The sequence below is a fragment of the Cygnus atratus genome, chromosome Z (genome assembly GCF_013377495.2).
Source record: "Cygnus atratus isolate AKBS03 ecotype Queensland, Australia chromosome Z, CAtr_DNAZoo_HiC_assembly, whole genome shotgun sequence".
Taxonomy (NCBI): domain Eukaryota; kingdom Metazoa; phylum Chordata; class Aves; order Anseriformes; family Anatidae; genus Cygnus; species Cygnus atratus.
The window spans coordinates 52166178-52310356 of record NC_066396.1 but is presented as its reverse complement, the minus strand read 5'-3'; the positions used below and the strand labels follow the sequence as shown (position 1 = coordinate 52310356).

General features: G+C 41.0%; 1 protein-coding gene and 1 long non-coding RNA gene across 3 annotated transcripts; one reads left to right on the top strand and one right to left on the bottom strand.

Moving 5' to 3' along the window:
* Window positions 1–35456: 35456 nt before the first annotated feature.
* Window positions 35457–68247, bottom strand: LOC118260099 (uncharacterized). Its single transcript, XR_004782169.2, has 3 exons — window positions 68132–68247; window positions 37546–37639; window positions 35457–36357 (listed from the first exon to the last, which is right to left on the bottom strand). It is a non-coding gene; the product is annotated as an uncharacterized LOC118260099 (long non-coding RNA).
* Window positions 68248–69000: 753 nt separating this feature from the next.
* SLC44A1 (solute carrier family 44 member 1) lies at window positions 69001–136749 on the top strand. 2 transcript variants are annotated; one of them, XM_035570092.2, is made up of 16 exons: window positions 69004–69271; window positions 85797–85886; window positions 88514–88656; window positions 97435–97571; window positions 107124–107217; window positions 111537–111706; window positions 113419–113508; window positions 115804–115931; window positions 116838–117024; window positions 118832–118997; window positions 122325–122481; window positions 122725–122808; window positions 123862–123999; window positions 125847–126083; window positions 127561–127641; window positions 129883–136749. In XM_035570092.2, the coding sequence occupies exons 1-16, from the start codon at window positions 69245–69247 to the stop codon at window positions 129904–129906; spliced, it is 1953 nt and encodes a 650-aa protein (XP_035425985.1). In that variant the 5' UTR covers window positions 69004–69244; the 3' UTR covers window positions 129907–136749. The 2 variants fall into 2 exon arrangements, with proteins under 2 accessions (XP_035425986.2, XP_035425985.1); XM_035570093.2 differs by lacking the exon at window positions 129883–136749 and having other exon boundaries at window positions 69001–69271; window positions 127561–129542.
* Window positions 136750–144179: the final 7430 nt, after the last annotated feature.

The window sequence follows — 144179 nt, the reverse complement described above, 5'->3', positions numbered from 1 at the left end:
GGCTGGGCCCCACATTTGTTTCAGTACTGAGCTATGTGTTTTTAAATTGCCATGCTGCAGAGAATTTTTGTTTGTTTTCTTTTAATATTAAACTTCTCAATTCCTCAGCCATAGAACAGGAAGAGATTATTGAGTCCAGCGCTGTTCTTGAAGTCAAAGGGAGTTACTTCTCCAATAGGAAGGCTTTTGTTTAGAGTACAAGGCTGTTTAGACAGAGTGTAGGTCTGTGAGCCTTAAGGAACGGTTAGTGCCAGACAATTTGGCTTGTTCATTGTGCTCATCAGTGTTTTGGCATGAAAAAAAAAAAAAAAAAAGGACAATACTAATACAAGAATTATTAAAAAGATAGAACACTTCCATAGCCAAGCTTCTGCAGCTGACTGTTATTTCAGACCCGTACAGTGCTGATCACTGTGCTGACAAGCCCCAGACAGTAGCTGGGCAGAACCAGAAGAGATTGTTTGAAATCCCTGCTCCTGCAATCCAGCGCATGTGGATGCATGCTTGTCAGCCTCTCAGCCAGCAGCACCTGTGCGTACACTGTGGCACAGAGTCTGGGTATTTAACAAAAATTTAAAGGGAGCCCAGCTGAGAAAAATACCCAGGTTTCTCTTACACAGAGAAATATCCACCACTTGCTTTTAACATATGTTGAACATCCACTTGAAAACAAAGAAGCTGAGAACTCAGTTTGTCTTGGGAGAGGGAAGCTCATGCTACAACAAATAACTTCCAGTTCTCCTCTTTTTGGCCTCGTTATTCTTCATGGTATTTCACCTTATGTCTTTACCTCCAGCCTGATACAAAAGCATTTATTATCTTTAATTACCTACAATAACTCCTACGTTTTGTTGTTCATTCTGCAGAAATGCATAAGGCTCCTAGCCACTGACCCAGCAAATCTTCTAGGTGTTCTGTAAAACCAAATATGAAAATAGTTCTTGCAGCATAGAAACATCTTTGACATACCTGGAGCACTACATTTGCAGATCGTGAACATCTCGTGAAAAATTAACTCCCTCTTGTTCCCTACCCTGCCTCATTTATCACATACATGACTTCATCAAATCATTCCAGAACTCTGTTCATGGAGTACTAGTTACATGGCTGAAATCTCAACCTGACCCTAAGGAGGCTAACAACGTTCCTGCCAATGAGAAAAATCTCACCAAAACCCTCCCGCAACTGAGATGGAAGAGTATCATTCTAGCTCCTACCACACATGCTTTCTAATTCTAAAAGGGATGCTGAAAACAGACAAAGTTCCTAACCTCTGTCTTTACTGTACTGGGCTTCTGAGGATGCCCCAGCTTGATATACGGCTGGAGTTCTCGCCTTTGTGGGCCCGATAATGAAAGTACTGTTCAGTGAAGCTCCAGTTACAGTTCCAAGGAAATCCAGTTGGAAATCTATGCTATTTTTACAGGCATTCCAGTTTACAGGCAAGTTTCAGCTCAGCAGGTTTAGTTTCCCAGCTGGGGAGACGTGTCCCGTCTTGTTAGAAACACTGCAGAAGCACAAGCTTTCCACTTAGGGTGGAAAATACCCTTTTAAAGAGCAGCCCTTCTACGGTTCAAGCTGCCCAGACTAGAACATGAGACCATCTTAAAATGCAGCAGGGCAGGAGTGCTGCTAGCAAATGCTGTATTTGTCTCTACTCTTCAAACGTAGTCGCTGTGGGACAGTGCAGGTGAGATGCTGCTGCCCAGAGCACGGCATTCCCTGCTGCAGCTGCATCTTCCGGCTGCAACGCGGAGACAAGGCTACAGCCGCACAAGCAGGGACAAAGGGCTGCAGAGTGAGGACAAACAACAAGGAAGAAGGGAGAGGAAGCACAGAAAGTGCAAGCGCTCACAAAAATGCGTCCAGGAGACCATATACGGAAGGCAGGGTCTTTTGGAAGGGACTGCAGCTCGTCCAAAGATTGTTTTATATAGACCCGTTTTAGCTCATAATTCTGTCCTCCCAAGCATGCTGACATTTCTTTTATCTTTAAAGTATAAAACCTGTCTCCGGTTTTCTTTAAAGGCAGATAGAGTTAAACGTACGAGGACTCAGAATGAGCTCTGAAAATTTAAGTCTAATCACGAGCTTTATTTTTCATGGATTCCCTTTGGTTTTCACCAGCGAAAACAACCTGCTGAAACAAACACTTGGCTTCTGTTGAGAGTTTCTAGTGGAAATAATAAAAAGCACCATTAAAACTGTCTTCAGCACTTTTTTTTTTTTTTTTTTCAAACTATGTCATCTCAGGCTTCCCCCACTGCTCACAGGAAGTCAAAAGATTCACTGGTATGTATAATGAGACCCCAGATAGTTCAGCACTTTGTAAACAACAATCGTGCAGTTTCCCCTAAATATCCCTGAAGTGAAAGATAACAGATGCACGTGGAAAATCTGCTTCAACAGGTGTGGGCAATGCGGCGAGGGGAGCGGAGGAGGAAACACAACTTCAAAGGCTGCAAGGCTGATAAATGGTCAGCTTCTGAACCCCTCTCTTGTTTCACGTAGCAAATATAAATATTTCCCCTCAACTTACTGGTGCCTTCGTGCAGCACAGGGGTGACTAACGAACAACTGAACTCAGCAAACCTGCAAACAGCGGAACACAGCGAGATGAGTACTTTAGCAGAGAGTCTGCAAGGGGAGAGCGTCGAGGTCCCGGGGAAAAACACGGCAGAACACAAGAGGGAAAACAAAAACAAACAAAAAAAAAACAATGAAAGCATTTAACTCGATAGCAAATCTCCCGGTATTATGTGGGGGAAGCTGCTTCTGAGAGCACAGAAACATTCTTCCTGAGCTCTTTGCTGCTCGATGTTACATTGCCGTGCAATATAGCGCAATTTGTGTCAGCTTAAGCAGCTAAGTGGGAGCAAAGCGTAGCTCCTGGAAGAACAAAAACACTTCTTTCATCTCTTCCGTAGCTGTTTAATGACAGTTAAACTGTACTTAAGCTGCCTTTCTGGAGAGGCACAAAGCAAATGGGAACGCGTATCGCGTTACAGATTCCTGCAGGGTTGAATCTCGTTCAGCTTTGGTCTCTCCTGCAGCGAGGGGGAGGACCGCTGCGCTGTGCTCCGGCCTGTCCTGCTGCTAACGAGGAAAAAAATAATTAAAAAAAAAAAAAAAAAGCGATTACAGGGCCGGAAAACCCTCCCGAAATCAAGCTGCACGCAGTAATTAACGACAGCAAAAGAGACAGCCCCGGACCTAAATTCGCAGCAATTCGGGGCAAAAGTTTCGGGAGGGGTGGGGGCGGGGGCCGCGGGAAGCCACGCGCGCGCCCTCCCGCCGCGACCGGCAGTAACCCCGGGGGCCGGGAGGGGGCCGCGCATGCGCGCCGCGCCCCGCCGCCTGACCGGCAGTTACCCCGCCGGGAAGTAGGTGAGAGGTAACTCGGTGTCAGCGCCCTCGCGGGGCGCGCGTGCGCGGCAGGCGCCTCCCTCCCCTGCCCCGTGGCGCTGCGGGGGGGGGCGCCGGGCGCGGCGCTGCGGCTGCGGAACGGGGGTCCCGGAATAACGCGGTGCGCAGTTTGCGTAAGGGCAGTGCCGCTGACATGCTGACGGGAGTGGGATACCCGTGTGTTGTTTTGTTTTGTTTTGTTTTGTTTTGTTTTGTTTTGTTTTATTTTATTTTATTTTATTTTATTTTATATTTTATTATTTTATCCTTCCCTTCCCTTCCCTTCCCTTCCCTTCCCTTCCCTTCCCTTCCCTTCCCTTCCCTTCCCTTCCCTTCCCTTCCCTTCCCTTCCCTTCCCTTCCCTTCCCTTCCCTTCCCTTCCCTTCCCTTCCCTTTTTTTGAGCTTTAAGCGTATCCAGAGATGGGACTCGTGACTATTTGTCACAACCAAACAGCTCTGTAGTGCCAGGAGCTCCACAGGTGCTTTGCAGCTGCACAGAAAGCTACCTCAGTGCAAACCTTGATGGGTTTACCCTACGTCACCCCTTTTGTAAACACAAGGTGTGAGAGGCCGGCAGGCAGATTTCGTCCCGAAACACAGGTTTTGCTGAACCCAAGACCACCTGATTTAACTAATCTGTTATAAACTGCAGTAAGTGCGATGACAGTAACGACACGGAGGAAACGTGGTGCCCTTGTTCAGTACAGCAGGTGTCTAAATCTGTGTTTTGAATTACTTGTACGTGAATTTCTCCCATCTTCTCTTACAAGCTCAGAGAGACCGTCTGTGTTTATCTCGGGCAGACATCTCCTTGTTACTCCAGTGAGAACTCACTGCACGCTTGGCTTTCCTTTCTCCTGGATCCACTGCTCTTCTGTGCAGACGCCTCACCCTAGAAACAGCCTTTCCAGGTGCAGGCGGCCGGGTGGGCCGGTGCTAGGCGAGACAAATTTACCTAACGTCACAGAACAGGCTGCGCCCCTCGGCCTGAACGCTCTGAAACAGCACCACGGCCACGGAGGACGGCACAGGGAGGATGCCAGTAGGTTTTAATAGAAAAGGACAGATATGTTTGGTATGAGCCTTCAAAGCATTTCACACGGAGCATGCAGGGAAGAATGTGTTATTTCAAAGTCCCCTCGTGTTTGTCCCAGCGGTTGGGCAACGGCGTTCCTAGCAGCAGACCGTTTCTGCCTCACAGCACCGCGGAAAGGCCGGACACTTCGCGGAGCAGTCTGAAAACAAGCTCTGCCTTCGAGTGTTTACGGTCCGCTTTGCTATCACCGCAGCAGCTGACACGACGTTCAGCCTGGGGCAGTAAGTGGGAGGCACTGCAGCGTTTCATGCCAGGGCACCAATTCTGCGTTGGGTTGTCAGTGCGCCCAGCACGTGGTGGCTGTGCCTCTGAGCCGTCACCTCGCCCCGCTCCCCCAATCCAGGGGGGAATTTCCGCACTGTCTGTGCGGGAGGACCTCTGCCTCTGCTGAGCTGTCCGCAGACACTGCTGAAGATCCCAGCTATCAGAAGCTGAAGTCTGCACAGGGTACGCAACCATCGCACCCCAGCCTCGCTGCTTAGGACCTGTTAGCCCTGTCACATAGCAAAAGCCTGACCTGGCCTTTCCCATTAATATTAGACCCCCTGTTAAGTAAGCTTAGTTTTAAAGAGCTTTGCTTCCACGATCTGGTGTTGGATCATGCCTTGCTGCAGCTACATAAGTAAGTGGTGTGCTGCTGGTTTGCCTTCCGACAAACTTCTTCCTGCCGTGGCACCTCTCACTGATCAAGGCCTCCCACATAATGAAACGGGGACAAAACGGAGCTGGCACACATCTTCCTCACTGCCATGAGGGGCTGATGCAAGCAACACACTTGGAGAAATAATCTCTCTTCCCAGGGTTACGCATTGCCCTTTTTTCTGCCTGCTCTTTGAGGCTCAAAGGGACAGCAGAGCAGTATCTGCACTCAGCTCCCCAAATTATTTAAAAAACAGATTTCCTTTTGGGTGTTCTTTGTCAAGGCAGAGGCCAGACCTACTCAGCAGTGTCCTGGTGAGAAAACCCTGGTGAGAATTAAGTGGTTGAGATGTTTTTGGCTCTGTGTCATGTGGTCCAAAAGCTGAGGCAGAAACGAAAGACCAGGCACTTTGCTGCTCTGCGAGTTCGTTCTTACCCTCAAATCCCCCTTCCTTAGCACGTGTCTGGGCAAACAGAGATAAACAACCAATGCTGGACAGTCACTGGGTCAAGCTGGAGAAACCACGCAGGCTCAGGGAACAGAAGTGCGAGAGAGCTTCCTAAGAAGGAGGCTGGTATGTCACGTGTCCAGTGTTGTGCACAAATCCCCAGCTGGCCCATCCAGTCCCAAATTTGCCCTTATGAAACAAGGCCATTATCTGCAGACATATCAACCATCTGGGGCCCTTTCAACTAGGACCAAAGTTGAGACAGCCACCAGATCATTTCCAGAACTTTTTGAAATTCGGTGGCTCCCTCCTTTGGGGGAGAAGCCTTGCCCTGCAAGCTAGAGTTAAAGGCTGCTTGCTTTGGTACCTGAGGGTAGACTCCTGAAGACCCTGGATTCACTGAGCTTTATTTTATGGGCTTTTACTAGGTCTGTCATGGGCTGTCCACAGCTGTTGCAAGACCATGCGCCTCACAGGCCACTAGTTTTTCCTGATTTCCAACCACATAGGCAAGGTCACCTGCTCCATTTAGCACTTCAAACCTGCAGTTCAGTTGCCTTTAGCAGGCCCTGCTCCTGCCTCATGCCTCTTCGCGGGCTCCCACTGCCTTCAGACCAAAGCTGTGCATCTGAACCTAGGAACCCAGACAAGTTTCCTCTTCTCTCCCACTGCTCAGGAAAAAGCCCTTCTTGCCCTTTCCCCCACAACAATTAACTCTCTTCTTGCCAGCTGCAAGCAGCCTTTTGCAGGCTAATTATGCCTCCCAGGTACTGAGGGCCACAGACTGCCTGAGACTGCCTTAGAGCTTGTCCTCCTCTCCCAGCTTGCTCTCTCACAGTACTTGCAAGTCTGTCATACCACACGATCTTATTTGCACAAAGGGCTTTTTTCCAGGTTTTGGTGCTGGGAAGGCCCTTGGAATGTGAGAATGACCTACACCCACGTGAGTGTCCTTCATGCTGACAACTGAGCCAGGCAATCACAGGACCGTATTTGGAAAAGCCTGAGAAAAGAGAGAAAGTATTCAAGAGAATACTTAATGTAAGTGAAATTCAGCAGCTTAGAAGTGCTAGACCTGGGAAAGAAAGTCTAGGTCCTCATCCCCTCTGCAGCTGTGCTCACTGCATCACAAGATGAGAGGGGAAGGAGTGGAGAGGGTGCAGCTCGTTGAACACCCCTCCAGCCATGCAGCTGCCTATGGATCAGTGGGGATTGAGCTGCATGGGAAATCTGGCAGTTTTATTTCTCTGGAGCTTTTTAGTGCTGAGCTGTTAAACAAATCCGTCCTACATAATGTAAATGTATTCCGCAACACAGCACATTATTCTTGGTGAAGTCATATGGATGCTAGGCTGAAAATTTGCCTCTAATTTAGTCTGCTCACACAGCCTGCTTTCAAACACAAGGTGAATGACTTATTGTAACCCCAGATTGGTTTCAACACCAAGTGATTAAACCATGACATCTAGACAAAGTAAATTAAGGAAGTGGTTTCACAGAACAGGCTGACACAAGACAGGCACAGAACTAATTCTGTAGCAAAAACGGAGTGAGTCATGCATCTGCCACATGTGCTTAGGATAAGTTATTGCAGATCCGTATCTCTCGTACATATAGCAAACAGGAGGAAGGGGCTATAATCTCTCACCACACTCATATGTAACAACACAGCTATGGTAGCATCTGTTTTGAAACATTCCTCCCCCTTAGCCTATCAGATGAAACTGAATATCGCTCTTAACCTTGGGGAAGATGTACCCTTGCCTTCCACTGCTCCTCTCGCACACATTCTCCCTTTTATATAAGTGGCAGGACCTCTAAAGCCATGACAACACTGCAGCGGCTCAGCAAGCCACCACTTTTCTTTACTGGTCATCTGTCACATCCCAGAAATTAAAGGAACCCCTTGTCTTTGATGGTTTCAAAAAACGTGAATCAGATTCCAAATCCGCACCCCGGTCAGCTCAGCAGAGTGGAGTCACCGTCATTATTCTTCAGATTTAACACACATCCCCGCTGAACTGCTGATAAAAGAGGAAAGGTAGTTTAATTCTGGAGAGCTGTGAAACTGCCATCTTGTTGTTTTGCTACAAATAGGTGGAGCCCGGGCGGTAGGAATATCGTCTCCCACAGTACTTGATAGGAAGAGCCTGGAATGCAAGTGAACCAAACTGAAGTGGATGGCAGTGGAAAAATGTTTCTGTTGCCGTGACTTTGCTTCTCCCAGATCCCTGTTCACTTTAGCGTTACCCAGGGAGCAAGTAAAGGAAGGAAGTTTCTACCTATTCCCTGAAGTACTTGTAATTGCAGTTGCTCTGTGGGCTTATCGTCAGCTCTTACCAGAAGGCCCTTCAGGACAGTCACAAAATGTATCGTATTAATGGTCACTGCACACCGAGAATTCACCAGTTCCCTGACCTTTACATGCCTGCTGCTTCAGAAGCAGCTGTACTTACATTTTCCTCCTCATCGATCTAACCTGCAGGTATCTGCTCCCCTGGAACTGCTCGTGATTTACATCTCTGATCTTTCCAAGCACTTCCCAGAAGACTGGGAGCTCTCGTCTGCACTGGGAGTGCTTGTTCTTATTGAACTGGCTCGGTCTTTCCTGATCCTTCCTTAGGGGAGCCTCTGAATGCCAGCTGATTTTAAGTACATTGACATCGAGCTACCATCGGTTCCAGAGGTACCACTGCTGGTGCTACCCTCGCACGCTCAGGCTGTTTCTCTCTTTCAACTCAGTTATCTTCTCTTCTCAGGTATTCTCTTGTGCCCTGCTGTAAAAACGCTTCTTCCATTTCAGAAACGAAGTGGCTGTGTTTTGCTGGGGATTCAGGCGGCAGCCTGTGTTTGGCGGACGGCTCTGAACTCTAGTAACCCCGACGAAGAACTCTTTCATTATTACGAGTGCTGCAAGAGGCCGCAAGGCAAAACCAGATCTTCCTGCCTGCCTTGAGTCACAGAAATAGGGAAATGCAAAATTCTCTTTTCTGCATTAGACAATGAAAAAAGAAAAGAAAAGAAAAGAAAAGAAAAGAAAAGAAAAGAAAAGAAAAGAAAAGAAAAGAAAAGAAAAGAAAAAGAAAAAAAAAAAAGCATGTTTCACAAGGTGAGAGTGGGCAAGAGACAGAGTTAGGACCTAATTGTTGGGTACAAATATAAGGAACAAAGGGCCACATTTTAAATGCTCTGATTTGATTTTGCTATGAAATGCTGTGAAACAATTTTCCTTGTTACTGAAAATCTCACTAGGAGCTTATTGGCCTCTGCAGTCTCTGAACACTCTGTGCTTTCACCCAGGGGCCCCCGTGGCTGTCCAGCCCAGTTATGGACATACTCTGGGGAGAGCACTCCTGTAGTTCTCCCCAGCGTATTATCAGGATGATCTCATGATGCCTACATTAAAAGTGTTGTCAGTGAACTGTGGGACCATTCAAGGAGATTTGCAGTGGATGGACCAACAGGATTTTACTTGCAAAACTGCTGATAGGTCTTCATCTGTCTCTAAAGGCTGTCAGTGTCTCAAAGGATCTCCTCCACAACAAAATCGAGAGTTAGTTTAGTAGACCTGAGCTTTTAAAGTGACTCCTTTGCAGCAGCAACACGCCAGGCAGCGTGAAAACAAAGTGGCTTTTAAATCACTCTGTTTGCTACATCCAGATCTCAGGGAAGATTTTGACCTTAATTTTACCAGAGACATTTTCTAATAGCAACCTTGATGCAGAGACTTACAAAATCAAGATAACACCTGCTTCTCGTAGGGCTTTTTCTCACCATGTGATTTTCCAAACAAACTGGAAGGATGGCCTTTTGAAACACAAACAAGACTCGCTGACAGAACCGTCTGGAGGTGGCTCAGTTGCTTTGCCTGGCCAGCGTGATGCCAAAGACCGAGGAGGGCACCTCTCAGGCTGCCCTGCAGCCAGCTGCCTGACCCTCCTCTAGGAACTAGAACTTCTTTTTCTACTGGAAATTCAGGAGTGCCACAGTCATAGGCATTTTCCCTTAAATATTTTAAGGTTGGGGCTAAGCTTGAGTTCATAGACTCTGAACTCACAAGGGAAAGAGGAGCTGAATCCAAACAGGTGGGACACATTGTCTCCAGAGGAGGATGAGACTGGTTATACCTGTCTTATTTGTATGTGGCATCCCACAGTCACTTGGCCTATATTCTTGCCTTCATTTCAGCCAGACACTGGGCTAGGAAGGACTCCTCTGTGCCCTCTGGCTTGCTAGTGTGGTTGCACTGATACATCTGACCGCTGCTGCTAATTTTTAAAATTAGAAGAGCAACTTAGCCAGTGGCAGGGAATCAAGAGGCTGAACAGGGAGAATAGTGCAGACACACTTGTGCTGCTCTGATGCTGAAATTAATAATTAGTCTTTATTTATTTATTTATTTTTAATTTAGGGGAAAAAAAAAGGAAAAAAAAAGAGAGAGAGATGAAAGATAATGGGGCAGATTTGGACCTTGCTACAGCCCTTAATACTGGTCTGTTTCACATACATTCATCCTGAGATTACCTGCACAGTCCATAACCTTCTCTTTTCCAGCATAATCTCTCACAGCTGCCAGGATAGAAGCATGCCAAGACAGGGCCAGAGCCTCTGGGTGCATAACAAGGTAGGTGGAAAAAGAGGAATTTAACAATGAACTCCAGAGTTCCCATGAGCAACAAGATTAAATTCCCGTGAATCTGTGCTTTTCTTCTCTTCTGGCCCATCATGTGTTTGGCTTATTTCATAAGTGTCCAGCATGTAAATAGGTTTGCCCTGCACACAAGTAAGTCTCAAAATGTCTATGGATACAAAAATAAAACAGATAATGATCATTTCCTTCTCCTAAATAAATGAGTCAATCCCCTAAAGCAAATTCCTATCACTCTTCATGTCCACTTGCATTTAGCTAAATGTAATCCTTTTTGCAGCACTTACCACAAGCATGCCATTATTTAGAGGGTTCAGTTAAAAATAAAAGGAAAAAAAAAGTCTCCATCTGCCAGTGTTAGCATCACTGGTGTTTGAATATCATGGTTCATTAATCATACACGAAGGGCATGTGCAGGTGTGGTCAAGCTTAGTCTTGGCACAAGCTCAGCTTCTGAATGTCACCTTCCATTGGGATCATCCAAGAAGCTTTTATTTCCAAGGGAAAGTAACACCTCAGGCTTTTCAGGAAGTTTTTACATCTTTCACATTTTGCCCCCTGTTTCAGCTAAGTTTCATTCCCCTTCTTCTACAAACCTGTTTCCCCTGAAGCCACAGTTCCTCGTACCAGCCAGAGGGAGCACTAAAGAACAACTCATGATGCTTTTCTGCAGTCTAATAGTGTTGCTTCTGCAGGGAATAGAGGGCTCACGCACTCAGTCTGTGCACATTTTCTGTCTTTAGCCCTCAGAAATCATTTCCACATTTCAAGTTTTTGTTCACCATCACTTGAATACTTGGGGTACAGGTGGCACAAGTGCCAAGGGTGAATTGACAAGTAGTCACTTTAATTTTTTATTTATTTATTTATTTTCTTGGAGTTGCACATTTTGATCTCTACTGGAGAATTTCTTTAACTAAGCAACAAGAACATATGTCTCAGATCACATTTGAGTCTAACATGTTTTTGGCTAGCACAGGCTTGTAGGTTATTGTGTTATAAGAGTGCCCTAATTATGTACACATACGCATACATATATGCATTTCTATCAGGAGTTATCATTCTGTGAGAACTCTCTGGACTACTTGTACAATCAGGCTTTTAATTTGCTTTTGTGGGAAATCAGTGAATCATAGGTTTTCACTCAAGCTAAGAAAATCCACGTGTAAGAGTATTTCTGGGAAGTAATATAAAAAGCTTGCGAATGTGTTTAAAATGACCTTTTCTTAGACTTTGAAGCTACATTCCTGGAGTTCTCCTTTGCCTTGGCTTTTCATTCAGCTCTGGTATTTCAGGAGAAAAAAAATATGAAAGTGGAGGATCTCTAAGGTAAGTCAATAGACAGAGTACCGAACTGCATATCTCAGGAACCAGAAAACTCTGTGGATACCACTTCAGTGCCTTATCTTTCCTCACACATAACCTTTCCTACCCAACTCATCCCCTCTTAGCAGGACCAGGACCTACACAGCAGCTACAGGACGTTCTATACAGCAGCTAGCACAGTGAGGGCTTGATTTAATGGCCTTCTAGGTGCTACAGGAATAAAAATAATTGTTCAGACAGTTATTTCCCCAGTGCTGTAGAAATGTTTTTTATTATTGTTTTTGATCACATCAGACTGGAAATAGCATGAAGACCAACTTTTTGGGGATGTTCCACAGAAACACATGCCATTAAAATAGACCACAAGTATTAAAAGCCTCTGTATGTTGCTGGTAAATCCATAAAAGAAACAGCGATACTCAGTGACTTTCTAACTGTGTATAAATACTTTTTATAAAAAATAATAAATGGAATGCTCATGATGACAGATATTTTCATATTTCTCATACAATGTTTAGCCACACAACAACCATTACTATTAATGGAAATCGAAGCCCTAAATATGTGTGTGGTGCTTCAAAAACTCATACACAGACATATAGTACCTAAAAACAGAATTCAGAATTTATTGGCAGCTAAATAGAGAACTGAGGCAACTCAGGTAGGTGGTATCAAAGTCTCAAAGAGAAGCACACATGTATGCATTTACACTCTGATTCATACCTTACGTGGTTTACACGGCAAGGTTTTGGTAGCGGGGGGCTGCAGGGGTGGCCTCTGTGAGCAGAGCCCAGCAGCTGCCCCATGTCAGGGCAGAGCCAGACGGCTCCAAAGGGACCTGCTGCTGGCCAGAGCTGAGCCAGGGAGCGACGCTGGGTGGGCTTCTGGGAGAGCAGGTTGAAGGAAGGGGGAAAAACCTCCTGTGCAACAGCAGCTGGGAGAGAGGAGTCAGAAATGTGAGAGAAGCAGCCCTGCAGCCCCTAGGTGAGTGCAGCAGGAGGGCAGGAGGCGCTCCAGGCAGGCAGCAGCAGTTCCCCTGCGGCCTGTGCAGGGAGAGGCCCCTGGTGGAGCAGGCTGTCCCCCTGCAGCCCACGGGTCCCACACGGAGCAGATCTCCACGCTGCAGCCCCCCCGTGGAGGAGCCCCCGCTGGAGCAGGTGGATGTGGCCTGGAGGAGGCTGCGGCCCATGGAGAGCCCCCGCAGGAGCAGGCCCCGGGCCGGAGCTGCAGCCCGTGGAGAGGAGCCCCCGCAGCAGGAGCAGGGGGTCTGGGGGGAGCTGCCGCCCACCCGTGGGGGACCCGTGCTGGAGCAGTTTGCTCCTGGGGGATGGATGGACCCCGCGGTACGGAGCCGTGTGGGAGCAGGTCTTGAAGAGCTGCTGCCTGTGGGCAGCCCCCGCAGGCTCAGTTCGGGCAGGACGGCATCCCGCGGGAGGGACCCCGCCTGGAGCAGGGGCTGACCACAAATCCCATTCCCCTGCCCTGCCTGAGGTCTGGAGGTAGTGTTAATAGGGGGAAGGTGTTTCCATTTTTTTGTTTGTTTGTTTGTTTCTCACTTCTCTAGCTTGTTAGTAATAGGTAATAAATTTCTCTAATCTCCCTATGCTGAGTCTGTTTTGCCTGTCACAATAACTGTTGAGTGATCTCCCCATCCTTATCTCAACCCTCGAGCCTTTTTCATCATATCTTCTTCCCCTTTCACTTTGAGGAAGGGGAGTGAGAGAGAAGTTGTTGTGGAGCTCCACTGCCCAGCTGAGTAAAACCAGCACCGAATGTCACAGAAAGACCTAGCAAAAAATCTGGTGTGGGAATCAGGCAGACTCATATGAGGGGGTACATTGCTGTAATTTTAAGCCAATGAAAAATTCCCTCCTTTCAAATTTGAAGACATTAGGGTCCACCAGTGCTGGTCGATTTTTAAACACAGTGTCTCATAGAGCACAGGAACAGGCAATTCCGTAATGTCAAAAGTCAGGCAGGCAGGGCAGAAGGCCAGCTTGGCTGAGCAGGGGACTTCTAGAGCTTAGGCCAAAAGGGAAAGTGAATGGATGCTGAAAGTGAGTTTGGGTTACATGGGAGGACTACAGGCATGTTGTTCGCCACTGTGGGGAGAAAATTTGTGTGGCCAAAGCTCAGTTAGAGTTGAAGCTGGCCAATGTGTGGGGGGACAATCTGTGGGGGACAATAAAAAGTTTTATAAAAATATTTTAACAGCAAATGGAGGACTAGAGAAAACACTGGTCTGTTACTTAATGAGGATGGTCACTTCACAAACAGGGACACAGACAAAGCAGACACATTTAATGCATTCTTCACCTTTGTCTTCAATATAGATGTTCGGCTCTGGGACAGCAGATGCCCTGAGTTGGAGGACTGTGACTGCAGTAATGATAGACTCCCAGACAACCCCAAACCTGTGTGGGATTTGCTGCTCCAGGTGGTTGCACGTAAGTCTGAGACCCAATAGGTTTCATCCCAGGGTACTCAGAGAGCTGGCTGATGTTATTGCGAGATCTCCCTCAATTTTTTTATAACAGTCTTGGGAATCTGGAGAGGTCTCAGTTGACTGGAAGCTGGCAAATGTGGTCCCAGTTTTCAAGAAGGGCAATAAATAAGATTCTGATAGTTACAGGCTTGTCAGTCTCACTTCAGCGCCAATTATAGAGAAAATTATTCTGGGAGTTATTGAAAAACACCTGAAAGACAATGAGGTCATTGGTCACAGCTGACGTGGGTTCATGAGGGGAAGGTTCTGCTTAATTAACTTAATTTCCTTTTATGACAAAGTCACCCATCTAGTTGACCAAGGGAAGCCAGTTGCTGTAATCTCCTTGGATTTCTGTAAAGCTTTCGATACTGTCTCTCACAGTATCCTTCTGGACAAAATGTCCAGCATACAGCTAGACAAATACATAATATAATGGGTGAACAATTGGCTGATGGGTTGGGCTCAGAGGGTTATTGTAAAAGGCGTTACATCAGGCTGTCAGCCAGTCACTAGTGGGGTTCCCTAGGGCTTGTGTTCCTCATGATCCTGGTGTGTCCCTCCTTCCAACTCAGGATATTCTATGATTCTAACTATTACAAAAAGGTTAAAAAAGAAAAAAGAATACTACTTACTACTAGCAAGACTCAATAATGATATAGTTAAAAACATTACCCACATAGTTCTTGGTTTCCACACTTTTTCCTGGTGTTATGCTCACCCTCTACTGCTTTCCTGGGTCCTAACGTTCAGTTTCCACTTTTTTAGAGGGGAAGGGGTGGAATAAATCATCAGCATCCACATTTCTTTGACAGGAGGCATATTATGTTGCTTTCTCTTTCTTACACTCCTTCCTATTATTTTTCACATATATGATGCTTTCTATGATGTTTTCAAACCTTGCTCTTTCTCTACCGGTCTGCAATATTATAACTGAGTTTACTACATACGATGTATTTTATGTATGTGAAAAACCTGCATTTTTTTTCTCTTTGTTATTCCTACAGAGAGCTTTGCCGAGCTCCAGGTTTGCATTTCTCTAACTTACCACTGGGAATCTGGGGCCAGAACCAACCTGTGTCCTAGCTCTTGCCACTCCATGCCCACGCTCTTCCATACAGTATCCTGTGTCTTCTGCTGTCATACCAGGCCTGTTATTCCTCTACACTACATCAGTGTGTTAGAGTCGTGTCTTGATCTAAACTGAATAACTACTTACTACTACTGATATAAAAATTATGGCTGTGCCATTCAATGATACGCAAAACTAAAAAAATCAGACATAGCTGCATGGTCATTAGAACAAATGACATTACAGCTAAATAAAGTAAAAACAAAACTCCAGTCAGTCAAGAAAATTTCCAGCAAAGCAAGCCTGCTGTAGTTCTGAGGCCTGGCAAACTCTGTACAAAACCTGTGAATTTTTGACCACTACTGCATTACTAGGCTATAAGGCTACAAAATCTGCCCCAGCTGTGAAGTTCACTCATGAGACTGTTCTCTCCACATTCCGGATGTGTTAGAAGAAGCATTCCCAGTCACCTATGCAAAATAAAAGCAAGTTTTTAGCACTAATCTGCCAGCATCAATTATATTTCAAAGAAGGTACAGTCCCCATGAAAGGGAGAGTTTGAAGACCTTCCTGTAAGTCATTCGAACCCTATCCCCAAAGCAAACAGGAGGCTTGCAGTGAGTCTCAAGCTCTGGACCCAGCTCTGCTGCAACAGTACCATGTGTCAGACATGCCTTAGAGTAACACCCATGCTTCTAAAAACATGCAGAATTACGCAGAGAGAGGTGACATCTGCTCCTGCCTATGAAAATGAGGAATTTCTAAGATTTCATATCGGTTGGCCAGAAATAGAAAATTTCTGAGTGATAAAAACTGTGATTCAGTATTTTCAAATCAAATGGCTAGAAATCCATAATAATCCATAATTCAGCATAAATACCAGAAAAAGGTCCAAAGCAGTTTTGGTGCAGGTTTCCAAATTAATAGCTGAAGAGGGAGTAGCACACACTTAACCCCAAATGTTAAATATGTAAACTCTGAATACATGGACACTTTGGCATTCTGCAGAGTAGTATGCCTGAAACAACAATCTAAATTCATGCTACTTTATAGCTCCTTTAGGAAAAAGAACAAACAAAAAATATCACAACTTTCACAAAATCCAACATCTTCTGTATATGTAGTTTAGTATTAATATTACTACATGAATAATAAAGCATCAAGCATAATATGAAGTTCTTTTGGACCTTTTGATTTACATAATAGATAAATACAAACAAAACATTTTATAAATACAGACAAAGCTTAGTAAACATTTCTGCTTTTAAGCTTTGATTTTTGGCTACTAGTCATTAATATTTCCATAATGAATTTTATTCTTTAACTTATTAAATTTGGAGATTTTGGTCTGTCTCTAAAAAGCAAACTGATAGTCTGAGTGTATGTCAAAGTCTAATAGGTGTCTTTTACTAGGCATAGGTCAGTACAAATACTGTCTGTTTCTTATTTTGCATTTAATAATGCCTATCATCTATCACTTGTTCAGCTTCAGAAGTACTGCATATTCAAATTGCTTTAATATCTCTAAATTAAAGTCTGATCATGAACACACCTAGAGCAAATAGCAAATTCACAGCTTTATAAAAATAATATTAGCTGGGGAGAAAAAATATTTTACCCATAAATAACCATAATTTTTTAATAACTAAATACAGTACAGGAGCTGATATATTCTGACAGGAATTTTTGGTTTTGATAAAGTGTCTTTTTCACCACAGAGTTTCTGCTAAATTATTTGATCAGCACTCTTAAGAGGCAATCCAGTAATTACAGAAACATGCAATTATCTTTAATCACCTGATCAGTCCATTTTACTGAGATAAGTGAGATCAGCTCAATGTTAATTTTTGTCCACTTGTCAAAGAAAAATGATTCTCCAAGCAATCCATGAGATAATGGTGGTTCATACGTTAAAAAAAAAAAAAAAGGCATCCCCCTTTCTCCACAGAGTCGTAATAGGTTTGGGTCTTCTTTTTTACGTTTAAATCCAAATTTGTGTGCTCTTCCCATGGACAAGTATGTCTTGAGAGGATCACTTTGTTAAAACCTTTAGGTTTCATCATTCCTACACATGCCATTTTAAAAAGTTGAATTGATTTTGCATTAATTCCTTGTTAAAAAGGGAAAAAAAAAAAAGTTGGGTCCCATCTCCCCACAAAGTCTTTAAGCAAAGGGTGACCAACTCATGTCGTTGAACAGATGATGCATTCCAGGTGCTGTTCTGGTGCCAGACAGTAATATTTTGTACAGGTGGGGATTGATGATGATCCAGATGACGATGATCCAGACCCTACATGAAGGAGGAAATGAGCCAAGAAGTGGCTCTCAGGGTGTCTTGGGTTGCCCTGAGGTCCATAGGCTAACCAGTCCTAACTCTACCTATAATGGTGTGTAATCAGGCCCTGGTGATCAGTATTATCTCCTACCTGTGAACAGCCCTGGAAAACCCTACCTCCTTGATCCTCCATGCGTGTAGTGCATTGCCTGTGGTTATCTGCCACGTGAAGACTTTGTTATATGTCTCACTGCCAGGAGGTAGGGTTACCCTTACTTTGAACCCTGCATTAATGTGAGTGATTGCAATATTTTTCTATATCTACAGTCTGTTCACACGGGGAGGTCTGTTCATCCGGGAACTGTCCCTTTGTTTCCTCATTCTATAAAAACATCTGGAATAACTGTCTGATGGCACACATCTACACTGAATTACTTAGCTCCCTTGTTCATTCCTTGTTCTGCTTGCTTCCCTAATCTCAATTAAATAAATAAATAAACAAACAAATACCTTTTACATAGCTTATGTCATCCTCTGTTGTTTTTTGTTGTTGTTGTTGTTTGTTTGTTTTTGGGGGAGTGGGGGTGAGGGGATTGTTGTTGGATAGCAAACTAATTCCCTCTCATATAAGACCTAAGTGTAATTTTGGAAGTGGCTAACTCCAGTCAAAAGGCAATCTGGATAAAACAGCATCTCAGGTCTGCCATACATAATCTTTCCAGTCTTATCCCAGAAGGTTTTGCACCCTCAAAGCACCCCTGCATGCTCTCAGGCCACAGCCATTTCAGTTTCAGGCTAAAAACCATCAAACTGCTATGCTGAACTCCCCCACCCCCAGCCATCATAGAAAACAGTAACTGCCTCATGGCCACAGGGCATCACTACACCAAACACTTATGTGGTGTGGATGTGACCACCTAGGTCTTGAGTCACCAACAGCTGCGTACTTAACTCTGCATCACTTGAGCTGAAGAGAAAGAGCTGGATGCAGCTAGCCAGGATATACAGCCAAGAACACTTCCCGTTATCAATTACCTTGTCACTTCATAAAGTCTGTTTTAGTATAGAACTTCAGCAGCGACCTCAAATGTGTTTGTAATAAAGTCAGGTCTGTACCACTGACAGCACACACTGCAGTAATATTATTTTGTACTCATCTGCTTCAGGTCCTACAGGAGGAATTGGTTCTGCAGGGATTTACAGACAACAGCTGCAGCACTAGGGAGAATAAGCTGGTCTCTGAGCTTAATGGTTATAATGAGTGTTTAAAAAAGCATATTTACATGAAGTTGAAAGAGTGTGTCATGTTTGAATTAAAGGTCTAGGCTAGGCTGTATAAAGGTTATTTGTCAGATCTCTTGTAACATATTTGCAAAGTGAGAGGATGGGTTATGTATGGTTGCCCTCCAGGACTCTGGCTACTGCCTTGGTGAAACACATTTGAATGAAAGCGACAATCTAGAGAGCCATACCCTGCTCTGAGGTGCACTTCAACAGGATGAGAGGTAACGCTACAAATCTGAGAAACTCTAATGTGGTATCAGGAAAAACATTATGAAGGTGGTCAGCCACTGAACAGGGGCCTGGAGTGGCCTGTTGGGGGATCTCCATTCTTCAAGGCTCAGCTGGATAGTGCCCTGAAAAACCTGGTCTCATTGAACTGCTTTGAGAAGGCAGTTGGACCAGAGACCTTCAGAGCTTCTTTCCAACTCAGTTACTCTAGGGATCAATGGTGCTTTCAAGTCTGTGAAAACTTCAATGATGAAATGTGGTTCTCTGGGAAAAGAACACTTTATGCTCTCTAGATTTGCATCAAAGCACCTAGAAAAAGTAAAACTGCAATATACCTGTGATATATTTTTACTTTTCTAAAGCACTAACAATGAAATGATAAACAATTCCAGCAGAGAAACATCCAGCAACACAGTAGTTACGAATGTGTATTTTGCTAGTGTTTTGGTTTCTGAGATTTGAATTATATTTGGTCATAGCTTTAAGACCTTCTAAATATGAAGAGTTGGAAACACTTTCAGAAAAGTGTAAAAATGAACACCATCATTGCCAGTCACATGAATCCTGCTCCTCCTTTGATGACAACATATAATCTAGGTCTTCTACAGTGTTCTTCATCCATATAATTCAAAGTGTTTTATGAAAGAGACTGTAAACATCATCTTCATTTTATAAAAAGATGCTTGAATATGGAAGGAAGTGTTCAAAGTCACGTTGAAAAGCAGTGTGGTAGAGGTAGAAACTGAACCTGTCTCCCCTACATCAGGATAAATATATGAAGAACCTTTTATCTTTTGGTGATGATCACACCAAAAGTTGGGGACAAAGCCGTTCTGGTTCAACCCAATCCAAAGGACATATTGGTAAGTCATCCGCATACTGCTGAAGTGCAAAGTAAAAATTACAACATTTTCCATTGTTTTTCAAACCTTTTTTTTTTTTTTCTTTTCCCTGAACTCAGTACAGATTCAGAACACTTCTACTACTTGGTGACTGTAATTATTTTTGCCAGCACTATGTGAGACCTCCAGTTCAGTGTCACCTGGCCACAAATATTTCCAGCACATTGCAAGTGTAACATTGCAGAGATAGATGTTAAATGAGAGGCCTGAACTTCTGTCTTTTTCAAAGGACAATCAGGAAAAAATGCTAGATGTTAAAATAACCTGATAAATAACCTGTAAATAGAACACTATTTTCTTTTCCCTAAATAGCTACTGAAGTATAAAAAGAAAGTTGGTTAAATCTTCTGTCTGTCTTACTTTTCTGGAAAGGGTAGAAGACAGAAAAGGTGACAAAAGAGCACAATGCATTCAAAGATTATGTCTGCAGAAAACATAATAAAAACTGCACTACTGCAAGGGACAGGGGATGTCAACAACAATCCAACTCTGTCTTATATTAACTTGTAGGCACAACTACAAACATGAGACATTCAGACCAGATGCCCACTGATCCAAGATCTTGTCTCACAAAATGGCCAACGGCAAGGGTGTAGGAAAAACAATAAAAGAACAGGATGATTGGAGAGAAAATTGTTACCTCATTTACTCTGTTATCTTTCAATGTCTCGAGGGTTAGGGACTTCCTGAGGCAGAAACTGTATCCTCACCTTCGTGTTTATTAGCCTGCGATGGACTTCCATTAATTCATCTAATGAAATTCAATCAAGTTGCCATCAGTTCTCTGGGGTGGTGCTCGCATGACCATCATGTGTGGTGTAGGAACACATTGTGCTGGCAAACTTTCATATGGACAAGGGCTGACACTATTACAATACCCCACGTAAACCTGGACCTAGTGCTAGACACTCCCTTACAAATAAAGGTACCACCCATTTTGCTGAAAATGTTCCAAAGTTGAGGTTTTGCTGGTCATTCTTGTTTTCAGAACAACTCATCAACACAATGATCTACCTTTGTGGCCTGTGTTTTGAGTAACACGTGCAGACTATTGAAAGAGTGTTGTCATAAAGGGTGTTGGAAGCTACCGAACGGTGCCTACAGCCTTTTGCTATGAACACTTCCTCTTCCCCCTCTTCCTGCCCATCCCTTCCATACAGATTTCAGAAGACTAAATTATGACTGCACTTTTATGTGGGTACTGCCTTAGTCATCTCTGGTGTTTTTACATTGTCCACATGCCCTTTGAGTTTCGCTAGTTTTGCACATGTTCCTGGATCCCACCCGTAGAACCTTTTCAGTGGACCCTGATACAATAACTGTTCCTATTTGGTTCACCGCAAGGCTGTAGATGATCTTCGTTCCCACTCATGGAAGGAGATGTGACAGTGTTATTGGAGGCATGCTGTGCTGTTAGATTGTTTACATTGTAGAGAAGTATCTGTCTGTCCAGCCAGGCAGATGCTACCAGTTCTTTATCTTTTCCATATGCTTAGCCTTTCACTTTATAACGAGGCCTCTAGTGGAGATATTCTGCAAGTGTTAATAAACTCAACAACAACAACAAGAAGCCTAAAGTGATCAAAATGGAACAAACACCATCTCAGGAATTCCCTTTCATAACTTCAAGAGTCCATCTTAAAATAGGGAACATTACCTACAATTATAGGGACAGTCACCTGTCCTTGGGCTATGCAAATGTTGGAAGAAAAGCTTAATCCAATCTTACGTATACAAAACTCTTCTTTAATCCGGAATGTGGCTGATATCAATCACTCTGAATTTACATAATGCGGGAGACAAAGGGTGAGCAAACCCAGCTGCCATGCCTTCTCTTTTTTTTTTCTTGTACATAAACATTACACGAGTGACTGACAGAATTTTTAAAACATTTAAAAGGCCTCAGGTGCATGGTTCTTTTTAATATCATTATAATTTTTAAGCATAAGAAATATGAAACAGCAAACCTTTTCACAGAAATTGCTGATGTTCCTAACTCAGCACTTTTGGACAATGTTTTCTTGGAGGGGAGGAGTGGGATATAAAATGATTTCAGCCAGATGCATCATTAAGCTTAGATGCTAATGACAAAAATACTGTGTTTAAAGACACTTAAGGTTGCATTAATATATCTGATCTGTGAGTTTCAGTACGAGGACATAAATACAGTGAGAATGTAAAGTCCTTTTATTTAAAACTCTGAATGCAGGACAGGTTTCCAGAGCTGCTGATCGTATATAGCTGTCACTAGCCTCTTTGGGATCAGCATGTACTTAACATCTGGAAATCAGACTAGCTTTGTTAACACATGTCCTGGACACTATAGTTTTGCTTATTGTTCTATATTTGTGAGGAATACAGAATAGTACAGCTTAAAAAAAAAAAAAAAAGAGAGAGAGAGAAAAAAGCCAAGCCATCACTGTGATTGTTTATTTGATTTTAAATTGAATAATTTTTAGTGAATTGTGAAGTCAATTTTCTTTTGTTCGGCTTTAGTAATATTGTCAACTCTTAACCGTCTAGGAAAATACAAAGAATTCTATGTTCAGTGAAATATGCCACAATAAGTTTGCATCCTACTGTCAGGAATTAGTTAATTAAAGTGAGAAAAATGAGATTTCAAAGAACATATTTGTTATAATGAGAGGGCTTGATATCCTGAAAGGGTGGAACTGCACACCAGAAAGAAGGCATCTCTTTTGCCTGTCAGTTATTTTGTTCTAAACAGAGTGATTCAGGGCACAAGGCACAAGAAATGCTGACAATGCAAAGAATAATGTTCTGCTTCTCTGTTGTCTACTGGGCCAATCTTTCAGAGCCTAGGAAATGCTGGAGCTTTCATCCTGTGCCTCTTGATGTTTTCTATCAATGATGCCTTTGGAGAACAATTTAGCACTGTCTGTTACTGTTTCAGTGCTAGTAAAATTCCTATCCCACAAAGAAAAACACCAGGAGCAGTATTTGTTTCTTTTGTGCCTCCTGATTTATTATATTATTATTATATTATTATAACTATATTATTACCTAGACTTTCCAGAATTTTCCAATTCTCTTCTTGGCTATCTTAAATAATTTTCTTCTCAGCAGGTTTTGCTGCTTTAATGGGAGAGGAGTGTTTATTTTCTAACTAGTAACCAATTGTTAATCTTTCCCAGAGCTTTTTCAGCCTGTGGATTTCAGCCTCACTTAATAGCCTCCAACAAAGCACTTCAAAAAAGCCATTTAGAACAGTTCTTTAGCATGAATGGTTTGTTTCACCCCCCTTTAGCTTATGTAGCTCAGCATTGCAACACTGAAGTCCGGGTACTCTGCTGTTTGATATTAGTTGGGAACCCACCAGGCAATAATTTGCTCCACTGGTCTTCCTAAGGAGTTTGCTTCAGAAGCATTATTTATATAGGCACAACTATTTCATCCCCTCTTAGATTGTTCACATCACAATGATAATTCCATCTGTAATGACTTACTTCAGAATATTTTCTTCCAACAGCTTTCTCAGAAGAGCAGCATAACTTGGGCCACTCTCCAGACAAGCAGCTGTTCTGAATGATAAAGAACATTTGTCACCAGCTCCCTTAGGAACTTCCAGGGAGATGTCATACAGTCCTGGCAAACACTCGCTAATTCCTCCAGTTTTTATATCACATTTATTTTCAATGTCTCTGCTTATGACAATCACAGAATCACAAAATGGCCGAGTTTGGAAAGGACCTCTGAAGATCACCTAGTCCAACCCCTCTGCCAAGCAAGATCACCTAGAGCACACTGCACAGGATGGCATCCAGGTGGGTTTTGAACATCTCCAGAGAAGAAGACTCCACAGCCTCTCTGGGCAATCTGTCCCAGTTCTCTGCCACCTTCACAATAAAGAAGTGCCCCCTCTTATTCAGCCGGAACTTCCAATGCTCCATCAGCAGGTAAACATCAATGTATCTTTTCCCTTGCAGTGAGGACCACAGCAAAAAGTTAATTTTGCTGCTGCCTTTTGAGGTTCTCCCTTTACAGAAAGTATTTATTTTACTTTACCTATTTATTAAAAGTTATTTATTTTACTTTAGAAGACACAATAAGGAAGAAACAAATGTAATTTCTGAAGAGTTTTTCTCTTTGGAAGGACAGTACCGAAGAGAGAAGAAACTACAATTCTGGAAGTTCAGATTATGATATAATGTTGCTCCAAATCAGGCAAACCCCGTTGATTCCCATGCAGAATCAAAGCCTTAGTATTCAAGTCACTGCCAAATAATTAACCAAGAAGAGAAGCAGATGCTTACATGAAGTTTATTCATACCTGGAGAGCTTATGTAATTTCTGGCATTTCCTGTCACCAGCTGTACTGTCAACAGTGCTAAACATTTATATCTTCAAAGCTTTAATTGCTCTGTATAGGAATCTTAGCGACATATGTGCTATACCTACTATTACCCGTGTTTATGAAGAGCAGGTGACAGCCATGAAGAGTAGTATAAACACCACTGGGAAGAGAAGGTAGATTCTGGGATGAGCACAAGAGTGTTCCTGACACATAACTGTACCAGACTTCTGTCAACATACACCTTCCCCTAGCTGTATTACCTATTCCACCTGAACTAGGAAATGAATCAAGGTTGTAATCACACTTTGGGGGTGTAAATACTCATTCACATTTGGGCTAAAGAGGTGCCTTTCACTTAAAAATTATCTGGAATTTCATTACAACCAAACACTCTGGAGATGCCCTCCCTGTTCCTTACACTCTTGCTTGATAGCTTTGACTGTGTACCTGCTGCATGGACATAGTGTCTACTTTGTAAGGGGGCTGCCTGCAGGCAGATTTGATGTGTCTGTTCTGCTTGGAGGCATCTTACCTACTTGCACATCCCAAGGATACCCAAGAATTTTCCTTCCAGAAGCAGCAGCAAATTTGAGACCAAAGTGAGTGCAGACAGACAAGGTGAGCAAGGTGACGGGGAAAGGACAGGTGAGCTTTAATAGCACTCAAGTCCAGAGCACACTGCTGAGTTTCTCAGGGCAGATCAAGGTGTGATAAATTAGCGGGTGTTTGTTCATTGTCTCTAAAAGGAATGCAGAGAATATACTGAGAAGATAAGGTTTCACAATTTATGACCTTGTTAAGGGGGAGGATTAAGAAAGTAGATAGTGGGGAAGGGGGTGCTGGGCAAACATCCTTGATGAAATAAAGACTCTGTGATCGCAAGGCATCGCTTCACTACCCCCTTTCCTGAGCACAAGCATAACGCATAAACACTGAGAGAGGAGCGACGACCCCCCAGCAACGGACTGCGCAGCCTCAAGAGATTCAACAGGAACTTGGATGCTATAAAACAGCGATGCGAAAAAAGGAAAGTTGCGTGCCGTGGTGGAGCGGAGACTCCCTGGCCGCCCAGCGCTGTTTTGCCTGCTTACTTAATTAATAAAATATTTTTGATAGACCAGAAAATTGCGTGGTCTCACTTATGACAAAGGCATGAATGTAGTGCCACAGCAAGACATTGAAGTCCTGGGATGATGCTGGAAGTGTGTCCAAATGCAAAGCATGTCACTTTAGAGCAGAAACCCCTGCTTGCCCAGCTGTTGGTCTTCGTATCCTGGTAGTGTTTTATGAGAAAGATTTTCAGCAGTCACAGGCTGCAAATTTCTATGATTTCCCTAATAATTTCTGAAACCATAGGACAATAACAGTCAAATCAGACAGAGACAGCAATCATAAAGTTACGGAATTGCTTCAAGTTTTATGAAAATAGTTATATGGATGGCAGAGTCACTGACTATTAGTCCGTTCACTAAGGAAAGGCTGCAGCTTTCACTAAACTCTGATTAGATGCAAAGGACACAAATGGGACAAAGATACTACCAGTTCTCCAACCACTGGAAAGCTCCAGTCAGAGTCATACTTCACTAACCAGAAAAATCCCCTCTACAATTATTTTACAGGTTTAATAAGGAGTTTACTGTTTAATTAGGAGTAAGTTCTCAAAGCAAACCATTAAAAAATCAAACAACCATAAGATGCATCCAGAGAAACAAGGATTCATGAATTCTCTACTTCTGGAACTAGTTCTTTTGATTCAAGAAGCAGAAATGAAAATTATACTTGTATTTCTATAAGCATCACTTGCTCACACTTTTATATCCATTTTTTTCTTAATTCAGAAAACCACCTCAGTTCAGTGTGTACAGGCACAACCTGTTATCCCACCCTTGTTCACCATTCTATTCACAAGAATAAAACCTTTAATAGGACTTAAGCATCTTAGGAGAAAAAGTCATTAGAATGTTCCTGGACTTCAGCACTTTTCAAACTTCTGTTTCTTGAGTGCATCTACAGACATTTTTTTTTCAAGTGTTTGAGATTTACATGAACATAACAATGGCTGTGTTGTGCCCTTTGCATGGAGTCTTGGAAATAGAAAGGCTAAGATAAAATTTTATCAAAACAACACAATGTGACTTCAGAGTCTCTGATGAACTTTTTGTAAGATAGTTAATGTGACAGTAACGTCCAGACTTGCTATTCACATTCACATCTAGGGTTATGTTGACATTTAGGCTTATGCCAGGACTGTGCTGCTTGTCAACTACTTCCAAAATTAAAAAAAAAAAAAAAAAAGATCTAGATCTGTCATGATGCAGAAAGTAATTTCTCCATCAAGATAGTCAGCATTTAGTCTTTGCTGTGGATTCTCTGTTTTATTAGCACTATAATATCAAACAAATGCAAAACCTCACACTATCTTTCACCCTCTACTTTATTATGATCTAAATTTCATTTTACATTTGGCAAGGGTGTTCAGGAGGTGTCTGTTCTATTTTTGATCAGCTTTTCCATATTTGAATTTCAAATTGGAGAAAAATACAGAAAGAGCATCTCTGAATTCTCAGCCTGATAAGTCAATGTGTGGTGAGTTAGATTTATAAACAAAATCTCTCTTTCCAATACAATACTGAAAATATATAAATGCAGATTCAAACACAAACAGAAAATATTTTTCAAACCTTCTGTGTCTGAAAAGAAACCCAAACCCCACAGGCTACCTTGGCAGAACTGCCCAAGAAAGTTTTATTTCTCTGCACAGACTAAAACAAAATCCTTTGGGCTGGCCTTTCCCCAGCATTGCATTCCCTTTCTCCATGCTGATCATCTGAGGCAGGAATGAAAGATAGATCTTACTTGCTCACATCTTTACAATGGTCCAAGAGGCGACAGTGCCAAGAGGGATACTGTACCACCAGCTCACAGTCCTTCTGGAGGATATTCTCCCACTGAAGCATTTCTGCGTGAAATCAATTCCTGGCTAGATTGCTGCAGATATGTACTATTTTACAACCCAGTTTTCTGATTATTATGAGACAATTCATGAGAAAAAGTAGTTACTTGGGATTTGCAAGCCAACACATGCTAAACATTTTAGCCCAGCTATTTCTGTGATGTTTTTGCTATGCTACAGCTCTGCAACATATTGTGAGACAAAAAAAAAATGTGTAGGATAATGCAGGCCTTAAACTTATTTCCCATATTGTGAGCTTGATTCCTTAAGAAAATCCAGGTAACACTAAAGCACTGGCTACCCATCTCCTTTTCAGGCAGTCCCAAGTTAATGTAGATTTTTTAATCCACTGAATAGCTTTGCAACCAAACATGAAAGTTACTTATACTACAAATGTAAAAAGTAGAGACGTGGCAGAGGAGACAGGTAGACTTCCGTAATTCCCAACAGAAAAGGCAGGCAGAACCCAACCCCTACATTTCTTTGAGCTGTAGTCAGTGGACTGATTGGCACTGACCGGAAGACCACCATGCACGCAGCTCAGGGCAATGTGCTGTTTGTTGCAAGGAGGTGTATGGGACCTGAATGGGGATGAGGAGAAGCTGGGTTCATGCGGTGAGGAGAAGAGAGTCATGGGACAGAGGACCCAGCTTTAACTCACTATACTCAATTAGTGCATGTCATGGAGCAATTAATTATCTTCAAATGTAATTAAGAGAAGCATTTTAAGTATTTTATTTCTACTGGGATGAAAGTCTGAAGATAGGCTGATTTACTTTTGCTCTAAGTCCCTTAACATAAATTCAGAATACAGCATCATAGACTCATGGCATATCCTGAGTTGGAAGGGACCCTCAACGATCACCAAGTCCAACTCCTGGCTCCACACAGGACCACCCAAAAATCAGACCATATGTCTGAGAGTGATGTCCAAATGGTTCTTGAACTCTGGCAAGCATGGTGCTTTCACCGCTTCCCTGGGGAGCCTGTCCCAGTGCCCGACCACCCTCTGGGTGCAGAACCTTTCCCTAACACCCAGCCTGACCCTCCCCTGTCCCAGCTCCATGCCGTTCCCTCGGGTCCTGTCGCTGTCCCCAGAGAGCAGAGCTCAGCGCCTGCCCCTCTGCTCCCCTCGTGAGGGAGCTGCAGGCCGCCATGAGGCCTCTCCTCAGCCTGCTCTGCTCTGGGCTTAACAAACCCAGGGACTTCAGCGGCTCCTCATATGTCTTCCTTTCTAGACCCTTTGTTAACTTTGTAGCCCTCCTTTAGACACTCTGATAGTTTTATATCTTTCTTACATTGTGGCATGCGAACCTGCTCGCAGTGCTCAAGGTGAGGCTGCACCAGGCAGAGTAGAGCAGGACAATCCCTTCCCTTGACCACCTGGCAGTGCTGTGCATGATACAACCCAGGGTACTGTTGGCCCTTTTGGCTGCCAGGGCACACTGCTGGCTCATATTCAACTTGTTGTTGACTATGATCCCCAGTTCCCTTTCTACAGGACTGCTCTCCAGCCTCTTATCCCCCAGTCTGTACTTATAGCCAGAGTTGCCCCTTCCCATGTGCAGAATCTGGCACTTGATCTTGTTAAATTTCATAAGGTTGGTGATGCACAGCACTCTGTTCTATCAAGATCTCTACTGACAATGGAGTCAACAGCTCCTCCTAATTTAGTATCACCAGCAAGCTTACTCAGTATGTATTCAAGTCCTGCATCCAGATCATTTACCAAAGTGTTAAAGTGAATCTTGGAGCCTTGGGGAACCCCACTAATGAATGACCAACTGCCAGCCTGATGTAACCCCATTTACTATTACCCTGTGAGCCTGACCTATCAGCTCTCATTGTTCACTCATCATACCATGTATTTGTCTAGCTGTATGCTGGACGTTTTGTCCAGAAGGATACTATAAGAGACCGTATCAAAAGCTTTACAGAAATCCAAGAAGATTACATCTTTTGGTCTAGCTGGCAAGAATAGTGCCATCTGCCCATATGATGTTCACACTGCGTTCTCAGAAAAAACAGACTTATTTAGTATTTAAACATCCACAGAGGGGGGAGAAGAGGATGTGGATTTATTTTGTGTGCAGATGCTAATTCTGCCAAGTTAAAAACAGCATGTGATGGGCCAGCCTACTGCACTGGAGGTCTGAAGCATCACTGAGGGTTATGGAGCAGGTATGCAAGAAAGAGGCAGTGAAGATCACAGTAAGATTCAAGGGTAAGGACTTGAATGACTAGCATTTCCACACCCTCAGACTGACTACCTCAGAAATAGGAAACTGCAACTTAAGCAAACAAATTTGATTGCCTCTTCTCATACCTGAAGAAAGCCTACAGAGAGCTTGCAAACTCCCAGCTACCCTGAGTGCAGAACTAGGTCCTCTTCTGTAAGAGAATTATGTTATCTGCCTGTAAGATGTTCACACTACTTTTGCATTTTGAAAGTTTAGTGCCAAGCAGCTGGATCTTTTCAGTCTCTTACTTTTGCCAGTTTGTGGGTGAGCTTTCCACAAGCCAGTAACATGTCAAGCAGGATGCAGTCAAGAGGAAGCTGGAGGAGAGGGAGAGAGCTTTGTCAGAAAGCAGACTTCTGTACTTTTTATATTCAGACTGAGCAGGGAGTGTAGGTTTCTTCTGCACAGTGATGTTGACACTGCCCAACTGAAAACACCTCGTGACAAATGGCCCAAAGTGCTGCCACAGAGGATTTTGAGCGTGATTTTCTTTGAAGAAGGAGGAAATTACTCTGAAAAATCAGGAAATAGCTCTTCAATGGGAGGTGGTCAGGCACTAAAGCAGGCTTCCCAGGGAAGTGATCATGGCACTGAGCCTGCCAGAGTTCAAGAAGCATTTCAACAATGCTCTCAGACACGTGGTCTAATTTTTGTGTGGTCCTGTGTGGAGCCAGCAGTTGGACTTGATGATCCTTGAGGGTTCCTTCTGACTTGAGACATTCTATGATTCCTCCAAAACCTCTTTAGGTTTTTCATTTCTCGATGGCTGTATGAAAGGTATAAAAATATAACTCGTCCTATGCACATATAAGTACTCTAGAAAATTTACAAAGAGAAGAAGCTCTACAACTCTGCAGTCCTAAGCAGTGTTATACTTGATAAAGCATGTGTTCTATTTGCTGTTTGAGCAACCTGAAAAAATGGACACCATTCAGCTATAAACAGCCAGCCAAGAGCTGTCCAACTTCCTTTTGCCAGAGCATCAGTGATGGCATGAACTACTGAGTGAACTATGAAGGAAACGTTAACCACTGTATGAGACCAGACAGCTTACAAGGAGGCTTTCCACCCACTCTGATCATTTCAGACAGAAAATTTACTTTGTTTTCCTCATTTGACCCCCTAAATCGAAAGTCTTTGGTAAAATCCTGTAGTAAGGTTTTAAAGTCACTGGACTCCTCTTTGGATTCTTTCCTGGGATTGAGACAGATTGATATGTTGTGCTCATAGAACAGCTTAACTCAGCATAGAATTTTTATTCCAAGCCAGCACTCGTGTTAACCTGCAGACATGAGTTTGATTTGGTAGTTGCATTACTTTAGTCTTACATTGTATTACTTTAATCTTTAATCTAAAGCAGTATAGCTTTAAGGAAATGTTTTCTCTATTTGATAGTTAATCGTATGGATAAAATCGGTCCCAAGTTTCCTTTTTCTTCAGTAGGCGACATGAGTCAAGGCTCCAAATCCACTCGCAGAGGACATTAGAGACTTCATATAAATGCCTCACCAGCACACTTGTAGGATCTTACTCCGTCTTTTAAAAATGCTAGTCTTGTCATTAATGTCTATAATTAAGGAGGAAAATAAATGCAAATAAATTATTTAGTGTCTAAAAATAACAACTAGCTATGCCATGAGATAAAATACACTTCAGCTCTCTGTGATTGCACCATTGGCAAAGGGTGGGGAAAAAAGACATATACTCCCTGGGCAAATGCAAAACTTCAAAGGCAATATGAGCCTGTCAACCTGCTAATCTCAAGTGGTAAAAGAGCTGGAGCTGTCAGGAAGCACTAACTACTTCAGATGATAGAAATGTTTTTCCATAATAGAAATAATATCATTGAAAACACAGATTAATACTCCACTTAAAAACAAACGAACAAATAAACAAAACTATGCAGCACTATTATTCAGTACTGAATTGCAAACTGAATTCCATGCTTGCCATCTCTCTTCTTATGTTAGTTATTATATTTCACTATGCAACAGCAGGGTGAGCTCAAAAGGAAGACTATCTGTTGAAGTGTAATGACATTTTTCACCCAGTATCACTTAATCACAGAGTAATGGAATAATTCAGGTTGGAAGGGACCTCAGGAGCTCTTAAGTCCAACTTCCTGCTCAAAGCAGGGTCAAACAAGAAAGCACAACAGAATATATGACAAAATTACTGGTGAAACTGGCCTAAGTCACTCTTGAGATAAATCAGCTTTTTAAAGTCAATAGAGCAATATAAACATTATATAGGAGTAATAGGTAGTAATTAGGCAGAGGGCTTTCTCTTAGCTGTAGCGTAGTATGTAGCAAGGAAGAGTTGTATAAGTCTTGTAGTAGGGGGTTACATTTGAAAGACGTTAGGAAGGGGAAGTGGACGGATAAGGAAGTATTCTCCTTCCCTTGATGTAAAGCAAGAGAGTTTGTTGGGTTGCATTGTGTGGTCTGTGAAATAACATGTGGCTGGGTAAAACAGGAAGTAGTAAAATCTGCTGAGCTTCGATTGCTGAGGTGGTAAATTAGAGAAAAGGGGCAAATAAGTTTTGTGCCAGACTCAGATTAAGTAAGAATAGTTCACTGAAGAAAGTCATGCTGCAATGAGTTATCTCAGATCAAAACCTGGCCTGTGGGATATGTATTTTTCATCCTACAGAAAAGTTAAATTCAAGATAAATTCTAGATTCCTATTCTCTCCTGAGCTCTTCCCAAAGAAAGGCTTACAAAAAAGTAGCAAGGTAGGCATGTAACAGGGAAATATGGAGAACGAAAGTAAAGACCAAAACAGATATGCTCTAAAACAACAAACTGATAAAATAACTACAGAAAAAGACAGGTTGGTGAGTCACATTGAATATTTTGTGGTTGCCATAATTTCATCCTTATCTTCTCTGCCATACCTGCCATACTGCACCCCCACAAAAATTAGTAATGAAACCATGAAGAACCACATCCCGAGGGAGCTATCCAAGTATGCAGTAACTGAACATCTCACAGAAAGTCATGTTAGACTGCTGAAGCACGGCCACCTAGTGCAGGTTGCCCAGGACCATGTCCAGATGGGTGCTGAAGATCTCCAAGGAGGGAAGCTCCACCACTGCTCTGGGCAGCCTGTGCCACCTGCACAATAACAAATTGCTTCCTGATGTTCAGATGGAACCTCCTGGGTTTCAGTGTGTGCCCATTGCCTCTGAGCCAAAGGTCAAATATTTGATAACAACTTTGTTCAACTGTTATTGCCCATCAGGTTGGATTTAGTGTTGTTTATCCTCAGGAACAACAATCATACACTGTATTTAGGGTACTCTCAAGAAGAGGAAAGAAACCATGTCAGAATCTTAACCTCTGTTACTACTATTACCATAAAATAAAAAGCAAAGTTTCAGAGTAGGGAGAGCAACAATGTTGAGATTAACAGCCTTGCAAATTGGATTTGTTTTGAATGAGAAACCTTCACTTTCTTCCAAAACAACTCGTATCAGGGAATCCAGATTAAAATAAATATTTTGGGCAAGACCTCTGCATTCTCCTATACAGCCATAGAAATGGTACTTGTGATTTTATGAAGCCATCCCCTATGGCCCCTACATTGACAGCCTATGTTTAATAACAACCAGAGACTGGCTGTTTCACGTGACAGGATGAACAGCCAGATAATCCAGAAAGGCAGAACACCTTCCATCTCACTTGGAAGGCATCCTCTCAGTACAGATAACAGCTATTTATCCTGCAATGTTCTCTTGCTCATTGGCAGCAAAAGCTCTATGAGAATTGAGTAATCCATGCTTTATGCAGCCCTTTGGTGAACTCTAGTAACCCTTCTGCCTGCCGCTACTTACTTGTCATGGACTATACAGACAAGTTCAAAAATTCTCTTGTGGGCTGGCACTTCTCAGAGACACGATTTTGCAAACAGTTGTTGATCTGGGTGGCTTCCATTGCACTAGAATAACCCCAGGACTGGGACAGAAACACCCATTGATAAGTGCCCTCCCAGAGAGGCTATTTAAATAACAATAGCATATGTTCTGCATTTAATTATGATTTTGCAAACATGCATTGGTAGTAAACACATTGGCTAAGCAATAACTGTACAAGCAAGCTCAAGCAATGAGCCCTGTTAAAGAAACAACATCTACTGAAAACTGTAACTATTAACTTAGTGACTGCTTGTTTGCATCTAGTTACTATAGCTTCCAGGAGGTGTTGGGACATGTTAAATCAGCGACTTCACTTTGTGCTTTTTGATTGTGATTATTCAAATACAATCTACAAGGACGACCAGCTGTATCTTTTTCTGGTCAAATATGTAAACTGGGCACAGTAAGAGGCAACAGGCACTGACAGAGTAACTCGGATTCAACTACAATGCCTGTAGCAATTACACAATATATCATCAGTAGAATTACAGCAAGAAATGGTTCAGCTAGATCTACTGGGGATGTTACAACAACCAATACACCAAGCAGCTGAAGGCATACAGATATATTACATATATGTAATATGTGTGTATATATGTATATACATATGTATGTACATATTTATGATTTTATGATCTATAGGTTTGCTCATGAATTCTGGTCAAATAGCCTGGTAACCAAAGAAGTTCCATTAAGGTCTCAGGACACATTACTGCCAGTTCTGAATGGCCCAGAAAGACTTCTCATGCAATTCATGCATGAAGAGCACAGGATCATTGGATAATTCAGGTTGGAAGGGACCGTGGCAGGCCTCTAGTCCAATTTCCTGCTCAAAGCAGGGACAGGCATGAGACCAGATCAAGGTCCTCAGGGCTAGGTCCAGTCACATTCTGAAAACCTCCAAGGACAGAGATGGCACAACCTCTCTGAGCAATGTGCTCCACTGTTGGCTGTCCTCATGGCAGTACAGTTTCTCCTTATATCATTCTGGACCTCTCCTGTTTCAAATTATGATTGTTGTTTCCTGCCCTCCCACCATGCACTGCTGTCTCCTCCACCGAGTTGCAAAAGTTAACCAACAGGACTCTGACATTAAACCTTCATCAATTTGCAGACTTTCTATTTTTCCAGTGGAAATATGGATACCTGTACGGTAAATTTAAACCTTCTAACCAGGTAGTGCTTCTCTTTGATCCCCTTACAAGTTGTTGAGGACGATCAGCTGGAAAACACTGTCAAGATACGTTCCCAAACACAGGAGAGAATAGTTTGTCAAGTTTCACCATGGAAGACCGGGGAACAGAAGGGCAATGTAACAGTCTAAGCAGAAATATGAGCCTCAGCAACAGACAGCTAACAATGGAGAAACCTTAGCACAGCAGCCAGAGTAATTTTATTAAGCTGCAGAGGAAAAAGTTATAATGGAGAGAACATAATCTCATGTCACTAATGAGAAAGCTGGCACCTCGACTGCTGTAAATCTGTTGTGCTCCATTTCATTCAGTGGAGATATATGCCTCTCACACCACCTCAGGATTAGGCCTGAAGTATCTTATTCCCTAAGGAGCTGTTGCTTGTCTCACTCTATGTATCATCTTCCACATGCTGCACATTATACACCAGCAAGGAGTTGCTTGTTATGTCTGTACAGTATTGCACTGCATGGTAATTCATTGCTCACTGACATGTCAGAATTTTTTTTAATGAGGTGTCTCTGCTGTTCCAAAATAGGGTGAACGCTGAATGTTAAGTTTTACTGTTTACATTCAGCATTCACTTAGATCAAGTGGCAATTCAAGGTTCTCATGGCATATTTTAAGCTCCTTTTGCCACATTCCTACTGTTTAAGCAAATAATCATTACTCAACAGATAACCATTACTTTGTCACAAGACAAAGGTGGAAAAGTCATTGCAAAGACAAACAGTTCTGACAGAAAGTTTGCATGACGCTAGAAGGATGCTAGGCAGTCTGCTTGTGCAACTGTATTGAGACAGAACAAGGACTATGTTAAACAGCTCTCCTTTTGTCTGCAGAATGGAAGGAAAGAGTAGAAGGGTCTTGTTCAGGTTTAAAAGAAAAACTATCCCGGAGAAAAAGTAGTACATAATTTTATTATAAGTGAGGCTGAATTTACAATCTGATGCAATTCTGATAACAGTCACTGAGTTACAAGTCATTCTATGATATCACTCTAGATCTTTAATTACATCCCGTCTAGGCAAGTACTTAAGTACATGCTAAACTCTCGCTTCAACAGGATCACTCACATGCTTCAAAACTAAGACACAAGCTTGATTGAGTGTCTAGCTTAATCATGGCTGAGTTTGATCCATTTCTAAATCAAACTAAGTAAAGATTGTAACAGATTAGAAGGAAGTTAGATTTGCCTCTCAAACCATGTGCAATATCCCATGTCAGAGCAGATAAGGCACAAGGGTTAAATAGAAGTGTGATAAAATATGACTCACATTGCATTGATTTTTAATGAGGCTGTTAGGTAGATCTTTTGATGATGTAAATCAGCATAACACCATCAAAGCTGACAAAGTAATGCCAATATGCATTTGCTGAGATTTACTAGCAGAACAGTAAGATGGCAGAAGAACTCAAAAGTCCAGTATCCCATGGACACACACCATGTTTTAGCTCTGCTGTCTCATACCTATATGATGCTATTGTAATACAATCTTCAGTCCTACAAAACCTATTCACACTTTCTCTGCATAGCAAATGAAGAAAATGAACTACATTTACTTTTATGTGAGCAAAAAACTAAGGGCAAGTTGTGCCTAAAGAATCTGGTGGCCTTCTATGATGGAGTGACTGCATCAGTTGACAAGGGAAGACTTCTGTCTTCTATGTCATCTACCTGGGTTTCTGTAAGGCTTTTGACACGGTCCCACATGACATCCTGATCTCCAAATTGGAGAGATATGGATTTGAAGGGAGGACCATTCAGTGGATAACGAATTGCCTTGAAGGTCACACCCAGATAGTGGTGGCCAATGGCTCTATGTCCAGGTGGAGGCTGGTGACGAGTGGTGTCCCTTAGGGGTCTGTCTTGGACGGTACTGTTTGGTATCTTTAGTAACTGTTTATTTTTGAGGAAGCCAGTATTGAACTGAAATAGAAATGTTTAGAGAAAATATTAAAAAAAATATATTAGAATGTTACTATATATGACAAACTTGTGTCATCTCTTATAAACTCCATCTCTCCAACACTAAAATATACAGAAAAAAAAATAGGGGCTTGAGATATACATGAAACTTACCTCTTGACAGATACAAAAAACATATGTTTACTTTAAGAATAAAAAGGGAAAAGCAAAGTTCACTGAGGAACTTCACACTAAAGCTACGTGAACTCATGACAGCAATATAGATAATGTGCTTTAACTACTGCTTTCTTTTCTCAATTGTTGTAAACAAGAGTCATCAGTGACTTTTAGGAGTATAAAGGCAGGAAGAGATAAAACTACATTTTTAGTATAGCTTATGTTTGGTGCTTACATTCATGAAATAGTAATGATAGCAAGGACTCTTAACAATATCTACCCCCAAAAAACATACATCAACAGGAATAATAAATCTGCACAGAGTTGCTATGATTTCAGAGTAAAAGCTGTCATCAGCAGGAGTTTGGTTCTGAAAAAGGAGGTAAACGCCTGGCAACTCTTGTGGATATGACCTCTATATCCATTCTCATCACTGACCATTAACAAGAGGAGTTGCCCAAGTGAGGTTGTAAAGACTCTGGAGCTCTTGAGTCACCTTAAAGAAGTGACAACATTTTAACTTTCCTCCTGAATCCCTCTGCTTTTACATGCTTTTTATTGTCCTTCCCTCAGCCCACAGGAACACAGAATTTTTCCATAGGGTTAACACCAAACACAAAGCTAAATTGTAGAGAGTGGTCATTTTTAGGAAAGCATAAACACAAAGTTAATCACAAAAAAAAGAAAAGGTGAAAGCAGTCCAGTTTCCTCCTCCCTTCTACACCTCATAGGAATTGTCATGGAATATAAACACGCAACTAGTCTATTCTGTGGATTCAGGTCAGACAGAAGCAGGTTCTCTCTATAGCAAGAAGAGAGAACACAAAGTGAGAGAGGTTCAGCCCTCTGTAAATGAACTCTGACTTAAAAGAAATTACCAGCGCATATATACATTTACAGCAGATATAAATTGCTTTGTGGAGATGCCTGAAATGGCAGAGCAGCATCGACACAGAAGGGAACTTTGTTCCCGCAGATGTAACTGGGTGTGCCTGCAAACTCAGAATCTACAGCCACGTGGCCTCAACACACCTCTGTCTCGCTCATCCATCTTTTGCTTGAGACACTGCTGTGTCCTTGACCAGCTCTCAGGGTTAGCAAGGCCTGCTTCCGTACAGCTTACTACCTGAAACAAAAGAATGGTTCAAGTGTCAAAAGATTTTTATTTTGCTTCTTCTGTTACCAACTGGTTTATTAGGACTTAACAATAATTCAGGCGGTCTTTCATATTATCTTCCTGGTATGGGAAGATTTATGGCCTGAAATGTTACTGATGGAGCAGTATTGGTTGTTCTTTATTAAACTGTGCTTTACTCTACTGGCTTTGAGTTTATACAAGCTATTACCCATCTGTTGAGTAATACATCTTTACAACTCTACAGCTACCCAAAAGGAGGTTGCAACGAGGACGGTGTTGGTGTCTTTTCTCAGGTGACAAGTGATAGGATGCGAAGAAATGGTCTCAAGTTGCACCACGGAAGGTTTAAATTGGATATTAGTATAAAGTTTATCATGGAAAGGGCTGTCAAGCATGGGAACAGGTTGCCCAGGGAAGTGGAGTCCCCATTGCTACAGGTATTTATTTAAGAGACGTATGGTTGTGGCACTAAGGGACATGGTTTAGTGATGGGACTTGATATGTCAGGTTGAAGGTTGGTCTTGATGGTATTGAAGGTTTTTTCCAACCTAGATAATTCTATGATTATATGGTCTACGATCTGTTCCAGGGACCACTCCCCCCAGTGCCTATGAGGCAATTGGGTACATGAACTTGCAAGCTGACACAATACCACCCTCTTCCCATCTGGCAATAACTTCTGGCATTACCAGAAGTCCTACCTCTAAACTGCTTTTGTTAACTAACTTGCTACACTAACGAAGTTAAACTAGAAGCACATGATCCTCCAGCACAGTAGTCCACCAGATATGAGATCTTCTTTCTGCAAAAAAATAACCTCTTTTCAAATAGTGGAGAAAAACATAATTAAAACGCTCTTCAAGAAGTCATTTTCTATAAGGTTGTTAATTCAAGGCTTGTGGTATTAAAGGATTTTACTCCTTTAAATTGAATTTTGGGAGACAAAAAAAAATGTCGTAATATCTACTGACCCAAAGCCACAAGCTGCTCTTGTATTTTCATTCATAATCAGGCAAAAGCTAAAAGGTCCAGGACTAATTTTGAACTGAGATTCTTCCTCCACCCTGAAAGGACAGTTTCTTTCAAAAATGGCACCAAGAAAAAGGGGTTGTCAGGCTCTCAAATTGCCCCTTTGGCACAAGAGTACAAGTACAGTTTTCCTTCCCCTTTCCTGAGCCATACAAGCTGTCTGTCCCCTTTTTTCACTCACCTAACTCCCACCATCCAACCTTCTGTGCTGGACTCCTTGAGTGGTGCTCCTCTAGATACCAGCCTGCTTTCTATTGGGCTTATCTCTAAATGAAAGGAAGACTTTTTGACTCCAGTTCACAGCAGCAAGTTCCTAAAATGATGTTCAAAAGAGCGAGGGGAAGAGGTGAGGGTTAAAGTCACATATTGTAGAGCAAAGCCTGTGGAAGGGCTGAGCAGCTACTACAAGTCAAGTGAAGGACTCTGTGGTGGGGACTATGAACAAGTCAAGAGTTTGAGGGCCACCTAAAGGTCAGCCCATAGGTACAGTACAGGCAGGACCTAATACATGCCAAGGTCAGGCAGGACTTGGCTTGGCATCACTGCAGAGCTCATGGTCACACGTGGAAGACTTGACTTACAAGCATAAAATGTCCAGGTATTAAAGGCTGAAATGAAAACATGACTGTCTGAAGAGAGTCTGCTCCCAGCAGGCAGAAAAAAGAATCGTCGTGTCCCAGGCACAAGCAGTTCAATCCCTTCCACCCATGCACATGCAGCCATTGCACTTTACCTTTCCATAGCTGAACATTGCTACTTGCCTGAGAGAGCAGCAACAACCCATGCAACAGCAGCTGAAAAGCTGTACCACTGAGACGTTGGTGAGTGCAGCACATTGGGAAGCTGCAGTTCCTAGCAAAGGGGGCTGCCCAGCAAGCCTTCCAGATGGCAGCAGGAGCTGCAAACAGAGGAGCTACAGCTTAGCAAGAGAACAGGCTGCCTTTATATGTTTTGGAGGCTACAACATCCTGCTGTATCTACAAAAATGGGAGGCATATCCTCAAGTGGTGTGAATCTGCACAGCATTAATAACTCCAAAGTACTGCTGCAAGTTTATGTAAAAGGAGGCGTAATCTCTGTTTTGGCAGACGCCTACAAATGTCTTCGGGGCATTGATGATCATTTTGTCCTCTACTTGTATAACTCTCACCATAATGGTACTTTGACCTACATGTGGCCCTTAAGTTACTAGGGAAACCAGTAACAATAATAACTAACAGCTCTCACAAAACACTACACAACACAAAAACATGCAAAGGGTAAATTATATGAAAAATTACAGGTTTACCACTTTCCCCTATTTGTAAGACCTACACCATGTCCTACAGAGCAAGGAATATTGAGAAAGCTATTGGTACTTTAACCACAAAATGCTGAATTGATACAGCTTTTCAGCTTTTATTTCATACAATTTTCCTTTATACGTAACAATTGCTTAGATGGCCTCAGATTTATGTCCTCAGGAAATCTGAGTTTGTTTACAGAACAAGGCAAAATAAGCCACACTGTCCTCTACATGGTGTTTATAACACACCATGCAGATGGTTAATTATCTCTTGAAATATGTGTATGTATAATATATGACTTTCATACCTTTCTTTTTTCCCTAACTTTTATCCAAGGAAGATCTCTGATCTGCTTAAAATATTTCTGCCAGCATGAGAGAATGTCAGGCGGGAAACAGAAACAGGGAGTGGAGAGAAAATGCCAGAACTGGGGCTAGGAATGGGATAGATGCTTGCTGTATCACAGAAGTCAAACTGCTTATGTGGCAGGTGTTTTTGTTTGTTTGTTTGTTTGTTTGTTTTCTGCTAGCACCTACATAGATGTGTTTGTGATGTCCTAGCCAAAGGCTCAGCATTTCAAATTCTATGCCATAAAAGCAGTCAAAATGCAGAAATACAGCTCCATGAATAGAAAACGCTGTCATCTGAAATACTGCACGTTGCAACATGGTATATCACATTAAACAATATTTGAACTGTCAAAAAAATTAAATGAAAGGTGCTTAAATTATCTAAACTCCCAAACATTTCATGTTTTTTTCCCAGTATGTTGCTTAAATGTTTCTGACTTTGCTGAGCTGGTTATTTTCTGATACAAAATTACCATGACAAATTCTGCTACAGAACTTTTATTCTGTTTTGCCTTTTACTTTTCCTAATCATTCTCAAATGTGTAAAGATGTGACAAATGCATTGATATGCTCTGAAACTGGAATAGAAGCATGTTATGCTTTGTTCACCCAGGTGTGAATAACATTACAAGGTACAAGCAGAAGGCATGGTCAGCCAGGACTTAAACCAGCTGATGTTGCTTACAGGGCATCAGGAAGGCAGTACAGTGTTGCAAGGTGCTACCATGGAGCTACTATTTACCTGCTGAAAACTGAAATGACACAGTGGTAGAAAAAGCAAATAGAATTGTGCTTATCATAGAATCATAGAATATCCTGAGTTGGAAGGGACCCACGAGGATCATAAAGTCCAAGTCATGGCTCTGCACAGGACCACTGAAAAATCAGACCTCAGATGTCTAAGGGCATTGTACAAACGCTTCCTGAACTCCGTCAGGCTCGGTGCTGTGACCACTGCCCTGGGCAGCCTGTCCCAGTGCCCGACCACCCCCTGGGTGCAGAACCTTTCCCTCACACCCAGCCTGACCCTCCCCTGTCCCAGCTCCATGCCGTTCCCTCGGGTCCTGTCGCTGTCCCCAGAGAGCAGAGCTCAGCGCCTGCCCCTCCGCTCCCCTCGTGAGGGAGCTGCAGGCCGCCATGAGGCCTCTCCTCGGCCTGCTCTGCTCTGGGCTGAACAAACCAAGGGGTCTCAGCTGCTCCTCATATGTCTTGCCCTCTACACCCTTCACCATCTTTGTAGCCCTCCTTTGGACACTCTCTGATAGTCCATCTTATGCTTTGGTACCCAAAACTGCATACTGTATATGCAGCTAAGGTATTGGATTTTGAGCCTTGCTTGGCATGCCTGTTTTTATAAAAGTTTGCTGTTTTTATTATATTTAGATAGGCGCAATTAAGTTGCTAAGACAGGTGTAGGAAGTTAACCTATGTTGTACCAATTGTTTTTGTCTCTCTTCTTAGCTAATATTAATACTTCTTAGCCTTTGACAACTGAGGGCAAATCTGGCCCTAGTTCTCCAAGAAGCATTGTCTGTGATGCGGACTGGACTTATCAAGAGAAGGCAATTCACTTTGTTGCATATGAAGCTTTCAATATTACAGAAGTCAAACTGCTTATGTAGTGGCCTTGATCTGAGATAGCGTTTGTGCATCTTCCATTATTACACTTCTCCAAAATGAAGGAGCAATCCAGCCTGCAAAATTGATGTTCAGCTTTAATTGCTTAGCACTGTATCTTTTGCCTTACCAGAGACAAACATTGCATGTATATTTCAGCCCTGAATTATTTCAGGTTTCTTTTCATCTGCTGTTAAATCAAAGGCTTTGTTACAATAGTCATTTTCATTCTCTTTCTCTTTCATCACCTGTCATGTTCACTCCCTCCCAGTGTCAGTCTTCACCCTATCTCCTAACTGCAGGAAAAAGAATACCAGCCTCCAAACCAGGGAAGAACACATTTTGAATGACCTACATATTTTCACCTTATCTTACACTATCTGTTCCTACAGCGATTGTAATGAATAGATACACAAATCAAGCAACCTCTTTTTTTTTCCCTTTATTTTTCTGTATTCTGGAGATGATCAGTTTTAATGTCCATGGCTCCAAAGCTTTAAAACACACACTTAGAAGAGGGCTTCATCTAAACTTTTTTTTGTTGTTGTTTTGTTTTCTTTCTTTCCATTTCTGAAGACATTAAACATAAACAAAAGACCTGGGGCGTACTAGGTCCTATAGTGCATCCTGTGCTCTCCTTTTAACAGTTCTTTGCAGGAAGCCATACCTACAGAGTGGAAATTAAAACAGGCAAGACTGGGACTAGGAGTTCTGCTGAGGACAGCAGTATAAATCAGCTTAGCAGCTACTCATCTGAGCTAAAGCAGCACATTTCTCTAGTACAACCCACTGACCAGGTGAGGACTTCAGTCTTTCGCACTCCTATATTGTGGAGACTGGTCGTGTTTTAGTGCAGGCCACAGAGACTAGAGGAAATCCTCCATTTAATCCCCTCACAGCAGCCATCACATCATCAAAGTTTAACTGCCAGCTACCTACATCTTCTAGCAGTCACTTTTCTTTCAGAAGCAAATATCTCTCCCAACAAATTCTCAACAACAGTAACTGCTGTACTGTTTATTTTCTTTTTCTATAAATATTGTGATCTTTTAAGACAACTTTAAAAAATATTAGCCAACAAACAAGCACTCTAAAACACCACAGTAGCTATTTCATCAGGTGTGGGGGCATTTCCCACATTCAGGGTCTAGCTCTGTCTAGCTCTGTCTAGCTCTGTCTAGCCCCTCATCCTGCTCATGATGCAGAGTACATGAAGTTATAGTGGCAGACTATGACAGAATTGGTCAAGGTAATACGCTGGCACCAGCTTCCTCCTATCACTGGTGGTTCCTGTGCCAATAACTCTACCGCTCAAATCTCTCAAAGTTCAGTTGACATCTCCATCAGCAAAAAAAAGAGCAGTTGTCTTGTGCTGGGGAACTCTAAGGCATCCAGCATAAGGAATTACTTTGAATAATTCACCATTCAGCATTTACTTCCTAAGGGGTTATATGGTATGCACTATCCAAGCACCATGCACCCTGCCTGCTCCACTCCAGTGAAGCAGTGGGCTGCAACTGTGCTCAGTTTACCCATCAGAGATTGAAAAACATGATTTGCCAAAGCCACGTAACACATGGTACTTTACTATAGCTCAGTCATCGCCTTTCCTAAGTATTGCAAGGCGCTCCTTTGAGCTGCTCTCCCCTTTTGTTGGAAGGGTAACAGTTGTATTGTTTTCCTCGCCTCCATCATCCCCTGGTGACTAGTAAGAAGCCACACCCATCCTGTCAGAGTCAGGCTTAGCGACACTGATCCAGCGCTTTTGACAGCCAAGTCTAAATAGCATCAACTGTTATGCCTAAGTACAGAGCAGCTGCCCCTTAAAACAGTCACAGCTGGTTTACTGTGCAACAGGCCATCTGCTCAGCGAACACAGATGGCTAAGAACAGAGCAGCTCTGGTGTTTGCTCTCTTCCCTGGCTCCAGGTCAAAATAAGACGAGGGTTTTGATCTCCAGATTATCGGAGAGATGACCTCTCTCTGACTAAGGCTTCTGCAACAAGTAGGACAGAGTCACGGTCAGCACGGAGCCAGGCAGAGCAGCTGCAGGAAGCAGAAAGCTCCCCGGGGGCTGCAGCAGCTACTTGGGTCTCTCTCCCACAGGAGATCAAGATGTCCACACAGCACAGCACTCTTCTAAGCACACGCACAGATACAGAAACAGAGAGCTTCTGAGGACCCTCATGTAAAGAGAAAGAAATCTTTTTATGATGTCACTTTACAAAATTGCGAAACACTCAGATACCATAGCGGTGTCTAAGAAGAGAAAGATTATTTAAAAAGGAAGTAAGCAAGCTGCAGAAGGTGTGAAAAAATAGGGCTTGAAGAAGAATATGGACTAGTCCTAAATCTAGGACTCACACTTCTGGAGTCTCATGGCTCTCCTCTATCTCAGCTGGGTGTATTTAGTTGACTGTGTTACACTGCTTTATTTTTTGAGAAATCTCTAAGTAATTATGAAATCTATTTGAATACATGGGTAATTCAGCTGACGTAGAAAAGATTCCTTATGTACCTAAAGTGAATTACGTGTGTAAATGTCTTACTGAATAGGGGTTAAAGTAATCAAAGCAATTTCTACAGGTGGAATATTTGCCAGTGACATATATGCATAGTGTATCCCTTACTGGAACCATGAAGCAACACGTTAATTTTTCTTCCAGCTTTAGAAAATGGAAACAAAGAAAATGGATATATGCAAGATAAGATGTTCAGTGGCAATAACAAACAGTAACATACGTGACAAATCTTTAGGATTCTCATTGTAAAATAACCTCAGTGTTGCTGTTGAGATGGTTACAGACTTCAAGCTGAACTTGCCCAGTTTCTGAAGGTCCTCTTATTAACAGGCAAGTTCCTGAAAGGACCAAAAATTCTAGTACAGACAGAAAAAAACAACCAACCAACCAACCAAACAAACAAACAAAAAAACGAGCTTCTTTTAACAATCTGGTGATTGATACAGGCCTGGTTCCTAAAGAGCTTATTGGAGCTCTAGATGAACTGGAACAAAACTATCTGAATGAGAATTTGAATGGAAAGGGAAGGGTAAGGGATACAACAAAGAACAATGCTCTCAATTTCTGTTGCAAATGGGAAGTATCTCTGAGGTTATTACTCATCTTCACATGAACCCCATTTCCTATAAAGGTGACTTCTGTGTTTCGTTGTCATTTCTTTTAAATGCACAAAGAAAAATAACAGGACTTAATGATTTAATCTTATGTGTCAAAAATACATCCACAGAGTAGAGCTGATTAAATTTGGAATTCACTTTCCGATATGGATTACCCGAGCCTCTGCATAATGCAGGGTTATGAGCTGCAGACTGAGAGTTTGATAGTACTGTACAAAAGGATGTTCTCTGCTGTTCCATTCTGGTGATTTTTGGGTCTGGATTGTTTATTCTCAGCAGCCTCCTTGTTCTGCATATCTTCACGTGTCCCTCAGCTTACTCTCAATGAATTTTGATTTTTCCCAGACCACCATCAGCTTCTGATCTCAACTGTAGCAAACCAAACACAGACTCAATTCAAAGCCAAAGCAAAACTGTGGCTTACTGAAATCTGTAGAAAAAGTTCTGCAAAACATACACAGAGAGAGCATCATTCTGACTGTGTGCCCTAGAGAAGCCTACCTGCAAAAGCCCAAAATAGCACCTCCCATTGCCTTTCACTCAGACAAGACCAGAAGCTCTCTAAGAAATCGCTGACAAAATCTTTGAGATAATCTAGCAGGCATCTGCTTCTTCTTGTCACTGCAGTATGTCAACATTTCTCATACTTCAACACATGTGCCCATGCCAGTCCTTGGGAGGTAAGCATGGGTTCTGGAAATTTATTTTTTTTTCTTGCGACACAGGCACTTTGAAGCTTTCATGAAAAGCAAGAAAGCACTTTCATGTCTTTTTTGGCTGATCCCATCTCTCATTCCTTCTCGGGTTCTGAGAAGCTGCTGTAAGTCCCTCTGCTCTCAAGCCATGTTAACAGTATCAGAGCAGAGGGTCATCACAACTCAGATGCTGTAAGACAGACCAGTGAGTAAACTTCTCTCATGGCCATCAAAGAGCTCATCATTCATCCAGCACTTATTACACACGGTATTCTTACTCGTGTCACTTTATTCTGCATCTAAACTTTCCTGCAAAAAAATGACTGCAATGTGAAACAGGCAAAGAGAGCAAAATCCAAATTGTAGTTAAGAGTCAAAACAGAGAGATACTAAATCCTAAAGCTGCTTACTCTTTTCTCATGGAGGTTGTCTGGATTTGTGCATTACAATTGATAACAATGTCTAGACAAATAGGACAGTGACTAGAAAATGAACTAACACAATGAGAAGGAAAAAAAAAAAAACAAACAACCACACCTGTGAATTCTAGCCTAAGTTTCAAGCAGCATGGTATGGTTGCTGACTGAAAATGGATTCAGTGCTACATCCAAATTTACATGTTCTGTGCACACATTCTATGAAACTGTCTTCTGTGAGATTCTCTTATCTAACAAAGTTATTGTAATAGTGTGCTGCGAACAAGGAAGAGGTTAAATGAGATTTACAATTCCCCAGGATAGTATTTAATAACATGACAACAAGTTGATGGGATGGATGTTACTTTAGTAGCAGCACTCTTCCACCTGACATTGATCATTCTTTGGATCACTTAGATTCACAACATTTCCACTCTTTGTGTCTTGTTACGAAGCTTGCAGCTCCAGATTACAAGCTGTTCTCCAGGTACAAGTTACTATACTTTGGGCTTTTAACTGCACCTGTTTGTATTTGCTCAAGGGCAAGAATTGATGGAGCTGTGAAGTGTTGCCACATATGCTGGCCGGTGTTGTGTGTACGAATTTTGCCAGGCAAATCTTATTCAGGTGGTAGATACCCTGAAAAAGATAAACTGCCAGCATTCAGTGGTGTTCCTCACTGTAGTCTAAGAAGCATCTCTCCTACAGAGGGCATGTTGTATAACTTCCCAGCTTCTGGAATTTGCTCTTTCTTAAACATACAAATGACAGTATGTCTAGGATGCTTTTTTACAAATATGGTCTCAAAAAGCTTTCCTTTGTTGTCTCTTTGACATTACATATATTGTTCTGCATAAAAAGTTGGGAGGTGAGTGGAGACTCTCAATGCAGTAAGAAACATTATGATCCTGTGAGAAGTGCAGGAAGAAGACTATATTTTGACTCTCCAAACTGAGACTAAACTTGTTCTGTTATATCTCAGATCAGTGACCTAAAGAGAAACGGAGAGAGATATGTTGCTCTGGTGCTTTTCAATTCTATTTTTCAAAAAGGAGACAGTAGCTATCCCTACTGCTCATCTAGAGACAGATGTATGTATGCTATGGCAAGAGATAACAGCCTTCTTTTGTTACCATGCTCTTATCACCTTCATTTTGTTCTCTGGTCCTGAACACTGAGCTAAATCCTACTCTGTAAAGAAAGTCCCCTCTGAAGGACTTTCTTCCAAAACTTCAAAGTACTTCAAAGATATTTGCTCCAGCCAAATATTTAAATTTAATTTAATCTCAAAGGCTGGGACATGATGAAAACAACTTCACACCCAACTCTAATGTGGTGGAACAAGAGAAAAATACAGCAACATTTGACTGACTGCTGACCAGTAGGCTTGGCAGAATCCCACAGACATGCACTGAGGAGGGAGGATGCACAGTTTAAATAAGCACTCATGCTGTCCTGACCTGGGACTGGCAAACAATATTGGAACAACTGTGAGGAATTTTTTAGCAGACATGCATTTGCATGAGAAACTGGCAAATGCAGCTACAACAAATATATGTGTGTGTGTTGCTTGGTTCATTTGAACAGGGCTGCCTGCTGAGAATGACCTTCTGCTTTGCCTGCTTTCCATTTTATAGCTGGCAAGTAAGAGCTTTCTTTCTGAGCACTTCTACCATTAAGCAGTGCAAAGAAAGTGGGATTCAGAGTAAACAACGCTTTAAAGGCTGGATTGCACCTCTGAAAAGTGCAAAAGAGAAGCTTATTTGTTCCAAAAGCATGTTGACTCAGTGGGCAAGTGGGCATATTTGGCACTAGAAGAAGCATACAAAAGCTTGTCAGAGTTAATTCTGAAGTAGAGATTTCTGTCTACAGCCAAGATGGCATAAATGAAAAGATGTAATAACTGGCATTTTCAACTTGTAAAAGAGGTTGCAAGGTGTGCTGCTGCCAATTACAAATCCAGATGTTTGAGCTTTGTAAGATACAGCAAGATTCACTATTTTTAAAGATCAACCTTGTAGATATTCCTACAGAGTTTGTAATGACAATATTTGGTACAGCTGAAGACTATGGCAGAAACAGGTGGAAATATATAGAAATAGGTAGAAAAAGAAAACAAGGAAACAGCCATCCTAGGGGCGTGGACATGTCCTTTTTGGCCAACTGGAATAAATACTGCTCTCTTATTAAGGATCCAACCAATAACTGTCTCAATCAAGCAATTGGTCAATGACAGGTATATGACTGGGAAAACAGCTGGAGGTGGATGCTTTTATAAAGGAAATGCCCAGATGGATGTTTTAATCCAGCATATCTCTGGTATATGTGATAGCAGTAGCATTCTGTTCCCAGATGACCACAGTCTAAGGGAGACTTTTCAAAAGAGACGTATGCTTAATGTCATCACTTTCATGAAGGCACTGGGCAGCACTCAGGAGGCCTTCAGCTGTGTTATGTATGCCACGTTAATCTATGCAGAGGCTTAAGACCAAGAAGAGCAAAGTATGCATGACTCAAGGCAAAACAAACAAACATGCACCTGTAGTGCATCTCTTCCTGCTGTATAAATAAACAGAGCTGATTAACAGCTCTGAAGCAACTCATGTTTTCTGCAGTCTGCTTGTCTGATACTGATCAGTCAATCTTAGCTGTTACTCGTACTTCATCCCTTGATTTCATGGAGAATAAGTGATTTGCTACCAGCCTGTTGTAGGTGAAAAGCCAGAATTATACTCAAAAGCAAGTCTGACTTTAGTTTTTACATTGCAAACCCAAGCTGAGGTCAATGTGCCTTTGCTTTCTCTTTGTGAGTGGTTTACAGTTCTTTCTTTGCAGTGTCATGACTACTCGTTTTTATCTTTCTCTTCATTTCCTCCTTTGGTTCTCCACCAACAACTGCTTATCAGACTTTTCAATGCAAGGTTATACTTGCTTTACCAGCCTTCTTGTCTCATTGTTTTTGACACTCTGCAGCAAGAATGATATACTTCTGTTTCAATAAAGTGAACATTCAGTTTTGATCTACATGCCAACAAAGTCAACTAGGGTAAGAACAGTAAGCCAATACACCCAGAGACAATAGAGGTAGGCTGTATTGTTACATTCAAATCTTCGTTGCATTCTTCTATTCAACAAGAACTTCGAATCATGAATCTTATACATGACTGGCTTTATTTTCATGGCACTGATGCATGAACCCATTCAAGAAGTGAAGATGGGGGAAAGTAAATATTATGATGCTTGGCACTGGATCCCCTTATAGCTTTGATGTTCTTTGAAGTTTCATGCTGCTTCAAAGCAGGAGTAGTTAGTTGCTTGTGCTTTTCAGATTACAAAGACCTGCCAACAAGGGTGTAGCTCGCATACTGGTCTACCTAGGATCAGAGTGGCACAGAATCTGGTGCTTGAGATTCTGCTTCATTTGTTCTCATGCTCATGATAACAACACAACAAAAGCTACTGGAACTTGTAAGGGTCTTGTACACCCAGGGACTGCAAAGCAGTTTGCAAAAGGTCAGTAAGCATACTGACAACATGTTAATGAGTGATGAATTCATCCACATTTTAAAGGGCTTTCTCCAACTACTTCAAGGTATTCATTGTATACAATGGGCCCACTGAATCCTCATCAGTCATCTGTTATGGTCAACAGATCACCTTTCCATTGTTATAGTAAGCTGACAGCTGGCTAGAATAGCCTCGCTATAAAAATACCATCTTCCATAAAACTAAAGAGTGGGTCCTGGAACAGCCATCATGACAATTGCTGTTTCACTCTCACTGGAGCTCTCCATCAATTATTACAAAGCAGTGTCTGCTTCTATCTTAGTATTTTATTGGCTTCTTAATTTACCCATGAACAACGAAGACTGTATATCAAGGCATCTATGTTGGAAAACATTGAGTTGATCAGAGATACGTTTATACAGTTAAAGACGTTGTTCTGTATTGGGCACATCTTTCTGGTCAGACACAGATTAAATCTCAGGTGGATATTATGCACGTAGCTTTCCAGTGACAGGCAGGTAAGCTGATAAAATTGTCCTTACTGTAAAAATGAGTTTGCATGTATGTGGAGAGAAGAAGAAAAAGTGGCTATGAAAGCAGGGGAAGTAATGCCAGAATATTTATATAATAATAGTGGTAGTAACACCAAGAATAATAATAGTAATTATAGGAAACCAAGCTTTTTAACCTGAAACAAATAGCACAAAATATTGAACACAGCTTTCAAGGACAATTGTTTAGAAAAATAGAAAAAATTTACTATGAAGTGAAATACCATTTATTTCATTAGTAAGACACCTGTTAAATGTGAAGATCTCTCCTAACTCCACACAGTCACTATTTCAAAGAGCTAAGTTGACAGATGATTTTTTTTTTTTTTGAAATCAGTGTAATAATAACAAAGTCAAACCTGACCCACTCAGTTTAACTTTAGCAGCCAACATTAAACAGTGGAAACACAAGAGTAAAGTATGCTAAAATCTCAAGGTCAGAGCTGCTTAAATATACATCGTTGTGCTGTAAATGCATCTGAAGACTTTGCCTGAGCCTCTTAGTACCAAACATCATGTAAAAACATTTCCTTTTCTGTAGAGTTAATGGTCAAAATCAAGGAAGAGAAACAATTTGGAATGGAGAGAGGAGAAGCACACTTCCGAGTTCCAAATCTTCTTTGTAGCCACTGTGCAGTACTGTCTTTGTGGATTGTTATGTTGTTAGAATCAGATTTGTTAGAAGACAGAAAATCTGGTAGCAGATCATCTTCAGTCTGAATAGCTCTATATGAAAAGCCAGAGTATTGTTTGAAAAAACAATCAGATACCCAGTCCCCTGCTTTCACTGATGAAACAGTTTCTGACACAGTCTGCCAGGAATAATAGCATATAATAAACTAAGTGAAAACACAATCAAATTTATTATAACTGGGTCAGCTTAGGCAATTTCAGTTCGATCATTCAGTGAAAACAATCCCTGTGTCCTGATCCACAAAACAAACTCAAATCAGAGACTAAATGTAGTGTTGTGCTAGCTGCACAAGCAAGTTCCTTGGTGATGAGAAAGACCAGTCACATGCTGATGGATTATAAGTAGCATGTAAGTAGCACTCTGACAGGTTATACAACTCTTACGCTTCCAGCCAGCAGCTAGCCAAAAGCACAGGGATCACTTTCCCTCTTCTGGAATCATTCCAGCGTTACTTCAGATCTGGGAGTTGTCACAGGTGCTCCCACTGGTATAGGAGCTATATCATCTGAATACACTGCAGACAGATCTGCTTGACTGCTACACAGAAAACACATAGCAGAGAAAGATCTGTGGGAAAAAAGTCCCAACGTCCATACCAAATCCTCTCAGTAGAGTCTGGGAGAACATCAAAGGATCCTTGCTCTGTTCTTACACCTCCCCCTAAAATCCGTGTTTTGGCTCATATTAGAGAACGAGAGCTGAGGTCTGGCCAAATATGACTCTTCACATGTTCTTATAAAATAGAACAAAGAGGAGAGAAATGCTGCGGTCTGTCTTTGTGGAAGGGCAGACTAATCACCAGTTTAAACCGGCCACTTTTTGCCCCTTTTGCACATATTGGTGTATTCATACAAGGGTATGAAGCGTGGCTTTCTTCTTCTGTAACGGCTTGGAGAGATGCCTCCTTTCTTTTGCAAATTGTCGTATATTCACATGCTTTGGTCAGTAGTTCAGCAATGGCACCCCTGCAGGTAAAGAGAATGACTGGAGAATGTAAGATTTTCTCCATCCCTCTGGTTTCGCTAACTGCCTGCCAGTCCAGCACTGCTCTGCTTAACTAAACACATGCAGATGATTTCTATGTGCTGACTTGCAAAAGCATTGCAAAATACAGGAAGGAGGGGAAAGGCAATGCTATTTTGCTGACTGGACAGAGAAGGAAGAGCCATCAGTCCTGTCAGTGAGAGCTACACCAATATGCCTGGCAACTAGAAGCTCACAGTGCAGTAAATCTGCTGTTAGTGAATTTCTCATTTTCAAGTCCTGTCATGTTAAGCAGTATGATTTTCAGATGAACTAATTGCAGCTAGCAGGAAGCGGGCATCATAGCAAAGACTTCGGCAGCTATCTGCAAGAGGGTCCTTCCAGAGACAAATTCCCTCATCGGGGAAGGCAGACTCAAGCTGTCTCTCTCGCTGGTATTGCAGAGTTAATTCCTTTTGTCCTGAGTGGTTACCAACTCTACTCATGCACTCTGAGACTATGCGAGAGGACATTCCAACTCACAAACAAATACTGGGCCCAGAAGCCTGAACTCTAGCATCTGGTAAGCAAAGCACCAAGCAGGCAGTTTAACGTTATGCATGTGTTTGAAGTTCAGTATCCTTCAGCCAATCATGTAAGTATTTGGTTGAAATCCACTGTGTGTGTAAAGTGCTTAGCTAGACTGGATCCCTATGTCCACCAAGTTCTGGGACTGAGTTTTGCTACAAAGATGCCAGACAGACCTGCAAGAAGGTACAGTGGGAAGACTTTCTGATAAAGTCATTTAATTATGTTTTAAATAAAGTCACCTCCTGGGGAGAAACAAACAAACAAACAAAAACAACAACAAACAAACAAACAAAAAAAAAACAAACCAGAAGCCTGTGGGGGATGATTTTTGCCAATAATCATCTCTGAAAAGTCATCAAAGGTTCTGAAGCATCCTGTTGTCTTCAAAAACCCAGTAATAAAACAAAGTCTTATATCACTATATCAAAACTCCTCCCTTGCAAGAACAGCCAAAATATTGGGATATAAAAACTTTGTCATTGCAAAACTATTTTTAATACAGTAGTTAAGAGCATTTCTGCTGACATCCAAATGCTGGGTGCTAAAAATATTTTCCGCCTTCATTCTAGTGCAGAATTCTGGTATGCACAAAGAAGTAGCTGCTCTCTTCTTTGAACACAGAACAGGTCTGACTTCTAAGGCTAGATGCTGAAAAAAAGCAGAATCCTAGGGCTGTGAGCTCTTTTATTCTAAATTAGATATGCAGTTACTGCAGCTCTGTGGCATATCAGGTCTTTGAATGTACAAACGGTAAGATGGCTATCTCACTGCAAATTCCAAATGAGGGTAAATAATATTTTTACAAATTGTACAAACACATTGACTACAGTGTTGTAAGGGACCCTTCCGCCTTCTTGAAAATAAAGTATCATACCGTATGAATAGTAAAATGAGACTGATTTCTTTTCCTTTTCATGTTAAGCAAAAATACTTATCAAGGGCACTTATTCCATAGACAGCAGAAATGGAATGACTGGATCCTCCAGAATTTCAGCCAAACAACTTGTCTTCAACTGCTGCCATATATGGCAGAGTCAAAAATAAACATTGCTTCCATCTCAAATGTTTAAGGAGATGCTGTTTCTGATTCCCAACTACAGGCATGACCACAGTATGTCATGAAGCACGGAGATTCCTGCTTTTCTCAGTGGAGAGAGGAGCAAATGCACTCTTAAGACTGTGAGATTTTCTTTACTCTCAAGTTCTCTTTCTATATGACTCCCTCCCTGTCCACCACCACAACCAGTAGTGATGGCCAGGTGTACAAGCGCAGAAGCTTTGCATTTGGCACCTTGATCAGAATATGCAGAAGTTTAATAGTGGGACACAATGTAAGCCTCAGGTTCCTAGCAAAGAAAACACTTGTTTGACATATTAGAGTTTGGATCTCATCTTTTACTATGTGTGTTTTGAATTTGGGTAAGGAACAATGCTGAACTTTTCTTGCGGCTTTTCTTAACATATGTCAAAGATTCCACTTTCACATTCAACAGAAACACATTATTTTTGCTAAGAAAAATGAGAAAAAAAACTCTTAAAAGAATGGCAACAAGACATTTGAGTACAAAGACCCAAGGGAAGCAGAAAGAAAATATAAAATTACTTGAATCACCACAGCAAACCAATTTCCTTCCATTAAAAGCACTGAATTGTGCATACAGAATAATTCTCAGTGGGCTCAAGCCACAGGGTTGGTAGCTTGATTCAGGTTTCAAGTTTGAGGACACTGAGACCTGAGAACATGGTTCAGAATATTATGAAGCCTCTGAAATGCAAAACAGGAGCTAGGTAATATCATAACTTTTTTTTTTTTTTTTTTAGCACTTGAATTCCTCTCAAGGTCCAAAGATTTTGGTTCAAAATCTTGAAATCTCACTCAGCCTCTGTGAACACTTGGAAAAAGTTCTCATACTAGCAAGTTCCTCCTGAACACTGCTACTACCATGACAACTATTTATTTGGAATGAAATGCATGGGGAGACAGATGTTCCTACATCACCTATATACTGGAATATTATGCTTCTTCATGGACAGGCAGAAACTTCACTGTTTGGACAAGCTGTACTCCCTCCTCCAGCCATTCTAATGGGAAAATTACTGAAGAGTCTCTCCCCAAAGTTTTTAGGGCTGCAAAATATGATAATTATAGGATTAAGGAAGATGGTAAGAGTGTTTTTTTTCTATATTGCATGACTGCCCTAGCACAGAACAGTTCCTAACCCTGCCTTTCAGCAGATCTACCAGGACCGGAAACAGCAGGATTATTCCAGACTGGGAGACCCTGTTCTCCCCATTTGTTGCTCAACTTGACCCACCCTTCCTATGGCCAAGGACAGAAGATACAGCAGCTTCAGGATGAACTTATCAAACTAGAAGCTGATTGGATCTAAAGCTACTTCATGTATCTTTATGTTTAACTTCTCTGCAATGTGCCTAGATTTTTTTAAGTTTAATCTCTCTGTAAAATCACATTCTTGTTAAATGTGACTCCTGGGCATTCTCCATTGTCAAAAGGTGCTTGGAATTAAAAATATTATTTAAATGTTCTCCCTATATTCTGTGACCTAAAGATTCATCAACCTAGAACACTTTGCAAAAAGAGCTTAGCTCAAAAATAACCTGTGCTGTAGCATCAGTTTGGATTTTCACCAGTGTTAGCCAAAAGAACTACGGGATTTTTCTCAGGGACACATTCCTCTTGAGGAAAAGCAGAAATATTATCCATGAAATAGAAAAGTTCCTTGGAATCAGGGTTGAGCCTCTGTTGATAACAAACCCAAGCCTGAGGATTGCGTTAATAGGAGAACCTGTCAAATCTGCCCGCGTCTTGAATCCAACATAATGCGAGTGGCTCACCAGCTGCAGGACAGATCGCATCCTTGAGAGGGAGTCCTGATTGTTCCTTTCACATGGCTCCCTCTGTCAGGACTTAACTCACCTGCAGGGACGGAGTAGTTTGCAAGCATTGAAAGGAAAAAAAAAAAAAAAAACCCCGCGTGGTTTAATAACGCCAATTCTGCCACCTAGTGACCAAGGAAGATTAACCTATAGTCAATGAAAGGCCTGAAGGCAGCTTGGCTCAGCTACAACGTGCCATAACCCATCAGCACCGAGGGCTCACCCAGGCAGCCTGCCTGCATGCATGCATGTTGCTCAGAGCGTAAAAGGGGAATGGCTGACGGCATGCTGCTCAGCAGTGCATGGAGAAGATGGCTGTGCCAGTATGTAGACACCCATTCTCAAGGTTCATCAGCACGCATCAACTGCTGATGACTCTAGACCTTGCCTTCAGGGAGCTCAGCAAGTGGGTTCAGCTATTGCCTGCACAGAAGCACAACACTGGCAGAGGGGATGAAGGCAGACACCGATGTTCTTCTCCAGTCCTTTGGCTGATGTGGGTGGTGATTCCAGCAGGATCTTCCTGTGTTCAGAATTCACATATGGAACCCTTGCAGAGTGAGGCTTCGCAGCACCGTTCTCCAGACAGACTGCCAGCAATCAGCACCGTCTCCGAAGCATGTTGGCCATTAATTTCCCAAATGGCAGGTGGAGTCCTCTGAGCTGAGCTATACATAAAAAGGACACCAATTGCATCCAGTGACAATTTATGTGCTCCTCTCTGTCGAGGATCTTGCGACCTCAGTTTCATTGTCCTGTGCATGTGCCAAAGTTCCAGGAGGAGATAAAGTATTTAGCTAGAAAGCGTAGCCATGCCTGCTGTCATAAAGGAAAATGGCAAATAACATGGTGTTTAGAAATGTGTTAAAACAACTGGCTTCTACGAATCTGCCTTGGAAGTATTCCTAGGACAGACAGTTGCAAACTCCTTACTACCTGCTGCACTTCACAGTGCCTACCTACAGCAAAACACTCTTCAAGCTTTTGTAAAGGGGTGAGTAAATGGATAGAAAAACTGCAGTTGAAAAGACGAGCTCCATTTCTACACCTTGTTAAACTAAAGATGCATAAAGCTGAGCTGCTTACAGGCCTGTATTACCAATTAATAAAGCCTGCAATTAATCATTAAAAACATGGCAGGGCCAGAGCTGGAAATAGAATCCAGGCTTGCTATCTCCCTCTTCCTTGCAGAAACTAGTAGAAAATCCTTTGTCTCTGGGCAGTTGTGCATCTGCTTTATATCCTTAGTAACAGTGCTATAGAAAAAGCTACTGGAATGGAAAGCTACAGGGCTTTCACTCTAGTCAGATGGTTTGTTCTTCCTCATACATCTGTAATTCTGTAATTTCCATTAGAATCGGTGGAACTACAACAAAGTGAGAGGAGTGCGCAGTCCAATGTCTACACAAATGACATGTTTCATACAGCCACTCGGCCTCGTCTTAGGAGAAGAAGGCTAGGTATTCAGGAAAGCCTTTCAACTGCACTTCAGCATAGCTAGCTTTAGCTGGTTTCATGGTAGGAGCTATAGCGTTTAAGCAGAGTTTTTTCAACTGTGAATGGGAAAAAAAAGGAAGTAAAATAGAAAGTATTTACTCCCCCTGATGAATGGCAGACTTTTTGTCAAAACGCTATTCCTAAAATCTTTTGGAACCTCCTTCTGTACAGCACATATTTACCACTTGGAAAACAAGGCACCCAGGATTATCACAACGATGCTATGAAATAAATATATGCAAATCAACGGAAAGCCACTTGTTTTTTTTCTCCTCCATACTGTCACATTAAACAGAAATGCTAAATTGTTGGTGATTAACCCACGTATTAGAACAACTAAACACATCAAGATTCTGGTAGGAGAGAAAATGATGCCAGATTCTTGTTCCACAATACACATCTTTATCTTCCAGCTCCATCTGGTTTCTCAGCCTGTCCTGTTCTGATCAGGGAATAAGGAAATCTAGTTACTGTTTGAAAGTAGAACCACTAAGGCAGCGTTTGTTTCAATAACAAATTGGATTCAAAAAATAACATTGGGGAAAAAACTGAAAGTTGCGTAGATACCAGAAGAGATCCAGAAAACATGCTTTTATCTCCTTCTAGGGAACTGATTAGTGCATATGTTACTGAAGGCAGCAACTATGTCTTAGGGGCACAGTGGAGAAGGGCGTTGAGATCTCTGATGCGGTAAATCTAGAAGGTTCAACCCAGGTGAGATACCCTACTATTATATCTGTACTGTTTCTTCATACAGATGTGTAGGCAGCTTTGGTGTTATGAACTATACTGCCCTACAAGTACACCTGAAGACTGAAAATTCCAGCGCTAGCCTGGATATTCCCAGGTTGATACTGCAGACGATCCCTAAATGACTAATGATTTTGGTTCTCCATCCAACTCCATCTCCTCAGGATGGAGAACCAAAGGTCTGCTTTTCAGAGCTAACACTAGGTCTTGCATGTGTGTGCGCATGTTGAGGGTGGTTTTTGTTTAAATAAAAAAAATCAGAATCAAAGCACAGCGGCCTCTGGAAAGCATATAGTGAAAAGTCTTGTATACAGACAATCAGCTTGAAATTCACTCTGCATCAGAACCAGAACTAAAACATTTGTAGTTCTTTGCATCAGAAGAGTCCCTAGACCACAACTCAGAACTGGGTACAACTTTCCTCCTTCAGAGTAGTGAGGCATACTGGAATGGACACATGGAAATAAGAATTTATTTCCTTCCAGATTTTTTTTTTTTTTTTTTTTTTGACAGATCACTCCTTTGCAGAAGTCACAGTCAGCTCTGGATAATGCGTCACTGATTTCAGCAACAACACAAAACATCTATTACCCTATCAAACGTGTAATACAGACTGATATTTATACCCACCTAGGATCTAACAGGGAAGAACAACTGCTGCAACACGTATTCATTCACATCCAGGTCAAAGAAAAACACAGTAACAGCAGGAGCCAAAATCCTCTACCTGGAGTGAGAGCAGCTCCTCTGCTTCTCCTTTACCAGTGTACCACGTATGCCATTTAATGGCTTCTTGATGACTCACAGAACAAAACCTTCTCACAACCGTGTGCATCTGCACTATAAAGCAAATGTGGTCCCTTGTCCCACCTCATTAGCTGAGCTGGAGGTTATTTATTCCTCCAAGTCTGAGAAGAAGATATAGAAATGTCACAGGAAAATACTCCATGGGAAAAATCCACCACAGAAGAGTTGTTTTGAAGAACCAGATGTGGTCAGCTCTCCTTCATAGGTTACCCTCGCCCATTAAAAAAGCTGGATCCACCCACTAGGGGATGATAGTTCCCTCTTCCCTTATCTAGCTACCAGCACTATGCAGCAGAACTCGTACTTTGGAGACATGGAACTGGTGGCTCTGATCAAAAAAAAGCTTTGCAGTAGGATGACATTTACTCTACGAAAGCCCTAGAGGTTGAGATGTTTGGCAAACATGACGGGATAAAAGCTGAAAAGCAGGGCAAGTCTCTCAATCATAACTGATGCTTTTGAAACTTCTACTTTGTCATCACATTATAGCAGTAGGATTCTTTTGCTGTTTTAAGAAATATTGCATAAGCAGTTTCTCACTGAAAACCACAAGCTTTTTGAAGCTGAAACGTCTTGTGGCAATGCACAAATTTTGCTGTAAATCTGTGAGAAGATAATTTTGACACCTGAAGTACAATGCCTGGTCTATATTGGAGTCTGCCCTTTGTCATTAGCCCTAACATAACCAACTGTTCAATGAGTAAGGCTTTCACTTGGAAAATGAGTAAACAGCAGGGGACTAGTTCCAACATCATCTGAAATACCTTAGCAATTAGCTGATTAACTCATTAAGCAGCTTTTTTATATTTTAAAAAGAAAAAATGTGGAGTCAAATCTTTTTTTTTTAATTTTTTTTTTAAACTGCAGAACAAACAGCTACTAAAATCTATTATTGTGGGATGGTCACCTTATACCAGTGATAAGGAGGTTTTATTGTGTTAAGTCCAATGTCTAACAAAAGTAGTCTGACAGTCAGAGAAACAGCGTTTTCTCTGTTCATGCACAAATCTTCTTGCCTTTTACTGGTTTCATTCATTCATCGCTCCTGTTCCCAAACACAGACTTGCCACGTCCTCGGCCAGCTGTCTGCGTGGGGAAGCAGCGAGGGGCAGGCCACTCCACAAGGGAAGGGGAACCTGGAGCTTCGTTATGGCTGGTGCGAGCAGGGACCTCACCAACAAGGTGCCAGGATGCAGAGCAGCACACCCAGGTCTGGGTCAGGGCCAGGGAAGGCAGGCAGAGTCGAACACAATCCAGTGATGAGGCAGTCCAGCGTCACGTCTGGCAGAGAGAGCAGTCAGGCGCTGACTGACAGCTGCCACCTCTGCTGTGATGCTGCACAGGCAGGGCTCAGTGGTAAGGCCTCAGCATAAGAGCAGCCCCCAAGGGAGAGGAGGGAAGGCCTTCGCCTCTAGCTTCCTTCACAACAGTTCCCACCGGTGAGGGAGCTGACCTTGGGCTCTGACTGCTAAACTCAAGTCAGCCAACTAAACTCCCTGAAGGGGGTGCCCTCCGGGCCCTACGTAACGAAAATCTGGAGCAAGCAAGGAGAGGATTCCTCACCTACTTTAAAATTTGCAGGAAGGCTTTTGGTAATTGGATATTACAAACCACTACCTTGGATACACTCGATGGATAGGCTCCACCTCTGTAAAATAATGTTCCCGCAGCACTGTTAAAAATCCAAAGCAGCAGCAGCAGCAACACAAACCAAGACCCTTCTTCCATATTTTCCATCTTTTGGCTTGAAAACTGTCTCACCAAATCTCTGGAATTCGAAAGCGACGCACTCTGCGCTCTTCCCCAACCCCTTACCAGAAATGGCTACAAGAACACCCCTACCAGGCACCGTATCCCACCCTAGGTGTTTTCCAACGTAACATGAAAACTGGTAAAGCTGCAGTTTTTGTACCCAGCATCCGTCGAGGTCTACACATAGCTGGCTGCTTGGTCAGGTTTCTGGAATCTAATCAGCAAGGTAACAGGGATGGTGACAGAAGGAATAAAGAGAACCTCTTCAGTTCATTATTAACACTCATCCCACCTTCCCCTCGTGTTCTTATGCCTGCTACCTGGGTCCCTTCACACTAATGTCTCATTTCTGTGTCATAATTGTACTTTCATTAGTACTGCAACAAAAGTTAAACACTTCTGCTTGTCTGCCACCTGTTGCAAGGAGACAGCGAAATAACTGTTTCTCAGTGTCACCTGCTCAACCAGTGAAGCTTCAAGTAAAGTGAAGCTACAACATTTGGCCTGTCAGCCTGTTATCTGCAGACAAACTATTCCTGCTTTTATTTTCAAAGTATTCTCTTCCCTGGAAACTTAAAAAGATTGCTAATGGAAGCGGTAATAGCAGGTAAGCCTGATGCAGGTGACTAGAGGCTGGCATCTGAATGATGTCAGGAAGAAGCAAAGAGAAACCAGAATATTGTGGAGTACTGTTCAGTTAACCATTATGGGATGGGCAAATAAAAAAAAATCCTATAGACAAAGCCTGGCTTCCCACACATTATAAAACAATTTGCTCAGTGGGTATTATTTGCCCATTACTTTGCCAAATGAAACGAATGTAGCCAGAAGAAAATAAAAACAAACAAACAAAACACATCAACTGATTGTGTTCCTGTAAAATACTTCTGAGTTTGAATGAACAATGAGAAACAACTGTGTCTCTGCTTATTCTGCAGGCTGTCCATAGCCTCCGGGTAATCAAAGACCTGGTAATCAGAGATAAAACTGCTGATAAGAAGAAATGCTTGAAGAATTTAATAGAACATACTCTTCTCAAGAATGATGTCAGCCATTATTCAATGTTTTTTTCTTTGGTGCTTATATGACAGTGAGTATTGCAGATGGGCAAGGATTTTTTTTTCACCCACCCAAGCTTTTTGTGGCCTTGGACCCCACAGCTGTTAGTATGAGGCTGCATCAGCTACAGAAAGGCTGATATATGTGCCTGCTGATAATCTGGTTCTACAGAAAACTCTCTCTATAGATGTAAAATCCTCTCCCGAGATTGCAGAGCATTCTCCTACAATTAATGATCTTACTGCCATATATCTTTTCTGTTACAGGCACAATGCTAGCAGCGTACAGGTGGTATAAACTAGCAGTGTAAGCCACTGGCCAATCTAGAAACAGAACTCAGCTTGCTTGACCACCAGACAATAATCTACTAAACCTCATACAATGCTGACCATTTTATAGTCCTCATTATTGGAGAATTACTACAACTAGACTGCTGGGCTTGTTGTTGCTTTAGTCTTTTTTTTTTTTTTTAACCCATCTTCCCCGTGTTCTTTTCATGACATATTTTTGTGTAGTAAGTTGATGGCACAAAACAGATACTGCAGATACAATCATCTTGATTTTTGTCAAAGTGCAGGTCAGCTTGCCCTGCACACAGTAAAAAGAGGCTTGTTTTTTTTGTCCACTGTAGTCCGTGGTTCTATTATATGTTTGCAACTTGCAAAAGCCAGTCTTTCCCATGCTGTATTGTTGAGAAGAAAGGGTGTTAAAAGTAATTACCCAACTGATTATACATCCACTGCAGTGCACAGTAGATCTCTGGAATTGAATGTATCCCATTTGTGCCACTGTAGCATGTTGTCACCTTGACCATGGACCTTTGCAGGCTACACAGTCCAATACAGAAAGGAAAATGAGTTTAAAAGAAACGTAGACCTGTTGGAACAAAGCAATGGAAATATGTGGAATCTGAGCGCTAGAAGAGCTTTACCCAGGCATTTAATTGAAGGGGATAAATTTAAGGTTTTGCAAATGTCATTGAAAATGATACAAGTTAGGAAAATTAATGTTGCACCAGGTCAGATTTTCCAACATTCTTGTGAACACTAACAGGCTTTCACTAAGCAAAGCACTTAGTTATGAGCTTAAAGGTAAGCATGTCGACAGTACTGTAGACTTTTGTGGTACTATTACATAAACACATTTTGCCAAACTGAGGCCTCATTTCTTAATAACCACAGAATGACTTCTCAAACTGTTAACAAGTATTGTTCTAGAAAAACAAGTGCTGTTATGCTACAGTAATCGCTGAAATACCATTACTCCAGAAACTGCAGAGGAAAATAGATATGCTGTTCCTTTGACACGGGTGCTGTCAGAACACATTAAATCCATTATTCCCATAGGTAACAGAGGTATGCAGATAGATTCTATCCTGAAACAACAACAGAGACTCTCACCTATCAGATTCACAATATTGCCATTGTCTTCCACAGAGCTCAGCGGAAGAGAATTAAATAACGAAATGCACACTTCACACCTGTCCTCAGCCAGCAGAAGCCTCGTTCAGGGGTCACGGGCAGTGCAATATCTGATACCAATGAACATATGCAACCTGGAGGCATATATATATTGTTCACAGCATTATATAGCTGTAATATACAGGATCACAGCATCATACAGCTGTAATACCAGGACCGGTAAGAATGGAAGTCCTCCAGATAGGTCACACTAGCTCTATCACATTCAAAGGTTATTTGCTTAAAGAAGGAATGTTATTATTATTTTTTTTTTCTTCAGAAAGAAAGTTGAGATTCACAGGAGCTGATGGGTGTACAGAACTTCTGAAAGTCTCCGTATTTAGTTTGAGGCAGAACAATTAACCTAACACTTGTTTTTCCGACATCCTTATGAGCACTTACAGGCAAAAGCACTTAATAAGCAAAGCACTTTGTTTTGAGCTCAAAGATAAGTACGTCTGCATTCGTAGGAAATGTAAATTAGGAACCTCGATTTCAAATAGATCTTGATTCCTCTTTACATATATTTGTACTTATTTTAATTGGAATGGGGGCACTGTATAAAAATAAATTGCTTTTCAAATTGTTGATACCCTCATTTTAAAGGTGAACACGAGTGATACAGAGAACAACCACAAGCGAGTTTCTTCGGATAGCCAGTCACAACAATGAGGTTGGGGCCTTTGAAGCCCATCCTTGAGCAAAAACGCCATGTGCAAATCACGGAGAAGCCCTTTACATCTTTTGTTAGCTGTCACTGCCATCTGCACTGGTTGTATATGTGTTCTGCCATCTACGGTATGGAGCTGAGTTAGGTCGAGCCCTTTGACAGTCCCGTCTCTCTAACCACCTTGCTGGTAGAACTCACCCTCAAAGTTTCAAAACAGCCCTTTCCAGGACTCACACACAGATTACCCATCAGTATTTTGATCTCCATTGGTGTCTGCTCACCTACAGTGCATCCATAAGTGTTTGTGTCAATGGTAAAGCATCGTGTTTGGTCTTAAGTCTGCGCCTGAATTGAATGCCAGTTCTGCAGGTGATGCAGACATCCACCACAGCCAATTGTCTAGAACAGTGCCATAGAACTGTGGAGCTGAGGAATGGTTTGTGTTGGAAGGGACCTTAAAGATCACCCAGTTACAACCCCCTGCCATGGGCAGAGACAACTCCCACCAGACCAGGTTGCCCAAAGCCCCATCCAGCCTGGCCTTGAACACTTCCAGAGAGGGGGCATCCACAGTCCAGCAACTTCTGCTTGGCCACTAATACAGCTAATGTAAAGTCCACCACAGCTTAAGACAGCTTCTGGGTAGCAACGTCTCTGTCTGTCCTTCCCTCTCACACAAAGTACTATAGAGAAAGCCTGAGTCACACAACACACTGAATATTGCCATGTCTCTTTTCTTGTCTTACTCTGAGAGTAAGCTGAATATTCCTTGACGAATGCTTCCTTGCATGACATTAAGGAATGCAGAGTGGAACAGAACCTCCCTTCATACCACCTTCCCTAAGAAAACAAATGACAGGTCCCTTTTAGCATAGATTTTGTTTGTTTTATGCAGTAACTTTTCTCCAAGAGATTTACTGCAGCAGTAAAGACGTTTGTAGCAGGCAGTGCTCCATCTGTAGTCATACATCCTCAGTGTGAGAGCCATAATTCTCCTAGAGCGAAATGACAAGAGATTGTAATGGCTAATCATGTATTATGATGATACCGCCTCTGCTGGAAGAGTTGCGCTTGGCGTTCTGTGTCTCCTTTGGGCAACACAAAACTTTCTCACAACGCTGAAACAAATAACGCTTTTCTGGTTACTACTGTGACATCAGTTGGACATCTCTCCTTCCCCACCGTGCATCAGCACCATCCCAGCTACTGTAAAGAATATTTTATGAAGAGCGTATTTCTCAGTGAGTTGGATGCTGGATATGGAACATTTCAGCTACAAATTGCCAGCGTGATTCCAGCTCAGGTTGATAATGATATAAAAGTCTGACAGATGTTTTGCTTGCATGAAATGATCTATTCATACAGTTCTTCATGCACAGGTGTCCAATATCAGAATGAAATCCAACAGGTTTTAAATTGTGCAAAGCAACATATTTTAATATAGGAAAGATATTTTACTTTCATTATACCATCTATGGACTACTGTAGGCAGAGAGCAGATGCTTACAAAGGCATTTTGCCAACACACCAAAATATTATTCTTCTAATGAGTCTTGAATTTCTTGGATAGCCACCAACAGACAGGCCCTCTACCATACACTTCTGACCTCTCACCAAAATCTTACATCTCCTAGACTACAGTAGACCAAAATCTTGATTCAGAACTGGGGAAGGAAAATTTCACCCTCCTGATTAATTCAGAAAGCTTTCTGTTGCTCTTTCTCTTTCCTTGGAGTCTCTAGTTCTCAAACTGAAACAGACTGAACCTGATCAATTTATGGGACTACAGCAAAAAGTAGAATCACAGCAGGTTTTGTGAGCTTCCCGGTAAGTTCATTGAATTATCTGTTACTTTGTGGTCTGAAAGGCAGCAAGAAGAAAATCTTAGCTCTAACCTGAGAGCTCAGTGTTACTGAGCAGTATATAACTTCTCTTGGTCAGAGGTGAAAAATTCTGCAAGAATCCTGTCATTCTAACTGCTAAGTGGGATACCTCATATGCTTTTGCCATGACTGATTAACACTTAACCAACAGGACCTTGGGTGTACAAGCTGCAGCTCGCAAGATACAGCTTCGGTTCTCTGCTCCATAACTGGTGTCCTGTGTGACTTAACACAAACACACGTGCCTTAATTCCCTAGCAGTAAACAAGTGTAAAAGCACATTTAACTCTTCAAGAAGACAATCAGTTTCAGGTGGTTTATTAGGTATAGAAGATAACGTGGACTCAAAACCCTGAGTAGGGGAATGGGCTTTATCACCACATTGCTCAGAGACATACTATTTGCAGTGTGTTTACTGGAATGCCTTCTTACATTGTACTTTCATTAGTGCTCTGAAATCAGCAGAATCACTCTCAAACCCTGCACGGACAGACTTGTATAAAGGAAGACAGCTAGTTTGTTCACAGGGCAGATTATGAAGGGAATGTGTGTTATTCTATATTAAAACAGATTAAAACAAACAATCAAACAAACAAAAATATTGAGACCAGACACGGAGGACAGGATTTTAAAAAATACAGAGTCATTGCCAAGCATTCATGCCTGCAAATTCAGTGGTAGGTGGAAGAAGTAAGTGTAATGATAACAAGCTGAATTTGTCTTTTAGAAGAGGGAGGGGAATACACAGACTGTGACAACACTTTGCTGCTGCAGTACTCGATATTTAGTCTGCATGGTGTAACTCTTACCGTCCATCAACAGTGAGGGCAGATTTGGACCTCCTTTTGATTAAGCAGTTAGCCCATTACAGAGCTTGCCTGAAAACTCCATCCCAACATTCTTATTTAGGAACATATACAACAAATCTGAATTTTATCTAGTGCTATTTGACAGGCATGTCTCCTGTTAATTTGTAATAGAAGCTACCGATTTTTTTCTACCTTTGTAAAATACTTAAGTGTTTAAGCATGGGTGTCCAAGGTCAGGATCTTACATCTCATGAGAAAAGGTAAATATCGTCACAGATTTCACACCTTCTGGAATGTTTCCTTATCTTCTTTTTTGTTCCCCCCTCGCCCTCCAACACTTCCTAGAGTGGAACCAGTCTGGATATACGCTACAATTTATTTAACTCAAGTACCAAAGCCATTTTGTCATTTTAGGGCCTTCTCTGTGGTGCTCCCTTTCGGAATATCAGATGGTACTTCAGAAACTCTAACCTGTCATTCTGAGTCTAGCAATGAAATGAAAACACAGATGAAGCTCATCCTTCTTAGCTGAAGGGAGAAGGGCAGATTCAAATCTGTTACAGAAAAAGACCTAGATTCTTATTAACTCTAAATCTGGGCAGTCAGATTTACACTGTAACAGCTTGCAATGTAAAGATACCTTAGAGCAGATTATAATCAAATTCAGAAAGAAATCCATGAAACATGACTTAAAAAGGTACTTAGGCATATGCTTAAAGTTCAACTTATGTATTACTGAATTAAGATTCAGCAATCCCCCTTTCTTTACCTTCCAGTTTATTCCTGAAATACTAATCTGAATAAATACAAAAGCAAGTGCAAACATGAATAAGAAAGAACCTTTTAACTCTTCCTCTCCTTTGTGTGACTGGCCAAAGAAAGCAGAGCTGAACTAAGGAAAGCCAGACTTCTATTGCTGCTGCTGCATCCCTGTCAAAAATGCAACTAATTTCCTCAGGGCAGACGCACAGATAAGGGCAATTACTCTGGTGATTACTTCTAAGGCTCGGATTTGTCCAATTGCTTTCCACAGTTGTCACATACTTACACTAAACCCCAGTTACCTATGCGACAGCTGGTATGTCTTTACAAGCTTTTACATAAATGCTCTTCCAGCCACTGAAGGCCCAGGATTCTTTAATCACTACAAATCTACCATTCCCCCTACGCAGAGCTTTTGACTATTGGCAGGAAAGAGCCCACAAACGTGGGGGGCAGAGCCTGTGTTTAATCCATTACCATCTTCTGATAATCGTGCTGAACGTGTGAAGTCTGTAACTAGAAAGCAGAAGGCGGTATTTAATTATAATGACAACACTTGGATGAAACGCAAGGACTATTAAAAAAAAAAAGGTCTATTTAACAAACGGACTAAATCACATTTATGGCACTCTCATCATCCTGCTGTTACTGAAGCAACTGAAAAAGAAATGCTGGGACAAAGGTCAATTTTACAAACGGCAATACTGAGGAACAAAGAAACTAAAGTGACATGTCCCAAGATGCACAAGGAATGTCTAGGGGTTTCTTGTTACCTGTTCCAGTGTCAGTCACAAAAGGCACATGCCTCCCAGAGCGCGTTCCTGCAGAACAGTTCTTTGATGGTCATACTTTCAAATACAACAGAAATATTTGGATAGAATCTGGCAGAGCAACCGAAAATAATGCCAGGGTGTGTACAAGTGGTAAAAAGATATTTTAGCACAAGTGTTATAAAGTCCAAAGTGAAAATTGCGAAAGTGATGTTACTTGCCATTGAGGAAGAGCTAAAAAAGACTTATGATTCACAACTCACCCACATGCCAGTTTTAGTTCTATTTTGGAAGCCTCTTAAACTAGACTCCTTCTCTAGTCACAAGGCCTCTTTTGCCTCATTCTGCCTGTCAAAGGATCATTTTAAACTGAAATCAATATGGTGTTATTCCTACTCACGGATAGTCTATTGTGCTGATCGAATTAAACCCGCTGCAAAGATTCAGCAAAATGTTTTATAATTTGGAGTCTCCTAATGTATTCGGGCCACCTTTGGATAAAACTCCTGGGCCACATAAACTTACCTTTTGAGGGGCTGTGAGGTTCCAGGGGGAACGGTGTTTCATTCTGAGGAAAGCTGTTGCCTTTGCTGCCATTAATGACTACAAGACCTCACCTAGTTCAAAAGCTTTCAGGCACTTGCTAACTGTGTGGTTTACAGATGTGGTCCAGCCTACGCTTGAAGCCTGAATTTCTGTGTTACCAATACATCAGACATCGTCCTAATGCGGTTTTTGCATTGTCTGTATGTGGTTCACATGGTCCGGATGTGGTTCGCATCGTCCTGATGTGGTTCACGATTGTCCTAACACGCGCTGCATTGCGCTGATGTGGTTCCCACCACCCCAACGCGGTTCTCATCGCCCCAACGTGTTCCCGAGCCCAACTCTTCCCAGCACCACGGGGGCAGGCACTTCAGAACAACCCCCCCCGAAACCCGTGCCCGGGGGGAAGGCTAAAGCCACTCGCCCACGCCGGGTTCACAAACACGCGGCAAACAGCTGCCCAGGCGGGGATGGAGCACACGCACATCTCCTGCTGCCACCACCACCCCCGCCGCCCAGGACCACCATTTCAGCACCCCACGGTGCCGCCACAGGGAGACGGGGCCGGGCGGAGAGGGAGAAACGGGGAGGGGGGGGGCGGGGGGGGGGAGAGAGGCGAGGCCTGTGCCCGCTGTTGCCATGGCAACAGGGCGGCCGGGCAGACGAGCCTGCGCCACCGGAAGCCGCCGGCCGCGCGGGAAGTGGAGGCGGTGCCGGCCGCTGGCGCAGGTACCCCCCGCGCTGCGGCGCGCTGGCCCCGCCCCAAGCCCCGCCCTCCCCTCTAAACCCCGCCCCCCCTCCCCCACAAGCCACGCCCCCCTCCTCAAGCCCCGCCCCTCAACCGCGGCCGCCGCCGCTGGGGGAGGCTCCGGGGGGCGCCGCGGCGGAGCCGGTGCCGTGTCCGCGATCCGGTGCCCGGCCCCGCGGCTGCGCAGCGCCGCCTCGTCCCCGCCGACACCGACACCGCCGCCGCCACCGCCACACAAACACCACCGCCCCGGGGCGGGCCGTGCCGCCGGGTGGATGCCCAGCGCCTGCCCGCCGCCGCCTGGCGCCTAGCGGGCACCGCCGGGGCGGGGACGCGGGGACGCCATGGGCTGCTGCAGCTCCGCCGCGCAGGTGAGCGCCTCGTCCCCCTGCCCCCTTATCCCCCTGCCACCTTATCCCCGTGTCCCCCTTTACCCCGTCCCCCCCCCCCTCCCCCCCCTTAACCCCATCCCGGCCTCTCGCTGTTCATTTATTTATCCCCCCCCCCCCCCCCCCGCCCTGCCCCTTTCCCGAGGCTCCGGGAGGGACCAGCCCCCGCCGGCCGTGCCCTCCCGAGCGCGCTTTCCCCTCGGCGGTGTCGCTTGTGGTCGCCGGATCCGGCTCTCCCCCCCCCCCTTCCCAGCTTCGAGGGGGGAAAAGTCCGCCCGCTGTCCCAGATGACTCATCACAGGGCTGACTTTTTGCAAGCCAGCCCTTCAGACAGGGGCTTTCTTCCCTTTTCTTCTTGTTTATTTATTTATTTTTTTTAACGAGGGCTCCGTCCTTCCCGTGCAAAACGCTGCAGAGAGCTGTCCGGTGGACGTCCTTCCTGCGCAGCAGCGCTGTAAGAGGCAGGCAGTGAGCCTGTTGGGGCGGGGGGGTAAAAGGGGTCTGAATTCCGGAGGGATTTCGTTCCCCCCAGATGCAAGGAGGGGATTTGGGAACTGTCAGGCCACTGCAGCAGGCTGCCGGGGGAGCCCGTGGGGTCCGTGCCGTGGAGGTCTGCTCAAACCACGGCAGTAAACAGCTGTCAGGAGCGCCGCAAGTGAAGCCGGTGCAGACTTGGAGCACCGCGAGCGAGTTTGATGTTTGCAAGCAATGTTTTGAAGTCCCTTCCAGCCTTATTTTCCGCGATTTCCACCCAGATTGCTTTTCGTGAGTGTTTAATAGGCCCTTTCTGGGTGTTCTTTATCAATCCGAATTGCCGTGCCCTGTTCTGTTCTGCTCTTAAAGGAAAAAGCAGGCTTGTTTGTGGGTGACGCTACACCAAATGCAGGAGAAATAGAGGATTAGATGTTTTCAGTGTCTGTCCTGTTCAGAGGTTTCATGTAACTGATCTTGTTTTCCAGTGAAATTTGCGCTCCCCTGCCAGATCTCGTGATGTTAATAGTATGCTGCCGAACCTTTCATTTGCTTTCCCTGTGTGTAGCGAGATGTGGTACAGTAATTCACCTTAGCATCCCGTATATGTAACTGGGCTATAAACAATGGTTGACTGTTTAATTCCTTAACCGTGAGCAATTGTGCATTTCCTCAGGAAATCCAAATCAAAAGGTGGTTGCTGAATATTTTACCAGCAACAGTTTCGTCTGGCATATTGTTTGCAGAAATCGTTCTACCAATGGTACAACACTGCATTACAGTCTAACGTCTGTCTTCTCCTCCCTTTATCATTAACAATAGAGGTTGGCTTCTTCATCTAGCCTTGCCTTTTTATTTTCCCCTTTCCTTATTTCCTCTTAAGCTTTCCTTGAGCAGGGTTCCACCAGATGTTCCTTCATGTTGCCTCACTTCTTATTTCTACCTGTTTAGCTTCGTCTTATCCTTTGATGTACAGTCATCACGATTCTTCACCCTCATTCCTTATGACTTTATCAAGTTGATTTCTCATTAAGTTTATTCTTCAGCTCCCTGGCCTGTTTGATCTTCATCTGCTAATCCTCATTTTTGCTTCTGAGGGAGGTGATTACTTCTGTTGTGACTTTGCCAGCCATTTTCTTGTTTAGTTACTGCATCTCCCAAGTCCTTTCTCATGACTGCCACCTCCTCATCTTATTTACGTTATTGCACATACCTGTGACTGGTTGTTGAGCCAGGTGGATTTCTTTAATGTCTTCTTCCTGTCTTATATTTCATACTCAATTGTCTAATTTTTTTTTTTCGATTCATTTCCCAGTTCCTTTAATTTGCAAGCTGTCAGGAGCTCTGCCTTAGGCTTTTTCCTGTATCTCTTTCCCTGCAGAATCCAAAGGTTTCCAAAAAAACACGATTGGAATTGGCATGTTTACCTTTGGATTCTCATGTTTGCTTGAGCCTGGCCCCAAAGTCCCATTCATTCCATTTTAACTCCAAATGTGTGGGTTTTTACCTTTTTCTGGCATCATATTCCCTACCTGATTTTTATTCTGAATTACTGTCCTCCATCTGTAAAACTGACAGTCAACTCTAGTCTGCTTTCCTTCTTTTCCAAACTCTTGGAACATGAAATCTGAATCCGTTGTTGTACGTTCTTTCCTCTTGCTTCATACTAAGTTCTTCCAATACTGTTTGTGTGCTGAGCTGCAATTTACTTCATTAAGCTCTCCACATACTCCTTCTGGCCAAGTTCAAAGGCTTCCCCTCATTTCTTCCTCTCCCTGGCCTCTGTTGCTTTTGGTACTGCCAATAATTCTCTACGTCTTGATGTTGTATTCTTGCAGAGCTTCTGTGATACTGTCCTGTTGTTACTCTTCATTTGCAAATACATTCTGACTGTTATTTTCTCTTCCCTGCAGCTGTGTGTGCTTGTATTTCCAGTTGTTTTTTGTTTTTTTTTCCTTGACAAATCAATTAAATGTTTGTGATCTGAATCATGCACTTGAAAAATATCTGCATGATTATTTAAAAATACGTGTTAAAAAAATCACACTCTTAAAAGCACATGACAAGAACAGAGCATGGTTGCTGTATATCCCTAGAATTTTTTATACATCATATTCTTTATGGAATCATAGAATGGTTTGGGTTGGAAGGGACCTTAAAGACCATCTAATGCCACACACCCCCTGCCATGGGCAGGGACACCTCCCACCAGACCAGGTTGCTCAAAGCCCCATCCAGCCTGGCCTTGAACACCTCCAGGGATGGGGCATCCACAGCTTCTCTGGGCTACCTGTGCCAGTGCTTCACCACCCTCTGAGGGAAGAATTTCTTCCTTATATCTAATCTAAATCTACCCTCTTTTAGGTTCAAGCCATTGCCCCTTGTCCTCCCCTTGTCCTATCACTACATCCCCTGACAAAAAGTCCCTCCCCAGCTTTCCCATAGGCCCCCTTTAGGTACTGGAAGGCCTCTGTAAGGTCTGCCCAGAGCCTTCTCTTCTCCAGGCCCCAGCTCCCTCAGCCTGTCTCCATGGGAGAGCTGCTCCAGCCCTCTGATCATCCTCATGGCCTTCCTCTGAACTCATTCTAATAGGTTTAATTTCATTGAAGTAGAAAATTCAAGTTTGCAGTTGAGTAGCAATATTCTCTTCCCTTTCTTTCTGGTCTTCTCCTTCACCAGTGGTGTTTTCTGCTGTCTCGTTGTATTAGTCCATGATAAACTGGATTTGCGGAAGGTACTGTAAGAGTTCGTCATTCCCATCTCATCATAATGTCAGGCTCTGCTGTAAACCTGTTTGACTGAAGTAATCCATACAGGTGTTTTTCTTCTTAAGCAAGCAACCTTTCTTTAATTGGGATTGTTCCACTGGTCTGGTTTATAGCACAGTTCCACAAAGTTAGCGTTGTTGTATATGGGAGTCAGAAATTCATAGGTTATGAAATGGAACAAGTTGTGGGAAGAAGTGGACCTTCTCAAACTACTTTTTCTTGGAGTAGTTGTGATACGGAATCTTTTCTCCATTCCTGCTCTTCTACAGACGAATTGAAGAGGCTGACTGTAGTAGTTCCAAGGTATTTGCTTTGGCATGCTGTTATAGGACAAGTAAACTTATTGGGGTCTTGCTGTTTGTGTTGGGTCTGGGAAATAACTGTATTGGTTTTTGTTATTGTTTTAACCCTTACGACTTTCTGTGCTATAAGCTTAATCCAAGAAATTTGTGGAAGGAGCTTCAAATCTTGCTGGAAACGGGAGGTGCAAGTGAGGTGAACAAAGCACATGTTATTCTTGATGGTTTTATTGGTGGCCTTGGTCAAAAGAGCTTTCCGTTTTAAAAGGAGGAGAAGACAGATCATCCATTAACTTTCCATTAAGCACCCGCTATCAAAGCATCACAGAATAAATGTAGAATTCCTAGCTTTTTAAATATTTTCATAGTTCTGGTGACATTTTAGTCTCCTGTGAGGTGCTACGTATAATACCTGTCATTAATTGCACTTCATCCATAGCTTTGTCAGAGGTTCTTGCCCTCAAATTTCTGCATATAAGGGGCACCAAACCATGCCTGTTTCATTGTGGACATGGATATGATGAAGGAAGAAGACCAGTTGAGTAACAGTGTTGACGGGCAGAAGCAGAATGAGTTGTGAGTTCTGCTTTCACCAGCTATAAGGTTTAGTTTCCCTTTCAACACCTTGACACCAGATGAAGCCTCTGGCAAGCAGTATGAAGGATGAAGCATACAGGCAGGATTGAGAACAGAATAAATCAGTCAGGCACCTCATGGAGCTCTTTACTTTTTTCTTTTTTTTTTTCTGCTGTATTTCTGGTCTGTGAGCTCCACTCACTTCCTGTGAAGCATCAGGTGTATATTTTACAAATGCTGTCACAAGCAACTGTACAACTTGTGCGAATGATTCCTTTTGATCTTAGCACAGAAGGAAATATTTTAACTACAGAGCTACTTGTGAATACCCTTCTTCAAATTCATTGAGTGATGTTAGCTACTTTTGAAGTTTAGACTGTTTTTCAGTTGTGTCAGATCTTAAAAGTTGTAAGTAACACATTACTTCCTTTTGCTTTGTGAGACAGGTAACTCAGACCGGCTTTTTTTTTTTTGGCACTTCAAAAATGAATTCTTGGATTAAGAGCAAGCATGGAACATTGCATCCTTATAAGACAATTCTTCTGCAAAGTGAGAGTGATTTTAGAAAGGATTAATTATCTTGCATCGTTAATAGTAAATGTTAAATTAAAAGCTTATGTTACAGTAATCTAACTGGCATCTAGATTGCTGTCAGCGATCAGACTTGTAGGTTGATAATCATAAGGGTGTATTCAGCATCGTGCAACTGTCAACTTTTATTTTTTGTGATGAACAAATGACACTGTGGTTATGTGGGGAAGTTGTCAGCTGTCTTCATGCTGTTAATTCTAAAGGGGAGCTTTGTGCTAACTATGCATGCCTTTTTTTCTCGTAATTATAATTCTTGTTCATTTGAACTTCAGTGGTTTTGTTTGTGAAAATCAAAACTTGCAGAAAAAAGATAGAAACTGTGGTTTTTTTATTGTGTGTTTGCATCTTTCTCACTTGAGGAAGCTGGGCAGTTGTGTAAATCTTATGGTTTGCTTCTAAAAACCACTTACACAGAGTGTTGCCAGATTAATTCTACCCACTGAGTAAACTGATTTGCAAATTTTTACCTATAGAATCATGGAATATCCCAAGTTGGAAGGAACCCACAAGGATCATCAAGTCCAGCTCCTGCTTGGACAACCCAAAAATCAAACCGTATGTTCGAATCAAACCAATATTTGATTTGAATGGAGAGCTTTTTTATGCATAACTTTCAGGGAACAAGTCTGTGTTGGTGAATAAATTAGAGGGCTCTTCTAAGTCTTCCTATTACTTTAAACTTTTACAGATTTATGAAGTAAATACATCTCATCGCATTTAATGGCCTCTTATCCCTACACTGCCCCCCTCTTTTTTTAAAGCCTTTTAGGTAAGCAAATTTGTAATGTGGAATGAAAGTGTATGGTTGTACACAAACAACCCCAAGAATGTTATAAGTAGAGCAAAGAGTTAAAATTCAAAACCCTTCTTTTTGAAGTTTAGCTTTCCAGTCTTAAGATTAATGTTCTTTGCTTTAGTATAATTTCAATGCCCAGTGTGCAATGCACTGCAAGAACGGGAGATGATTGCAGCATATAGGAAGGCTGAGATTCTGTCCTGCCTGTTACATGACAGTTTCTAGCCGTAGCTGTTTTAACCAGTAATACTGCTAGAATAGAGTGGAGTGTCGTGGCAAAAAGAATGCAGTAACTTACGCCTGATATCCTCTCTTAATAAATGTGATATAGTTAAGCAGCTGTTTACAGCACAAATGAACTCTGGACTGGTTTGTTTTTTTTTTTCACTGGAACCACTGTTGCTGTTCTCCAGATGCATTATTTGACTGAGGAAGGGAACTCTGAATATCCTATTGAGGTCTGTAGAAACAAAACAGGAAACCCATTAAAGTGTTTTGTTCAAGGTCATTATCATCGTGTCCTGGGAATGCTTTTTCAGGCTCCCCCTAGTTTGTTATGAAGAACTGCAAAATAATTGCCTATGTACAAGGAAGTGTGCTTATGTGATAAAGTGCTAGATACATTATTTCCCTTTTTATTCTCCCTCCACTCTTTCTTCCATAAATCATTTAGAGCCTTCTTACCATTAGTTCTTATTAGTCTAATGCTTTTTAAATGTCTTCAGGCTGTGACTGCCCTCTTACTGTAATCCTGAGTGGTTTTTGTTCTTGTTATGCTAGAATTTTGGACCTGTTAAGTCAGGATTTTTTACTGAGGAAACTGTGTAAGCTGTAGGTTTTCCTGATCTCCATTAGAGGAAACTGGTGCTGCTGATATCCTTTAGGTATGGTTGGATATGCATACTGGCTTCTCCATTTCCATTATAGCTCAGTCTTTCAGCTTTTGTATGCAGTGATGTGGAATAATATAGGTAGCCAGTGTATGCAAGTGTTGATTCCTAGTGTTCAGTATAGTGTCACTTTTTTTTTTTAGGATCATGTTTGTGTTGACATGTGCTAATATGAGCCCTCTAAATTCACAGAACCCTCTGCCCAGTAGGCCTTTGCCTTTGAACCATAGGATGCTCTTCTGTAACGACTGCAAATGCAATACAAAAATACACGATTTTATGATTTTCCGTTGACAGCTCTGTTTGAATGTGGGATGCATTTTGAAAGAATACTTAGCAAACTGCTATCAGTGCCTCTAGTATATGGTAACATCATTTTTCACAACAGTATTCTACAGGCCATGAGCTCTTAAAAAGTTGTGTTGGTTTTGGTCTTGAATTCTAGCTTTAGACAGTTCAGAAAGGAGAAAGTTCTTTTAGTACAAATTACTCACAGACAGAGAGAGTGCACAGAAACAGGGGCAGCATTTTCTGAGCATTTTCTTTGTAATGTCCTTATTTTTATATGGAGCCCCACCTATGTGGGGGCTTCTACTGTGTTTCTTTTTCTGTTGCTAATGTCATGTTGTGGCAAAGCTAGCTTGTTTGGAAGCAAAGGGCGTGCTGTAGCTGGACAAAATTCTACTAGTCCAAAGTGTGAAAAAAAAATTGTAATTTGGGACTTAGTCTCATAATAAGAATAAAATCTGAGGATCTGCTTGATTGATGTACACTTAGAAAATTCAGCATGGATGAACTAACTTTTTAGGTGTAAAATATCATCAAACATGTTTCTTTTTATTGATAATCATCAATAGAACTATGGAAATAGGAAACATTCATTGAAATGTATGTTTTAATCATCTGAAAAATATTTGTCATATTTGTGAAGTGTTCTTATTTATTACCGCTTTCAAATAAGTGCTTAACTATGTGTAATGAAGAGAAGAAACAAGAAATAAATACTTTGAGGGTGAAAAACTGAGCTTTTATCTCCAGATGGCCTTATTTCTTAACTTCAAAATATCAGCAGGTGTGCTGATCGTGTTGGCTCTTTTTTAAACAGCTGTGTTATGTTGCAAGATAAATATTTAAGTTGTAGACCATGATGGAAGTGATGTCACAAAGGGAATTTTAGAAGCAGTGTTAAATATGACTGAAATAATGTGCTAGGTGATAACACAACGCAGCATATGTCAGATTCGTAAGTGAAGGATTCAAGTGCGAATTTTCAGTGTAAACATCTTGATATTGCACCATCACTAATATTCTGAGTGCTGTCTTATGTACTTTCTATTTCATTTACGTTATGTTGAAAACTCGTAAATATTGTGTGGGGTGTATGGGATCATTAACGAAGTAGCAGGTGCGGAAACACTGAATTGGAGAAGCACAGTATAAGTTCATTACGTTTCAGTCAATAACTTTGAAGTAGTATCACACGTTCAGAACCCTTTTTCTTTCCTAGCAGGAGCTCAGAGCTTTGTACTTCAAAGAGCAGATGCATCTTCTTGGTGGACAAGGTCTCGGGGAATGACTGGTGATGTGGAGCCATTAGGCAGATAAGCACATGGGTGCCAAAAGTTCAGCTAGCATCTATTTTGCAGTATAGGGAAAAATAAAGCATTTTGGAATGAGATCTAAGGAGACATTCCACAAAAATGGGCATTAAGCACCACCATGACTTGCATATTGTGTAATACAGTCCCTTTTGGAATGGCCCAGAGGTGTTTGTGTCTTCTTGCTGTCTGGAGAACGGTATCATTGTGGAGGGTATGTTGATAGAACATGTTTATTATCCAAAAATAATACTTTATTTTAGAGATAGCTGCCACTTGTGGCTGTGTATGCACCTTCTGTAACACAGTAACATGCTCTTTTACCCCTGGAAGCCGGAGGCCTAGTGTCAGTTCTGTAAGTCTGGGAGAATCCAAAAATCCTCTCTACCGCCTGGGGAATGCTATATCGGCAGGCTTTTTGGAGTGGGAGCCACACAAACAGGGGTAGACCCAGAATTTTTTCATTTGTGTGCTTATGGTGGTGTTTTTATTGATAAAGTGTGGAAGTCTGGTTTTGCTGGTACGCGTTCCTACTCTAGTGATGGAGGAGTACCAAGAAATAGCTGTGTAATAAATCAGTTGTAATGGGAACCTGAGGGAACTACCAGAATCCACGTTAAGCTGTAGTGTGGCCTGCAGTGTGCTGCTGTTAGGTATTTTATCTGAACACTTTTAAGTAATGGTCAGGAAATCTGTAGTCAATGTTGAGCATTTTAACCAGTTCTGGGGTTCCTTTGATAAACAGTAAGATAGTTGATGAAATTGTGTAGTGCAGATAGTTTTAACACTCCAAGACTTTGCTTTGGCAAAGCACATTCATCACAAGAAAATTTTATGTAGAGAGCTAATTTACTTGAGATGGTTCTTTTCTCTCAGAAGTTTGTGTATGTGGTTCCCCACGTATGCAAGCGTTTTTATTTTTTAGGAACTGAATCATCCAATTTTCAAAGTAATACAAGAGCCTAAAATAATTATAGGCTTCATTCCCCCTAGTGGTAACAAACACTAGCCTTTGTATTGGAATTGCTAGGGACTCCAGGCTCAGTTTGTTATTTGTGAAGGCTTTAGAAAATGACCATATTTTTTCCTTTGCTCTCAGTATGAATCCTTTTGTGTTGTACCTTAACAGGTTAGAAGCTGTCTAATGCTTTTGTTTGCAAAAGTGAAATGATTTGCTAGACCTTAATTTCACATTCACATGTTTTACATACTTGCTCATACACGGCCAATTTAGTAGAAAATGACTGATCTGCAGACAAATCCCCTATTTTTCATGAAGTAGTTTCTGACTCATGATGTTTTTACTGGGACATACTTCTACACCTTTAACTGGTAACACGTATTTTAACAACGTTGTGGTCAAAACACAATTCAGGTATAGCATACTGGTCGTCTTGTTCACTGCAGTTTAACATTCATCATGAAGGGAGAGAAGTGACTGGATACTTCACTTACTTATGTCACAATGATGCTGCTGCTTATGGGATGGGAGGACTTCTTTCTTGGTTTTGGCCTCCAAGCGTAATCTACAGACATCCTAAGCTATTAATGGAGTCAGGACTCATCTCCCCTTCCTCTTGAGGTTCTAGAATTAGGATCTGTTCAGAAAAGTGGAAGAAGTTGTATTAGGACAATGTACAACGTGTTGCTCGTTCTTGTAAGCAGATGAATAGTGTAGAAAGGTGTGCCATACCTTGGACACAAAAGTGCCATGCTCTCTGGTAAACTAGACAATTACATTCTTGCAGTGATTTTTTTTGTCAACTAGTAAATCATGTTTCTCCTTTTACATAGGTGGCATGCATCACAGTAAATGAAAGCATGTGAATGGGACTATTTTTTAGCTCATAAAGAGATGTAAAATGATTAAAGAACCAGCTCTTCAAATGATTGTTAGGAAACACTGAAAAATGTTTCAAAAACTTTTTTTTTTGGTAGTGTGGGGATGTTTCCATAACGTGAACTTGTAGTTTTAAGCTTAGCTTGCTGGACACCTTCTATACATGACACATTTTTGGTAGCAACCTCTTTAACCTGTCTTGACTGTTTCTGAAGGAGAGCTCAGGAGTGGACTATGCCTCATGCGCCATTTTGTGCCATGCACAGTGCAGCAATGGGCTCAGCAATTCTGGAACATTAAACTTGCACTGTAGGTGAAGAATGACTATATCTGTACTCACTGTGCAATTCAAATAATCTGAGTGCTCTTCATGGAATTGGTTGAACCTCAGGTACTTCATCAGAACCAGTGTTCCTTGTAGGAAATTTGGCTCTGCAGGACTTAATGGCAGTTTGCCACACAAGATCCTGGTCAAGATGAGTATCTTTTTTTTTTTGCCTCCAAGCACTGTGTATTAATTTTATGTGTGTTCTGTGGCTGTTTATCTCTCGTGTAGATAGATACATAGCTACACAGTCATTTCTGAATTCCTTGATTTGCAAACACAAACATGGTTTCCAACAGCAGTCATTTCCTGCAGTGAGCTACAGTTGCACATACTCTGAATCCAGATGCTACAGAAAAGTGATAAAGCAACAGGGAATTTGAAAGGGATGAAGTTAGATGAAGGTGGTTCTTAGACTGGGGTTTTGTAACACATGATCTTTAAATGCCATGTCACTAATAATGTCCCTGAGGATTTTTAAAAGTCCAATAAAAACTATCCTTTCATTTAGAAAGGAAAAAAAAAGGAAATACTTACAACCCAATAATTTTAAGTTGAAAAACCCAGAATTTTCAGTACCCCCTTAGCATTATTGGAAGTGGTTAAAAAGGATAACAATATTCCAAATTTTTATATAGTGACTCTCTGCAGAGCAATAAAAATACTAAATGAATTATAGCTATTTGAAAAGTTCATGTATGTGATCCTTCTGCAATAACTTAGACAGTTGGTAATTTATGTTTAAATAACAGCTTTGGAACAAATTGCACACATTTCATTCCTTCAGAAAAATACTTTTTCTCTCCCAAGTAAGTCTTAAAATTGTTGACCCAGCTTCAGCCAGCTTGCCAGTGATAGCTAATTTGGCAGTGTTGGTTAATTCAAAGCTATTATAGTCCTGTGAATTAATGAAAGATTGAGGTCAAACTGTTGCTGCAGAGAAAGGGGCTGTAGCAAAAGCCATGTTATTCTTAGATATCAGAAATCCTGAACAAGAAAAGAAAAAAAAAGGTGGGGAGGGGTGGGGGGGAACAAAATAAGGAATTGTTTCTACTGCTGGAAGCACAATGATAACAACCTTCACTGTGTGTTACATACAAGAGGATCTGATGTAGTACTGTGTAGAAAGTGCAAAGGAAGTCAAACGTAACTAGTTCCATGCCTTCCAGAACTACTGATTTTTTTTTTTAAGCTAGTTTCTGTGCTTAAAAACAAGATAGAAGTATGTCACCTTCAAAAAACAGAAGCCACAGACATCGTTTTGAGGAACAAACTGGAGTTCGGATATTCATGTGTAGCAGTGTTTGTAACCAGCAGCCCAACAACAGTTCTGTGGAAGCGGCATTTTAAATGTTATTAACTTTCGTAATTTGATATCAACATCCTTTCAGGGGAGAAATCTTTGTGAAGGGTGCGCAGTTGTTGTCGTCACTGAGATACTCGAAACTTGGAAGGTGGATGTGATAGAGGAGGGAGACTAGGGGCCAGAAGAGGAGGTCTAAAAAATTGAGTGCGTGTTGTTTACGAGAGAGTGGAAAGATGGATTTATTTTGTGAATTTATCCAGTCTTTAAGGAAAGGTCTAACAATTACTGAATGTGAATGGTGAAAGCAGTGGTGCAGTTTTTGTACATGAGACGTGTGTCTGTCATTAATGAAACCCAACAAAAGTTTCAGAAGAGCGGTAAAATCAGTCCAGTCTGATTCGGTCTGAAAAAGTCACATCATGAAAGCAAGGAGTGAGCTGCTAAGGGAACTGGGCCAACTGCTGAAGTGCCTGAGAATGCTAGGATCTAAAATCCTGTATAAATCCAGGCCTGATTGTTTAGAGAGATGAGTCAAAATGCCTTGACATGTATTCAGTATCGAATAGAAAAATAAGTGGCCATTTCGAAGTGTAGGAAATGTGAAAGCTTATTCTCGATGCCTGCAAATGGGTAGCTGGTTGTTTTGCAGCATCTTCATGTTTTACTAGAACTGGGTTAAAGGTAAAAGAAAACTAAAAGAAAATTGGTTGCTTTCTAAGAGGGAATGTCAAAATGTTTTGTGTACATGTGTTTTAAAATGATTTCTTGTCTGTCTTACTTTCTGTTATTTTTGTCTTCAAGTGGAACTGAATTAAACCAAATGCTGAAGTAGAAGAATAATAGGTCACTATGTTTTATCTAACATGAGTTACAAGTAGAAGTAATGAACAATTTGTTTGTCGTTTTGGTTTTGGTTTTGGGTCTTCCAAGAGCTCTGAGGACCTGCACTGGGGAGCCTTCTCTTGAACCAGAATAGGCTGTCTCACAACTGATAACTCATGAAGTTTGATTTTGCTTACTATGGACATTGCTTTAAAATGTTGTCTTTGTATGGCTTTGTTAACACTGTGTTTGGTAGTCTTGGAACTAGACTGGTAGTTTGGAAGATTGCTCTTCCTCATGACTTATATATCTTTGTATCTTCCTATGGGATTTTGATGGAACTCTCTTCATCCTGGGTCTTTTCTGAGGTTTGTTTTTGGATGAAAAAATGTGAGAGTTTTTTCCCTTTCTTTTCTTCCTTTTTTCTTTTTTTTTTTTTTTTGACCTTCACTACCCTATCTTTAACTAAGCTGTTTCTATTCTTATAACCTATGCTAATCAGAGTAGTTCTGTACTTTTCAGTTGCTATGTTAAACCTGCTAGCTAAAATAGCCTAGAATCTTACCACACCATGTCCTCTTCAAACAGTGGGTATATTTAGGATTTCTTCCTCCTGCCTTTCTCATGGGATGCAACTTCCTCTCTTGATGGCAAATTCTATCGTTATCCTGATCCTGTTCACATCTTTGCTACTTAACCACAGGCTTGATTACCCATATATATATATATATATATATATAATCCTGCAGATGTTCTTTAGTTGGCTTCCTGGTTCAGTCATGTTACTCCCAAATTGCCCATTAAACACACGAATGTCTCATGCAAAGAAAGTCTTTGATGCCTAATTTTTATGATACAAACATCTGTGCTGTTTTTTTTTTCTTTCTTCAGACCGTGTCAGGGAAGTTAATGTCCTGGGCATCTATTATAGCTTTTTTTTTTTTTTCATGATTCTTTGTATTCTCTGTAATTTCTTTTATCTGTATTCTTTGCCTGATAGGCCCCATTTTTACACTTTTTATGTGCACTTACATTAGTGTTGCACTCTGGTTGGACAGATGAGTGCTTCTATGGTAGCCTCAAGTGCAGTGATTACAATGATGACACACTCATTTGGATTGTTAAGTAAATAACTCTTAACCTCTAAAATCAGCACTGAATAGCTGTTACAGTCAGGCAAATGTTCCCAACTTGCACGTTTATCTTGGAGAGCGCTCTGTTGCATACAGCACTCTGAAAATGCTCCTGATCCTCTGTTGTAGTGGTGTGCAGGTAGCATAGCATAAATTATGAAAGCTCTGTTTGAAGAGAAAAAAAAATAAATCAAATTATTTTTAATTAAAAATATTTTTCCTCTATTTAACTTTCTTGCATTGTCAAATGTTGAAGAGTCTTAATCTGGCTAGAGGAAAGGTGGAAATCCATTTAGGATTGCAGGCAAAGCACGTCTAGTAAAATTTTGATGGGATTTCATTTAAAATGGAGACAAAGCATGGTTTCCAGATGGAAGAACAAACAACACTTGTTAGAGTTTGTGTTGACCATAGGTTGACAATTTCTGTTGCCCAATCATGAATATCAATCAATGTCCGAGTAAATATCTGTGTGTGTGAGGGGAGTTGCCACTAGAGAGACCTAGACACCAGCATCAAAGATGAAGATTAAGGGGTGTAAAGCAATGGAAGAAGATTCAGTGGAGATCCAGAGCACAAGGAAGCAACTGAAAAGGAAATAGCAAACAGATACTGGCAGCTAGCTTGTGTTGTGCCAACCTCAGGACAGAAGAGAGGAGAGCCTAGTGGAGAAGGACACTGTTCTAAAGATGTCATTTCTCATTATGTTAGTCTGATGGGTGGTTAAATTGCCAGCTGATAAGTATCTAGTGCCTTTTGAGTTGTCTCCAATGGCAAATTTCTTACTTAAAATACCTTCCTTAATGCTTTTTTCCTTTTTTTTTTTTTTTTTTTTTTTTTTTTTTTAAATAGAAACTAACGTTTTGGAGTCAAGTAAAGACTACTGACACAAACTAAATTCTTCCGTGTGACTTTTTACCTACATGTTATGCCAGGGCTTTCCAAGTTCTCTTGTTGAAGTAAAAATTGTAGCCCAGTTAGTAAATGAAATGGGTTAGTTACGGTAACTGTGACTAGTCAGACAACCTAAATTGCCAGAGGATGTCCAGTGGCTTTTAAAAATCCTATTAAAAGATTTTGTTTGCAGATGGTTCAGAGCGGATAAAACAAACAAAAAAACGCTATGCCATCCTGTCCATCTTAGTGTGCTGCCTCTTTTGTCAAGGGCAGCTTTACTCGTAGGTGGAGCTAGAGCTGAAATTTTTCTCTACTGTTTGTAAATGAAAGTAAATCTCTAAAATATCCAGGGTTCTTGGAGTGGATTTAGGAATATGAAGCTTTACATATTTTATGCAATTCTATTTATGCTAATTAAAACAATATAAATGCCACAATCTTGCTGTAAATGTTAAGTGTGAATAGTGTATTAGTTCTAAGTGTGAACTCGCCAGGATCAGAAGACAGTTTTATTGAATGAGTGTAGTAGAGTGCATAATGTGACCTTTTAGCACCTCTCGCTAGTGATTATTGAGTAAAATAGAAAGAAGTTCAGCTGTTCAGAACTCTGTGAATTTATTAACTGTGAATTATTATTAACTGTGAATTTATGCAACGTGAATTAACAATATAAACACATATATCTGCCAGTGGAGCTTCCTTAACATAAGATGGCAAAAATAGGACGGAATTCCCAAATGAAAAGCCAGACTGTTCAGGAAACTGCTTTTTGATATATTGTGCATGCAGGATTTCTTTTATATGGTATGCGGTTTGTAGTTTTCTAATGGTATTATTTGTAAAGATTGCTTTGTACTTGTGAATTAACAAAAATCAAACAAAAAGTCATGAATACCAAAAAAATTTGCTCGCATCACGAAAGTTACATGCTACAGCTTCTTAATTATTTAATTAATTAAACTCTGCAAAAATACTGGAGATAGAATGGTTGGATGAAATGTCAACAGCATTTGTTTTGATTCAGTATTGATATTTACTGCCCGGTAAACTAAGTCTTGAAGATGCTTCAGAGTCTTGGGAGGAAAAGAAGTCTAAAATTTGAATAGCTAACCCCTTTTGAATCTTTCTCTGATGAGAGCTGTTGTGTATGCTCCCTTCCTCAATCTCCTTTTCTTCTGAAGTTAGTGTTTTTCAGGTCTTGATAGAAATGTGTGAACAGTAAGTACTTGAGAATTAACTGAAAAAGATTGTGCAACTATGTATTTTTAAAAGTAGCTATAATTAATATTACCATTCTAATATCCACACTTTAATATGGTGGCTAGTTTTGTGCTACAGCCTGTGTTCGTTCTTTTTTGTAGAAATTGTTCTTTTCTTGAAGTATTGTTTTTTTAAAGCTGTATTGCCTAGACAGCAAAATGACTATTCTTTTTGTCTAGACAGCAAAAAGACTTCATTTTAGTGGTGTATACACACCTATTTTACCTCATGAGCAGCAAACAATTTGAATTGCTTACAACTGCCTTTTTATTTGCTATATTGCAAAGATTAAACAGCTCTCAACATCATTGAGTGTTTCAACCTTTTAATACAACGCTTTCCTTTTTGACACCTGGGCAATACTGACTAGGGATTTCTTTGCTGAAGTGTTATGCTCAGCTGCCTCTTGACAGATAGAAAAAATGTTCCTTTAACAGCAATTTATTATATCCTTTCTATATGTGTTATACTTGTTAAACCTGCCAGTAGTGTTTTCAAACTCGAGAGTTTTTGAGAAGTTTAACCTTTTATCCTTTGTGGAAATCAAACTGTTGGAAAGTGGGTGTGGAAAACTACAATAGCAAATATTGCTGATTCCATGCCATTAGCATCTCTTTCCAGTGAATAAAAAAAAAAAAAAAAGTGAAAAGAACCTGTTTCTTGGATAAAGAACTGTAAATTCCTGGATAAATTACCTGTTTCTTGGGTAAATAATTCTTCGTCAATCTACCTTCCAATGGAGGCACTTGGTTTGAAGTTTTTCATGAGCCTTACTCTTAAGTTTTTTGACCAAGCTGCTTCAGTTGTATAAGAGCTGAAAGATAACTCCTGCTATACATTAATGCCCCAGAGAATTATTTGCTGCCTTGTTTCTGTTGAGAATAGGAGGCACTTAAATAAATGTTGTTAACCCCATTTCTCTCTTCTCACACAAGAGCTCCAAGCGAGAGTGGAAGCCTCTGGAGGACCACAGCTGCACAGATGTACCATGGCTGCTCTTGTTCATCCTCTTCTGCGTAGGAATGGTGAGTAAAGCTCAAGGGGTTCAATGAATGTTATGTAGTTGGTGAGTTTGCATTCATTTGAAGGCAGTTTTAAAACTCTTTATCCAGTAACTTATTTACTGGATAAGGTCAGCAGGATATACCGTCATGGGAGCTGTGAGCTGGAGAACAGAAATGGGTCGTATGCACAGATGAAAAGCCTTTGATAGGGATTCAGAGTTTGTTGTTCGTGCCAGTTCTTGCTCCAGCTCCCTTTCCCCTGAAACTCCAGTTTCATTTGTATGTGACTTTCAGCACTGTGAGGTGTCACTTGACTCATGTTCCTTGTGGAACTGGGGATGTCCTGGAAATAATACTTTTGAGCCTGGTAAACAGTTCTGTGAATTACTGTATGCTTTTTGCTGAGAAAAAAAGATTGAGTATCCAACAGTTGACCATTTTCTTCTTGGAGGCTTACTAGAAGCACCGACTACTAACAACCATATTTCTAATGGTATGGTGTTTTTATCTGAGTTGTCCTATGTGTTGAAACCCTCATCTTGCTCAAGACAACTTCACAACTCTGTGCACTTTATATTAAAAGATAAACAAATCTCCAAGAGCTGCAGATTACTGAAAACTGAAAATCACAGATTCACAGAACAGCTGAAGTTGGAAGGGACCTCTGGAGGTGATCTGGTCCAATCCCCATGCTCGAGCAGGGCCACCTACAGCAGGCTGTGCAGGACCTTGTCCAGGTGGCACAAGCTGTTACGATGTCTTTTTATCTTGTGTTGTTTCATGGATCTATGTATTCTGTTCTTCTTAAACACAGAATGTCACTGTCTTGTATTGCTGCCTTTTATGTAGTAGCTTATCTGGAATTTCTTATTTCTAATTTTCCTTAGCTATCTGGTATTTCTGAAGGCTGTCAGCTTTCTCTTTTTGCAGTCCCTTAGTCTCTGGTCTTTGGAATTCTTAATCCATTGACAAATGTTTTTTTTTTTCTTTTCCTGAAATGTTTGTCATTGGCTGCACTTGAAATGCAAAGATGACAGTTTTTTCTTTAAACTATACAAATTATGTCATCACTGTAAGGTGAATATCTTAAAATCTTTAAAAGTACAGTATTTCCTGACAAACGAGCTAGCAGCTTTTGTTGTGGTTGTTTTTCTTCTGCCTGTGGTGTTGATGCTCTCTGGTTACTCAGTCTATACCCACTTGCTCCACCAGTCATAAATTAGCCTGCTGTGGGTTAGTGCCTCAGATCTTCCTGTCTAAGCAATATCGTATACAGAACAATTATCCAGTTGGGTCAAATAACCTGTAAGTTAGTGTTCTAGGGCAATGTTCACCTGAAGAGTCAGGTACCATGATGGGCTGGGAGGTCATCTTCACATTATCATAACTTAGATTAGATGTGGGAGGAATTACATAATTTCCCTTACTGTGTGTGTAGGGAAAAAAAATATGAACCAGCCAAGAGCCTGAGTTTTGTTGCATGTAAAATGCATGCTAGTAAGTCCTTTATAGAACAGCAAGACATTGAGAAAGTTGAGAGAGAGGGCTGGAAATCAGGTTTAATTACTATTTGTGATGATAGCCTTTTGCTGACTTTGCCCTTGTTCTCACTTTGAGCATTAAGTCTGTAAGTGCATTAGTGCATTGCAAGGGAAGGATAATGACCAGCTTGCTGTTGTCTGGGGTTTCTCTGCAATGATAGCCTGTCCATCATAAAGATCACTCTTGTATCTTTAGACCTCTAAAACCACCCACATTTTAACTGTTAAATGCAGATTTCATTACCTGTTGTCATCAAGTGTGTATGATCCTGTTGCTCCACACAGGTCTCAGATGGTTTCTCAAATCTTAGCTTGCCTCATCTATAAAAACAGTTCATCGGTAGTAGTGGAGCAAACCTATGGTTCACTTTTCCCCTGTCAGTGATGTAGCGAGACAGCTCGTGATTCTTCTGGAAACAGTCTCCTGTTCACATCATCACTGCCTTGATCCTGATTTTGCCAGTGTAAGAACTCTGAACATTCACAGCAAGACCTGCCTGATTTGGGGTATTTCTCATGTTGCTTCGTGTGCCGTTTTGCATTCTCTTGCACTTTATCTCCTTGTTTCCTGCATTTGAACCTGGCATTTGGAACAGTTGGTGCCTTCACCTGGCCATTTTCTTCTTTTGCATTAGAGCAAAAAGATTTCCTTAAAATGAACTTATGTCAGATGAACCTTGTCATTCTAGCTCATCTTGAAAGCACTAGATTTGAAGGAAGAACAAATCTTAAAGTAAGAAAATCAGGACGGTCTGGAGTCTTCTAAGACACATAATAACCCTTGAAAACTCCAGCTCTTTTTTTCACTGACTGCCCTTGGCCTCCCTTCTGTTTCATGCATCACTTGAAGAGAATATTATGACTCTCATAAAAACAACTACAAGATTTTTAACTCCGCGTGGATTATGTACAGTGTTAGATACTTGAGTCTTCTTTTTGCCTTGTACTTTGTTTTATAATTGCACAGTAGTTCTCTGTGGATTCTCCTTGTCTTTCTGTCTTTGATCTGAAAGGGTTTTTAAAGAAGCTGTGCTTAGAAACAGGTGAATTAAACTCAATTTTTCCAGCTGTCAAAGAGAATATTACTAATTTTTTTTTTTCTTCCAGGGTTTTATCTGTGGCTTTTCAATAGCTACAGGAGCAGCTGCAAGACTGCTTTCAGGATATGACAGTTATGGAAATATCTGTGGACAGAAAAATGTCAAGGTGGAGGGAATAGTCAACAGTGGTCTGGACCTCACACAGAAGAAGTGAGTATGTGATTCAGTTGCTTAAATCTGTAAACCAGGAAATGCAAAACCTTTCTTCCTTTGAAAGTGGTTTCCAATAAAATGTGAAAAGGAATATCCTTTTTTCCTACTGGTCCTTCTCCACTGTTCTCACCCGTAGAACAACAATCTTTTATAACATCCATCAAAAGTACTTTGAAAGTGTATGTTGACAGAAGTGTAACGTGAACATAGCTAATTCATTGAGAGATGTCCTGTTCTTAGCATTCACTTAATGTGGGATATTGTAGCAGATCACTGAAGAGTCGTCTTTTTTAGGGTTTTAAGTGTAATATAAGTGTTCTCAGATTTGAGAGTAGGCCTATGATATGTATGTAGAAATGGTTTGACTTCTGACGTCCTATGATTAATTTCTGCCATTGAGTGTAGGGAAAACCAGGATATATCTGACACATTAAAATGAGACTTTAAAAGTTTAAACCTTGGATTGTAAGTAGGAAGTATAAAAGGTGCTCGTGGAGAAAATGCACAAAGCTTTTAATCAATGCTCAACTTTTAGTAAGCAGAGTCATGGGGAAACACACTTAGAGGTCAGAACCAGCAAAGGTATTTTCTGTCTATTGAGAGGAAAAAAAATCTTACTACAGTTGTAGTGCTAGAGCTGAGTAACAAGAATTCTGTCTGGAGTGAGGGCCCAAAAACCTAGTGAATGTCTGTTGAGATCTGCCTGCTCAGAATGCGTCTGTACAATTTGTGTAATGTTAGAAAGTAAGCTATTCAGTCTAACCTTAATACTACTATTCTAATTGTTATAAAAGATGTCTCGTTCACTATTTGATTACATCAAAGAGCTAAAAATTACTCAATTTACGAGAATGATATTCTTCTACTTCACACTTCACTTTCAGATTAGCAGAAAATCCTCTATTTGTGGGGATTATTTTGGAAATATTTCTAATATATGCTGATTTTGAGTTGCCATAATGAAGATTTCTAAATAGCTGATTGTACTGGGTGTGGCTGGGATGGAGTTAGCTTTCCCTGCGGCGGCCCATACAGTGCTGTGCTCTGCACCTGTAGCTAGAACAGCATCGGTGTCACACCAGCGTGTTGTCATCACCGAGTGGTGCTGGCACAGCACCAAGACTCCCTCCATATCCCTCAAAGCCAGCAGGCTGGGGGTGGGCAAGAGGTGGGGAGGGGACATCCCCAGGGCAGCTGACCTAAACGGAACAAAGGGATATTCCTTCCATACAGTGTGGTGTCACACTCAGCAATAAAAGGTGGAGAAGGGGAAGGAGAGGGTTGGCTCTCGTCGTGAAAATGTCTGTCTTCCCAAGCAACTGCTCCACGCATTGAGGCCCTGCTTCCTGGGACGTGGCCAAACATTGCTTGTTGATTGGAAGTAGAGAATTTGTTTTTCTTCCCTCTGTGCTTCTGTGTAGCCTTTTCTTTTTTTTTTTTCTTCTCTACCTTTTCTTTTGAGGAGGGGGAGTTGAGAGAGCGCTTGTGGTGGAGTTCAGCTGCCCAGCTGAGTAAAACCACCATGCTGGTTTAAGATTTAATGTTGCTAGGTATTTGGTGTGATATCAGGAAAATTTAAATTAAATAAAACAGCGTGAACATTTTTACATATTTATCCTGTCAAAAGAATCATTTCTTAATCTAATTGCAGCTTTTAGGAGGGTTAAAAAGCTTAGAAGTTATGCAGAAAAAAAATTCCTACTGTACTCTATAAATATTTTAGTGCTTTCTAAAGTCAGGTATATCAGTACAAAATTGTCGTTCTTGTGTTGTGAAAGATGATACAAAGTTTAAAATTATCAACATAAACATGTTTACCTTTAGAAGGAAATGATGTCTCTCTTGGTGTGAGAAGGTGGAGAAACTCAGGCACCATGTTGAAACACACCAAATAATAGTGTAATAGTCTCCCTAGAATATGTATGTCACAGAAATTAGGCCATTGTGAATATAAACATCTAGCACTGCTAAGTGATTTTCACCTTGTAAAGTCAATGACTGAAAGATCACAAATAGAAATTGAGAAAAATTTAAATGCAGTTAACATACAGAGCTTGCTGATTGTCAAGCCAAAGTGTTAGGAAGGTTCGAAAGTATATTTTTTGAAAAATGGTATCGTGGCTTGAAGCATGACTGAAGTGGGTACACTTACATGGGATATCATCGTCACTGGTAAGAGTGAGAGAAAGTCTTCTAGAAAGGCAGATTATTCTATAACTGTTTGCAGTGAAGTGTCTGGTACAGTCAAGGGTACCCAGCTTTGGTAGAGGCCAGTTCTTATGTAAGCAAGTGATCCATCCCACTCTCACTCTCGGTGGCTTTTTATTTTTTTGGCAACTTTTCAGAAGAAACTATCTGCTTTGCATCTGTGTCTAGCAGATGGAGTTCCTGCAGTGTCTGAGGTGCAGTTCAATGGAATATTTCATGCTATTTTATAGGAGTACTTTTCAGACATATGTAGAAATAAAGTCTTCTTACTGCTGCTTTCTATTTCAGTTTGTGGAAAGAAAGGATGGGCTTTAAGCTCTACAAACGTGATTTTCGAAACATAAAGTTATACTCATTTCATTCTGCTTGCGGAGTAATTCTGTCTTCATTTCTGAGTCCAAGGCAGAAAAGCTAAATCATCTGTAAAAACAGCATTTCATTCCTTGTAAATGACAGCAACCCATAAAGACTGTAATGAGGAAGTGAAATGTGGCCTGCATGGAAATGAAAATCTGGGTGGCAAGGGTAAGGAGCAAGAGTCCTCACAATAGTATGATCTGATCAGTGTACATCAGTTACGCTGACACCAGTGGGGTGAAATGTTGGGAAGGAGGTTTTTACAACATGATCTTGTCAACAAAGAGTGAATCAAGCATCTTTTTATTTTAGAAAGAAAATACAGCTTTAATAGACCGTGCTCAAGGGTAAGACACAGGATGATAGACCAGCCCTAGTTTAATGAATTCTCATTAAGCCTTCCTGCTTTAAATAAACTTCTTGCTTTTCAGGTTTTGGCAATTATGATGGGGTTAAAAATGTCCGTAAATGATGTCCATAGTAGCCAAATATTCAGTCTTATTTTTGATCAGTAGTATTTTGCTGCTTGGGCAGAATCCAGTTAGTGCTGTTCCTCCAAGTACAAGAAGATGTTCATATGCTGCCATGGAGAATAGTTAGGGTGGTTTTCTGTCTTAATAAATGCCTTTGACTCAGGAAAAGGGTTGATTTTTAGCTAGTAAGAAAGCCCAGATAGAGCTTGCAGCATGCATGATGCATGCAGAGAATTTGGTTGAAAGAAACTGTATATGCCCTACATGTCATTTGTTTAGATTGGTTGTGATCATTTAATTCACTTCTCCATTATAGCAATAAGATGCTTGTAAATCACAGTAAATGGTTGTTCTGTAAAGTACTCATTTGCCTATAAAGAGATGCCCTGAGAGCTGACAGAAAATCAATGACACAAATATAAGAACGTACAAGGTACTTGAAGGTAAGATAGTATTATGTGGTGGTTTTACCCTTCTGGGCAGCTAAAATCCCACTCCAACTGCTCCCTCACTCTTCCACCTCAATGAAAAGGGGGGAGAAAATACAATGGGAAGGGCTCAAGCGTTGAGATAAGGACAGGGAGATCACTCACCCGTTATCATCATGGGCAAAACAAACACACCACAGGAAGATTAGTGTAATTTATTGCCCATCACTAGCAGAATAGAACAGTGAGAAACTAAAAGCAAACTAAAAACACCTTCCCCCCACCCACCCTCTTCCACCTCCTTCCCCCCCAAAGCTTCGCAGGGGAATGGGGGCCACAGTCAGTCTCCGCCACCCCTTCTCGGTCCCTCTCTGCCCCTGCTCCCCATGGGGTCCCTCCCACGGGATGCCGTCCTGCCCGAACTGAGCCTGCGGGGGCTGCCCGCGGGCAGCAGCTCTTCAAGACCTGCTCCCACACGGCTCCGTACCGCGGGGTCCATCCATCCCCCAGGAGCAAACTGCTCCAGCACGGGTCCCCCACGGGTGGGCGGCAGCTCCCCCCAGACCCCCTGCTCCTGCTGCGGGGGCTCCTCTCCACGGGCTGCAGCTCCGGCCCGGGGCCTGCTCCTGCGGGGGCTCTCCATGGGCCGCAGCCTCCTCCAGGCCACATCCACCTGCTCCAGCGGGGGCTCCTCCACGGGGGGGCTGCAGCGTGGAGATCTGCTCCGTGTGGGACCCGTGGGCTGCAGGGGGACAGCCTGCTCCACCAGGGGCCTCTCCCTGCACAGGCCGCAGGGGAACTGCTGCTGCCTGCCTGGAGCACCTCCTGCCCTCCTGCTGCACTCACCTGGGGGGCTGCAGGGCTGCTTCTCTCACATTTCTGACTCCTCTCTCCCAGCTGCTGTTGCACAGGAGGTTTTTCCCCCTTCCTTCGACCTGCTCTCCCAGAGGCCCACCCAGCGTCGCTCCCTGGCTCAGCTCTGGCCAGCGGCAGCTTCCTTTGGGACTGGCTGGAGCTGGCTCTGCTCTGACATGGGGCAGCTGCTGGGCTCTGCTCACAGAGGCCACCCCTGCAGCCCCTGCTGCCAAAACCTTGCCGTGTAAACCCAATACAGCTTGTTTGTATAATTTGACACAGTGCTTAAAATGAACTGTTCATGCTTCCAGAATCAAGGTGTAGTGTATGAAGTTACCATGCTTTGTCTTCCTGTTTTTACATGGGAAGAAGAGAGTGCTGTATTTTTCATAGTCACAAATAGGTAATAACTTGTCTAATAAGCTACCAGTCAGGAGTCAAAACTGTTGATGCTCTGTTTCTAACTTCTGATCGTTTTGAAATTATATTTTGAATTACTTCCCTAGAAATCCGGAATTTTCTTTTAGACATCTTAAAAAATAAAAGGCTACATTGAAATAAAAACACAAAACAGTAGAAGAACAAAAAGAAGGCTATATATATATACATGTAAAATTTTTTGATACATTTTGAAAAATTATGGAGAAGTTCATTTTTAATTTCCTGCCTCAGAACGAACTACTTAATACTGAAGTTATTTTCACATATCATGACTTTTGAAAAGTTACACAAATTCTTTCCTTCTTTCTCTGTACGTATAGGAATTACTTTAATATTAAACATGGGCTTAACATTTCTAGTTTTTATTATAGCTATGAGTGTAGATATATTACAAATTACGTGCAGTTATTTTTACCTCAGGTAACTTTTCATCATGCCTTGTTTCAGAGACAAATGTTGATTTCCAAAAAGTAGATTAAGGTACAACATAAAGATGCTTTCTTAGACTCTAAATCTGACATACGAATTTCCTACGGCAAACAAATTTTCATTTCTAGTGCTGAAGCATATTCTAAAAATCTAATTACTTTAGTCTTTGTGTTGCCGATCTAAGTTACTTTCTTACCAGCAAATTAGACTATTGTTGATTTTGAAGAAATTGCAGCACAAGATATGAACAAAACCTGTTCTGTGGTGACATGGTTTGGAATTTTCTGCAATCAAATCAGTTGTTTTCAGTAAATCATAGCTTTAAAAACCAAACCTTTTCCTCTGTAATGCTGGTGCTTGGCATTTCAGTTCTTGTTTTAGCTGTTAGAATTTGAAAATATCTTGCATCAGATTTCTTAAACCTTGGATTGAAGCCACATATTCATAGCTTGGAGTTTGATTTGCAGCTGCCTTGTTTTGGTCAGAGCCATCTCTGAACCGCACAGTGTGGTGTTTGAATTATATGGGTCTGTTTAAGCGTATGCCAACACAGCATGCTTCTGTCCAAATTGGATATGGCCCTATAGTTGCATCATACTTCTCAATTGCCAGTCTTGACTTAAAATTGTAGTATTCATTTTACAGAGTACTCCACTTTCTTCCAGCCATTAAGATTATAGTTTGGTCTTTGACTTGAAATGAATGTAGAAGTGGGCTGTAGTCCAGCCTGTGAATGCCAGAGTTGGTTTTCCTGGGCTTTTCTCGGCAATATGTGTTCAGGGATGCTAGCAGTGGCCTCCTGCCCAGGGAATTGGGGTCTCTGCCCAGGCTGAGGGATGCAGATGGACAGACATGCCCAGAGGACACTGCAGGACACAGGCACACAGACACAGCCCTGTCCCCTCCTGCCCTGGGGCTGCCAGAGCCAGCCGGCCTGGTGCAGCGCCACACGCAACACCCCTGGGTCCCCATCACAAACACATCCACCTCCCTGGTACTGTCGGCACCAAACTGACCCGTGCTGGTCCCCCAGAAGCTGTTATCTGGCAGCAGACTTGAACATTGCATGGAGCAGGATCATGCAGAGACGCTGAAGCAAGGATTTAATGAGAAGATGGGACAGGCTCATTCAGACAAGCTTTAATGACCAGCCCCGGCTTACACACAACTGGCACGTTGTGTACCTTTTTCTGTCTCTCCAACTTTGATCCTCCCATCCCTGTACATCTCATCAGCTAGTGTAGCCCCACTGACCTTCTCCAGCATCCTGGACCATCAGGTTTGCATCCTTATCGGTTGAGAAGTCCCAGTTTGCCTGCAGCTTCTTGATAGGTCATCAGTTGTTGGGATTCTTGTGTTGTTTCTAGTTATTGTATATGTTGACAATAACTGCATACATTTTATGTCTGTGTGTTTGTTTCCCCTCCCTTATCACAATTTGATGAGGTCCTTAATAAGCCAGTCTCACTGCAAAATAAGTGTTCTTTGCATATCCTTACTAGTTAGTGCAATGACCAGTTTTGTTCTCGTCACTGCCTCCCTCATCGTTTCTTGGTCAGGTTTGATTCTTATATGTTCTTGTTGATGGCTGCTTTGATCAGATAACCTTACAGGAGCAGATGCTCTCTTTCCACGTACGCTCACAGAATGGAAGAACATCTGCAGGGACTTGCCTTCAAGAAGAGGAGGCTGTAAAAGGAGTGTCCAGTTAAAACCACTGTTGTTTTTCTTAGTATCAATTAGAAGGTGTTTCCTTTGAAATAAAGGAAAAGTGTGGAACTCATGGCTTGTTGCTCACACCCAGTTAGTTACCTTGGAGACATGGCAGAGGTTTTTGTGTGTTCTTGCTTCCTAGACTTTCATGGTCTATGGAGTTCTGAGGTGTGTAGTATGTATTCAGTCAAAAAAAATAAAAAAATAAAAAAATTCACAGAAATAGGGACAAAGAAAATGAATGTTTTAAGAATTCAAGTGGTGTATTACTGCAGTACACTTGATATAGATGAAAGTTTTGATGGAGTTTCAGGAGGTAAGACAAGAAGTCTTTTGAAGCTAAGGACTGAAAAAGTGTGCTAAATAGTAATAATTCTCATACACTGAGATTAGGTAATAGAAACTTCCCTCTCTTTTCTCTGTGTGAGAAAGTTAGCAATTGGCACATAGACTGAAAGTGTTCAGGCAGGATCTTAACTCTAGCCATTACACATGTGGCCAACTGATATGATGTATACTTCTTTTTTTCTTGTCCTAGGATCTGCACAGTAATTTTCGAACCAGCTTTGTCCCAGTTGTTTAAAAAAAAAGATTGATGGTTTCACATTTTTGCATGGTCTGTGAGATCCATTATCAAAAATATCACTTGAAAAGTATTATCTCCTAAAGTGTGTAGTGTCAAACGTGTTGGGACATTGCCTTTTTCCTTGTAACACTTTCTCTCATAGCAAATTCTTCTTAAAAGTTTCAGTTCAAGTAATCAAGTAAAACATCAATCTCTTTGAAAGTTGTATTTATTTCTGATAGTGTGCTTGTAAAGGAGCCTTCTTATAGTGTACTATGTAACTTAAAGTGTACTTATAACTATGTATAACTGTATGATAGCTTAAAAAAGTATTCTGGGATCAGAAAGGATTTTTACCGATTATGGGTTGAATTTCCCCTATGAGAACTGTAAAAATAGAAATGCTATTTTACATGGTAGTTTTGTTTTCCCATTTTGATGTGAGATGATATGAAGAGAGTATTTCAATGCATAGCGTGTCACCAGAGTTACAGGAATTTGAAACACTTGTTCAACTTTCACAAAAGAAAAGATGCTGTGTCTGCATTATACCATGAATGGACAATACAGTAGGGCAGTGTTTGCGATGTGATGTGTGTAGTCAGGAGAAATGATGGCTAGGAAGCTACAATAAGTACTTCACAAACTGGGTTTTTAAATGACAGTGACCATCTTGAAAAGTTATGAAATAGAATTTCTTTAAAATACTTCACCCGAACTGTAGCTACTAGAAAGAGCTGAACAATTTTTATTTCAAAATAAATACTAACATGATCTATGGTATGGGTATGGGCTGGTGGTGTGGAAAATCAATCTAAAACAAAAAGCTGTTCTGAATTGCGTTTATCATGTGTGTTCATTAAAATGGTGACAGTCTGTCTTTTTTTTTAATAGCATAAGTATAATCTTAGGGGGTTTGTTTTGTATTTTGGGAAAAAATGGAAATTATGAAGTGAAGTTATGGAGTGAAGCATTAGCTCGGAATTTTAAGACCCATATCTGTGAAGAGGCATGATAGAAGTGCTACTCTTTTTGTAAAAAATACCATTTGAATGGACTTGAATCTGGTAAAGTTACGTATCTTTTCTGTGTGATCCAAAAGTCCGTAAATATTAGTCTTTTTGGCGCATATGTTGAGTACGTCAATTATTTTTACCCACACAATTATGATAGTAGCAAATTTCCCATGTTTCTAGGTAGGCTGAAGGTTAGTCTTGAATGAATCTTTTAGTTTGAAATGAAATCAATTTTGTTCAGTGTAATTGTTGATTAAAATAGAAATAATTCACATCTTTTTCTTCCCTAGGTATGTGTTCTTTTTGGATCCGTGCAACATTGATCTAGTACATCAGAAGATCAAATCTCTTGCTTTGTGTGTATCAGCTTGCCCAAGGAAAGAACTAAAGACTCTGGCTGATGTTCAGAAATTTGCAGAAACTAATGGTATGAAAAAAAACATATCTGTTCATGTACAAATTTAATAGGATTAAAGAAAGACTTGTGCATTAGCTGAACTAAAAATGAAATCTAGTTTAAGAAATGTTGATGAAATAATGCAGTATTTTTTTTAAACTAAAACTTTGCTAAAACTTACAGTATCAATATGTTTCTGTTTGTGTCTTGGACAGTTTTGAAAGATCATTCTTAAAACAGGACCAGAAAGTATAACGAGAATTAAAGAGAATGGCCAAGACTGTTGGGTGTGTTCTCAACTCCTATGGAAACACTCCGATTTGTTCAACAGTAACTGTTGAAATATCCTCATGTATAAGGGCCAGTGAGAGCGGTACTGCTGTCGAACTGTGCTTGGAGCATGTCTGTGGGTGTGAGAAAATGCCCTCCTTTCCTTCAGTGCTCCAGTGCAGTGCCTGTTTTTTTGGTGGAATTATAAATAACATTACTTGCCTGTCTCCATAGCAGTGCGAACAGCTGTGCCAGCACAGTGCAGGGTTAGACCAAGAGTGGTGGCTTCCTTATGTAATTTGTGCAGAGTCGTCTAAGATAAGTCCACAGTGAAAGTAGGCGGTGTTGGAATATGATTTCACTCTGTACCCCTTAACCATGTGTTTCTCTTACATAAAACAGGTCAGTTATTTTTTGATGTGAAGTTAACATCAGTGGAGTTTTGTAGAATCGTAGAATCACAGAATGGTGTTGTTTGGGAGGGATCTTAAAGGTCATCTGGTTCTAATCCCCCTTGCCATGGGCAGGTGCTTGAAATAATGAAATGCAGCTAAGTCTTGTTTTACCACAAACACTGTTTCTATGTTTATAGGTTAAGTCTTGAATTAACTGTGCCTGAAATATGTTCAGCATAACTATCTTTAAAAGTACAGCAAAACCCACTCTTCCTAAAAAACATGCTGTGTCTTGCCCACATGATTCTCCATTCTGTTATTTATGTTAGCATTTTAGGTTTTAAAATAGATCTTTGACATTTTCATTAATTAATATCAGAGCCAGGTGTTCGAGCTGAGAGAAGCTTGGCCAAAAGGGTGAAGTCTGTTGTTAAAGAAGAATGGAATCATTCATGAGTTCAAGTCCTAATTTTCATTATGTGATCTTGAGCTTGTTGAAAAGGAGTACTAAACTAAATTGAGCTTTCCTCTTGTAGATGTACTCTGTGCAGGACTGGAATCACACAGTTCTGAGAAGCTCATCTTCATGGTTATATTTTTGTTTAAAGGTTCACCAACCAGGACAGGTTCCAAAAAGTGGTATTTAATGGCAAGTGAACAGCTTACCTACTGAGCACCCTAAATGCTATGGTTCCACAAGTAGCGTATGCATACTATGTGTACAGTAAAAGTTAAAGCATTATTCAATCCTATGATAGACCAAGAACAGTTAATTCGAATCAAACCTATAGTACTGAGTAAACAATCATTTTTCTGAGAGACGCTTTGTAGCTCCAAGAGTAGGTTTAAACTAAATAAAACTAATAAATTGAACTGGCAGCCTGTTTCACATGACCTTAGAAGGTCACTTCTACGTTGCAGTAATTGACTGTAAAAGAAATCATAAGGAAACCTGAGAACTTTGAACATTTCTGCAAACAGCTTAACTGGAATTTCTATGTTTGTGATGTTATCAAGTCAGAATTTTAGAGTGTACCTGACAAGATCTGAAGAAGGCAAGAGAGATGTTTCATTTATTGTGATAATCAATGCTGAGTTTTCCATACTTGCAATTTCTAGCACGTAAAAAAAAACACCTTAATGTGTGAAGATGCATGGGTATAGAATGCAGTCAACTCTTAATTTTGCTCTTCTGAACCCTTCTAAAAGCTCTAACCCTTTCTACAACTTGAAAATAACAATTGTGCTGGGTATAGGCTCTGTGTAGGCTGTTGCATATGCATTTGAAGAATTAACCGTTTTCACCTGGCTCATATGCCATCCCTGAAATTTGTTTACTTGTCCATACACCTTGGAATTCTTTTATAAATTACTGCTTAAGAACCCTTCCATCCCGAAGAAATCCTGCGTTGTCCCTCAGCCCATCAAGAGATGATATAGTAAATTCAGATAAAAAAAAAAAAATTACCTAAACGTCTTTATAGAAACTTGTAATGTAGTTAAACATACTGCAACATCACTGGATTAATTCATGATTTTATCAATATTAGGTATGTTTCTTTAGCTAGTTTAGCATTTATGGTATCTTTTCCAAAATGGGAGAGGAACTTGACTGCCTATACAAAAAGTGACAAAACTGCTAACTCTAGGTAAGGTTCAGAGCATTTATGGCAGAATTCTTACTTATTGTGCAATGCAACTTGTGTTTTTCTGTAAGCAAGATTATAAATAAGTGTTTAGGGCAGAGGCAATGCTTGCTTGAAACATGAAGAACATTTCATGATGAAGCAGCCTTCTGGTTTCCTGAATCTGTAATGATGCACTTGCTATTCTGCTGTAATTTAGGAATAAGAGATGATGTGGTGAATAATGCTGCACCATTTCAGGTCAGTAACCTCTCACCCCCATCACACTTGCTCCCTCACTGTCAGGTCCAGCATTTGCAATACCATCCCATCTAAGAAAAGGAGAGTTCTGTCCCTTGGAAAGCCTGGCTGATGTTAAGAAAACAAAATGTGTGCCTTCAGTCTGTTCAGAATGATTTGACACACAGAATGCTAGCAACTGGCTGGGGCCTCTTACGAAAGGAGACACAGGGAAGGAAAAAGCTGTGCAGTTGACCACTGAGATTTTCAGCCTGTACAAAGATGCGAGTTGAAAATCTTAGGAGTGTTCTGAAGCAACTCCTGAAGCTGACGCAGTGTTGACTGGGAACGTTTTCTAATGCTGCTCACACACAGCCATGCTAATAATTGAGTTTTTAGATCTGTGGATTTTGCACAACTGAGAAACTTGTGTATTTTGAACTGACTGTTGCTGGTCTCTCCCGGATTTTCTCACCCAGCAGAACACTTTAGGCAGGGAGTGCTTGGGATTCAATATTTTTATTGGTCTTGGCACTTGAGAAACGATGCATATTGAGTATTGTGGCTAAGAGCTCTTTTTTCCAGAAAGGTGATTGATGCTTCAAAATGTAACATCCATGAAACATTGCAATGACCTTTCCAAGGTCTTGGCAAAGCATTTTTAAATATCCTTGAAGCTATAATTCATTTATGACTGTGTGAAATGAACAATGACATGTCATTATCTAAAAGAAACACTAAAATAGGTGGCCATAATTTCTGACATGTTTAATTCAATAATAAGTGTAATGACTAGTCTTTATGAGAACCACTATTCCTATCTGTTATGTAAATGACCAGATGCAGATTTAGGAATCTAGAATATTTCTATTTTAAAATGTGTTGGCAGGCATCTTGGTTATCAGAATACCATAGCTAGAACAGGCTACTCGTGGTCCAGGAGGGCTTAAGAGCTTGAGGTAAAACCACAGTAAGTCTGCTATGGAGCCTGGCCTGAAAAGTAATCACTGAAGGAAATCAAGCTGCCTAAGTCAGCATAAGGTCATCTCTCTGAGCTATGGGGAGGAACCAAAGGGAAAACAAAAAGGATTTTTCTTTCATTTGAAGATAATGAAATCATCAAATATAGTAGTCAAAGTAAGCCTTTGTGGCATGCTGTTGGTATTTGCCTTAGAAATAGTGGTTACATTGCTGCCAGCTTCCGACATTTTTCTTCTGCTCCTGTTCTTATCCCAGCCTTTTTTTTTATTGTTATTTATTTATTTATTTATTTTTCGGGGAAGTGTGCTGGTTAAAACTTGATCCCTTGTTCATGATTTTCCTGAAACCTGTTGTACCAAATTAGTTATAGGCATATAATGGTTAAATTGATTCTGCACCACTGGGTGTTCGGGAATCTGAATTTGCTATTAATTTTGAGTGTGGTTTTTTTTGAATGTCTAGTAGTAATAAAAGTACATTATAACAATAATAGTACAATAGCACAACAACAACAATACAATAATAAAAGTATATTATAACTGGTTTTGAGATACGGGGCAATATGGTTACTCTACCTTGTTACTACAGCTGCCTGTCAGAATTCTGTTGAAAATGGACCCCCCAGTTAGAATGAAACAGTTCTCACAATAGAGATAGGCTGTGCATGGAGTCCTGCAGTAATCTACACCAAGATGGCGTTATTGATATCATTAAATGTTTGATAACATTGATAGCATTGTCCATAAGTGCAATATTTATAAATTGTGAAGAGAGAGAAACAGGGACCACATTTTGTGTGTAAAACTCTTGCTCTGATGCCATCTTAAAGGCTGTGTTCTGGTCCTTCCTTTGCAAATGCCTTTTTACTTTTTTTTTTTTTTTTCTTAAACTTACTTTAATTTTTATGTCTGTTGATGGTAGTAACAAGAAAAGTCCAAAGAATTTTTGCCTGGAAAAAAAGAATGATGTCAGGAAGAGTAAGGTCTTGAGAAAAAGAAATAGCTTAGAGAAAGTTACAACACAACAACAAAATGCCCTATTCTTTGGTCTCGTAACTTGAGTAGTATGTAACTCCAGAGTAAAATGAAATTACCAGGCACCAAATGGCCAGATATTTTTTAGATTAGTTATGGGTAAAGTATGACACTTATTGCAATATGGCAATATTTTAGATACCAAAAGGTAAAACAGTTGGGCTTACAATGTTTGGACATTTAAAAGTAGAAAAGGACTCAAGGAAACCCGCCTGGATGCCATCCTGTGCAGTGTGCTCTAGGTCGTCCTGCTTGGCAGGGTGTTGGACAAGATGATCTCCAGAGGTCCCTTCCAACCTCAACCATTCTGTGATTCTGTACTAACCTTGAGTCATAAGTGGCGAAGAGCTAAAGATGCAGGAGGAGATAAACAACAGCTACTAGGCTAGATGCGCTTTTAATTTGGTTCCAGAATAGCTGATTTTATTTAATAGTGAGAAAAATATGAGTGGTTGAATGAGTAAATTAGTATTTGTTTTCAAGTTCCTGTACTGCTGATTGAGAATGGGATAGTCTGGGCTTTAATTACAACTGAAAATACATCTCTATGAATTTTAACTCTAGGACATTAAAGGCATTTTTTTTTTTTTTTTACATACAGTTATTTGTAACAGGAACTGTGCTCAGCTGTTGAAGTAGTTCTCTTCATGGCCTTAAATTCTGGAGACATCTGAAGGGTCTAAATTGTGTTGTTGGTTTTTTGTGTGTGTTGTGTTTTTTTCTTCAAACATTTTTGCAGGCACTGGAGGATACTTCCTTTAATTTCAGTCCCGTATTTATTTATAAAAGCAAGCTGTGATTTCTCCTACCCTCTGATTCTCACTCTTTTACAGAAGTGACAGTACATCCCTTTGGAACAACCAGGAGTTTAGATACAGTCCTTACTTTCCTTCCTTTAAAACACACTGTGCTTCTGAAAGATACTGGTGGATAGATCTAGAGAGTGAAGCTTCACTGAGAACAAATCTTTTGCATTAATATGAGAACTCAGGACCACAAAGTGGTTAGTCCTATGCCTTCTTACTCACCTCAGGGCATTTTTCTGGTTTCTGTTGGGGTCCAGAGATTAGGTTTAGGTGTTCAGGTGAAGTTACATCTTTGTTTGGCCTCCTGCATGTATTCCTGCACCGTTCGCACAAAGGGCTCTCTACAACATTTAGGAATGTTGCACAGTCCTCTGATGCTTCCACATCAGCTGCTAGTTCAAAGAAGTGGAGTTCTTGTTTTCTTACTCATTTCTGGCTCTGATGGTAATTTGTGCATAGCTTAATGCTACTTCATTCCTAAATGAAGCATCAAATGTGAAATGTCTGCTTCTGGAGTGTCTTCATTATTCTAAAAAGCCAAAGGCAAGTAGGAAACTGATGCAAGCCTAAATTTTATGTATTCTTAGTGCTTGTGTTGTGAGTGGAATTATTTTGTATGGTGGTTGACAGGGTATAATTACAGTTGTCAGACCTCGCAGATGAAGAGTGAAGAAGTCTGGTCAGCATCATGTATTTTCTTTCATGATAGCGGGAGTCTTTTCCCACTTGGCAGGAGTTTGTAGAGAGAGGGTTTTGTTACTGCTCCCCATAAGGACTTTCTGAGGTCTTGCAACCTTGTGCTCCTCTGCTTTTTGTTATTTGCAGAAGTCAGCAATGAATGGTAACATACCTTCTTTTGTGCAAGTACTACTTGGCATCCTACCCATTTTGTGCTCTTTGGCTGTGAAGTTTGCAGCAGAGTTCCCCACAGGTATATGAACCAGTGTCTTAAGCTTCCATTTTCCATTTTTTAAAGGAAATGGTGGTTGTTGTTCCTATGGCTGGGTTAAGGTTGAAAGGAAGGGTTGTTTTTTGAGATACTTCGTTCCAGTCGCAGCCCCAGAATGTTCTAAGGCCTGGAGCAACTCTATTTGTGGAGAAGAAACCATGGATCAGAAACTGTTGTGTCTCCAGAATACCACCTAGTAGGTGAAAACAACTAATAAAACTCTGTCGAACCAGCAAATTTTATGTTTTCATTGCTGGCTGGGCAGCTGTTGCCCCACATAGTTTAGAAGTATTTTTCTTTAAGGTTACGATATGTTGGTATCTCAAATTCAGTCCCTGTAGGACAGTTTAATGTTACTTGCCTGATGATTTCTCCAGAAGAAATACATGGACAGCTGTAGGGAGCAGAGAATGTATTACTTCAATGATTTTTCAGTTTGTTCTCTGAATTCTAGGTGTAATGCTTTGCAAACATTTGAGAGTGATAATAATTTAGGAATGATGGTAATGCCTCTGGTAAACTAGTTATCTCGGCAAGGTAGATCACTGAAGCTCGTCTTTCAGCTTTTCCAGGCCTTGTAAACTCAAACAGCAAGACTGAGACTGGCTACGCTAAGATAGACTCTGGTAGCCCGGACTAACTAGTGTTGGCTGGAAGTTTTGGCAAAGCAATCCATTCCTCCCGTTCTCACCTTACAAAATTCAGACTTTTATTTACTGGTGCACGGCTACTCCCTTGTTAAGAAAATCTGCTTGACATACAGCGATACAGTGTGCAAGCATCCAGCTCGGTTGTGGAGCTCTGCCACACAGTATTAGTGAAGTCAGAAGGTTTTCAAGACAGAAAGAAATATTTGTTTGAACAGTAAAAACTTTCTCTGCCTGATTGTGTAGGACAAAAGGACAAACAAATGTCATGGGCATTATTTCAGCTAATTTGTTTTGACGCAGGGTGGCTAATGTCCTTAGTCTGACAAGCTCCATGAAAACTCTTTCCTGCTTGGCTGGGAGTCTAAAGAAGTACGTAACATGAGGTGGAAAGCAGAAGGCAGGAGACCCACAGGAGCCTAAAGAGCAGTTCCCAGGCAAGAGGAGATAATGGCAGCGAGAGTCATCCACTGATCCTTTGCATGGCAAGAGGGAGAATGCTCAGGAGGGTTCCGGGATGACCTGCCAAGGTGCCTCCAGTTTCCTCCACAGTCAGGGACTTGTTGGGTTATCCTAGTCTACAAGTTCTGCTTGAATAGCTTTGTGCAGATAAGGAGCTGGCATCCAGTTTCGATTCGCTTACTCGTGTGGGTTGGGATACAAGCAGAAGGTCCTCAGGTGTACATTTCTGTGCACAGACAAGGGTCTAGAATCTTCTTCCCAGGCCGTAGTAAGTCCTGTCCTTTTCCCCTTCTGCTGGAACTGGTAGAAGGTTCAAGGAAGCATGGCTTTCCACAGTTCAGCTCTCTCCCTTTGGGTTATGGGGGACCTCTGCATAGCTGTAGTGAAACACTGATAGTGTTGAATGAAAAAGTGACAAAGCAGGAACCAAAAATTCTTTATCATAAATCGATACACACTTATACAGTTCCTTTTCTTCTTGCTACGGACTTCATGTTCTGGTCATTTCTATTATTTACCTTTTGGCCTATATTCAAAGCAAAACAAAATATATATATGCAGTATTCTTTTTCCTTGTGTTTGTAAGTGAGGATACACGTGTGACTCTTTCTACTGCTGCCTGCCCCCTCTCCAAATTCCGGAATTGTTTATACACTCATTCAAAAGTTTGTATACCCAGAGAATGATGTCCAGAGTAAAAAAATTTCTCATCAGTATAGTCCAAAAAGAATATTAATTATTTTACAACTATGATGTAAAGAAGATAATTTTGTCTGACGTCTGTGTATTTGATGTCGTGTTTTCCATGTAATAGCACTGAAAAGAGAATTTAGATGTTTTACCTGATACCTTCACTTTGCAAGAAATCTAATTTTCTTCAATGATGTACTTGATGTTTTGGACTGCTCCCAAAATACTAATTCATGGAAGTGATACTTAACTAGTGTTCCAGAGACTGCATGGGACAGCTACTCTCTTCTTTTGCAGTCTATAAACAGATGTCTGTTCACAGGGACAGCAACATGGCAATGGTAAACAAGATTTCTACAAATAATATTCTACAGTTTCTACAGATACTTCCAATTTCTCCAAGTAATACTTCTGCCTGCTGTCACACAGGCTAAGATAAGACGGTTTCTCAAAAGTCTCAGTTTAATTTGTGTAAAGACGCTTAGATCCAGTTTGTAGAACTCTCTGCTACCAAGTATTTCTGGAGAGGGGACTTTCAGAATACAAAGAATTGAGTATCTCTGGGGAAGGTCAAGATGTCCTTAACTTACTGTGTTAGGAAAAAGAATGCTAAAGGCTTCAGGGAATGCTGCCCCTTGCACTGAGCAGTAAACAAGCTGTTAGCAAATAAACTTGGGAAAGAATTATCTTTGGATAGGAAGCTTATCCCGTTGTAGGCTTTCTCTCTCCCTCCAGTTTCAGAGAGACCACTGCTCCAGTCTGATACGGCAATCGCTGTATTCCTTCAAGTAGTGACTCAAATGTTCAGTGCCTTCGTCACAGGCAAATGAGGAGGGATCTGTCTGGGTGATGTACTTCCATGAGGCAGTTTGAGTTCGGTTAAATTCGGTTGTAGGCAACTTGATCACTGTAATGCTGTACTGACTTGTGTATGCAGGACATTCAGCTTCATTTCCAGAGCTTTTGACGTCTGATGCAATAGCTGTTGTGTTCAGCCAACTTTCTAATCTCAGCAGTTTGGTTCATTTGGTCCTTTCTCTCAAGTCTGTGGACCAGTACCATTTTAAAAACACCAAAAAAATCCCCTCCACAACACTTGAAAGTTTCCTTTCTATGAGGAATGTTGTCTTATGCAATACTCATACACCGAAAACAATACAAGAAAAAGCATGGTGGAGTAGCAGGGAAGGGAGACTGTAAAGTGTTTTGTGTCCTACTCTTTTACAATAGATCATGAATGAGCCTTTTCTACTTGAATACACAAATGCTGGAGGACCCAAAGCTAGATGGAAAATGTAATTCTGTTACACTGAAGTATGTGCTGGGCTTGATTCAGTGTTGCACTACCACAGGAGCTGTGGCAGAACATTGTGGTAATAACATGAGGAGCTACAGAACCAGGACCTATATCAATTTTAATATTGTTTGCGAAGAATATTTGATTTTTTTCCCACCAATCTTTTTTTTTTTTCCCTCCCAACAGGATCCACTCTGTGTAGCTATGAACTACAGCCATCAGAATACACTACAGATCCAAGGGCTGCCAAGTTATGTCCTAAATACCCTGTTCCAGAGAGGTAATATTAACATCTTGTCTGATTGGGGATGAAGGGAGAAGAGGCTTGTTTTGTTTGTGAAAATACCGTAGAAAATACTCAACATAGATTTCTTCTGTCTTGCAGTTGGATGTTTTATTGTATTACTGTAACATGTTTTTAGAACACATTGTGAATGCAACTTGTAAAGAAAAACCTGAACTATCCACACATGCATTAATAAGATTATTGAGCTAATATCTTCAAGTTCTCTTCTGTCTCATGTAACTGATACTGTGCTGAGTATCAGCTGTTTTACTGCCTTTCACCCTACAGCCAGCTGCCTTCCAGCAGTGCAGTTCAGATACAATTTCTGAGGCCCATTGGATCTTTGGAAAATGATATAATCACACGTAGTTCTCTTGCAGTGTTCACTTCTAACACCTTAACCTCAGCCAGTCAGATTGAGCAAATTGCTTCATTTTTGATTCTTTCAGTCCCCAAATGACTAATATGAGGATGCCTAAGAAAAAAGAGGGCTATATTTTATAAACAGATTGATTTGAGTTTTATTGTTCAAAATATTGTACTGGACTGCTTTTTGTGAAGTAGAGAGAAAGGATTGTAGCTCCAGAAACTCTGCAAGCTGCATTGGCTCCACTGGAAATGTAGAGATAAACATTACTGAAAAAAAGAAACGATCTGTTTGCTGTTTTGCACACCTTTCTGTCAGAATTCTATTCACTGAAGAAGAATCAAGTTGTGTTTCCACAAATTTTAGCTTGTCAAACATATGCAGTAGAGGGTTGTAATTTGTTATTCTTGCCCTATGGATCATCTTCTGTTACAGTTCAATAAATGTCAGTTCTAGAAACTCTGATTTTAAGTATCTATTGTCTACATGGTAAGCTATCCAGCGAATAATTTTTTTTAATATTGTATTGGCAATAAATAGCAGCTGGAATATAAACTTTTTTTTTACTTTTCCCCACAGCAAATCAATATTCCATGCAGCTAACCAGCTGTTATAGCTGTAATACAAAAACAAATGAAAATTTCAGTGCCAGCTTGCATACTGAAAAGGCTCGTCATTCTTAATTTTTGCTAGAATTATATTGACTTTTCTCACTGTGTGTTCCCATATCATTCAATCTGAATTAATATAACTTAATAAGAAAACAGGCAGATAGAACAGCATGTCAGAACTCTAATGATACTATGTAAATTCCTTGCAAAAACTACCTAGAGTTATTTCTAGAAAGCTATTGTGCCACTGGCATATTTCCCCTTTGTTGTTTGGCATGAATAAAATGTACAACACGTTTGAATATTTTCTGAGATTGAGAAGTCTGAACTTAATGCCCAAAGGCAGAAAAGGCCTATACTGTATCTGCAAACCACTCTGGTTTTCAGATTTTTATGGTTAAATTATTGGAGAAAATCGGTGTAATTTGGAGGGGAAATGGAATCCTGTGGAAGGAGACAACTGAAAAAGCAGCAGCACACTGTAGGCTGAAGCAATCAGGCAGAACTTACCTAGCCCTCGTTTTCTCAGATTTGATCTGTCAGAGGTATGGACTATAAGGTCAATGGAATGGAGGTTGCTCAATCTGTTAGGCCCATCCCTTGATATTTGATGACATGGCTTCTTCACACCCTGCAGATGAGTCTTCTGGTCTCAAGGGACTCTGATCCACAAGCTTCAAGGCACTGTGTACAACTTTGACTTATCAGTGCAGTCCAGCAATGCAACCAGTGATTCACATTTCTTCCAGTAACTGCCTTCAATCTCTCAGTCTAAGTAGATCATAACCTCACTTTTTAGTTTTGGAATAGAGAACTCCAGAGGAAAACCTATACAGCTTTTCCCTGCAGCATTTATCTCTCGGCCAGCTCTGCAGAAGTCTGTTCTGTAGAGGTTATAAAAAAAAACACAAAACAAACAAAAACAACAACAACAAAAAAAAAACACCACAGTTAACAGTGGCATTCCAGCCAGGTTCCCTACACCCAGGTTTCTATATATGCCTGGGTGTGGCTGTGAGACAAAACAGTTATTTTCTGAGGTCTAATATTTGAACAATTAGGTGGGTCTCTTAACTTCGTCTGCTGGCTTGAACTTCACTTGCTCTTGTTCATGATTAACCAACTTACTATTATTCTCAGAAACTTGCAATTCCATTTGAGTATGCCATCTACCAAGTAATGACCAAGAGGACATATAAGATAGTACAGGACATAGAAATAGATCTATTACTGCATTTTTAATTAAACAAGAACCTTACCTACTTGTTGAGTCAAAACCACTGAAATAGCAACAGCTCTCAAAAGGTGGATTCTCAGGAGTCCAATTTATTCAAGAAGGCTTGTAGGAACACTAACCTCATTTTTTATTAATTACAATAAAGTTAGAAAATAAATATTGCACACGAAAATAGGTAACTTAAAATGCGTAGTGAAATTACTGTAGCATGAGAGATGTTAATTAATACAAAGTGGTACACCAGAACGTTTTTTCCTCTGTTAGGGTGTACTTTGGAACAGCATTTTAATCCTCTTAGTTTTACTCTTCAGAACTGGTATTTTCTTAATCAGATGCAGAAATTACAGTCCTTTGCCTACGCCCAGTTCAAAATTTGGGCGTTGTTACTGGTACTGGCAACTTTTAAATATTCCAGGCTTTCTGAAAAGTTGGATCAGTTAACAATTGAATGAAACTCGTATTTCAGTATTTCCCAACGTTACTGTGTATGATGAAGAGTAGTACTCTGTGTATTCCAAAATAGGCAATGTTGTAAAATGCTGAGAGGACACACAGGCTGCCTTTTAGATACAGCAGCCATAATATTGGTTAAATTTTTCTTTTTTCTAAACAGTTGTGAATAATACAGTATTACTTTGCTGTGCTTAACTGCGGTCTTCATCGTTAACCAAAAGTAGAGCATCAATGTGAGCACCTGCGAATGTGTTTACCTATCTAGCACAGTGAGTTTAAAACCATATAATTTACAATTGTCAGTCACTTCAAACAAAAACCTAGGATCTATTAGTTATCTAGGTATGGCAGGTGATCATAATTTCTCCTGAATTACATGCAGAGTAATTACACACACTTGGTTTTCAGAATGTTGTCTCCCACCTGTCCCCCCTTCCCCCCCCCCAAAAAAAAAAAAAAGGATAGAAAGGATGTGGCTGAGGCAGTTGGTTTACTCACTATGTGTTTAAGATAGAGATTAGAATTTCGGAAAGGCTTTGGATTAGCAAATTGTTATAGAGTACAGGAAATTATTGGTTTGTGGGTCGTTGCTAAAATGGGAAAACTGCAAAAGATTATGTGCATTGCTTCTGCAGTCCACTGAAATCTTTTAGGTAAGGAAGATTGGGGAGGATGAAATAAATTTAAAGGTTAAAAGAAAAGACTGACTTGATACAAAAGACATTTGTTTCGTTGCATCCAATTACAGGAAGGAACATGTAATTCATGGAATATGCATCTGAACTGGAATTGAGAAGAAGGATCAAAAGATGTAATAGGCCACTTTGAGATCTGAATAGTTCATGAGTCAGAAAGGCAGCTACTTATTGGGAAATACTTGGAAAACAAAATTACCCACTTTTAAAGTGAAGTTTTTTGCTCTCTTTTATCTTTCTCTGATGGACTTGATAGCATGTTGTGCTGAGCATTTGAGAAGTTTAATGCATAACATCAGTATTTTCAGGGAGGATGCTTCCAAAGCAGAAATAAGGAAACCATAAAGGCATCTTTGCATGTTTTGCAAAGGATGTGGTGCATTATTTTAACAAAGGTAATGAAGATAATCCCTGTGATTGTAATCTTCAACAGAAAAACAAGCCTAGTATGGGGGAAGACTAAGAATAAATAATATTGGTTTTGCTTGACAACAGTTGTAAGTGCTGATGTCTTTTAGTGTAAAATGTATCCTTGCAAGAAGAGTATTGTCAGTCTGGGATTTCTTTGCTGCAAATATGGGCCAGTACTCCGTTCTAACATGAGCGAAAGGCATTGTTTCAGCTGCTGGTTCACCATGTGACACTTGAATGTGAGATGTTTAACTGGAAATAGGAACATGTGTTTTCTGAGACTTGCTGTTTAAAGGTGGGAGGGTAATATGCTATTGGAATGTGCACTGCAGCTTCACAGGGTTACTTGTAAGAACATCACTTCCCATTATGATCATCCTCATTCCAGCAGCACTTGTGCATTCAACACATGGTTTCTGGTTATGATGTTATGAGGGTGGAGTGGTTGCGTCTATTCACCTTTCATTTGTGTGTTGATGTGGCATTTATATTAAGTAGGAGTAATTTTTTTTTCTGATTTTTTTTTCTTGTGTCACCAGTGCACCTATTCCATTCTTCCATCGCTGTGCTCCTGTGAACATTTCCTGCTATGCCAAGTTTGCAGAGGCCCTGATCACCTTTGTCAGTGACAGTAGTGTCTTACACAGGCTGATTAGTGGAGTTATGACCAGCAAAGAGATTATAATGGGACTTTGCTTGTTATCACTAGGTAATTGTTTTTCTCATTACTAGCTATTTACTGCAATAGGAGATTGTTAACACTCTCTAACAACAATATGGGAAAAAAAAATACCGCCATGTATTATAGTAACAAGCCCTTAAAAATGGTTCAGAATGATACGTATTTTTTGACAGCTGGATAACTTCTTCAGAAGCAATATACATGTGCATTCCTGTTTTTTCTCCTCTTCCATGGTGAGGGACAGAACACTTGGGGCAGTTGATTAGTCAACAAGAGTTTTGACATAGTTACCAAAGCATCCCCATTCTCCTCCTTTTTATTGCAATATTCACCTTTTCTTTTTATAATATTAATCTTTTGCCAACTGAAGTCCCTTTTCCAATAAAAAAGGACAGGGTGAGAAGTGCACAATAAAGTGCTTCTCTAAAATGTAGATTTTTTAGTTTGTTTCACTTAATTGTACAGGCTTACTAGAACGTTCAGAAGGAAAATGCGAAAGTTAGGTGCCTATTTGTTGTATTGTATGTTACTTCCTCCTTCCCCTCCCCTTTCCCCAAAGTTTAAAAACAAACAAACAAAACACTTCATGCCTTTGAAAATCGCAGCATTGTTGAGCTGGAAATTCCCAGCTGTACAGAGGTGCTGAATGGTTTTTGCGATAGCAAAATGCTCATTTCTGGCCTATGGAGTGACACATTTCACCAGACGAAAGTACTGTAGTGAAGTGTTGTAAATTAAAGTGAAATGCTATTCACCCGTGTAAATTACTTTCCCAATGAGTATATTTTAGTCCTACTGAGTATAAAATCTTTACACTTATACTAAGTATACCTAGTATAGTAAATATTAAATGGAAAGCTCCAGATACTAGCCATGTAAAAAAGAAAAAAAAAAAGAGGATATTAGTTACCACTTAAAAAATAGTAAGACCATTGAGTATCTTTTCAACTGTAACTAGAGAGCTGTTTATTTTTCTAATCTTCTACCCTGACAGCTGCATTAGTCTGATAGTAATGGTAAAATGACTATTCAAAAGCTGAAACCTAGTGGATGAATTAGCAGTGTTACTGTTGAGTTAGAGTCAGAAGTTAATAGAAGGTTTTATATACATTTAATTTTAACTTAAACAGTAGGGTAGGTTTTGTGATTCACAAAGCCTGGTTCAAGCAGCTTTCATGTGGAAGTGTTAACTACTGTACACAAACAAGTATGTGCAAAAATATGTGCATGCACTTATATAAACCACTCACTAAACTGTAGTTGGCTGACACTGAAGAGGTCTTTTTAACATGTAGTTCCTGAATGGCAGTGGAACTATTGAACAGAGCTTGTTAAAAAAAACTCATTTTGAATGCTGAAAATAAAGCACAAAGCTCTGTTCCTTGAGAGGTGTGCTCATGTTAGTAGCCTCAGAGTACTATCATGTCTTGCTGTCTGTTTTGTCATTGTCTAAATACATCTCTGTCTGTATGTACACATTATGTCTTGTATGTAATGTACCATGTAAATGTACTTATGCTCTCTTTGTTTTAATCAGCAGCACCAAAGCAGATGTAGATGTGCCTAATTTCCTTAACTATCTGTGCAGTGAGTTTGTAAGCCACAGAAAATAAATCTCTATCTAAAAATTCTGTTGGAAGACAGTTACGTAGTGCAGTGTGAGAACTGGAAAGGCTGTTCCTACTTGAAATAATTGTTCTGCTTATTTTATTTGTCTTTTTTTTGTCTTTTTTTTCCAGTGTTGTCCATGATTTTGATGGTCATAATCAGGTACATTTCAAGAGTACTTGTCTGGATTTTAACAATTATTGTCATTCTGGGATCACTTGGTAAGTCATGTTTATCTCCTAGTTTTTGAGTGGCCAGTTCTCATATTTATCCTCCATGTCCACAGGTCAGCTAAATCCTATGCAAATCTTGGGACCGTGCCTGTTATTTCTGCTTTCCTTTGAGCCCCTTGCAAGATAGGTGTTTCTAATTGCAGTCCTCTCCCAGGTAGCATGCTGCTCCACAGGGATTTGCTGCACTTCCTACTTGGCAGGCAAGCTTCCTGTCAGCCTATCTCATACAGCCCTAACCATTGTCTTCTTCTTAACCTACCTCCAAGCATGTCAGCAAAGCAGCTGGTCTGGATGTGTTGATGGCTTACCAACCCATGGGGAGTACTGAAGCATGCAGGAATCAAAGGACAGCTATTGGTTATGTGGCCTTAGGACATAGATGTGTCCATATAAACCTGACATCTTCACCAGCCCTTTCAGTCATATTAGCAGCTCTGTAGGCATATCTAAAATCTGTTTTGAGGAGAGGATGCAAAGATGCTTGTCTGTCACTTCTAATCAAATCCTCGTGCTTCCATATGACCCAGGAAGTCCTGCATGACCTAGGTCGTGTTTGAAGTGCAACCAGCCATAACATCTTGGGCGTAACCAAAGATTGTCTTATTCAAAATGATTTAGTTTTCATGAAGGTATCCTTACTTGATTGCATTAACTTCACATTTATAAAACTATTATCCTATTTTTGATACTCAGTAACAAAGCCACAAGTAATTAGAAGTAATTCAAAGTATCATTTCAAAATGATCAGAAGTTAGAAAGAGAGCATCAACAGTTTTGGCTTCTGACTGGTTGCTTGTTAGACAAGTGTCCTGTTACCTATTTGTGACTACGAAAAATACAGCAACCTCCTCTTCCCATTTAAAAACAGGAAGACAAAGCATCATAATTTCATACACTACACCGTGATTCTGGAAGCATGAACAGTTCATTTTAAGCACTGTGTCAAATTATACAAACAAGCTGTATTGGGTTTACATGGCAAGGGTTTGGTAGCAAGGGCAGATGAATGTATGGAAGGAACAAGAAAAAAATAATTAAATTAGGAAATACTTGCAGTGTAATAATTGCAATTCATAACTGCAATGGATTGAAAAAAAAATTGCAGGCCATCACTTTGTTTTTCTGTTTACTGCTCCTGGGATCTGTGACCACAGAAAAAGGAAAAAAACGTTTTTTTTTTCATTTATATTTGTTTTAGAGGCTGAGCAACCATGCTGAATGAAGGAACTCAATGATTTATTGCCATCTGTTACTATGTTCTAAAAAAATATCACATCCATTACACAAACTGAATAAGAACATGTCATCTCTGAAATATACTGCTTATTCTGTGTTCACTGTTTGTTAAAGAGATGCCAAAAGAACATCCTCCATTTAAGACCTGAATGGAGTACCTTCAGCAAAAACTTGTGATCTCTAGATAAGCTTCTGCAAGTGATTCACAAAGAGCAAAAGAACAGAGAAGGATACGCAAATTAGAAAAAAAATGTGTTCAGATGAGAGGTTAACTCCCTGAGGGGCTGGTTTCCTGTATTTAAGAAAATTTCTACCTTGGAAACTCAGCTAGAGTATGAGATTGAAGTTCTGGCCATAAGACTAGGTTTTCATAATTGGTTAGAAGAAAGTACCTCACACTATATTGGTCTCCTGGACCTTACGATAATGTTTTTCCAGTGTCTGAAGGACATTGTCTTGATGTAAGCGTAGCTGCGTGTCATTAACCCAAGGTGCTGTTATCAGAGTCAAGGCTGTCCCTTCTTTTCCTTATAGATCTTCTCAGGGATTATAGACTCCTCTTCTTCCTCTTGCTATTTTGCATCCTTATCCAAAGATACCTCGTTTCCCTCTCCTAGATTTTTACATACATCCTACAATATAATTTCTCTGTTTTTCTCTTTATCACTCTTTCTTTCCTTTCTTCTTCTTTTTGTTCCTCTGTTACCTGGCTAATGGGCAATCTTCACTGCTAGGGCTCCCCATGAACTAGTCTTCTCGCACACTTTACCCTAAACCACAAAGAGCTGCAAGTCTTTTAAGTAGGCTTATTGGGGTGAGACTGTGGAAAGAGTGTATCCAATTGAGAAGAGGTCAACAGAGGAGAATTGAGCACTTCTCCATCCTTTGAAGTTCCCGTTGGGTTGTCTGTCAGTTCCCGTGAGTCTTCTATTCCAGACCAGACTTAAGAAACTAAAGACTTTTGGTCTTTAGGTACTAGGCAGTATGATTGTGTCACGTAGAAGAAGCATTTTTCATTTGTCTTTTTTTTTTCCCTCTAAAACATAGGTGGTACAGGAGTCCTGTGGTGGCTCTATGCTAAGCAACGAATATCTGCCAGTGATGTTGAGACTCAAATAGCCAAAGAAAATCTTCAGGCTCTCCTGGTCTATGCCATTTCAGCTACAGTCTTCACAGTATGTTTTGCTAATGACCATACAATTTTTTGGTTCTACATTTCTGTTTGTCTCTCTTTTTTTTTTTTTATTTAGGTGGAAGGTTTATATTACACAAGTTTTAAAGAGTTTATTTCCATTACAAGCTCTGTTGGTGATATATATATATACATACATTTTTACCTTCCTAGCATTGCTCTGTAATATCTGTCTGTGTGTCAGGAGAGAGTTCCTGACCCTGCACCTTTTCTCCTCTCCTCTACTCTAAAACCTCTACAGGGACCTCCCATAAAGAGCTGGAATATGAAATTCCCAGTTTCACTCATGATATTTTTGTTAGATCCCCAGTTCAGAGGTACTCTGTCATTTCAGTTTATTTAAAAGTCCTTAGACCATTTACACTTCTGAAATCAGTTGTTCCCAAACTTCTTCCATTTACACGTGGGTTGTTGTGAACTGAAATGCTAATGACTACTGAACTATCGTATGTTCTTTTGGCCTCGCTGTTTGTTTCAGAGACAATGACCTTGTAACTAAAAGTTGTCAATGTTTGACTAACTTACATGGCAAGTACACCATGCAATGTCTAGAGAGAAATGTTAAATTGTATTCTTTGTTAAGTTTTGCAGTCTGCTGATTTTGGTGGTTTGTACAACATAATTAAGGATGGAATCTGGCCTACTCTTATAAGTCTGAGGCTGATGATGATTCCAAGTAAATAAGTGTGAGATTAAATTTCCCCAAAAGTGTAATTTGGAAAATACTTTCTCACTAGAATAAGCTGTTAGAGGTTTTACATTTTGATCTTGTGATCTTACAAGTAGAGAATGTGTTAATTTTCTGAGTTTGATTATCCTAGCTGTGCAAAATAATAGCTTGCTTATTTTTTAATTCTCTAATATGAGATTTGGAAACTTCTCCCTCTAGGTTATATTGTTCTTGATAATGCTAATTATGCGCAAACGAGTAGCTCTCACCATTGCCTTGTTCCATGTGGCCGGCAAGGTCTTCATTCACTTGCCGCTGCTAGTCTTCCAGCCATTTTGGACATTCTTTGTGCTTATCCTCTTCTGGACATACTGGATCACAGTCCTGCTTTTCCTTGGTACTACAGGTAAGCAGCTCACAGGCTTAACTTAAATAAGATACTGTACTGTATTTTAGCCTGTTTTCACACACATGAAGAGATAGTAATGAAAGGGCCATTGCATGCATGTTCTGTCTCCCAAAACATAGATACACTGATAGTAGCTTCTGTTCTTCATAACTTAGGAATCCAGTATTTTCTAGATTATTAGTGAAATGTTCTTTGATTTTTGTGCTCTTCATATGCCATATTCTGAGAGCAGCAAGTGTACTCTGAACTCCTTCCTTTTATGAAGAGCATAAGTGAGAGCTTTGCTTGTGTTCTGTGTCTGACAAGAGCTTCTAGAATTATTCTTACAGGTCCAAATCTTAGTTACTTCAATAGAGAAACTTAGCAACTGCTTTTTAAAATGGGAGATCTGTGTGTTATTTTGCAACAAGTTGTGCACAACAGAAACCATCATTCATCACTAGAACCTTAGAATTTTGAAAATTACTGCTAATCCAAATGCAGCAGTGTTTCTGGTCACAGAGCTATTTCCACATAATACAAATCAAATATTTTTGATTTTGTCATCTGAAATTTTAGCAAGGGACAGAGGTAATAGAATCTTGTTCTTATTACTGTTGAAATTTTTAGTTTTCATTACATGATGTTCTGTGTGCCTAATGAATGGCAAGTTAGAGAAAATGTTTGCCTCCAAAGTCCCAGTCCCATGCTTCACTCTGCAAAGGGATTAAATCTGTAGGAGAATTTAGACTGATACTTATGTTTAGCTGACAGAATTCTTTGGTAGACCTTGATTCTGCAAAGACTAGTGTATCCTTTTAGCTTCATATGCACTCAGTTTATTCACTGATGTCAGCTGAAAAAAATCTTTGTGCAAGTAGAACCAGATCTTTTCAGTCCAAAGCAGAAGAATTGACAAGTGCACAGTATTTGTGTACAAAAAAACCCTACATTTTTTGAAGAGCTTGTTCTCTAAAATTGAGATTTCAATAGTTCAATTTATTTACAGGAAAATACATTTTTTATATACACATGATAGCACAGCTAAGAATGTAGAGGAGGTATTGACAATGAGAGGGTGAAAACACTGGTTTTCAAGGTAAATATCTTATACACATGATATTACTAAGCATTTTTCTGCATCTCATCAGCAGTTTACATAACCGTTGCTTAAGATAAACGTTATCAGTGTGGGCTAGTATGTTGAAATAGGGCATTGCCTAGGATGGTTTTGACATGGACTGTAAATCATCGTACATCACACTATTCAGATTCCATGGATTTTTTCTGAATGCACACATTTAGAATCTCTAATGCTGTTCCTCATCGCTGTAAATACCTTTAAAGATATAAATATTCTTGAAATGCATGCAAAAATACCTGCTACAATGGAAACAAAAGCGATTGTTAATGTTGACATCTAGATCTAAGGAGCTATGATTCTCACTGTGTAAATTATACCAAGACAGCAACAGACAAGTCAAGAATGACTAAAACAAAATTCCTTTTAGTATGTTTAATTAGAGGGGTTCTTGCTGCTTTGTAACGGTGGTTAGTCTTGGAAACTTTCACCATGTGGCTGCGCAATATTGAGTATGCTCAGAATTCTTTAGTGTTTTTTTTTTTTTTCAAATGCCATTATACTCATTGTCTCAGAAGGTATGTTTTTCTTATGAACCATCTTCCTAAACTTGATAATTAGTAGTGTTAAAAGAAGCTAGAGCTGTTCTTCTTTAAATGGTTATGAACTGCTAACACCATATACTTTCTTCTTTCACAGCTGGTGTAATTGTTGTAATCCTGTTTTGACCTCATTAATTTCTAGGTAATCCTGTCCCAAATGAAGAAGGATTTGTTGAATTTCGGATGGTAGGCCCTCTGAAATACATGTGGTGGTACCATGTAGTGGGACTGATCTGGATCAGTGAGTTTATCTTAGCCTGTCAGCAGATGACAGTAGCTGGAGCTGTTGTGACATACTACTTCACAAGGTAAGAATAACTTATCTTTATTGTGAACAGCCTACAAATGGAATTAGCAGAAATAATGAGGGATAGAGTTTTTGGGAAGAATACTTCTTGCCGGAAAGCTGAAGAGTAGGTGGATTGTATTAACTCGTCTTAAATCATGTGAAGTCCTAAAATAATCTGCTTTGCTGGTTATGGATGGCATTCTTAGTATTTAAGACTTGAAGTCGTGTTTGCCTTGTAAGCTATGCACATTGTAAAAACATGGACGCTTGTTTACAAAAAAGAATGCACCTGTAAGGCCAACTTTAATGTTAATAATCAATGCTGATAAACTCGTCAGAGATCAAAAAATTACTGACAGCAATTCATTGTTGTTATTGTAATTTTTAAAAATGCTCTTTAAATTAATCTTCATTAATCATTCTTGCACAAGATTGCTCAAGGTCTTAGTAGATTCATCACTATATATAGGTCCTCACAAAATCATGTACAAGTACAAAAATAATACAAAATATGTGTGCATTGAAACTCCCTATTTCATTACTCTATTTGTATCGCAGTTGTGTATGAGAGCGTACTTTACCTTGGCTATTGTGCATGTATCTGCTAGCTGTTCAGGAAGGCAGTACTATTACTTGAACAATGCTTTTAACAAATTTCAGGTACAAGCATTTCTTTTTACAGAGTTAAGAGACTTATTTCAGAATCACAGACTTGTCCAGATAAATAAGTCCCTGCTTTAGGGCCTTGTCTCTAGCATTTGCAGACTTCTCTGAAATTAAGACTGCACAAAATTTGCCTTAAATAAGTGAAAATTAAGTTCTTGCTTTAGCTATTTAAGACCTATTAAAAAAAAAAGAAAAAAAAAAGGCTATTGAATGCACCTTCAGCAAGTTTGCACACCGAGCTGTGTGGTGCAGTCAACACACTGGAGGGAAGGGATGCCATCCAGAGGCACCTGGAAAGGCGTGAGAGGTGGGCCTGTGTGAACCTCATAAGGATCAACAAGGCCAAGTGCAAGGTCCTGCATCTGAGCTGGGGCAATGCCAAGCACGAATACAGGCTGGGTGGAGAAAGAATTAGGAGCAGCCCTGTGGAGAAGGACCTGGGGGCGGTGGTTGACAAGAAGCTCACCATGAGCCAGCACTGTGTGCTTGCAGCCCAGAAAGCCAACCGTATCCTGGCTGCATCAAAAGCAGCGTGGCCAGCAGGGCTGGGGAGGCGACTGTCCCCCTCTGCTCTGCTCTCGTGAGGCCCCACCTGGAGCACTGCGTTCTGCTCTGGGGCCCCCAGCACAAGAAGGACGTGGGCGTATTAGAAGAAGTCCAGAGGAGGGCCATGAGGATGCTCAGAGGGCTGGAGCAGCTCTCCCATGGAGAGAGGCTGAGGGAGTTGGGGTTGTTCAGCCTGGAGAAGAGAAGGCTCCGGGCAGACCGCATAGCAGAGGGTGGATTTTCATTAGATATAAGGAAGCTATTCCTTACTCTGCGGGTGGTGAGGCACTGGAACGAGTTGCCCAGAGAAGCTGTGGATGCCCCATCCCTGGAAGTGTTCAAGGCCAGGCTGGATGGGGCTTTGAGCTACCTGGTCTGGTGGGAGGTGTCCCTGCCCATGGCAGGGGGTGGGAATTAGATGTTCTTTAAGGTCCCTTCCAACCCAAACCATTCCATTATTCTATGAAGGATATGATATATAAAAATTTCTATATAAAAGTGTACAGCAACCACGCTCTGTTCTTGTCATGTTCTTTTAAGAGTCTGATTTTTTTAACATGGGGTTTTAAATAATGATGGAGATATTTTTCAAGTGCATGATTCAGATCACAAATGTTTAATTGATTTGTCTTTTTTTAATTGAGGTTGTTATCTGAATTATATTTGATTCCTTATCTGCCCTAGTATCTTAAAATATATCAAAGGCGAGGAATTAATTTACTATGGTGACAGAAATTCTGTTGTTTTATTAATGATGAAATCCTCCAGTATACTGATGAAATGCATCTGTGAAGTTATTACAAGATGCTAGAGGGATGTACACTTGTGAATAATAAAACTAGACTGAGTGAAAAACTGCAAAAGTACAGAGTAGAGAGGATAGTTTTGCGTTGGTACAGATGGCCTAGCAATGCTTATTCTTCATCTGTACTTTTATATATTTTCTATCACCTGAAAAGGAATGATTTTACTTTTAACTGTACCTATCATTCCTTAACGGGAATTTTAGGTTAGCACATATCAATTGCTCCCTACTGTAATCCTTTCTTGCATTTTAAAGTAGATTTCTAACCTGAAAAGGGACTCAGTAAAAAGGAAAGGGCATTAATTTGGAGTTCCCCGTTATTTTGGACATTAGCAGCTTTGCACAGAAAATTAAATGAAATTATCTATGGAAAAATGATTTATGTATGTTCAGTATTGATTCACTGTGGTAGGATGGATTACTTTCAACTCATGCAATAACAGATGTCAGCATTGTGCATTATAGAGTCAGCAGTCAGTTATGTTAACTTGAAAAGGAGAAAGCGTTTGGGTTGTATAGGTATAGGTATTAGACCATATATAGGTATAGGGATTAGACCATAACTTTTTATGTGATTGTGCCCAAGGGAGAGTAGAATTTGGCTTCCCCCTCCTGAGCAGTAAAAGTTAATTGGAAGAAGATATAGGGAAAACCTGTTTTAGTTATTAGCATCTCATGATTAAGTTGCTTGGAGATTATTTTCGTGTGATAAAGACTATTTCTTGATCTTTTTTGAATGAAATTCGCATGAAAATAATTTTCTCCCAAGCTGGGGAGTTATTTTATGTTTGGAATGTTAACACTTGTTCCTTTAATACTTGCTTTCTTGAGTATATAATAGCTAAATTAGAAATGCAAAACATCCGGAAAAAGAAATTTACATAATAAATTAAAATAGTAATACCCTCTTCAAGAATGTCTCGATGAAGACCTTAAATAGAAGGGGAAGACAAGGTTATCAGCAGGCTGATGGAAAAATGCTGTCGTTGTTCTTTACCTTTCTTTTAAAGGGCTTGAGTTTCATACCAGGAAGTATAGTTTAGAAGAAATTGTTATTTGGCAATAACTGAAACGCATACAACTGCTAGTAAGACTACCCTTAAGATGTACTGTTTCTTTATCCTGTTTCTAGTATTATATTAGAGCCAAAGTTGTGACTTGCACAGGCTGTCAGCGTTTTATACGGAATGCACAATACACACTGACAGCGAGAAGAAGGATAAGAAACTCCTTTTGCATGCTAGCCTTTCAGGAATTTGTAGCAATTCTATATGATGACATTAAATATATATTGATCATTCTACTTAATTCTTTTTCTCTTTTCAACAGGGAGAAAAGGAACCTGCCATTTACTCCTATCCTGGCATCTGTTAATCGCCTTGTTTGTTACCATCTAGGAACGGTAGCAAAGGGGTCTTTCATTATCACATTAGTGAAGATACCACGAATGATTCTTATGTATATCCATACACAACTCAAAGGAAAAGTAAGAGAAACAGATTCCATTTTCTTACTGAAACTCAAGGCCTGATGTGTTTACAGATAATTTAGTTAAACCTGGAGGGAGGTCTTTGGAAGTCTCAGTTTGGAATATTTGGTCTTTCAAAGGCGGTAGAACTGAGAGTAACTGCTGGAGTTACTGAGTATCAGTTACTGAAACACAAAGGAATATTGTTTTCTTGGTTTTCATGGTATGTCTTTTTGCCCCCCACATTTTATGCTTTCCTAGGAAAATGCTTGTGCTCGCTGTATGCTTAAAGCTTGCATCTGCTGCCTTTGGTGTCTAGAAAAGTGCCTGACCTACTTAAATCAGGTAAGATTTCCAATATTCAAAAAAAGATAAAATATGTGATTTCTAGAGTGTAATATGAGGCTGACACACAATGTATTGTACTTTGTAACTGACCCAAGGGATGGTACTTAAGTTTTGTTTCCATTACTGAAATTAAAATGCAAGTCATTGCATTAGTCTTTGTTCAAAGGTGAAAAAAGGTGAAAAACAGCCAGTATTCATCTTTGAGAACATTGTATCTCAACTTTAGATGAGATCTCAACAGATTTGATTAGTGGTTGGAGACAATCCCCCTTATGTCTGTTCTTCCAAGCTACATCTGATTTTCAAAATATGTTTTCTGTGACAAGGGAGCGAACCTTTTCCAGGTGTAATATTTCATGTTCACAGGACTGAAAAACAGTATGTAACATCAAATTGTCATTGTCATCTACAAAGTGGAGGAAGAGCTGCAAGTTGCAACACACAGGCTGGTCAGGCCACCTCATCAAAGACATTCATCATTTGGCCTGTGGTTCCACCTCTTAAATACATCTCTAACTCCCTTTTACTGTTCCCCCCCCCCCCCCCCCCGAAATAGAGAAAATAAAATCATAAGGAAACAACAGTGTAATCCTTGAAAATTGTCCTGGATAATTTTGAGTGCAGTCTATTGAATTATCTAGAAATTATCTTGGTGGACTTGTATGACTCTCAAACTCTTATATTTCCAGAATTTTTTCTAACAATTTAATTGCTGTAGTGATGCCACTACTCACCTCCTGCAGAGAAACTGCAAATTCTGTTTAATTAGTTTTTATTGGAATAAACTTGTTAATGCATAAGTCATGAGCAAGGGAGGAAAAGAATGGTAATTCTCTACTTCATATAGTCTTCTGTCAGCTGGTACATACTGATTGTTTCAACAACTCTCATGGGAATCTTTACTCTTTAACATCATATGACGTGCCTTTTTCACAAGCCATGCCTGCCTTACTCCCCCCTCCCTACTCTTCCCCCTTTAAACCCCTCTCCCCACCTCCCTCTGAAACATCTCATCATTCCAAATTTTATTTTTTTTTCTTTTTCCCCCAGAATGCATACACAGCCACAGCTATCAACAGCACCAACTTCTGCACCTCAGCAAAGGATGCCTTTGTTATTCTAGTGGAGAATGCTTTGCGAGTGGCTGCCATAAACACTGTTGGGGATTTTATGTTGTTTCTGGGAAAGGTACGTATGCTGTATACAGTTATGGCTTTCCATGGCAGCAAGCTTTCCTTAGCAACAACTTGCACCCCCAGATACAAAATGCCTTTGAACTCTTGTTTCTTAGCATGACTTTATCACATCTAGCTGCATCTTATAAGGAAGGTACTGTGCAGCATGAGGGTGGTTAAACAAATGATCCACTTAGATCAAGTAGAACTCATCAAGATCAAGTAGAACTCATCAGAAGGGAATGGCTGAGGATGATGACACTTTTTGCATTAATTTATTTTAGGGAGTCAAGAGAAGTGTGACCAGAATTACTGAGCTTTTGATTGGTTTTGTGGTTAAAAATTTAAAATTTTAAGGAAAGAAGACATTTCCTCAGAATTCAGCTCTCTAGATTTTTATTGAAATTTGACAGTTTATTGATGACCTTTTTTGTCAAAATTGCACTGGAAGGTAGTATGGAAGCCTGCAATGAGGAACTGTCAGCTTAATTTACTAAGTTTCTTTTACTCTGAGGATTAAGTTACTTTTACGCTGAGAATTAAAATAGACTAGAATAATTGCTGTGGTCAGCTGTTTGTCTCTCCAGGAAATGATAGAGACCTACTTTATGGAAATTTAATCCAGTGAATTATTGTTAACCTTTTAAGGATTTTGTGCCATTGTTTACTAAAATACTTAATACCTATCCACTTAAATCACCTGTGCTTAAGCATTTGGACATTAATTGAACTGAACTGTCCTCCTTATTACATTATTCTATTTAGTCAGAGTACAGTGGGCTGAACTTTTAATCCAGTAATTAAATCAACAAGATGTGAGGAGAAGTAAATACATAATGAAGATACAGATGCTCTAGAGATCATGAAATGCATAATGCAGTTTTATGGAGGAATCTGAAATGTGTTAGGGAACATCTCCTTGAAAGGATGTCTCTCAAATTATTGGAGAAATGCACAGGAGACAGAAACATTAAAATGAACAGTGCAGCATATCAAAAATGGTATCATCTAAACAGTGCTAGGCTGCCAACATATCTTCTCTACAATCCAAGCCAGTGTTTTCATACTACAGTAAAGCTGACCTGTTTTACAATTTGATGTTTCTCTGCGGTTCATAATAAAAGGTTTAGAAATGTTCAAAATGTTGAGTGGCTACAACTGTTGTTTTGTTTTGTTATCCCTAAAGACCAAACTGGTACCCAGTGAAATATCTGTTAGGGCCTCACACGTAGTGTAGTTCAATTAAAACAGATATGATGTGCCTTACCTGAATTACAATAATCTCTTATTTTATTCATTTCTAGTCTGACCTATAATCTAATCTACTCTGACCATTTCTAATTCTGATATACTTTCCTTATATGGAGACAAGACAATGATAAAACAAGCTTGAAAGATGTTTTGGCTGAATTGTTTCCTCCAGCAAAATGAAACACATGGCCACCAAGTCCCACGCTCCCAAAACAAATAAACCAAAACCAAATGCAATTGCACATTAATTGTTTGGTAATATCTGGTTGTATTTTTTTATATATATACAATCGACAGGGTAAAGTTATTTTTTTAGGAGTATTCTGTAACATTGTGAATTGTGACAGCAAGATATAATTGTCTCTGAAAAATACCGTTTGTATTGACATATGCATTTGAAACTATTCTGACTTGCACTTGCTGGACCAACAGATAAAACATCATTCCTACTCAGGGATGTGAGGAATCAAGGCTGTAAAGATGTCATTAGCACTGGCATCTGCAACCCCTAGTTTTAGGATTGGTGGAGCAAGGAGCACATAGGTTGAAACAAACAATCAGAAGGCTTCTACCGTTAGAATTCTCTTATTCGTATGTTTTCTTCTTCAGGTCCTGATTGTCTGCAGTACAGGTTTGGCTGGGATTATGTTGCTGAATTACCAACGAGATTACACTGTCTGGGTGTTGCCTCTCATCATTGTCTGCCTCTTTGCGTTCCTGGTTGCTCACTGCTTCCTTTCCATTTACGAAATGGTCGTTGATGTCCTTTTCTTATGTTTTGCCATCGATACAAAATACAATGATGGAAGCCCTGGGAGGGAATTCTACATGGATAAAGTTCTCATGGTGAGTTTCCATTGCACTCTAAGAATATGGTTCCATAGGATCAATTTATTGAGAGTGGGGTGAATGCACTAGCTGAGTATAAAATTTATTTATTTTTAAAATTTGGATTACCACACTGTCTTACTCATGACTCGATCAGCCAAGAGTGGTGTGGTAAGCATTAGATTAGTGATGCATCCCCGCTGCTATTGACTTCTACTTGCTGACAGCTCAATGAGCATTCCTCATACAGAGTCATACTCCTGGGTGTCATTTCTTGTAAAGGATGCAGTGCAGAACAGAAGGAAGAAAACAATGGGTAAAGGTTTGCTTCTTGTTCTTTCCTGAAAAGGACCTCTCCTGAGATGTGGAAGAGAACAAATGTCAGAATATTCCACCCCACACAGAGCTAGTGACTATGTTGAAGAAGCAATCAGAAATTGCTTCTCAGTCTCTCATGCACAAAAGCAACAGGTTTTTCATTCTGTGCTTGAGCCTTGATACTATGTCAAGGCCCTGTGCACAATTTATTTTTAATTTGTTTGTTCCATCTTATTACCAGTTCACTCTAACTGTACACCAAGATGTAAAAATTGTGTTCCTCTGACCATTCAGTTTGTTACTGACGGTCATTTCTTGATAATGTTTTTCCATTTTAAGTGGCAGCCACAGAATATGTCCCTGTAAAATGCACCCCCAGATGTAGGCTCGTGAAAGAGTCTTGTGACTTCTTAGCGAATTTTTCCTTCCTTTTTTTTCTTTTGAATACTTGTTGGAAAAGTGTGCCAAGAATTTAACTTTACGTTTTGGTAAAACACTACAGAACCTAGAGTATATAATGAAAATGCTAGCTGTTGACTTGCTTTTTAGCAAAATGTTATCTCAGAAGTAAATCATAGAAGCCTTGCAGGCTTCTTTAATCAACAGCAGGTATCATGAAACATTAGCAGCTAAAGTATACTGATATTTGTTACAAAATGCCTCTTACCTTTAAGAGAAAAGAAAAGATTGAAAGGGGAATTATTACCTTTGTTAGTCTTTGAATAGGTAATTTTGACTGGGGAAAAATTGAAGAATTTGCATTCAGGGAGATCAACAAGACCTTGCAAGTAATTATCTTCAAGTTCTGTTTAATGGTTCTAACATTACACACAGTTCACAGGATAGGGTGTAATAACTGGTGTCTCTGTTTTTGTGATAGTCACCCTCCTACATTCCTTCCCGATAAAGGAGAGCTTAGTGGTCAATATGTAACTTACAACAGCACACAACGACAGGTACCTGTCTGGCTTCCAGTTCTTCAGAATTAGATGATGGAGACCCTTGTGGCTATCTGGCAGGCTCTTTTGATATATCATGGGCAAGTTTGAACAAGAGGAATGGAAGAAGCAAGTTTCATTGACATTTTGAGCAGTTACATCTTTGAAGTTTTGTATCTGGATTAGATGCTTGGAGCCTGCCCTAAGAAAGTACTTTTCACATTATTGCTGTTTTTCAGGAGTTTGTGGAGAATAGTAGGAAATCTATGAAGGAAGCTGGCCGGGGAGGTGGAGCTGAGGGCAGAGAGCTAAAACCAATGGTAGGTGCAGATGAGGAGGTGGCGATCCTCCAAGAGTTTCACTTTTACTTCTTCTCCCTCTTTGTCTTTACTGACTGCACTTCTTCAGGAGAAGTTTTTGTTCTCTGTATCACTCAAGATGTTCTGCTTTTTCTGTTTGTGAGCTTGCCTATCACCTGGATGGCAGAGTTTTTGTCACAGCTGAGACCATCTCCTGTAAAAGTAAGATGAAAGGAACTGTGTCATATGAAACAAATGCAGTATCATTTCATCAGGATTAGTAGTGCATGCTATGTGGTATACAGACAGTCCCAACTGCTGAGTACTCTCAAAATAAGATGATGATGGAATTCATTACACTATTCTGACTTCAATCCTCTTTTCAGTCCGGAATTAAACAATTTTTGTTTATCTTACATACACTGTAAGAGCCTGAAGAATACTACTGAGCACATCCATTGTTGCAAAGTAGGACCAGGCATTTAAAGCTCTCACCAAATTATTTTATACAGTGCCAAGGGATTGTATACAGTGATTCCTTTCAACCTGCTCAAATGACATTTCTCCCAGTTGTTTTATTGCCAACTACTTATGTTGCTTGTCTCTTGTGTGCTCTTTCCATCTCACACTGTCAAATATGCAGACAGTGAACAATGCATCATTTATGCTTCTGCAGCCTGTCTTACTTATGATGTGCCTGTTAGGAAGGCATTGCATGTCTGAGTAGTCTGGAATAAGGAACAGCCTTACGTGGTACAAGTAACAGATAGGTGATGGGTTTGGAAAGTGGAGAACTGAGAGCATATGATGGAGAGCCAGGCTGGGCAAAGTATGACTTGTCATCATGCAATATGACTTTGTGAGTTACAGTCTTCTTCCATCGTTACTTTCTCAGAATATCTGGGGCCTGACTCAGTTCCTTAACAAGTGTACATTTTGTTAATGTAACGGAATCCGAATAAGTGTATGATAACAGTAAGAATTTTTTGAATGATGTATGTGAAGCCATGTTGCATGAGCACTTTTTGACGTGGCTGGAATGAGTTCCTGCTGTAGAACTGATAGATGTGTAGCTTTGTGTGTTTTGCTATTTCATTATAGCATACCAGTTTCTAGATTTGCTTATGCCTAAATGCTGCTGTGTTTATACATTTAAAAAACTAATTTTGTGCTCATTTAATGTTTTCTTCAGGGAGTAATTCTAGCTGTTCAAACAGACACTTACGTTGGGATTTTCAGAGTGGCCTAAACACTATAAAAATAAAGCTACCATTAAAATGGTTGAAAATTGGGTTTGCAAACCCTCTAGTCATATGCACAAAAAATCTCCATCCAAAATTTAATGTTAATCTCTTAATTCAAAATACTGGTTTACATTAAGTGGTTTTCTACTTATGTTCTCCTCAGTGCTAGCATAGACCACTAGTCAGACTTGTACTTGAGTAACTAAAGCATGGATACTAAAACCTATAATCACCCCCTTGTAAAAAGACAAACCAAGTACTTGCAAGTCAAGCATCTTTTTGTTCTTTTAGAAACTTGACTCTAGGCACTTGAGTCTGGCAATGACAAGAAGTCCTCCTAGGACTGCTGGGGAAGATGCTGAGCACTTGGGACTCAGCCTGAGTGTCCTGTGCTGAATTACTCCCAGTTCTGCTGCTCATTTGATAGTCTTGTTTGGAACTGACTGGGCCTTGTTTTCTCAAGAAGTCTTCCATTTTGGGGTGTTAAACTCCAGCTGAATAGGTTCTGAAGTATTAGGGTCTCGCTTACTGACAAGGGCTGCACACAGCATAGGTAGTAGCAATTACTGCTTCTGTGAAATTTATAATGCTTTGCCCAAAGGCATTGTTAAAGGTTTCAGATTCATCTGGATTAAGATCATTAACAAGTCTATTCTAATAGTAGCACCTGTAGTCGCCAAATTGGGTGTCTCAAAATTAGCTTAATTTTTCTTAAAAAAAAAAAAATAAAATAAAGTCCTTACTGTTTTGCCTCTGTCCCTTGAAATGGATATTTTGTAGGTATGACAATTAGTTCTATAAAAGTCAAGTGCCCTAAATGCATTTCTGTTTTAGATAGGTATTAATAGCAGAGATGAGGAAACATTTTGGACCTTCTGTCTCCAAAGAGACTGTCAAGGCACAAGAAGAAAACCTTTTCACACTTCTTTCTTTATGGTTTCCAGTGACCTCTTTGACTCAGTTTCTCCTTGTCCTTTGGCATTTGTCTAAGACTATACTGTATGACTTTGTTTTCTAGGCCTCTGGAGCAAGTTCATCTTGAAACTAGCCAGCCATATTGGAACCCATTGACATTCCAAAACAAAATATATATATACATATATACATACATATATATATATATATATAAAATAAACAGCCAAAATCAGAGAAAAGGAACAGGGATTTAATACTTTTTTTAACAATTATTTTTGTGAAACATGTACTCTTTTCATACGGGTGGCTTTTACAAGCAGCTTTATCATTGTTCCATTTTTTAAAAATTATTCATTGAAGTCATGGAAATGTTGATTCTTATCTGCTTGATATTTTACAATCTGGAGGAAGCATTGTAAAGATAATCTGAAATGATGATTGCGTTTAGGGACAGATTTCCCATGACACGGCTAATCTGCTAAGTGTTTTATTTGTTTAATTTGTTTAAATTTGCATTAAATTTAGGACAGCCACATGTGAGGAAAACCTTCAAATCAAGACAAGTCTTAAATTTAGGTTTTTAAAAGGTAGTTTCAGTGTGAGTTAATTCAGTTCTAACTGGTTTGTAAGCAGTCATTTTATTTCATAGCCCTGGTAGGGCACAGTTTTGTTTGTCAGTATCAGATATCACAATAACCAACTCCTCAGGTATTCAGGTGTGTGGGAGCCCTTGCATCTCCTATTCAACAGAAACTATAAAATGGGGAATAATAATTTTTATATGCAATCTACTTCCTGTTTTACCTTACTTACCCTCTTACCCATTCTCCCCTATCCTCCCCTTGAGTTCAGTAGCCTCCTTCAAACTTCAGCAGTGCTCCTTTAAGGGTATGGATTCTTCATATGAGCAATTCAGATAACAGATTATTAAAGCTCAGTCTTAGCCATACTCATGATTATTTCATGACTAGATATAAAGATGCTGAGGATGGGAAAAGAAATGAACTGTCTTACTGTACAAAAAAGTACTGTATGTTTCATTTCATTTAATGTCAGGGAGGTCTGGGATGTGGAAGGGACCATTCCTTGCCTGTTTTTTCATCCATATTTCTATGTACTTTAGCAGGTGGTTATAACAGAAAAGGTCAGAGAAACATTTCTTTGGAAGTGTAACTGCCAGGATAGTTATGTAAAGTCATCAAATAATGATAAGAGAACGTGTTTTTTGTTTTGTTTTTGTTTTAAAAAGAAAGATTATTATGATTCTGAGATATTTGCATTTTTTCAGTCTGGAAGTTCACCAGATATGAATGCTACTATTGAATTGTTCAGCATATTGTAATGGTAAATGCTTAGAAGTGTATTGCTAAGAATTCATGATCTGTCAATGCTATATACTCCTTTTGTTACAATTTTTTTAAGAAAACTATTTTTGTTAATGTAAAGTTAATATTTCAGAGCAGAATTTTTAAACTTATTGCACTAAATATAAGCTCTGTACAAATAAGTAATGCCTCAATGGTTTGATCACTCCATTCAAGAAAATCTTTTGAAAGATAAAAGTCCTTCTGTAGAAGCTCTACAATGGAGTGGAGAGGTATGTCTAGGTAAAGAAATGCACAACTCATATTATTGTGGTTTAATAAGTAAGCAGTTCTCTGTGCTTCCTTTCAGAGGATCAGACTTTTAAATTGCTGCTGAGGGTTTAAAAAGATAGAGTATCGTGTAACTAATCAGTGCTCTTACCTTTTAGCAATAGTGGAATATTTCACTTTTGCTTCTGTAAGTCATTTGATTCTTAGATTTGCTTAGTTTTCTTTCAGTAAGCCAATTAATAAAAAGATTTTCTGTTTTCATATCACAGAAACCAAACTGTATGAGAAGTAAGAAAATAAAAGTACATTTAGAAATGCTATCTGGGGGGGAGGCAGGGAGACAGAATTATCCAGTCTTGCAAGCATTAGACACTTGTTTATCTGAACCATATCAGTAACTCCACTGACATCAGGAGGGCTCTCTTACATAGGGAAATTGTAAGTTATACATCTGTGCATATGTGTATGTTAACTGGACTAGAACTTCAACCTAGGATTCAAACTGGAGCACTGTCGAGGCCTCTCAATGTGAGTTAGAGGTCAGGCTATCTAGAAGAAGCAGTTGCACTGAACACTGATATTCGTGTAGATCAGTGGGGTTTAGCAACAAAAATTTTAAAACTGGCTCAGATGAGTCCTAGAAACTGGATTCCAAGGCTAAGAGACTTATCACATACGCAGTTGCTTCCAGAGAAACTGTAATTTCTGTCTTGTTTGGAAATTATTGGAGGTGCTTTGATCGAAGCCTTGGATTCTACTCATTTTGACAACAAATACCTGCCGTGACAAGTTCTGCAAGTTTGTGCTCTCTGCTCACTCGAAGTGGGAGCTTTTCTCTGCAATCACAACTAGGACTGCAATTGGAAACAAATTTTGTATTTTTGTATGACTTGACTGTGCACCATTTTTATAGCAGTTTATCCTGTTTTAAAAATAAATTTGTTTTATTTACATGGTGTTTAAAAGGTACAGGCAACACTTTTCTATGGGTAGCTGTAATGTTTAAGTGACAAATCTATATCACTACAGAGTTCTTAATAAAATCATATGCACCATTCTTGAGTGTGTATCCGGCATGCAGAGCTTTTCAGTCATGCCAAAATGCATTCCATCCACATGCAGCCTTTCCCGTGGCCCTTTAAAGCTTTTGAATGTTCTTTGAAGTTCATTTGCAGCCAGACTACAAGCTGCCCTCTTCCAGTGCGGTCTTGTGCAAGGAGATAAGTAAAAGACTGGAGTCTAAAGAGACAATTTTCAGGACAAATTTAGCCTCTGCTTTCCTCCCCTAGTGGAGGTAGTGGAGAACATTTGACATGTAAATCCCTAGTTGGCAGTAGAGTTGCTGGGGACTGCCAATTGTGATGGATTAAATATTCTTTTTGCCAGCTGGTTATCAAGGCCAGTATATGGACTGCTTTTTGGGAAGCAGTCTAGACCAACTAGTGTGGTGCTGCACTGGGAATAACACTGCAGGAGGAGCAGATGAGGCAGCTGAGATACAGAAATCATCTCCTTGGAAAGTCCACTGAATCAAACAGTGCTTGAGGACTGGTGCTTCAGGCTGGACAATCTGGGTTTAAAAACCAAGCCAATATGATTACTGGTTCCCAGCATTTGTTTTTTGCAGCCAGTCTGTACCATAGCCTCTGATCAGCTAGGCTTCAAAGGAAAAAAGCATGCCATTCTTTTTAATTGTTTATTTTTTCACGTTATATTACCTTCCTTTTTGTTTTTGGAAGCTAAGCAACATGTTATTGCTTCTTTCAGCCCTAGAGAATATTTGTTCTTTTAGCTCTCATTTCTGTATTGCTCTTTCAGCAAAGGAGTGCCAAGCGGTCAAGTGTCAGCTCCCCTTGTCCCACCGATCTTAGCACATGCCTTCTCACCTTCCCAAGGCAATGATTCAGGATATCACCTGGACCGAATGGGAGGGGGTGTAGGTGCAGAGCTGAAGTTCTGAGATGGTTTTGGTTTTTTTTTGTGTGCGTGTGATACCACTCCATCACGATGCTTGCTGTGATTAGGAGTGCAACCCATCATTTCTACGATGTCGGTGCTGCTCCGCAGCTAGACAAAGCATGTGGTATGGCCAGTTTAGATCTGCATCTTCAGCCTTCCATTAGCTTACGTTCACGCTCCCAGCTGCCAAAAACAGGATTGGATTTTATATGTGGCCTTAGCTTGGCATGGTAACCCAAGGACTTTCTGCGTTAGGAAAGCGTGTCCTAGAAGGGACAACCTGAAGTGGAAAACCAAGTACATGTTGTGGTGGGTTGACCCTGGCTGGCAGGTAAGCCCCTACTCAGTCCCTTGCTCCCTCCCTCCCAGGAGCACTGGGGAGAGAATCAAAAGGGCAAAAGCAAGAAAACTGTTGTGGGTTGTGGTAAAGACAGCTCGTTAAATTAAAGGAAAAAAATCAAGAGAAGAAAGACAACACCAACCAAGTGATGCAAAGGCCATCACGCACCACCTCCCACCAGCAGACCGATGCCCAGCCACTCTCTGAGCAATGGCTACTCTGGAAAACTATCTCCCTCACTCCAGTCTTATTGCTGAGCACGGCGTTACATGGTACGGGGGAGGTTTCTGTGGCTTCTTCGGGCCAGCCGTCCTGGCTGTGTCCTCTCCCAGCCTCTTGCCTGCTTTGTGGGGAGGGCAGGGGGGGAAACGAGAAGGCCTTGTCCCTGTGTGAGCACTGCTCAGCAATGGGTAAGGCACCAGCGTGTTTTGGTCACGGATCTAAAACACAGCACCGAGCGGGCTCCTGTGAAGACAGTTATCTCCATCCCAGCCAGTCCCAGTGCACAGGTCCACTTACCCAGTAGTTAATCCAAGACTCACTTTCCACGTTTCTGTACAGCACCTTCTCAGGGTGGTTACTTCTTTCTGAAAGGGCTTTTTTCAGAGTAGGCGATTAGCCTGCTCCACAGTGCTCCCTTTTAGGGAGGGAGCAGGGTATGCTGACTCTTACTCTTTCAGCACAAAATGGGGATGTAAAGCAGAAATGAGCCCTGTCTGTATCAGCGTTCTGGCAACTGAGCAGCCAGCGCTGGAGACAACATATTTAATGTGCCCTCAGGGCCTGCACTTTAGTGGTTTGCTCTGAGTAGTTATGATGTATTCTATGAATGTATGTTACAGAGTCAGAATAAAATGCATGTAGCAGACATATACTCATCATCATCATCCAGTGATCATTTGGTTCTGAATGCGTATTACATGCTGTATTGAACATAGCATAGTCATTTTAAGAAACACTAGAGATTAAAAGTAGATACCTTACAGTGCACATCCCGGTTTTGTAAATCATGGCTTTGCCTGTGCAGATACTGTTTACTAAATCTAAACAGCTCAAGTCCATTGTTTCTTGAACAGCTTGCGTGTCCCATTATCACTACAGAAATCCTATTTCATCTTTGTGGAAAAAAATCCAACAACTCCTTCCCAAAGGAGGAAACTCCTTCCCCTCTGTGGGAGAAAAAAACAAAAAACACCACTGTTTCACAAAACAAAACCCAACAGACTTACCTGAAGCATTTCTTGCACTCAGCTTGTTTGTTGGGATGATGGAAGTTTACTCTAAATATTTAATTTTTCAGTGCTCTTCCAACTATTTCACCTCTGCTGTTATTTCCATCACATTGCAAGAGAGATAATGGAGATTAGTAACTTTGTATTTCTTGTGCTCTGTAGCAAATACTGTTCTCAAGATATATTTTTTCTTTTATATGTAGAGAGATGAGGGAGGAGAGAAAACTCCTCTCTTCCGATGTGGGTTGTGTATGGAAGGCAGAATTTCTGGTCTAGGATGGAACTGTTGGGGTATCTTGCAGTGTTTGCAAGCTGATGCAACCAAGCCAAAGCTCTTCAGAGACATTAGGATTATGAAAATATTTCCAGGGATAATAGGTAGCATGAATCCATCTAAAAATACCCATTTGGAGGCTAAAATACTTGGCATTCATTTGAGAGAAATCAGCTAAAACAGAACTATCAGAAAACTAACAAACACCATCAGATTCTACTCCCCTGTCTCGCTGAAGCAGTGATGTGATGTGTGAATATGCTGAGAAGCATTTGGTACTTTTCTGTAGAAGTGTAGGGCTCCCTGTAGAATCAAAGTTGCAAGAATTTGGAGCAAAAGTTCTAGCTAACCAGCAGAATTAGCTTGATTTCAGTGACTTTAAAGACAGCTCTGGCATCTCTGTGTGTGTGTTGGAACATCCTGGTAGCATTGGGGGTTACCATTCCTCAAGTGTGCCACCTCTCCCCTCTGGCTTGAGTGAAATATGCGCAGGTAAGGACTATTTCAGAAGGATGTAGTGTGGTTATGAAGCTGAATTACTCCTGAAATCCAGCAGAAGTTAGGCACTGACTGGAGTTCCTGTGAAAGTCATAAATTGTAACTTTCAAATAAATACTGTATGTGCTCCAGTGTTGGTATTGGATGGGTCCGTCCCTGCTCAGACTGAAAAAGGAGAATGTCTCTCATTAGAAAAATACTGCAGCAGACAGCGAGGTCGTCTGTGTGAAGGGGGTGAGTGAAGAGAACACAAAAAAGGGTGTTTTGTTTCCAATACAGTCAAGAGAGCAACTGCCAGAGGGTGGGTGGAGCCATGGAGAGCAGAATTTCAGAGGTAGAAAATATTTCCCAGGATCTTCACAGTAGTTAAGAAAATTCACATTCAATTTCACAGATATCTCACGGCAACATCCCCTGTGCCCTGCTTTTTGTTTTCTAATTATTATTATTATTGTTGTTATTATTATTATTATTATTATTATTATTATTATTATTATTTGGCTCTGGAGCTCATCAGAGTAATAAAGAAGGTATAATCCCATACCTATAGAAGGAGATTATTTTTGTACTGTGGATTGTGTTGCTGGTTACAGTAACTGCAGTAAGGAGGCAGGAAAATCTTCTGAACAGATGCTAGAGGCTTGACAGTAGTTCAAACAATACTTGTGTTGTCATAGCCCATCAAAGCTTTACACACAGACAAAAAGTTTTTCATCCTCTTTCGCTCATAGTTCTAACAGGGCTGTCAAACCCCTGGACTAGTTTAGTGATTTACATTCAATAAAGATGAATTAACAAGTGCTCCTTTTTTTCCAATGGAATGCCACCTCCTTTTGGAATGGGAAAAGTAAACATGAGACTGTTTATTGTTGTCTGAGAACTTGAAATGTTTTATACTGCAAGCTGTGAATGCAGGAAGAGAAGGGAAATTTAACAGTGCTGATCTAATCTTAGATTTTCTGTGTAAACTGACATTGTGCCAGAATACTGATGCAAAACTGTATTTTAGTCTAAGAAATGTATAGATTTTTTAATGTATCAAAATAAAGTTTGTTTTTGGTTAAATAAGAAAGAGTTCCTGTCTCTGTGGGGTACTAAGACCTCCTCTTCCTATTAGGAATGCTGTCTTATAGCCCTGAAAGCAAGCAGAGTCCATCCAGGTCTTTGCTTAAGCTTTGCTTTGCTCTGTGCCAGCCTGCCCTTTAGATGAGAAGCTGCGGTAGTGCTGCGCATAGCTTTTTGTCTCCCTCACTGTCCTGGTGCCAAAAAGCAAAGTGATGCTAGTGGTTTGCTGAGCTGGGTGGGAAGAATAGGGTTTTGCAGAGCAAGTGGGTTTTTTTTGTTTGTTTGTTTTGTTTTGTTTTGTTTTTGATTTCTTTCTTCTCAGTAACCTCCCGCTCCTCAGATTCTCTCCTGGAGATTAGGATCTGCCCCTTTTACTCTACACTGTCTATGCAAGTAGTCTCCCCATGACCAGGTTCCTCGGCCTCTCTGACTTGTAGGCCTTTGAAAGGTCAGTCCCACACAGAGAAGGTTGATCAGCCTTCACTTCCCATCGCACATGCAAAAACTCCTGCTCACACCCAGGATGCCAGCCTGTCAGGACTGCTAAGGCTACATGGCTCAGATTATTACTACTACTAGTAGTAGAAAACATTAATAACAAAATGTTAATAATATGTTAATAATACATTAATAATACATTAATAATAATTAATGTAACATGGTTTTCCCTGTAAAGACAGTTTAGGAGACAATTTCTCTGCAGAGCAGGGAAAGGTGAAGGACGTCTTGTTCTGTACTATGAGAGCTATGCAAGCTGTGCATCTCAGTGCTGCATCTTCTGTGTGGGCCAGCTCCTCTTTCTGCAAGGTCCTGTACGTGTCCCCTGCTCCCGATATTTTCTGCAGAAATATTCTTCTAAAGAGGTTGGAAAGCTACGGACGGGTGGTGAATAGAAACAATAACAGCACCTGTATAATTTTACCAGCAGATTTATGTGCAATTGCAGACTAGTTCCTTTCTCCTCTGCCTCCCATGGGCACAGCAAATTTCTGCTTTCATACTGCCGGTTTTTTAATAAATGTGCCATGCTGAACAGTGTTTTCTGCTTGTATTATTATTTACCGCGAACCACTTCAGCACTGCGTTTGCATAAAATGGTTTAGTTTACCTGGGAGCCACCTCCACCTCTGACTCGATGTTGAAGCCGCTGTGGCGAATCCCTGAGTACAGCAGGGATGGCAAGGACCAGACGGCCCCTCTGCAACACCGCTGGGGTCCAGTGCTGTGAACCCAGGCGTCCCTGTTTTGTCTGGGATCTCCATTTCCAGGCGGTACCGAGGGGACATGACATTTTCGGTCGTAACAGCTGCGTTGGTTGCCTGTACACAGGAGTGATCCAAATCGCCATCCCTGGGCTCTGCAGGCCTCAGCCAGGCCTTGCGCTGCTGCCTGCTGCCTGTCTGCACGTCTCAGTGCCTGTGGTTCCTCTGAAGGTGTGCCCCCTTCTCTCTGAGAGTCCTTTTCATGGTTTATTTAAAGGACAAAGCTGCCAGCTAGGCTAGGTGGGTTTAGTTGCTTGGAGCAAAACAAAGGCAGTAGATGCCTGTTGTCAGCAGGGATGTTAGGGGCAGGAGGCTACGAAAAACACACCTGGTTCCCACTGAGTTTGCCTGCGTGAGAACTGCCGAACAGGAGCACTTTGTGAGAGGCTGAAGCCCTGCTGGGGAGAGCAGCACTGATTCCTCCAGCTCTTGAAATGTGAGAGTTTCTTGGCTTCCTAGGAATGAAAAAAAAAAAAAAGAAAAAAAAGAAAAAGAAAAAAGAGGGGGCTAAAGGTGGTCTGCAGGGAGGGGACTGGAGAGAGAAGTAAATGCAGAGAGAACCGAAGGGAACACGGGACATGATGTGGATGGGGTGGAGAGGGCAAGAAAAGCAGGGACTGGAAATGCAAAAGCAGGAGTTGTCCTACAGCAGTAGCATTTCTCACTGCCAAGACACTGCAGGCCCAGAAGCTAGCTGCAGGGCCAGCTCCCTGGCAGGTACCTTGTGATCCCTGCCCCTTGCTCCCCTACCACAGCTGGAGGATTGCTCGCCTTGCTTGGTGGACAGCACAGGTCTCCTGCCTCGCCTGGACTTGGGGACCCCCCCAGCACACCACAAAACAGCCTCCTTCTCCCCGCAGGTCCTCCGCTGCTGGAGTCTGACACAGCTCCTTCCTCCCACTGGCGGCCGCCAAGGAGCTGACCCAGTTTCATTCGCTGGTGTTTAGATGTTTAATGAAGACTAGCTAGTACCCAGGGAGAGATTATTTAGAATTTCTAATTACTGTTTAAATTATGAATGTGTGAAATGGATGAAACTTGCACTCCTGTACACAAAGCACCTAAAGAAGCTGTTTTTCTTTTTCTGACACCTACTGTCATACTCTGCATCTAATGCTCAGTCCTTGTTTACCAAAAATAAAGTGGAAGAGAGTGGAGTGCAAGGGCAGATTTTATGAGAACCTTGCTAGAGCAGTCAAAGCTAGAAATAAAGCCTATGACAGAAGCTACTAAATTGTTTTATCTAGCCACCTGAGCTGACAGTAATCAAGTGGGAGACAAATAAATGGATGAGCAGGCATTTCACACTAAAATGCTTTGAAGAAGAAATCACAAGTCTGAACCCTGTGCCCTGCTGGAAAAAAATGAAAATAAAATAGTGAGAGTCTGCCACAGTCCCAGAAACAGTGATAAGAAGTCCCTTAATTTTAATTACTTTTCCAGCACCTCTTAGCTGTATTCTGGTTCTAAATACTAAGTCCTGGAGGAATGCAAACCCTGGGCAAAAAACAGTGAGTAGGTGTTTGCAATGTCAGATGGAGCAGGGTGGTCTGGCCACCCCTCCAGATCGCAGGGCCTGCCACGTCCTTCATTCTTTGCTCTGGGGCCTTCCAGGTAAAAGCAGGACAGCTTGAGGACAGGACATCCGCCTGGGCTGTCCCAGTGCTGTGCCTCCTCTGTAACTTGGGGCTCATCACCCACAGTCCTTGTGCTTGCCTCTCCCTGCTGACGGGGATGCCACGAAGGTAAGTAAGAAAAATACCTGACGCTGGAACACTTGTAGAGAAGGTAAAGGGATTTCAAGGCATGAGATTGCTGCCTGTTTCATAAAGCCTGTTAGGAGGACTGCGGAGGACTGCATTGTTCTTGTGAGTGCAGAAGTCCTGCTGCCTCCATACAAGGAACACCACAGTCTGCTTTTGAAAACTCTCTGTGTTGCATCCATTCTTTGTGAGACAATGCAAGGACAAGAAACCTCAAAAATACTTCCTCAGAAGAGAAAGCTCGAGAGCTTTATCGAAGTGTCATCTGCTCAAAAAAGCCTCACCACTAATAAACACAAAAACCACAAAAGTGTGCAGGTCTCAGTTTCCCAGATTTGCACATCTTGAAAAGCTGTTAAGCTTCAGAAAGAAATAATAAGGAAGCAAAAAAATAAATGAAAGGTGCAGAACTGTACACGAACTTGATATTTATGTTCACAGCATTTTGTTAATGGGCCAGGGCCCCCAGCCATCCTATAAAAGCTGAACACACTTTAGGAACAGCACACAACGAGACTAATAAAGAGGCCATTGAGTTTTCAGGCAATGGGCACGAGGCAACTGTTGTTCAAAGCAAGGTAAACTCTCAATATGTGGCCACGAGCTGTGCTTGGGCCCCAGAAGGGGGCTGCAGCTACATGTTCCCTGCTGAGTTCTTGCAGATGTTTTCGAGCCAGTCCTTCTGGAGGGATCAGGCTAGACAGGCAGTAAGTAGGGAACATGTAAAAGGCAATAAGCAGTAATATGGGATGCAAACATAGATAGAACACAGCCTCTTCAGGAGTAGGCTGTGAGAAAGCTCAAAGGGTATCCCAGAGCGTTACCTGTGCCCCTCTTTTTGGAGAGATGGTAACAGTACGTTTCTTTGCAGGGTGAGTATTTGTGTTTGTCACTGCCTTTTACAGCTATCCTGGAAGAACAAAACTGCTCCTACTGGCAAGTAAAAGGAATTAGGTCGTCCTTGCCTAGTATCAAACATTTGCATGGAGCTGTCTGGGAAAACTGCATGAAAGATGAGCCCCTGAAGTCTGGGGATCATTGGATTTGCTGCCGGAGAAACCGTCCCTTGAGTGTTTTACTTTTGCAGAGGATCAAAGCTGTCCTTACTGCCTGTACTGGGAGAAAGACTGTTAGGAGGCCTGGTAAGAAATAATGCACCACTGTAAACCAGGACAAACACCATCGTGCTGTGAAAGCAGTAACACAGCAGGCGAGTGGTGCTGAGCATGTCATGTGTATGTGGATTTACATACGGTGCTTGCTCAGATTAGTTAGTGGAAACTATTATAAAAGATCACGTTGAAGCAGGCTTCTCTTTAGAAAAATGCAGCTGCTTCTGAGCCAAGGGGTTAATTTTTTATATTAAAAAAGCCTCAGAAATTTCTTCATGATTTCATTCTTCCAGATGTGCCCTGCCAACTTGCTCAGCCTAAGACCACAGCTCAAAATAAGGCAGTGGCAGCATTATGAGCCTAAACAGTAACAGCTTCATCTGCTATTCTGTTCCTTCCTTTGCAGTCACAATAATGAAATCCAGGGGGAATTAAAAGCACTCTGACTGCAGAGCCCATCAGCCAGCCATTGTAATTTGGCTATGAAATAAATAACCATTGACTAGCAAGCACAATTAGCTAATAAGATTGGTGCTTCATCATAACCCCATTTCAAACAGGCTGCTGATAGAGTAAATTTGACACCAAAATAGCATCACAGGAAATGCTTATTCCTTAAAACTGATGGTGTGTCCAATTAAGCAATGTTGCAAAGAAACCGGCAGCGATTTTCTTCACGGGCTGCCATCTGGAGGGATTTCTCTGCAGGATGTTGTGCACAGACCTGTGCTGGTGAGCATATTTTCCTGTTTGGCACCCTTCCCCTGGGCACAGCCAGGAGAGGACGGCTAAAAGCACTAGCTGCAAAGGCCATCCTGCCTCACGCTCTCCTCTGTAATACCGTCCTCAAACATCTCTGTCTGGCTCAGCTCACCCCTGCACCTTGGGACATTCTGCTGGGATACAGTGCCTTGTCCCCTCTTCATGAAGACCAGGACACAAAAATGCCTGTGTTTTTTCCCTGCAGACCATTTTGGTGGCTCCTAGAGAAAGGACCTCACTGGGGCTGCCGTGTCTCATAGGCAGCCCACCCAACTCCTGGTGAGGCACAGCTCACTCCCAGGCTGATCTCTGAAAGGAAATTTGCAACATGCTTTATTTTTACTTGTACATAAAAGCCAACTGCTCATTTTTCTGTCTGTCCTCAGCCTCTAGCAAGCCACAAAAGGGCAGTGCATCTCCTGAGAGCCTGTGGCATCACAGAGATAACCCCGGTGCCGTGAAATCTCCAGCCTTCGAGGCACCTCCGGGCAGTATCAGTTGAGGAGAGCCCTGCTACTGAGATGGATGCTGCTACCTGCTGGGCAGTGTGGCCTCAAACTCCCCGTCCTGTGCCTGCTGCCTCGGTGCCCTCTCCATCTCCTGAGCCTGCCTAGGGCTGGGCTCGCTGTGGTGCCAGCCAGGTGCCGGGGCTGCTGTGCGGCTCGTTGCCGCCTTAGGAAAGGGCTATCACCAGCTCCAAAACCTTCTGACACACGTCCACGGTCCCCCTCCTCCTGCGAGGGCCGCCTCCTGCCAACATGTGTCCCCCTGCGGCCTGGTGCGGCCTGGCGCCATGTCCCGCTGGGCGCCGCCGGCCTATGAGCGCTGTGCAAGCCTGAGCAGATAGGACGCTGGCCTCGCCACTGGCCCCAGCCACGGTCAGGAGATGGGCCACAAGGGTCCCTGCACCGGCACTGCTGGTCCCTGACCTCCCCCTGCTCCTGCCCCTGCCTCCCCCAGCTAGTTCACCAGAGCGTGACCCGAGGCAGTGCACCCGAGGTTATTGCTCTCCAAGAGGAAGCAGAAAATCAGTCCTCAGGGCAAAGGTTCTCTCTTCCCTTTGCATTTTGGTTGCAGCAACAGTAGGGCAGGGTCAGAAAGTCATTTCATGCTCCCCAGCTTCTTGTGTGCAAGGAGAGTTATGGCTCATCATGCCCAACCGTGCCATGTTTTTCCCTGCTGCCAGTCTCGTTTTGCTCTATAGCCACTCTTCCCTGTAAGGTGTGGGAAGTTATGGGGCCAGATCTATTATTCACTGCTGCTCTCCTGAGGGGAAAATGCAGCCTTCATAGAGGTGCAGAAATGTAACTTTCACCCTTTTTCCAATTCTCTTCTTGTCCCTGAGGCTCATATCCCCCGAATTACTTTTTTTTTTTTTTTTTAACATCATCTAAATCACTGCAATCATATTTTTTTCTTTTCTCTGAAGAAACACAAGATCTTCATGGCATGGGTAAAACTGAGCCTGTGCTTCCACTGTCCATATTTATTCTCAGCTACTGTTCTTTCCTCTGTCTGCCTGACACTCCTTCTCTTCCCCAGCTTTCCAGCCCAGGCATTGCCACAGTTGTGCCTCCCAGTCACCCATTTGATTCTCTGCTGTACTCTGCAATTTTCCCACATTAAGCCCTCGGACACCATGCACGATCCCCACTTCTGTCTTAGGGTTTAGACACCCCATGGGGAAAGAAAATGGAAGCTGTCTCCACTCTGCAACTCTTCCTTGCCCTAATAATTTCAGTGAAGGTGGACAGACGGACAGCAGCTTCAAATCTGTGCCCAGCATCTTACAAGATCAGTTGATGACCATGCAGTTCCAGTGTTATTTTAAGCTATAATCTCTTTGCTTTGTAGCTAAATGCTGGTAACAGAGAACACAGCTCTGTTGCTACCTTCTTGCATGCTCCATGCTATGATTCCAGTTCCTGTATATGTGTGTCACTGTATAACACTAGATAAACCCAGGGCTCCTACTCTAATACAAAATATTACTCATGGAATTTCAATTGCACATGGCTCTGTCTCCCCTTAATCATGCTGCAAGCAGAGTGGAGAACAGAAACACACTTTCAGGCACTTCTGAATAACTCACAGTGAAATGGCTTGAACAAGGACCCAAAGGCCTTATGCCCTTGTGGTTTTTCAACTGCACTTTTCAAGTAGCATTTAAGTGAAAGGGCAGGATGCCAGGTCCCTGCTTGGTACAGCACTGTGCATGTAGTCACAACTGTGAATGCAGGTGGCAATCTCTTTGCAATCCAGTCAGAGTTAGAACACAAGCTCATATCCAAACAACCCTGAAGTTTTGGATTCAGTGTGTGTTTTGTCTTGGGTCCAGCTGTAATTTAAACATTGTGATTTACTTGTAGCGCTCCCTTTGAGAAGATGTGAGGAAGTTATCTACACCACGCTTGTTACAGGTCAGGTAGCATGGAAAGACTCACACTGATTGCTGCAGGATTTTGTTGCACCTTTCAACTGAAACCCAAGAGCACCTGAAAGTGACCAGTAACTGGCACTTTTTGATTAAAACCTCCC

Bases quoted from the DNA above. Each gene is read 5' to 3' on its own strand.
- SLC44A1 (XM_035570093.2), top strand. From the start codon at position 69,245: ATGGGCTGCTGCAGCTCCGCCGCGCAG. The intron at 88,657-97,434 runs GTGAGTATGTGA...TTTCTTCCCTAG, and splicing joins CTGGACCTCACACAGAAGAA to GTATGTGTTCTTTTTGGATC. The intron at 113,509-115,803 runs GTAAGTCATGTT...TCTAAAACATAG, and splicing joins TGTCATTCTGGGATCACTTG to GTGGTACAGGAGTCCTGTGG.